This window comes from Struthio camelus, chromosome 1 (assembly GCF_040807025.1).
Source record: "Struthio camelus isolate bStrCam1 chromosome 1, bStrCam1.hap1, whole genome shotgun sequence".
NCBI classification, from domain to species: Eukaryota; Metazoa; Chordata; class Aves; order Struthioniformes; family Struthionidae; genus Struthio; species Struthio camelus.
The window spans coordinates 62,247,206-62,358,685 of NC_090942.1; the positions used below are offsets into that span (position 1 = coordinate 62,247,206).

The following is a 111,480-nucleotide window of genomic DNA, read 5'->3' on the forward strand; positions in this document are numbered from 1 at the left end:
ATAATGAATTTGAGTCTGAACTATGACCAAATCTGTCTTCATTATGAAAATCCCCATCAAGGTTGATTTTTAACCATGAAAAGCTTATACGGAGCTAGTTTAGTTGATTAGTAAATCCCAAGGCATGATTTTCAAAAGAAAACAAATCCTGAGGGACTCTGAGCGGTTTCCCAAGCTCTTCAGAAGGTGCGTGTACTCAGCACCTTATGGTATGCAGTCTTCCAAGACCATCTTGCCAAGTCTTGATGATATCTTCAAAGACATTGAGTAACTTTTGCTTCTACAGAAATCAACAAGGATTTATAAAGTTCAATCAGATTAAATCTTATGTTAGTTCTGTACATTTCTGCACATACAAATGTATTTTGCTTTGTGAGCATGCTAATGAACAAGCATTTTTAGGTCCTGAGTAACATTTGTGCATCACGTAAGTTTATACAACCCCCTGCCTTCACACAGGTGTAGGGTACAGGTATGTCGCACCACTTGCTGACATATGGCTCTGAAAATTAGGGAACAGAAAGTGATTAGATTAGGGGGAAACCCATGATGGAAAGCTTACTAAGGCTAACTGCAATTTTCCTCAAAGCTAAAGGGCTACCAAGATGATTAGAGGGCTGGAGCATCTCTCCTATGAAGAAAGACTGCAAGAGCTGGGCCTGTTCAGCCTGGAGAAGAGAAGATTGAGAGGGGATCTCATCAACGTGTACAAGTATCTGAAGGGGGAGTGTCAAGAGGATGAGGCCAGCCTCTTCTCCGTGGTGCCCAGCAACAGGACAAGAGGCAATGGGCAGAAACTGAACCACAGGAAGTTCCATCTGAACCTGAGAAAAAACTTCTTCACTGTGAGGGTGACAGAGCATTGGAACAGGTTGCCCAGAGGGGTGGTGGAGTCTCCTTCGCTGGAGATATTCAAAACCTGTCTGGATGTGATCCTGGGCAATATGCTCTAGGTGACCCTGCTTGAGCAGGGAGGTTGGACTAGATGATCTCCAGAGGTCCCTTCCAACCTAAACGATTCTGTGATTCTGTGATTCTGTAAACTTTGATTTTAAGAAATAAGGGCCAGAACTGAAAGAAAGAAATCAAGAGAGAAAACTTGATGTATAAAATGTGCTGCCAGTCAATTGCAAAATTTACACTGATTTCACTAGAGCTAGGATTTCTCCCCAAATTAACAAGAAACTTCGATAATTTGTAAAGTACTTTTCTGATTGGGATACAGAAATTAGTGGGGAAATTATTTCATGTTATAATATTTAACGCTGATGTTGGAGGTTGCTATGTCACAAGACTTAGTGCTTATTCTCAGATAGACAGATTAACGTAATCATTTTCCGGGCGACAAAAAAAGGACAATTTGAATTGACTATGTCCTTGAAATCCTGAACAGACAAGATTTCGGCACTTAAAAGCCCATGTATATGAGTTCATCCCTCTGATCGTAAAGAAGAAGCTGGTGGTAGGCAGATGTGATTGTTGCATGTGATTCAGCCTACCCTCACCCTTGTTCCTCTCCCTGCACCTCTTATTACTATGAGATCTAATGTGAAGTCCACACCCTACTCCCCTGCTATTCTTTATTAAATGCTGTGATTCTGCTGACGAGAGACACTTTTCTGTAGTGATTTTTCCCTTTTCCACCTAACATTTTAATATTCTGAGACGTAAATGGAGATATCTTTTGGTCTCAGTGGATTTGGAGTTGTGTTTTGGGGTCCGAGGTATGCCACATAATGAAAACTCCAGTGCTCCACATGTACATTGTTGTACTGTCTATGTTGTGGGTGTATAACGAATGGAGTCGTAAGTCATTACAAATTATTTTCCTAGGAATAGCGAGTATTTTGCCTTTAGCTTGCATGTCAACTATTAAATGCCAAGAATGTGGTGTTGGAAAGAATTTTGAATCGTGAACAAGAATTTGCAGATTCATGAACCTGTGAACTTTGGCAATGTTTGAATCTAGTTCCAAACTTTGCAGCGCAGGTCCAGCCATTTCCATTCCACTGTATGAAATTTGTGCAACTTCATCAAGTCGCATGAAGACCACACATATGCTGATTCCTCCTGCTGACCAAGTTAGTGAGTTTCTTTAGTAAGAAGTAGATGCATATACTTTTTATTTGGACACTTTGTGTTTTTGACCAATCACCAGAATGACAGTCCTGTGCATTTGTGTGTCTAGTCCCTGTATTGCTACAACCTGGCTTATCATACTCTGCAGTTATTAATCTTTCTTCAAAAAACTGCTAATTCCAAAAAGAAACACAGATGAACAGCAAGCATTTCAGACTACCAGTATCTGTTGTAGTTAAAAGATAAATTTAGTCCAGCAAGATCATGAGTTTTAATGTTGTTGTTATACAATGTAAAATTGGAGTGTTTGACAGAAATAACAGTGAAATTTGCAGATGTATGTGAGATAATTCTAAGACGTGAGGCCACATACCCACAGAAATAGCTAATAACAACAGAATACACAGACATTTAAAAATAAGCCAAAAGGCAAAATCCTTTAGCTTTCTTGATGAAAAAATGTAATTACTGTACACCATTCTTTATAAACTCATAGTATCACAGATACCAGAAAAGGAATCGCATGTATAAACATATTGTCCACCCTTATTAATGGTGGCTTTTGGATGTATTCTACAGATTATTCTAGCCAATATCATTTTTAATGTCTCAAAGCGAAATAACTCACTAATTCCCTTGCTTGACTCCACCATAATCTAATAGGTCACCGCATATTCCAAACGAAGGCATCACAAGAAAAAATTTTATAGAAATGGGCAAAGTGGTCTCCTAGGTTTTTAACCCCACAGTGAAGAAATTTTACAAATTGTCCAATTCTATGCTCTCTTGAATTTTCATCACAAAAACCAATGTTTTGTTGGTTTATTTTAATTAGCGCCTTTTATTTCACCATGATTTCTGTAGACTCCTTTCACTTCCACCTACATTCCTGGGACTGAGACGAGCTTCGAATAAAGGGCAGGACATAGTTTTGCTGCGCAGGAACAAACCAGGGAATGAATTATGGCGCGAGTCCTAATTTAAGCCTTGGCATCACTTTACTCCAAGGGGGAGGTGTGCTGTGCCAACCTTTTCCCTCCTCCCTACAGGACTGGCGTGATTTTTCCTCTTGCCTGGGACTGATGCTGCAGCACTGCGCGTTCCTGTGCGTCCTGACTCCGAGGGAGCAGCAGCAGCAGCAGCAGCGCTGCGGCAGTGCTCGTCTTTCAGGTACAGCTGAGCAACTGAAGTACCCTGGAGAAGCGGTCAGGGGGCTCATAACTAAACCCTGGCGAGTGCTAACACAGACTGGAGGCAAAGCTCCAAAAGTCAGTGAGAAAAAGATATCTGCAAGCGCTAGGCAAGGCTCTGCCTGCTATATTTTCTCTCTTAGCAGGATCTCTGCAGGTTGCAAATTTGGATGAAGCGTCGCTCCTGACTTCTCTGATGTGGTTCACGAGTCAGCAGTATGGTGACCAGCTTCTCCTGTTTTTGTTTTTGTTTGTCATCCTTCCTTTGTTTGCCTGTCGGGGGCACGGTGCATGTCAGCCTTCCCGCAGCCCTGCTCTTTCCGACCGAGCGTTGGCTGAGGTTGAAAACCGACCTAATCTGCAACGATGCTTAGCTGCTGCCACGCCAGCCGCTTCTGCTTTTGCTCTGCGCACCCCTTTGGGGGTCGTTTTCATTTGCCTTCTGATTTTCTTAGATCTCCTCCACAGCTCTGACAAGAAGATTTTTCCACGAGCCCAGAGAACTATTAAAGTTGAGACATTTCTGTGACCAGATGACCTCAAATGCTGGGGCGGGGAGGGGAGGGAGAATTAATTACTGAGTGAGCTGGCGTGATGAAAGCAGAAGTGCTGGCAATACGCGTTTTTCGAAGGCCGTCAATAGACTGTCTTTAACCTTATCGCTGGCCCTTTCGGCAGCCGCCGGGGCCGCGCGGCGCTCCGCAGCCCCCGCCCCGGGCCCGCCCCCCCCGCCCCCCCCGCCCGCTGCGCGGCCCCGGCGGTCCCGGGCGGGGGCGCGCGGCGGCCGCGGCCGCAGGAGCTGGCGGGGCGCCGGCGGCAGCGCGGGTTGCATCAGACGGGGCGGTGCGCGGCGGCGACCGCCGTGCCCGGTGCCGGCTCCGCATCGTGTCCGTGTCCGCCGGGAGCGGGGGTGGGGGGCGCCGGCGGCAGCCCGCGCCATGCTGCGCGCAACCCCGCGCCTGCTGCGCGGCATCTCCACCTCGGCCGCGGTGAGTCGGGCGGCTCCGGGGGTGCTGCGTGTTGCCTCAGCCCCGGGGGGAAAACAGGCAGGGGAAGGGGGTCGGGAGGTTGCGGCGCGCTGCGAGCTCGGCTCCTCCGCGGGGTCGGGGTCGCGGCCGCGGGGGGTTGTTACCGCGGGCGCGCACCGTGCCACTGCCGCTGCCCGGGGCGGAGCGCGCAGCCCGCGCTGCCCAGCTGTGCGGCCCTGGCACACCGGGATGAGGCCGGGAGATGCGCTGCCTGTCGCTGCAGACTGCTCTTTGTTTCACGCGTGGCTGCGCGGGGGGCCGGGAGGCCAGCAGCCCTCCGGAGGAAGCGGCAGGGCAAGGCTTAGGAGAAAGAGATTTAGGGCGCGCTTTTCTGCAAGCGCAGTCCGCGGTGCCAAAGCCGGCAGTGGATAGCTGCGGAGAGCGCTCTGCTTTTGGGGGGGGGGGGGGGGGGGAGAGGCGAGGCTCTGCTGCAGGTTTCTATTTGGAGACGCTGGAATTTAGCACATGTAGGGGGATCCTGGATAGAAATAAAGTTGCAGTACTGCTTTTCAAAAGAGCTATGATTTTACATTCGTTTTAGAGAAATGTAGCGTGTCAAAATATTTATGACGGACTAGCGTCACTTCAGTTCTTCTAGAGAATAACACAGTATCATAATCTTTTTGACAGTAAACATCGTAACCACGGTAGCAGTTACTTTCACTGCAGTTCACCTTGAAGAAATTTGAACTGAAACTGATACCAATTAAATGTTCGACAGACATATGTGCCCACATACAAAAGGGGCAGTAATAGAAAATAATTATCATTTATAACCGTGAAATAAATGTTTTTCTGTGTAATGGTTTGCTAACATTAGACTCTTCTAAAAGAAATGTAGCTCTTGGACTTGCCTTCCATTTTTAAGAATTAGGACCTGACAAGATACTTGCCAGCATTTGTCAGGTAGTTTCTCTATGCAGTGCTCAAATGTATTGTAAATTTTATTTTTGGCTAGGTGTTTTGGAGGGAAAAAAGAACTGGAATGGAAGCAAACACTAAAATACAGTATATCTTTTAAACAGCTGTTGTAGAATAAATTCCAGTCCTTTTTTTTTTTTTTTTTTTTTTTGCAGATAAGCACTACCATATCAGTAGATGTTATGGCCAGAATTTCAAATAAAGAAGTTAAATTTAAATCTATACTTTCACATTGAGGCAACGAAATAAAAGTGGACTGTCTTTCAGACAGGTTGAACATTCACAGTTTCTATTATTGCCAGTGGGAGATCTGGATTCTCAACCTCTGGAAAGCAACCATTTGCATTGCTTTGTGTTGAGTGCAATATCCTCATGCACTCACATTTAAAAGGTATTGGCAAAGTTGCTCATTTTTATATCTGGCAAGACTTATGCTGCAATCAGACCATTTTGTTAAGCAAAGTCTTTTATATGACCATCCCAAGGAATTAGCGAATTATCCAAAATAAATTACCCAGCCATCAGACATTCGTTGATGTTAGGCAAAGACAAAATTGCTTGTACAAGTAATTTTGTCCTAAAGTATGCTGGAGCTAAAATATGCCCTTTAGCTTATGTTATTTTCTTCACCTGGGTAGAAAGTACTTGTGTCAGGGAAACAATTCATTTAGAACTGGACCCTGAGCATTTTAATCGGTGTTGGAGTATAAGCGAAATATGCAGAGCAGAAAAAGGAGTTAAAGGAGAAGAAGAAAGTTCAGACCATGAAAACAACAGAATTACAGTGCAGTGAGCATCAGTTTTCTGAATCCTTATCCTTTGTTAGCGCTGTCATCTTAACTACGTTCTCTATAATTCCCTACGTAATGAAAGGCCAGACCTCTGTAAACAGTCTGAGCTCCGTTGTTTCCCATAGCTGGGCATCGGGTAAGCTTACAAAAATAGAGCGAGAAGCGCGTTCTGATAATGCCTGACTATTAACCTCCCCATGAAAAGAAATGCATCTGTTAACTAACCACAGTCAGACAGGCAATTGCAAACAAAATCCAGTATTACCTCTTAACAGCACTGATGGAAACAATCACAAGTTTCATCTTTGTATGCGTTAATGATAACGATCCAATAATACCCATTTGGCACATCATGCAACCTAATTATTTTAGTGTTCTTTAAGGAGCTTCTTTCTAGAGCTCCTTGATAAATGTTGGGGATGGTACACCTAGGCCAAAAGTTGCCTCTTCTGTGAGAAAGAAAACACCAAACTGTTGCTCATTTCTGTGTAATCTCACAGAACTTTCAGTTTTAATCAGCTCTGTTATGTCCATGTGACGTTCTTTTTAAAAGGATTTCACAGGTCTCAGTCATCTTAGGTAAGGAATACTTGGGGAGGATTTTCCAAAATAAGGGGTGGCTCTAGGGTCTTATGCGGTTACTCAGCTGTTGTTTTTCTAGTAGGACAAAAAAAGGACAATTGAATTTGTGGCCTAATCATGCAAGTCCCTCCTTTTATGGGATTTCACTGCAGCCAGTAGAAACCCTATGCACTGCTGATTTGTGGGTTGTGGGTTTGGCTCTTGCTTTCTCTTGATGGCAGCGTACGTGTTAACGCAATACAAGCAGATTGCCACGTCTAAGCCAGATGTTAATAGAAATCACGCAGTACACCCTTACCACGTACTGGAGAGTTCAGTCACTCTTGTGGTTGAAATCAGTCTCTGATAGAGTAACTTTCTGTAAGCATGAGGCGGAAGAGTTGATTTGTTGTCAGAATAGTCTTTTTGTGCGCTACAGTTAAGAAAGGGAACTTTCTGAGTTAGCCAACTGCAATCTTGTCCCTGCAGTTTTGCCAGTTTTATTTTTTGTTCCTTTAGGGATTGTGTCCTCTGTTTACTTCTCACCATTTGTTAGCCCAGTTCCACAGCTAGCATAAATTGAGCACGTGTAGCATCTCTTAAACTATGCAGATTTATAGCAGCTCATGGTTTGGAACTGGAGCTGGTATGCAGTTCCATGTAATACAAGAATTAGATTGATTCACAGGGAAATATGAACTAAGAGGTAAGTTTAGGAATATGGGGGACGTCTGTTGTTAAAACTTGATGAATAAGAGGAGAATAAGTAGTTCTTAAAATAATGCTAAGGATATAATTTATGAAAGTACTTTTAAAAGTCTCATTTATTTTGTATTTTATTATGGCTATTGATTTGAAATGCAGTCTTCAAAACTGGTCATGCAATTTTTCTGATTTGAGTCCTCAGAGACAGAAAAATGTAATTATGTCCAACCACAAATAGCAATTTGACAGTTTCATATATACAGTCAGAATCCTAAATTTGGAAACTGAGGAGCTGAAAAATTTGGAGACATAAAACTGTTTGTGCATTCAATCTCTATTGAGTCCTTTCAGACATTTGGCTGTGAAATCCGTCTCAGTCTTAGCTAAAATTTTATTCTTTTCCAGTGAAGCTATTTCTTAAAATGCTTCTGAAGAGGTCATAATTTTTTCTGTGATAAATAATATAAATGGATGGTTTTTGTTACTTCCAAAATGTTAGGCAAAAACATGCAGCAAATGTTATTACAAGCCAAAAAGTTTGCTTGTTCTGGTGTGTATAAGCAGTCTCAGCACATAATAGCCAGAGGATTTCTAGGAGAGCTAAAAATAGTACTGCGAACATTCAAAGCCCCGGCAAGGCGTTGCTTGGATACAGTTCCCATCACTCAGATTTCAGAAAATGTAGAAGAGGTGCAGAAAGCTAGAGGATGAACACGGGGCTAGCATCCCTCTCTTATGAGCTACAATTAGAACGGCTTGGCTTGTTTTAGCCTAACAAAATAAAAGTGAGAGAAAAGATATGATCAAAGAGCTATGTTCCCCCCAGAACAAATGGGTTTAAGTCAGTGGTGATAAATTTGGACTGAAAATTACCGTAAGGTTGCGAAGTATCAGAAGAGCAATGGAATGGCACGGTGAGAGCAAAAAGCTTGCATTTAGCGTTGGAGCTTCGAAAGCGATCACGTGCCACAGCTGCTTGTGGTACCAGAGGGCTGGATCTCTTAGCTAAGGAGATCCCTTCCAGTGGTCTGTTCTTACCGAAAGGTGTTCACAAAAGAACGAAAGTAGAACAAGTAACTGGCACCTGAACTTTCTTTAATGTTCCTTCCACGCACCAACAGGGCTGCCGTTGTAAATTAGCGCTGTACAGAAATCAGAGGATTTCATACCATGCCAAAGGTGTTCAAGGACCCAGCAGCTCAGACTTTTTCCAGCTTGCCTGCTGTACTTAAAACAATTAAAGGATTAGGAAAGTCTGATGGCTAATTTTTATAATGCAGCAGCATTTCTGAAAAGTGAAGACAGTGATAAATCATTGGTGACAATCTCTACCTGCATCCATTGGTCCTTGCTTGGTTACCCTTGCAAGGGTAACTTATGCACGCTGTAATTCAAAACAAGAAGGTCATGTCTTTACTAAGAACAAAAGAGTCAACATATTTTAGGTGTTACTGCCAACAGTCCACCTTTAGTTAGGAATATCATTTTCACCAGTCTCACAGATGTTTTTTACCAGCTTGCCATGATTTTACAAGAGCCTGAGTTATGTCCACCTTTGCAACTTATTACCGCTGCAGTTGCACTAGTGCTGACTAGTGCTGTAGTGCAGGGACAGTTTTACTATGCATTTTCGTTCTGAGGGAAAATATTAACTCTAGAGAAATAGCTATTTCCTAATGTCTTCCATAAAAACTGTATGCACAAGATAAAGGACACAGTTCAATATTCCTGGTTTGGAACCTGTCTCTGGGGCCAGCTTGAAAACAGCAAAATGCATCAGCACCAGTAATATGCCACCTGTGAAATCAATACCAATGAACTGGATTGTAGCTTTGAGTAACCTGTTTTTCAGGACACCTTCTGTTTGTCATAGAACTGTCGTATGATCTGATGGGCAGTCCGGACCATTTGGTATCCAGTTAATAACTCACTTAGTCAAGGTATCTTCATGTCCCAGCCTCCATAAAAAAGGGGAAAGAGGAGCGAGGAGAAAAACATACAGGTGCCAACATTCAGGAAAAATACCAATGGTTAAGATATACAGACAGTGCTTTGATTCCCGTTTTTCATTCTGAGGTCATGGCATCTCATGTCGTAAGCTGTTCAAAAAAAAAAAGGAAGTCAAAGTCCCGTTGGGAAGGATGAGGTTAGGAATAGAGGTGGGCAATACGTGGATTTATTTTTTGCCTTTCATTCAGGCCTCCTAGGAGGAGGGATCTTTAAAGGTCTGAGTCTAGGAATAGCTTCCATCAGATTCAATTTTGGTGAAGGTAAGGTTTCTTTTTTTTTGGATATGGACTTTCATTTCCTAACTAGGTCTGCTAGTCCGTTTGTTTTTCAAAGTTTTCCAGCTGTAGCTGACGAAAAATGCAAAGGCAGTGCTTGCGGGGCAGTTCTAGCCTTCTGCCAGCCCCTGCGTGCCCATTCCTGCTCCTCCGTGGGACCTGTGCCAGGACTTGTGCAATGTGCTAGATCAGTGAATTGATCCAGCTGAGAAGTAGCCACCTTTTATCAGGCCAGTGTCCACTTAGCTCAGTACCCTGATCCAGTTCATCATGCAGCCACAGGAATACTAGTTCCGGTATACATGAGATGTTAGGAGCAAGGCACTGAGGGTAGGAAGAGAGAGGAGCACAACTGTCCGTTTTGGCAGCAGTTGGGATATATGATAGGTTTAAGAGAATATGCCTCGGCATTCACTCCTACCTAGGAAGCTAGGCAGAGAAACCAGATGCTAGTGTGCAGGTTGAAAGAGTTGAAGGATTCGCAGGGACTCTTGAGCGGGAAGGGAAAAAAGAGCCGTATGCAGGCAGTACTGCAGGAGATCTTGGACTATTTTCAGTAGTTCAATCAGCATATTTGTTGTAGTGTTCATTGTAGAAATCAGTTAGTCTTGGAGCGTTTTCGGAGTTATAGTGGAATCACTGAAGCTGGGCCACCTGTTCTCTCTGTCTTTCCCATTCACACAGGAGCTACATCCATGCCAGAAAATGTGAGCTGTACTTCAGCTAGCATGTTGTCTCGAAAGGGAAAAACAGAAATCAGAGTGCCCTCAAAGCAGGAGTTTTGCAAAAAGCTGTCCTTAAGATTTTGGGCAGTCTAAAGGAACTAATACTTTTCTGAGTGTACGCACAGAACAGAGTAGCAGTAGGTGATATCCTGATGTCACAGCAGTGTTGTGATTCTAACTATCCTAAAATTCAACAGGTGGGGCAGTTCTTGGCAGCTGTTCAGTCTGAAGAAGCTTAAAAGCATGTGCCTAGTGTACTGGGATCCAAACACAGAATGCCGGTGGATGTCCATGTAAGGGACATCATGCTTAGCAATATTTCCTTGTAGAAGGATCAGAAGGTTGATCGCTCCCTTTAATTTGGGAGGGTTACAGAGCAATACAAACTTGTGTTCTTTAGCCTGTAGATATTGGCCACAAATAATATGTCCCCATTTAATTACAGGGATTTAGACAGCATATTCTGGGCACCTAAATTATGCCTAGAGATGTTTTATGTACCTGTTTCAAAAATGATTTTTCATTTCTTATCGTATTAGTTATAAGCAGGAATAAGATCATGGAGCCTGTTATGGCTCTTGTAGGAAGCAGTGGGTCTGCCTAATGAAAATTCTGGGGAAGTAATATCAACATCAGATGATACTTCTGTACTAAGTGTGGTCTTACTGAATTGTACATTACCTGTGGTTAGTCTCAGACTGTGATTGTTATTCCTTCAAAGGTGATTGGGATAGAAGGATTATTGCATTTCAAGTCAAAAGGAATATTGAATAAGAAAGAGCGAGAGAGAAATGTAGATCATAACATATTTTCTTTGCATCCTAAAACATAGTTTGGTTTAATTCTTTTGACAGGCTTATCAACATAAGCTAAAGCTAGCACTAATAGGTCAAAGTATTTTTGGACAAGAAGTCTATAATAAGCTGCGAGAAGAGGGCCACAAAGTTGTGGGAGTATTTACAGTGCCTGACAAGAATGGACAAGCTGATCCTTTGGGTAAGTGTAACCATAATGTGAACGTTAATGTTAGAGGTGTGCCTGACAAACTTGCCTTTTTGTGAGAAGGTGATGTCTATACGGGAATAACTTGCATACATTGCATTTGTTACGCTGGATTCAGCACAGGAACTGTGCTTTAACAAACACAACTTCCAGAACTGGTTTAACCTTGTTAATTAATCAGCATTTAAAAGCTGTTTCTAACCATATATTATGATATTTAAAAAAAAAAAAATCTAGGAACCTTATTTGAATGGATATCCTAGAGGTAATCATCCTGAACTAGATCTGTATCTTACAGTATGCACAGCTCCAAGGAGGCAGTATTATCTCTTGACTTACTCCCTGCTCTGGAGAGGAAGCAAATAGCTGCTGAGCCTGTACTCAAGCACAAATGTGTGTCACCTGTTTCTCTGTGGTGTCTGCGGCATTCAAGGCATGGAGCCAAGACTGTTTATTCCTGGCTTTCTGCCCTTTCTGCCAAGCTTGCATGCTGCAGCTTACCCACAGAGCCCATTGCTCTTCCACCTGGGCTACCTACAAACCGTCCAAGAGGGTAGAGGAGGTTTTGTGCTCCCTTTTTCCATTGCCAAGGTGCATAAGGATTTTCTAGACCTTTAAAAGAAAGCATTGTTGGCTGACGCATATTCAGAAATACACTCATACTGTGGAACTCACCATAACAAGCTGCTTTGGAATCATTATCTGCATTGTAACTCTCTTTTTTTTTTTTGCAGAGGCACAAAAATGATGAGTTAATAGGGTTAGCAAATGGAAGTGCCAGAATATAATTTACCTTTATGGATAATCAGAATTTAAAACTACATTCCATAAACTGTTTCAAGTCACCTGGTATTTTTGTCAGGTTCTGACATGTTTTTGCAGGACTCTTTTGAGGGAAGAATCAAACATAAATTTTGCTTACCTCGGCAATGGCACTCCCAAACTAGCACATAGTTTTCGAGCTTATTACATTCTGTAACTCTACCTTATTATAAAAATTAATCATTGTTTGGAAGAATTAGAATTACTACTGAGAAAAAGACAATCTGGCTATCCGTTTCTGGGAGCATGCCATAATACTTGATTGCTTTATACAAACTGTATATACTATTACACAAGCAGTTCTAACTCAGCAACTCTTCCACTGATTTCAATCATATGTTTATTTTAATTGAGCCATAGAATTCATTTATTATACTTTTAATGATCAATAATGATTTTGCTATATTCTTTACTGCTTTTTGCCTCCAGGTGATTCAAATACCTTAAGTCCCAAGTGAAATTTGGTAATGTTTCTATATCCTCCGGGAGCTAGGATTTTTATTTCTAAAAGCAATTGCAATAGATGCTTACTTCCAGCATGCAATGTGGAATGACATCTGTGTAAATATCTGCTTAAGACCTTATTTAATGTGCTAAAGATGCTTTGAGTTAAGCTCAAGGTTTTATTTAAAAAATGATAAAGAGAAAGGTTTCTACAAAAATATGTTTAGAAGCATATATTAAATGAGATGAATTTCCTGTATCACTGTTTGTTTCCCCTTTTCTTCCTATTAAAGCTACAACTCAACAGACATAGAGCTTGACTCTACTGTCCTACTCTCTATGATAAAGCAGTTGTGCAGTGGAGTTTATCAAACATCTAAAAAGTCTCTCTGAACTCCCAACACAATTAATGCAATTGTTTTTCTCTCCTTTGAGCCTAATCTTAGGTGTGGCTCTCTGTCCCACAGACAAACGGAAGAGTACCTAGAAGGCATCAGTAAACAAAATTTTGAGGCAATAACTGAAGGCTGCTAGCATCTGTCATTATTTGAACCACATGGCAAGGTGCTGCTGACATGAGTGAATCTTAGTTCTATGTAGTGACAGGCACATAAAAAATTGCTGAAGTGGAAAATTAAGTTCCGCTAAGGCAAACCAGTCGCAGGCAGATGTAATGACTGGACAAGAAATGAAGTGCCACTGTTAAATAGTCAATAGCATTCATCAGTCTCTTCTACCCTCATTGGTACTTATTACTTAGGTCGTAAAAATGAACTTAAAGCTGAGAATGACATGAGCTATAGAAGTAAGAATCAAAGACAGAACTAATAAAATTCGTCCTACTCCAAAGGTTTGATAAACAACATACAGAACAGTACAAAAGGCACTCTTTGATCATGTTTGATGACCTGTTTGAGTTTCATGCAACGTTTCTCTGATTTCTGTTTGAATTTTTACCACAAAATGTGAATTAAAAACAATTGCTCTTTCCCCTCAGCACTGGCAGCGGAGAAGGACGGCACTCCTGTTTTTAAGTTCCCTAGGTGGAGAGCTAAAGGCAAGCCTATCCAGGAAGTAGTTGCAGCCTACAAATCAGTTGGAGCAGAGCTCAATGTCCTTCCTTTCTGCACGCAGTTCATCCCCATAGATGTTATTGACTTCCCCAAACATGGCTCAATTATTTACCATCCATCCATTCTACCACGCCACCGAGGAGCTTCTGCAATCAACTGGTGAGATTTTGTAAGAAGTTCATCAAAGCTGTGTGCATGTCTCGTGTTAGGCTGTTGGGCCAGACCAATTACTCATGTAAATGCTGGCACAGTTCTTAAATGACTTGCAAGTGAAGTGATTTCATTGATGCAGCTGAGCTTCATGAGTAAGGGATGGTTGTTCATTCTTTCTCTTAATAAAAAATTAGGGGACAGCCAGCAAAGAGATCAGACAGTAGGATTTGCCTGAATAAAGGAAGTACTTTTTCTCCATACAGTCCATTGTTAAACTGGAACTGCACCTCTAGAGAGCTTTAGAAGGATGTGTTCATGGGGGAAAAATTCATCGAGATCTATTACACACAAAGAGGTAGATACAGCCCCTGTTTCAGGCCATTCCTGAGGTTAAGATTTCCAGAAATGGGAAAGTGGTATATCGCCGTGGTGTCTTGCCCTATTTCATACATTCGTTCTGTAAGTATCTGCTCCTGCCCTTCTCAGGTAAAGGCTGTTGGCCTATGAAGACCTTTAAACAGAGCCAGGATTTGGCCTTGATTTGGCCTTGGCTGACCATTCTCATGTTTCACTTTTGCACCCCTTAATCTCCTCACAACTTCTTCTATCTGTTGCAGCCACAACCGTGGTGCTGAACAGACCCAATCCCTCCCTGTGTCACAGAAAGCTTGTGGGATTTAGCAGGGCTGAGGAGTACCACGCACAAACAAGGGTCCTGGGCCTCTGAGGGCTCCTCACTCCTATCTTTCCAGCCTCTTCTGTTTGCTGCCGCTCTGCCATCAGCAGCCGAGTGCAGAGGGGGCTGGGAGGGGTGGACGGAGGAGGGAGCACACAGTAGTTCTCGTCCTGTTGCCTACTGAGTGTCAGGGACATTTGCACACAGTACCTTCTCCTGCAGAACAATGCTGAAAACATGCCCTTCTCACTACGTTTGCCAGAGTGCTCTCTCTGTTTTGTCATCTGCTTTGTGATCTAAAGCAGAAGAGATGCTGCTTAAATGTGTGCAAGATCTGATATGGCCTGTCGATACTTTTGTAAGCTTTCATGTATCTGCATGCTTTTGTTATGCATGCCAGCTTCCACAGATCTTTGTCCCTCCTTCTGTAAAAATGCATGCTTTATTCATTTGAGTAATATATTTTTTGGTATTTATAATACACTGAAAATTTTCATGTGTGTAAGGTGATGATGTGATCCTGATCACAACATGGACTGCTGAGGGAACACTTACGTGAGTTACATCTTACAGTAAATGGCATTGGTGTTTGCAGGCAGATACATGATTAAAAGCATGCAGGAAAGCTGTCTTTCCATTTTTGGCTGCTCCCTTAAATACGCTTACGTTTGATTTCTGTAATTCTGAGGTACCTGCGGTTCCAAAGGAGAACTATAGGGAAATGTAAGAGGCCAAAGTTCCCTTCAAATTCAGAGGCAGATCCTGAGCCGCTGTAAAGCTCTGTTGTAAGCAGTGCTATTTTCATACATACCAGCTGAGAATCTGATTAGATTTAAATTCCCCTAATGACTTTTCCTTAAACAGTTGCACAGTAGTGCTTTGTTAAGCATCTGTCATTTTCCACGCTGAGTTTAGCTCTTTTCCAGCTACGGGACAACTGTACTTCCCTTGCTGACCTACAGATAAGTTGTTAGGCTTAGTTAATTATAGTAAACAGCTGTGAATTATAATATATTATCTAGAAGCAGACTTGTAAAAGTTTCTTGTTTTGATGTATCCGTCTTTCAGATTATGTCACAGCTATCACACACCTTTTGTTTTTCTATGTGTCTTATCACTGTTGATACAGTTAAAATAATTAGCACAACGTACCGTGTAATTGACAGAGGATCTTCTTTTCTATCTACCTAAGGCAAATGAATGTGTAACAGATGAGTTGATATCCCTGAGTGCTTTCATACTGTCAGTATTTACTGTAAGGCTTTTTTATGTGCAGGACTTTAATTCAAGGAGATAAGAAAGCAGGATTTACTATTTTCTGGGCTGATGATGGTCTTGACACTGGACCAATTCTTCTGCAGCGAGAATGTGAAGTAGGCCAAAATGATACTGTGGATGACCTGTATAACCGGTTTCTCTTCCCAGAAGGAATAAAGGCTATGGTATGTTTATCTGTGCTACATATCAGCATTTTAAAAGGCAAAAAAAAATGTTGGCGTTTGAAAATAAAAGTAATATAGACAAAGCACATAGGTTTGGGGAGCCCGAGGTCTTGGTGCTCAGCTGAATCAGTGACTTTAGTGGAGCTCTAATGCTTCACGAAGCTGCGGTGCTGGCCTCGGAGTATTTGTTGCTGGCAGCAGACAGCACGTCCTGTTCCCACAGAAGGCAAGAAATCAGTTTTGCCTGGAATGCAGCTCTTTCCACAGAGTTTTTGGTCTTTGTGCAAGGTGGAATTTTTTTGCAGGCTTGGAGGGAGCACAAAGTTGGGAATGAAGATAAAGAAAAAAGGGAATGGTGTTTAAAGTTCAGTGATGGCTTTGGATTCTGTATGCTTGGTCTTTTTTCATTTTGTTTTAAAATGCATAAAAGAAGATGCATTAAAAATGCTCAGTATGGAATCTTAGAGATTTTTTTCTCTCTCTCTATTTTAATGTAGAGAAATAGCTTTTGCGGAAACAAAAGCTGTAGAGTTCAATATAAACATACAGAACCACATTCTGTCCTTAGCTAAGTTCTGAACCTGCAGAATTTAGGCAACTACAATATGCGGGGTGACTAGGCATTCGCATCAAATTTCTGAGGCTGCTTCTTTTGTCAAAGAAGTTTAAGCATACTTGTATGTAAACCTGTGCGGCATTGGTCTCTCCAATTTTGTAAATCCTAGGTTTTAAAGATAAAACGGTTCCTTTTGTGCAAGAAAATCTTCTATCGTTCGTAAGGATGACTGAGCTAAAAAAAGGTAACAAGGTAACATTAAAACTGTTATTTTTCTGCTTAGGTGGAAGCTGTACATCTAATTGCTGATGGTAAAGCTCCTCGGATACCTCAACCTAAAGAAGGGGCAACGTATGAAGGGATCCAGAAAAAAGAAAATGCAGAGGTACTGTTAGATAACACTGCATTTTGTGCATATCACTAGAAAAGATGTTACTAACCCCAGATTACCGTAGTAGTAACATCAAGTTCACTTGAGTTTTAACACAGTTATTACCTCACCTCATATTCCTGGGATAACTCCAAGGATGTGTGTAATAGAGCCCCAGGTGAAATTCATATTCCCTGTCAGCAGTTGCATATATTTAGAAACTTGTTGTCCTACTTGGGATCATCTGCACCCAACTAGATGGCAGCTGCTCCTTCAGTGGGTTCTTAATATGTTATGATACTTTAAAATACAGCATTGAATGGAGGTCTCTCTCTTTTTTTGGTTGGTGTGTTTACCAACAGTTCATGCTAAATTCTCTACCAGAAATAGACACACTTTCAGGAAAATTGAGCTATTGGCACCTACCAGGAAATAAAAAACAGGTCATGTAAAAAACCAACACATTAAAAAAAAATTCAGCACCTATAAAAGGACTATATTATATAACTGCTCTCACTGCATTAGCTACACAATAAGCTTCTTACTCTCAGCTGGATCTTCTCTTCGGTTGGAAAGGCCACCATAAAATGGTAGTGAATGCTGCCTTTAGTACCTTCTTTTCTTTTGCCGGACTAGTGAAAGTGTCTAATAAAAAAGGCAAAAAAAAAAAGATTTCAGTCTGTTGTTTATGATGAACATAGTCCTTTTCATCCAAAATGTTGTAATAATGCTTTTTTTTTTAAATTATTACAACTCCTGACTTACCTTAGACACAAACAGCTTTCAATATGGATATTCTTAAGTGTTCTGACCTCAGAGAAGAGTTATGTTATGGACCAAAATTTTGGGTGCCCATATACATGCTGACACAGTACGTAGGAACTAGCAGAACAGCTGAAGAAGTTACAGCAATTGACTCTTATCTATTCTAAAACATCTCAGAAAAAGCACCTACAAAGAGGAGCTTTCATAACATTACTGAAATCATAAGGAAGAATGAGTATGAGGACTTAAATTAAAAATTACAAGTCACTAAAGCTCTTTGAATTCATTGCAATTTTGCATATATTATTTAAGTTGTTAAGTCCTGCGTTGTACTTAATTTGTATCTGTGATCCAAATGCTGTATTCATCCCTTAAATGTTAAGATATAAGGAACTTTCCTGGAGTGAACTAACTTAATCTCCCTGTTGTAAAACTTTTTTCACTGGCTTATAACTTGCTTCTAAATATTCTTTGTGCTTAAACTGAGAAAGACACTGGCTACCTCAGTAATTGTTATTTGATAGATATTCTAATACTTTCTCCAATTCATTTCATACATATACTCATGATACTGCAAAGATAAAACAATATATTTTCACTGGTGTTACACGTGATAACAATATACGTGATGTTCTTAACAAAACATTATTTCCATGCTCCTCTCACAATAAACTTAGACTTATCTTGGAAAACCTTGCAGGAACTGCAAGCTGTAACAGAGATTCCATTTATGAAACGGTTTATAAAGAGTTAGTAAATGATTAGTAAACATTTTAATAAGTGTTTGTAGATTTATTAACGAATTTAGGATCCAAGTAGTAAAAGGATCATTTTCAGCAAAGGTGATATCCCTGACACACACTACTTGTATTTATACTGTGCTTATTAAATGTATTAAGGATAATATTAATTATTTAGGACTAGCTAGTAGCAAGCGTGATATTTTCATGGTCTTACTGTGAGAAGGAGACTGTATGAAAAGGTAAAGGCTGCAGAGAGGAGAGAAGTGCTAAGAGCATCCCATTTTGTAGGTCTTTGGTGATTAGTAATCTGGAGATCACTGATCTTCTTTTATTAGACCAGACCCATTCTGCGTTCGTACGTAAAGAAACAGTTGAAAGAGAGGGAGGGAAGATTTGTAACTTTACACAGGAGAACATTACTAACTTGATTTATAACCAAACATAAAATAATTAGCTTGCGTGTCTTGATTTTGTAGATCTCTTGGGATCAACCTGCCACAGCTTTGCACAATTGGATCCGAGGGCATGATAAAGTACCTGGAGCATGGGCAAAAATAGATGACCAGGTATGCTGTGGAAACCAAAAGGGTATCCTTTTTTTCTATACCCTCCTGCTAACTGTTTTTTATTATAAAGGCTAAAGGTGATTACATGCAGGTGAATACAGGTGGGAGTTACTTTGGAGTGGCTCTCATTTGATGACTGTACATTTTGTATATATCTAGAACCAACACCTAAACAACTGTACAGAACACAGCAGATTTATTCTAGCTATGATTTTCTGCTTGGTTCATTTAATTCAAAGAAAGATAAGACCAATATCTGAAAAAAAAAAATGGAACAAAGCAGTAAGTAGGCAGGGTAGAGCCAGATTATGCCAGTTATTACGGGAATTAGGTGTACATTACAGTCTGTAATGCAACACATGCTGTGCAGTGAGCAGCATCACCGAATAACTCAGAATGAAATACTGTGAACTACTGAAATAACAGGAAGATTTTTTTAAAGAGATTTGAACCTGGAAGTGCTGGAACCTTTTGCAGAAATAAATACTTCCCGTTTTATCCAAAAAGCGACTACTTCATTTCAGTTTGTAAAAAGCACTATGCCTTTGATCCACATTTTCTTTGGGTAAAATATTTTAAAAATCACATTCTTTTTCGTGGCTGTAAAGTCCAAATTTTGTTACTTAGCCAGTTGCTGGTAGGCTGCTCCAAAGGCCTTGTTCTGCCCTAATGTCCAGTTACTGGTGCTGGCTTGAGAGCCCAGAGAAAAGAAAGGAGCCCAGGTGAGAGGCAGCATTCAGCATCGCTAGCCTGGCGGCCGAGCAGGATCTGCCAGTCACAGCCAGGCTTCTGCCAGTCTCTCACTCCAGATAGGTGCTGACAAAAGCTGCTTCCCTTTCTGCATTGGTTTCATCATGCTCAATGTTACAGCTAAGCAGCTTTGCAGTTTTAGGCAGCTTTGCCAAATTTTACATGCCCTAGGTCGTAAAGATACAGAGATAGTGTTGGAACACATTTTTCATGTGTAGGTACGTATATGTTATTGCATTATAGTAAATTAAAGCTTCAAAACAGTATCACTTCATTCTTAAAGATTTCAGAGCCTATGTAAAATCTGTGTACCTTTCACTCTGTTTATTTTTAGGTGGTTACTTTCTATGGATCATCATTACTTGATGCTTCAGTGCCTGCTGGACGAGAGCTGGCGATAAAAGGTGCTTCAAGACCTGGACTTGTAACCAAGAACGGCCTGGTTATTTTTGGTAATGATGGGAAGATGGTAAGTGCTCATCCTGGCAAACATGAGCATGGAGGAAATAACTTTAGCAAAAAGTGCAAGAAGCGTGGAATTGTGAGGCTATACAAATCCAGCTGCTAAAGACAGACAGTTAATTAGCCTGGAATTTATTAATCTTCTGCCATTCTGTAGAAAAGGCATTCATATCTGGCTTCTCACTCAAATCATATTCATTTTGGTTATGTATTAAAATGTACCAATACTAGAAGAGAATCTGAAAGACAGATGGAAGTAACCTGTTTTTAATTACCTGCATCATAGCAGCTTTCCTGCCAGCTATTTATTTTACTATTTCAACGATTATATTAATAGTGAAAAATTCACCACACAAGGATGTATTGCCTCCCAAATAGTTTAAAAATCGTAACCCCTCATTTTTCAGGTACTAGTGAGAAATCTACAGTTTGAGGATGGAAAAATGATCCCTGCATCTAAATACTTCTCTGCTGATGAAACAGCTGCCCTGGAACTTACAGAAGAGGAGAAGAAGATGGCAGAAGATATTAGGGTAATTCTGTAATCTGCATTCATGGGATATTATTTCAGGGAAAAGTATTAGATACTTCTCATTATAGGCAAGGCATATATTTTAACTAGCCATGCAGGTTTTTTTGGTGAGATGAACTGAAAAAGCATAGGGTTGGATCTTTAGTTATTGAAATTAATTCAGATGGATTTGGGAGTTCACGCTGAAACACATAACCCTAGAAAGTTTTCTTTCAGATGCAAGTGTTGCAAAGAAGAGATTGCGGGGTCAAGTGAGAGCAAATGACGGGGTTTTATGCCTGTCTGTGCTGTCTCTCCCTTCTGCTGCAACCATACACAAGGGTAGCTGGCAGAGGGATGTGGCAATGCAGCAGTTGGAGCAGAAAGTTTTAGAACTGGAGAGGCACCTTGTTGCTCTCTCCAGCGATCGCTCCCTCTGCAGTGAGTATCAGGTTCTTAGCTGAAAGCGACATTGGTCGATTGTTTAAGTTGTGGGCCAGAGCAGCTGAAGCACAGACATCTTCTGTCCTGCTAACTCTAATGCAGTCAATAACTTTTGATACAGGTCAGGCAGCTTAAGGCACTAATGTTTTAAACTGCTGTTTCAAGCTTCCCTTGAACCTGCCTGCCAGCAACCTAAATGCTGCCTGGAGCTATTGACTGACTGATACAACAGCTAAAAGAAATATAAAGTTTTCAGTTTATGATGCTAGCTGCTAACTCTTGAGACCTAATTATCATTAATTTAAATATTACATTACAAGTAATATTTTAGCATTCATGTTAGCAGAAATATCCATCTAATGCATGCAGCTTAAACTACCTCTCAGCTCTGCCCAGGTGCCAAGAATTCCATCAGTTCAGTCACAAAGTTCTCCAAGTCTCTGCTGAGAATATACTCCATAATGCAATGTAATGTTATTATTTGGAAGGTGGAGGCTTTAGTAAAGGTGGCATAAAAATCACTACCACTGTAGCAGTAAGTTTGCTTGCATGATTAGGTGATATTGTCATGGACAAAAAGAATTTTTTGTGGTATGATAATTATGCTGTAGATTTTATTGGCTATCATCAAGTTCCAGACCTGCTTAAAATGGCTTTCTATTGTAGTATCCGTTGAAGTAATACACTTTGAAGGCATGAATACATTAGAAAATACTCTTCAGTAAATACTTCTTGCAATTAGATGATGGTTTATAACTGCTTCCATTATTTGTATATATTATTAGGCTATTTGGAAGGGAATTTTGAGCAATGTTGCTGTAATTGAGGATTCTACAGACTTCTTCAAATCTGGAGCATCTTCTATGCATGTTGTCAGGTAAACATATTCATATATATATTCAATAATATGCTGAAACAAAAGTTAATGGAAACACGTTGTCATGGTGCTTTTAGATCGGGGTTGATAAAGTAGTGAACAAAAAATGATTTTTCCAATTTATTTCCCACTGTTCTGTCTATTCCCTTTCCTACCTTTGGAAATGTGGTAGGGTTTTGTGCCCCAAATTAAGAGATATTAATCAATCCTGCCCCTTCTACTCAAGCAAAATTCCCCTTGACTTCAGAAGCATCAGCCACATGGGGAAGCATGATGGTGCCCAAACCTATTAGCATGCAGTAATGGGTATCTTAAGAGCAGCGGGCTGATTCAGAAGCTAAGCAAAGGAATTCCCATAGGGAAAGTCATTGAAAACCTTTCACAGGAAGGATTGAACCCAGTGCTTACAAGTAAGTGCACTGAGTTCATGCTGTGTTGGGTCACCTCAGTTAACTTCTTTTTATAACTCAGATATGCCCTAAGACCAGGATTTCAGTTTTATTTTAACACACTGATTATTGCCCATCTTAATTACCAGTGTCATAGAGTTCAGAACTTCCTCCATGTGTTGGTGAGAACAGTCTCTCATGCTGTTTCATCAATCCATGCATGTTATTTGTCATTTTTTTCCAAAAGTTTACCTAAGAGTACTCCAGACCTCACGTTTTCTTTTCTGCAGCACCCCCAATTAACCCAGCAGATGTCAGTACACTGCCTGGAACTATTCAATTTTCATTTGCAATTCAACTTGTTCTATCTTTGAAATCTTTAGAATGCTGGAAGAGATCAAACAGAAATATAGTGGACTTCAGCTGCAGAATGAAGATGTGTATATGGCCACTAAGTTTGCAGACTTTATTCAAATGGCTGTCCGAAAACTCAGAGGAGAAGACAAAGAGGAAGAGTTGGTCGTTGATTATGTCAGTAGTCATTGATTAGTTTTTCTTTATTGCTTGTTGTTTCTTGGTTGTTTGGGAAGTAGGCAATGCATTTTGATTGGCTGCTTGATGCAGCAGGAAAAACAAACAAGTATTTGGGCATACAAGCTCTTCTTTGTGGCTTTTTTCCTGCAAGTTTAATATATATTTGCATTTCAGAATGGAAGTATATGTATAATGTGATTCATGATGCTCCTGAAACTGGGAGATCAAGAACGTGCAGTAGTAGAGTGGTTCACAAAGGCACCACGCCAGTGCAGAGTCCTGCTAATATATTTCAGTCAGAATAGTTGCAGACCTTCTGCTTTACTGAGATAAACAGTGCTAGACTTTTCTGCTAAGAGTTTGTTAGAAAACTGTATGTGACAGGAGTAGTGTTTGTTTGTGAAGACATTAAGCCAGTCAGCATTGCTTGAACTTGGGGAATTTGCTTGAACTGGGCATTTGTTTGAAGTCCTGTACCTCTTCAAACCTTCATTGGTTTGAAGATAGAGACCCAATGAGAAAAAATACCTAAATCTGCTTAACTCTCCAGGAGTATGGATTCTGGTGTTCAGGAAGAATGTGACTTCTATTTTATTTTACCCGTTTGACTGTTCTTAACAGCCATATATACATCCTGAAACGCAGCTGAATGTTAGTTATAAGTATCAAAAGCTATGTTCTGTTGTTAGGCTACGTTAAAATGTTATATTTTGAGTACTACAAGTTTAATTTCTTGTGTGTTTCACTCTTAGGTTTTAAAAAATGTGAACAACATGACTGTGAAGATCCCATACCAGTGTTTCATAAATGGACAATTTATAAATGCTGATGATGGAAAAACATACGACACCATAAATCCAACAGATGGATCAGTGAGTAATTTCTAAGTATGATCAATATCAGTTTATTTCAATTTGGTTTTTTTTTGGTTTTGGTGGGTTCAAAACTACACGGTTACAAATTTAAGAACCCCATAAATAAATTTGAAATTTTTAATTTACTTCTCAGTTTGTGCATTCTTCCGTTTTTGCATTTCCGTCAAGCTGCACAGTAAATATTACCTAATTCCACTTAAACTATTGTATGCCAATCTCCATACCCAGCTGTTTGTTTTGCCTTGATTTCATACTTGTTTAGCTTCGCAAACAAAAAAGGCTAAGGTTTAATTGCTAAAGAAGTATTTCTATATGTATATTAAGTATTTCTATAAGTATATTGTGTACATTTCCTGTCAGTCATCAACTTCAATTTTTATTTTATTTTATTTTACAAATGTCATGTCTTAGGGCAAATGTGACTTTAAAATGTCCCTTTTAAAGTCCAGTAAGAGAAATGACTTTTCGATAGGAAAATAGATACAGTTCCACTTCAGCCTTGGTTGAGCAGCTGTTAAGTAAGAATTATAAATAAGACGAGTGATCCTGATGTCCGCATAAGCTGTTGTAATTCTGGACTAATGAAATTCCACTGAAATCAGTGGAACAAATTTTACTGGGATTAGAAGCCGGAATCTAGTACTTTCCTTGTAACTCATTATGGAATAGAATAAAAATCATAACAAATTTGTGTTATGCTTTAAAATGTAATAATTATGGGATATAATCATTATAAAATACTGTGTGCGTATGGTGGTTCATGGTAGCAGAGGCTCCATTCCAGAAAAACAGAACGTGCAGGAGGTATTTTAACATGTTTAGATATTAGATGATAACAACACATATTAGGGCTTTCCACTTTTGTCATATTACATTGATTTTACATATGAAAAGAGGGTGAAATCCAGTGGGATGATGTTCCTCAGTGTTGAAGAAAAAGGGAAAAGATCTAGGAATCAGAGTCCCTGCACTGTCCTCCAAACTCGGCCACCATTAGTTGCGTCTGAACTTTTTGGAACCTAACTCACCCATAACGACTGATGGCGCGTGAGGATATCAAGTATTTTCTCTTACGCTCCATCAAAAAGTTTAGGAGGAAGGAGTGACTCCGCACATCCCGGCCTCTCAGTCTGAGCTAACACATTGCTACATTGTCACAGGTAATAGCCAGTGTATCTTCTGCTTCCTTGGTTGATGTTGACAAAGCAGTGGCAGCAGCAAAAGAGGCATTTGAGAATGGTGAATGGGGAAAAATGAATGCACGGGAAAGAGGGCGACTCATGTACAGGTATGTAGAGGGTGGTGTTCTGTTTGCTTAGTGTCCTTAAAACTAATTATTTTGTTCCACTGAAGAATTGTAACATACTGTATCTGAATATGATGGATATTCATAATGCCATTTTCAGAGTTAGTGGACTAGCTACCTTTTCATCTCCTAATTTACTGCAGTGCACTGGCCTGAGGTCTTAGCTGAGGCGTGAATCTTTCTCATGGCCGGGCAGAATCTCATTAGCTCTCGCTGTCAGATAGAGACCTGGGTTCCCTAGCCAGTGATCGCTTCACTTAAAATTTGACTGAAACTTTGGCAGTCTCTTTGACACCATTCTTCCAGGAGTTCATGGTCAGCGAGAAGTCTGTAGCTACAAAAGGTTGGGAAAAGGGCTGCAGGCCTGTAAAAGAACATTGAATAGCTATCACAACACAAAATAAGCAAGTCAGAACTCGCATTAAAATTAAATACAGCCTTTCACTTAAATCTTTCACAAGTGTACCTGGATTCAAGGCATGTATAAACTTGGGTTTAAATCATATTAGGAAGGTAGGGCACTTAGGCGCCCAAGTTTACTCTGCCTTGAAGATATACTTTTAAGGTCTTAAAACTGCTGCTCTGTTTAACACTAGGAAGATTTTACAAGCATAACTCTGTTGGTTAGGCATATGGAAAATACAACTTCCCTAAACTACGTACATTATTCTCATTGATGACCTGGATTAAACTCTTCTCTGCTTAGGGAGAGAGCTCCCTAAGATAGCTCTGCCAGAGTATTTATGTTGCAAACCGTTCCAAGTCAGAATTAAGGCCCTCTGGTCCACCTTAAAATGAAGCCCCTTTTCCTCTGGGCCCTAGTCAAAATCGGGTTCTCGCGTGCTGCGCTGGAGAGAATGTTTGTGCTGTTACAGCCCCTAGCTCTGCTACTGTGTCTTAAGGAATCGTTAACAGAAGACACTGGCCATGCATTTAAAGAGATGTTCTCCTTTGTCCCTGACCTGGCATATCCATTCTTTTACACACTAGTGCTAATGCCCTGGACTGTAGCTGGCTCTCCAAGATACAGTGAAAACAGGTATTGAAGAGCATTTGTCCACCCTTCTACAAATGTTTTAAATGGACCTAATTTGCTCAATGGAAAAAACAGGTTGCATGTCCATCTTCAAATATTCTTTTACAGGATCTAAAAGGCACTCAGATAACCTCTCAAAATCACGTGAGGACACTGATTATGCATCTGAGTATAAAACCACAGATAGAAGCTTAAGAAAAACCTTGATATGTCTGTTTCACGGTAATATGAGAGATCTAGCCAAGACCTGGGTGTGTACATTGATTCATGCAAACAGACCTTTCCTTCCTGAACGGGGTCCCACTAAAATTACAAGAGCTCCTCACAAATATAGGTGATCTGTCTGCATAGATGCCTGTCTGAGACATTTCTGTGGCTACTATTAACTTACAGTTTTTGTTTTGTGGCTGTCCTCCTAGTCTTACTTGTACCTCACTGTCTTGCTTCACTGATCTAACAGATGGATAACTGAGGCCTAAAGAGAGCGCAGGCCAGATTTTCAAATGTTCAAGACACATTAAATGCAGTTTGCATTACACCTTAGGATCTGCATCTTTATATATCCAGGTGCCCGTGAAGCATCTAGCACTAAATAATTTGTCCAAGTTCAGACAGTACAAAGCAGTATAATGAAGCTAGCTTTCCCAAATCTGAGCTAGGACTGTAAGTACTCCTCAGCACTTTTGATTACTTGGCATTGTTAATGTTACTGTGAATTTGTTTTCTGACTTATTGGTCTAATTTTCTATAATAAGCTCCTCATAGTACAAGAGAAAAAGTGAGTACAGTATTCCAATGATTATTATATTTACAAGACCATAGTAGAAAAATCCAAGTGAAGTTTTCACAGATCACTTCCTCATCCCTTTCCTACTACAGTCAATGTGAAAATATTTGCAGAGTTTAACAGGCGTTTGCTCAAGTTCTTACGGATTGTAATGACCAGTGGTCCCAACACTGCACTTTTAAATTCTGTGGGAATGTTATTTTATTTACAGTTCTTTGCCATACCAAATCTCGTTTTAGGCTGCCAATGGTTAGATGTCACTTCTTTGATGTGTATTTGTTATGTTTTGGTTAAAGACTTGCAGACCTGATGGAAGAACATCAAGAAGAGTTAGCAACCATAGAATCTATCGACTCAGGAGCTGTCTACACATTAGCTCTGAAGACCCATGTAGGGATGTCTGTGCAAACATTCAGATACTTTGCTGGATGGTGTGACAAAATTCAGGCAAGTGAATATGTAAAGGAAGAAGTGAATGACAGTGCTTCTGTGCACATTCTTTGCTGACACAATCCCAAAAAGCAGTGTTAGCAAAGGTAATCAAGGAATCAAAAAATAAAGCAAGATTAGAATTTTACCTAAAGTATGTCTCCCTGACAAGACAAAAGAAGCACAGTCTGCTTCCAATTGGAGAATATGGATTTCGAGTCTAAGTATAAATATCTAATTTATCTAAATATCTAATAAGATCTATCTAATTAGTTGAGGTATCACAATGTATATGCATCTTTAGTCAGCTTTTGACTATTCATGGATCAGAACGTCCTTGTGGTGGTTCAGCTGCACTGTTAAGTGCAGAGACCCATGAGCTGTGTTACATCCTGAACAAGGCTGGTGAGTTTGCTTGGTGCAACAGCACATGGCTCAGGTTCAATAGCGTTTTCTCAAGTATATTTAAGATCCACAATCAAGAATATCATTCAGCTTTCTTTCCTTCATTATATCCTCACTTTATGTTCTTCCATACTTTTGTTATCTGTGCTTTTATTTTATCCAACTGATAATCAAGAGTTGACTGCAGTACCTATAGCAGGAAATTACACAGTAGCAGCATCCCTGCCCCTCTGTCTGATGCACAACTGCTTCTGCACAACATTCTTATACGGCAATGGTATTTTTAACAAAAATGATTAAATGGCATGTTTGAGATTTATATAAAGATCCCACCTCTTTCTTTTAGGGTGCTACCATTCCAATTAACCAGGCCCGGCCAAACCATAACCTAACATTCACAAAGAAAGAGCCAATAGGGTAAGCATCGCTTTTTTAAATCCTATCGACAGCCTTGACCAATAGAAAAGCCATACAAAAGGTGCTATCTGAAATATAATCTTTCCCTATTTTTCCCCACCTTCAGTGTCTGTGCAATTGTTATCCCCTGGAATTACCCGCTAATGATGCTCGCATGGAAGAGCGCAGCATGCTTGGCTGCAGGCAACACGTTGGTTCTCAAACCAGCTCAGGTAAAAACACAGAGGAACGGCTCCAGTTCTTCAGTATTTGTTCAGGCAAAACAATTCAGGCATTCTAGTTGATTTCATGCATAAGTTGAACTGTCATGTCGTAAAGTGCATGTAAAGTAATACAAATTGTCATGATGATACAAGGTACCAGTTGTCTTCACTTCTGCGCTGATGGTACTCTCACTTTCAAAAATTAATTTCCATCTTCTTTTTCTTCCTTTATGTTTGTGTTGCGTGGTGCTATTATTAGGGAGATGAACATAAACTCAAAATTCTGTCACTGCATATGAACAGAATACATTCTTTTTTGCAAGAAGCCATCATTTTTAATTTGTCAATATTGTGAGGAAGAAGAAGATATATATTGTATCAAAATTAAGAAGTACCGAATGTAAAAGATATCATCACACATGTAACTAAAATAGAAGACCTAATCTAAATGTTTCCACTTAGGTCACACCACTGACTTCCTTAAAGTTTGCAGAACTCTCAGCTAAAGCTGGATTTCCTAAGGGTGTTATAAATATTCTGCCTGGTTCAGGTAAAAAAAACATAAACTAATCATTTTTCTGGAACTAGGTCGTGCTAAAACTGGTGAAATAATATTTTGCCTTTGCAGATCAGCATACAAATGTATGCTGCATGGCTTTATCTTCGTTCCTAGTAGGCTGGCATGTACGCTATACAGCAGTTTCACATATTCCCAGAACAGAACTGGGAAAATCTGTATATCTCATGGCTCTAGCTAACGATCACAGCCCTTGACCTACCTCCTCTCCAAGTTCACACAGATAGCGTTAACACTCTGAAAAAGAATTTATTTACAGAGGAACATGTTGCCCTTGATTGTAAGACTTCACTTTTCTCCTACTCTTGTCGTCACTTGGAAGTATTACTGCATTTAAATGTGACTGTGAAATTTACAGCAAGCTGGTAAGATGCTTATTGATCAGTATAGATAAGTTATGGTCCACACCATGTTACTATTCTCCTCTTTCCCCTAAGGAAAGAAAGTGACAAAGTGACCGTATTGGTCAGGCTTTGTCACAAATTAGGTTATTCCACCTACAGCAAACTATTAGGGAGGAAGTTCTCTCTGTCCCCAGAGAGATGGGGAGATTTGGAGCCATTCATGTGATTTAAGTTAACTAGTATGAGACTTTAATACTGATATAAATAAAACTGCAAAGGTAAATAAGGAAGTGATATTGTACTTGATTCGTGTATCGTTAGCTGTTTCTGTGTTAGAGTGCCACCGCTGGGGTAGTGAAAATTGCATAGGCACTGTCCAGTTAAGCTGTTTTCCTCATCCCAATAGGTGGCTTAGGGGGACAGCGTTTGTCTGAACACCCAGACGTTCGCAAACTTGGATTCACTGGTTCAACACCAACTGGTAAAAAGATCATGCAGAGGTATTCTTAGCATAAGATTCATAGATAAAACACTGCTGAGTCTAGTTCCAAAGTGTCTTATTAACTATATCTTGCATGTAGCAGTAGTAAAGAAGCATGTGTGGTCGTTTACATTTATGTAGAATTCTACTTAAGTCTCTCTGTTTTCTAACAGAGAGAGGTTTATACTGTTCACTGGATTTGATTAAAGGGAAATAATGGATTTGGCTTGTTTTAAAGCTTGTTTTTACATAATTATTTACATTTTTTCCAGTGCAGCCAGTAATCTGAAGAAAGTTTCTCTTGAGCTTGGTGGTAAATCGCCATTGATCATATTCAATGACTGTGAACTTGACAGAGCCGTAAAAATGGTAAGGTTACTTCAAAGAAAAATACATTCAAAGCATTCATGATACATCCTCATGGTATTGCAATACTCTTATTGACTTGCCCAGAAGTGCAGCAGGGACCTTCATCATATTTCATGCAATCTGTTAGAAAATAGACTCTTTTTCTACAGGATGTTTCTCTGTGCCAGCACAGCTAAGCCTTTAATGCTCCACCAAAAAGCCAGGGATCTGTACTACAAGAAATACACATTTACAAATACAACCAAATAAGGAAATATAGGTAGAAAATATTTCAATCAGCCAAGTTTATACATTAAAAGAAATTTCTATCAAAATTTGATACTCAAAAAGAAGCTTCAAATATAAACACCTGAAGGGAGCCAAAATATCTTGGGCTCCATACGGCCATATATTGCTTTGTAATTCATTATCAGTCACCATAACCTCCACCTTCCTGATCAGCTGTAACTTGTTTAAAATTTGTAAATAATTTGTGCAAACAAGAAATTCAGTAGATTTAAGGAGCTCATTTCCTGTTTAGGTGTTCTGATTCATAAAAATGATAGCAAATACAGTTGGTCTCCCACACCGTACTTACCCATAGTGCTAATTCCATGAGTTCTTTAAACTGGCTTAAGCAGGTCCTGTTACCGGGACGAAGCTATTATGCATTTTTCCCACTTTTGGACACGCTTTTGGGAGCGCAGGAGTTTGTGTGACTGCACAGTGAAGTATATGTGGAAAATAATAAAAGCTGACACACAGTAATCAGCATACTGCTTGGCCCCACCAATGCTCTCAGCTGCAGCATGAGGCAGAGGTTTGCCTGAGATATAAGTAACATTGATGGCTTTTAATGATTGTGAAACAATGCATTTTGGCTACACTTGTGACACTAGCACACGATTCCAATTCATACCTACTAGTGCCAGGACCCTAGACCTTTGCAGCAGCCAGAAAACAAGCGTTTAGAAGTTTTAGTTGTCCTCCTTCCTCCACCTTCCCACTCCCCTGGAAAAACAGTGGTAGGCATCAGTTCTTGGTGAATACAAAGGAGCAAACAGCACAGTGTCTGAATCCACATTCTTTAAACAGGAGCTTCTCTGCAGATTAGAGTGAGATAAAGTTGACCCAGTTACATGCAATTATCAACACAAGCTGTATTGCTCAGTGGATTAGCACAGTTTCATATTCATTGGTCTTGCTGTCAGCCCTCTTCTCTGTGGGGTGGCAGCAGGTGTTTCCGTGGAAGGCTGGTGGAAATGGAAAGAGCAGTGCAAACGGGTTCATCCAGAGCCATTTGACTCCATGGAAGAGTATTTGCCAGTTGTAAGACTAGTTTGCTTCTTGCACTGATGATGTCTGTTTAGGTAAAGCATTACACTTGAGGGTCAAAGACACAGAATGCAACCCAAGGGAACAGAACAAAAGGGAGAATGAACAAAAGGATGCATATGAATATTAATATGTTTTTTTTTCCCCTGATCAGGGTATGGGAGCGGTATATTTCAACAAAGGAGAAAACTGCATTGCTGCTGGCAGGCTGTTTGTGGAAGAATCAATCCATGATGACTTTGTTAGAAAAGTGGTAAGATATTTAAGGACTAATGTTTAAGCAGATACTTTGCTATGGCACAAAGATCCGCTAGTTTTAAAGACACACACATTTCTTGTTATTTTTAGTTGTTTAACTTCTCATTACTGCTTGTGATAGGCAATGCTGCTTCTCATGAAGCTCTTACAGGTTTGAAGGGGAGGCACTGAAGGGAGATGTTTTCATCAGAAATGCACAGATAAGTGACATAGTAGATATTTTACTATCAGTGGTATTTCGTATTTGACTAGGAAAGCAAGATTAAAAAAAGCACTCAACTGACATCAATGTGATTGAAGACTGCTTGAAGTTTAAAAAGGGGAATATTGGAAGCATAGCTGGAATCATACAAAGGTCATTACTAAAAATCCAGTAGTCTCTGTGTAGTACCATTGGAGAATTCATTTGTCTAGCTCAAGAAAAGGAAATTATTGTGATAACTCTTTCACCACCAGTAAAAATTGATCTTTTACATGCCTGTCTTAATAGCAGAAGAGAATGAATGCATGAAAACAACATAAAAAACTTTCAGAAGTAACCAGGGGTTGGGGGCACCAAGCATAAGACATTTTACAAAGCATCAGTTTAGAAGGCAGTGAGCATTTCACCTTCCAAGAATTCAGTCCTTTCTTGGGGCCAAACTTCATAGCAGAAACAGTGAGGCATCCAGAATCACCGGTCACTTTAACAACTGTTTATTTCCTACATTATGTAACTTCATTTTAATTGGATAACTCATAGGTGGAAGAAATAAAAAAGATGAAAATTGGTGACCCACTTGATAGATCTACAGATCATGGTCCACAAAATCACAAAGCACATCTGGAAAAGCTGCTGCAATATTGTGAAACTGGGGTAAAAGAAGGAGCCACTCTAGTATATGGAGGAAGACAAGTAAATAGACCAGGTAAAATACTATCCAAAGGTGTTTGGAATTCTTACACTTTAAATAAAATGTGATTGTCTCTATTGCATTAAACAAAGAGTAGCAGTATCGTAGAAACAGTACCAGGTAAGCCCAGGATGACACTTGAGAACAGGGCTTTGAACTCCCACGTTAAGAGAAGTTGTACAACTGAAGCGTAACATAGGAAGTTGACTCAGAATCCAGTCCTGTTATTTGTGGGGCACTAAGATCTTTTTTTACATCATTGAACTAGTAAGAGCCCTAAGTATAGTTGTGTCCAATTATATCAGCAAAACACTAAAGCTCTTTGAGGTACCTTGCTTGCAGAGTCAGCCTCAGGAATTACGGTCAAAAGCCTTTTTTTGCTATATAAAGAATGCTATGTTTGATGGGCAGGCATAAGAGCAAATATTTTCTTGTGGACATCTGTCGTGTATCAGTAATGAAGGAGAAACATTTGCATCTGTTTCAAAACATAATGATTGCATCCTCAAAGAAAATGAAAGAGAAAATTTGTAGCTATAGGAAATCAAATTTAATGAGAAATCTTATGGAAGGGGAAGGCAAAAATCTCAAAATATGTTGATTTTACCCACTAACACTCAAATACATTTACACATCCAGATGTAGGTGTAGAATCACTTTTGTGCAACACAGGGACAGCAAGGGATGCCAACTGTGAAGTCCTCACTGTAACTCCTGGGCTCTTCATTAGCAACGATGAACTAGTTTTTGGATTGGTCTTTTACACCTAATAGAAATCAACATCTGTCACAGGGGGGCCTTTTTTCCTTACTTCAGTCTCCATAAATCTTAGGCAAAGTTGCTGCCCATCGTGTTTTTCCTTGCTTGGAACATACACATCTTTATGGCTACAGTGCTGTATACAGTCCTGTTGACACATTGTAACCTTCCTGCCTGAGTCTAGGGTCTTCCACTGGGAAGTCATCTGGCTGTGGAGCGCTGGCCTTCAGGTCTTGCTATGAACAACACTCGCTATTGCTGTGATCCGTATAGGCCATTTTTTTAACCCTTGTTCTGCTGTTTCTTTGGTGTTCACACACAGGCATTTCCATTCACGCTTCATTCCTATCAGTCTTAATATTTCTCTATTTCTCTTTCAACTCTCAACATGCCTATGACTTGGGCTCACCTCAAAGTATGGAAAAGAGATGGTCTGGACAATACAAACCGAGAAGTATTTTGTCCGTGCTCAAATGATGCCCTATCCTTTGTTTAGGTTTCTTCATGGAACCCACAGTATTCACAGATGTTGAAGATCATATGTATATTGCCCAGGAGGAGTCCTTTGGTCCTGTGATGGTAATTTCTAAATTTAAAAATGGGTATGTTCTCTTCTGGTTACTATTAGAAACTTTATTTCTTCATTTTCACTCCAAAAGTAAAAAACAATATAATCAAAATGTCCAGTAGTATGATTTTATTAAACCTTGTAAGACTAGGCTGAATCCTTACCTTCTCTTCCAGATAAAATTCTAAGTAAACACACTTTTGGGGGTCTCCTTCTCCATGTCAATACAAAGTTAATGCTATAGCAGTGCAGTAGGGGATACTGTGCAACCCTAAATGCCACCTCTTAAAAACGTTTCATCGAATATTGAGTCTTATTTACTGAAGGTGACATGATAATTGCAATAGCCTGATCAAATTACGTAACATGTATTTTTCCAATGGAACTGCTTATCCTTCTCGTTGTCACAAAGGACTGCATAACATTGTTGTACGTTATGTAACACTGGTACATTCCTATTATAGATGGAAATTGCTCTTTAGGTTTTGTATAGTTTCCATTACAAATCATAGGAATGAATTTTACACACAGATTAAATAAAAAACTTATATATGCATTTCATATATTTCCACCAAACTTCATTTTTCTGCAGTTTGAAAATCCAATTAAGGACTGACCACATAGACAACCCTTCACATCATGTATGATAAGCAATTATATTAGTGATAAGAGACGATATTAAGTTTTTTGATTTTTTTAAATTATTATGGATTTCCAAGCTATATGGAGATAAGATGCATATAGAAAATAGCACTCTAGACATGACCTGAAAAGATGTGTCACAACAGAAGTCTCAGTTTCAGCATTTATTCTCCACTAACTTGTAAAGCAGGGCCAGTTTTTAGCAAACTAATTCGTAATCTGCTGCATAGCTCTGCTTTACAAGTATTTTTGTATTGCTCTGTTCCCCATCTTGTGCTGCAGCTGCACACAACTGGTATGCATAATGCAACTTTTCCTTTGATATTTCTCAGTGCAAATCTTAACCATTGAAATGCAGACTTACAAGCTTTACAAGTTTGAAGTAATGGTATGAATTTCCATAAATCTGACGGATTGATACACAGATTAGTACTTATTATTAAATGGTGTCCTTAAAGAAGCTAACTGCAGAGAAAATGTATGAAATTGGAATTGACAGCGGAAGGCTGTTAACACTTGTTTATTTTACCTACCGGCAATTATATCAATTCTTTCTCCCCACAGGGATGTCGATGGAGTGCTAAGACGGGCAAATTCCACAGAATATGGTTTAGCTTCAGGAGTTTTCACGAGAGACATAAGCAAAGCTCTCTATATAAGTGAAAAGCTAGAAGCTGGAACAGTTTTTATTAACACATACAACAAAACTGATGTAGCTGCACCATTTGGTGGATTTAAACAATCTGGCTTTGGAAAAGATTTAGGTAAGTTTTTCAGCAGACAGTCCAAATCAATGAAAAAAAAAAAGCTTCCCTGTGAACAGCACAACTAGTATAATCTGAGGTATGGGTATGTGCCCTGCATCTCTTATAGTCCTCCAGTTGCAGTGAGCTAGATCCTCTCTGCTCCCATCCTTACGGAATCCTGCCTCAGTACCTCCAATTCACCCTTTCCTGCACGTTTCCTAAATACCTCGATGGCACACAGAATATTCCTTTCCAATTCCTTTCAAAGTGATCAAATTACAGCTTGTCCAGAGCTGTGTACAGGCTACCAGCTGCCGTCAAGCAATGAAAGGTACAGGCCAAAGTCTCCTCTCCTTTCCCACAGAAAGGGCACTAACTTAGGTCTCTCCTCTAAGCTTGTAAGAACATGGAAAAGTCTTTCCTTTATTGTGCCTTAAAACATGATAGAAAATTGCCAATGGGCCCAGAGCAAAGCTGCATAAAACTTGTTTCTTTCAGAAAGCAGTTTAAAAAAAAAAAAACAGACCTAGTCTGTCAAAGAAGCTTTACAAGTCTGTACAGATCAAGCCCCATGGGAAAGAAAAGTTAAAGAGAAGTTTTTTCACAGTAACACAACAGATTTTCCCTTTGGAATCTCTAACAAGTATCAAACATTTCCTGAAACTGAAGTGATTAATATTATTAGGGGAAAAAATAGAAAAAAAGTAATAATCTTCATACAGAATCTATACTTAGAGACTTAACATACTCTAGACAAACCAAACTTCAACTTCCACTATAAGCCACAACAGCCATCTGGAAATTGCTGCCGTTCAATCGTACACAGGTAGCTCTCCCTTTTTAAATTCCACCTCCGTTTTCTTTCCACATTTGTTGGCTTTGGCCTCTCCTTGTCAAACCAGTTCTGTCAATCTCAGCAGGAGGGTAAGTTAATCAGTTTGTCATTATTCCTTAAGGACTCAAAATACTGGCTAGTGTTGTGAATTTTTGTAATATGGCTAAAGGTTGAGAACGTTCTCTCATTTTAGCTGCTGTTCTAATTGGTTGATATTGTGCTTTTACAGGTGAAGAAGCTCTTCATGAATATCTTAGAACCAAGGCTATCACTGTGGAGTATTAAAGTAACAGTCTCACTTGGAAAGTAAACTGTCCCGAGTTTTAGTCTTAAGGACTCCATGAAGCACTTAATACAATGCCCAGGATATGCTGTCCAAAGTGGTACAACTAACAGAACAAATGCACCCAATCCATGGAGAAATTTATATAAATCAGGTCCAAATCTTAGTCTCACTGAAAGATGAAAGCATGTGGCAGTTAATCTGAAGTTACTTAAATTATCCAGCAACAGTAACAGTTATTAGCACAACTGAAGAATGTGTTCTCACATGCCTACTTTTTTATTTGTGTGAACATAATATTTACATGATCATTTTAAATCTTTAATCGTAAGGCTTCTCTCAAAGTTGAACTAAAATATGTATATTACGCCGTTTTTGCTAAAAACTGGTTCAAGTTTTACAGTAGCAATTAAACATTCTGCTCTGGTGATTCTTCAGCAGTACAGAAAACCTTCGTGCCATAAGAAGTAAATAAACGCAAGAAAGTGCACTTACTATGATCTTTGTATAGTACATACAGAGTTCAACATTGGTGTTAAACTATGCATATCAAGCTAAAATTACTTAAAATATTTTCTATCTTTTTGTTGATATGGAATGTGTGATCTGCCTGCAATTTGAAAGGTGGTTACATTAACAGATTAAAATCACTTTTTGTGTCTGTGCACGTGGCCTGTTATGACTGTTTTATAGAGAATATTTATTCATATTTCATACTTCAATTTTTTTCTAATCTCTGGGGAAATCACCGAGTCATCAAAAATGACTGAGTTAAGACACTAGACTTCAAACGTTTTTTCAATTTGAATAGAAGCTTTTCATACAGATCAAGACCCTATCTAACAAACTAAGCCTACTTAAAACTGCTTGCTCTTCTTAAGAGTACAGCTCCACCCAAAGCTTAACCTGATCTACGGCCTGCCATCAAGAATAGAAGTCCCAGCCCTTGCTTCCCAACCTTGCCATCCTCCAAAACATTCAATGATTTAATCAGATAATCACAGTAAACCATGCCCTCCTCCCAGTTTTAAGAATCCATACTGTGAAAGGAAGACAACCAGAATCCTTGTTATTTCCTATCCCAATTATTCCATAAACAGATCTTAAAAGAAAATTCAAGATTTAGTGAGAGTCAAAAAAAATGTATAATTAATTGCAGGTTTCAAGTCATGATGTTTGAAGTTTAATATTTGAGCAAATACAGTATAGAAATTCTTATTTTAATGGTGTAGAAAATACAAAGTTCCTTTAAGAAACAAATGATGATGTCCAGGAGCATCACAGATACTTCTGAAATGCAAAACGATCTCTAAGGTAAATACAACAGTCCAAATCATTGCTTTTTATCAATCTGAGGTAAGCATGAATGACACATACTCTCACTGACTATGATTCCACAACTGTTCCAAGCTAATCTAAATACAGGTCTTTTTATTCTTCTGGAAAGGACAATTATCAACAAAATTGAGAGGACGGAAGTATATGGCAGGGAAAGTGGGAGATGAGAAGTGAGGTTTAAAGCAATTGCAACACCACAGAGATAGACTTGACCCTTTAAGCTCTGAGGGTATCTACACTACAGCCACAAACATTATTGCTGATACAAGCTAGTTTAGGGAATAGCAGCAATCTACCCGTAGCAATACAAAGCTCAGTGCAGGCCAAGAAAACCAAGAGAGTTCGCTGAACTTTCTCTTGAGTCATGGCTGGTTAAAATGCTGCCCTCACCCATGTCACCTTATCCTGAAATGACCTCAGTCACTGCTTCAGTGTACAGCAGTTACTATCATGACTGCAACGGAGACATACCTCAAATGTACTTTAAAATAATGTTTAATATTGAAGACATGTACATAACATTTCACTTCAGAGGACACTGAATTTAGAAAACAAAGCTTTTCTCTTAGTTATCTCCTCTCTCTCCTTTAGGCAAACGCTCTTTCTACCACACTCCAGAGACCTTTTCCAACAAGGCAACAGGCCAAGGATTCTACTTCTTAACTAGCTCTGCAGCATACTTTTCTGCTCAAGTACCTCACTTCCAGCTGCTTTCTTAGTCTGACTTCCTGGTGAAGCTCACTTCCATGTCATTTGAGGAATAAGACAGTAATTCTTCAGAGGTGTAGTTTGCCTCAGAACTACAAGAAAACAATCGTCCAAGTGTTTGGACACCACATTCTCAACCATATAAACTACAGCGTTTCCCATGATCCTGGTGGATGTCGCACTGGGAAACAAGGTAGTTTAAAGGTCAAGTCTTCAAAGTCACAAAGCATGATTTGTTCAAAAAAAAAAAAAAAGTAAAACACAAAAGGATTTACTCATTCACTTTGCTGTCCAAAATTTCTATTTTGCCCTTTTCTCCCTTTTGTTTAGGAAACTTAATGTTGTCTATTGTCACTTCATCAGTTGTACAGTCATCTTCAGATTCTGAGTCATCTTCTGAGATTGATATGTCTTCGTCCGTATCAGAACCACTCAATTCAACTAAAGCCACGTTCTGGAGAAAAAAATAAAAAAGACCTTAAGTTAACATATTATACATTTTGATATAGCAGCTATCATTTGATTAAAACATAAAGCAAACAGATAAACTGCCCTACCACCATAAGAAAACTCCACAAGCACAACTAGAAAGACTTTTAGGGTCTTCTGGCATTATAAACAAAAAAAATAACGAACACATCTCTAATATTTTTAAAGTGTAATTATTAAGCAGTAAAGCTTAATAATTAAGCAGTAAAGCTTAATAATTAAGCAGTAAAGCTTAATAATTAAGCAGTAAAGCTTAATAATTAAGCAGTAAAGCTTAATAATTAAGCAGTAAAGCTTAATAATTAAGCAGTAAAGCTTAATAATTAAGCAGTAAAGCTTAATAATTAAGCAGTAAAGCTTAATTAGTAAGCAGGTTAAAGCTTAATAATTAAGCAGTAAAGCTTAATTAGTAAGCAGGTTAAAGCAAGCAGTAAAGCTTAATTAGTAAGCAGGTTAAAGCAAGCAGTAAAGCTTAATTAGTAAGCAGGTTAAAGTGTAACCATTAGCAGAGAGCTGAACATAGCTGAACTCAGGTAATCTAAATCAGATATTTCAACTGATGAGTGGAGGCATCAAAGCTGTCATTTTCAATGAAGAATTCAAACCAAACCTTTTAATGCATAAAGGATCATAATATGTATACAAACATATGTGTTATTTATTAATATAATTCCTATCTTACAATCTAGTAAGAGTCATGGTACTAAAACTACTGTAAAACAGCAAGTCAGCTAGACCACCATGACATTTTTTAAAGCAAAAGTGATCATATACTTCCATTTGCAGTACCATGATTTTTGAGGTATTCTTTTCTCTCTGAAAACATTTGTCTTAAACTGATGATCCTCACCTCAGAAACTTCTCGCATGCTGCAAAGCAACATACAGGAACTGAGATATTAGTAAATTTCTTCAGTGATCTGCAAATAGCATTATGCTATTAAGCACCAGGTCTCTTAGCTTATTTGGTTATTATAAAGCCAAGACACCTGTCAGGCGCTGTCAAATAAAAAACTTTTCTGTCCAAGTTACTCACTCCACTTGAGCATATTAAAACAAACAATTGTCAAGCTCTGCTTTGTCTTTTCACTCTTTATTTGGAATTCTTTCAACCAATACCGGTGCTGGAAAACTTGTAGATTGTATCCAACTTGCATGCTATAAGAACTCTGAATCCAACCTGTGGCCAGTAAGTTGTTCGGACACCTCACAGACCAATCCCAGGCTGCCCTATTTCTTGCAAGTCTGCAGACCAGAAGGCACTTTTCTGGGACAGACAATCTTCCAGCCATATGGTTAGATACATGCACATATCACAGCCGTTTCATTTTGGAATTTTCTTAAGTGAGCACACGGCTGCAGCATTCCAGTTAACAAGAGAAAGGGAATATTGATGCAAATATAAATAAATAGACAAATACAAGCCCTAAAGACATTAATGACTTTGTTAACCCAAGACCTATACCCAGACCTAAAAATACCTACAAAGAACAGCTGAAAGCAAGTTACTACTCTTAGCCTTTCAATTTGCAGATTTCAGACTAAAATGGTAAAGACTTAGCCTTAACTACCAAACTAGTTCATTCTAAGGCTAGAGAATTATTCTAACCCTATCTCAATTTACTTTATGAGATCAAAAATATAGTACATGCTTACCATTTCTATAACTTTTTCTGTTGCACTGTCTAGATTTTCAATATCAAACTGATGAGCTGGTGCTGTTACCATTCTTCTTCTTAGCTCATCATTTGCATGTGCCATCTGTGGTAGAAAGCTCTGTACTCTGTCCAAAACTAAAACAGGAATAATTTTTATAAATAATTATAACATAAAAGCGTGTGTGATATACACATTTACACATTTATGTATGTGTGTATATATATACACATATACACACATATATACACAGATACGTTAATTTATACAGTTACACTACCAAAATCTGAACGTCAAAACAGATTCCATTTCAATTTCCAATTGTCTACCATATTTAAGATTTTTAAAAAGAAGGAATTTATTACAATATTCAATTTCCCAAGATGTAAACTGCAAAACAATTTAGAGTCTATTAGTCAGCACATGGTTCAGTAAGAAATCACTTAACAATTCAATTTGGATTCTTAAAATGTGGCTAGTTTAAAGAAAACTTGCTCGCAAATCCCCTTGTTTTAAAAATAGTATAGTATAGTATTTCTCAAGAGTGCTCTTGAGAAATTTCAACATCAGCATTATCTCAAATGGAAATAAGATGTCCTTCTTTCTCCGTTCTTAAACTATAGACTGAAAGAAGATGGAAAAACTGGCTACAGCGCAAGTGTCATAGGTGTCATGCTGCCACACAAAAGAAAGCAATACGGTATCAACAGGGGGCTCTGAAATTAAGACAGTGGAAAACACTAGGTCAAAACATAAAGCACTTATCCTCTGCAGAAATCTCTCTCTCAACTCGGTGGGACTTCCTAACCATTTTAAGATGGTCACTGTCACTAAGAGAATTGCACCCATTTCCCTTCCACAGAGAAAGGGAGTATCTTCGCCTCCTTCCAAAATTTCTCCAGACAGTCTTTCCCCTACACATAGCAGATGATCCAATCTCTAGTTTTCTCTCCCTGTTAAGTAGAATTGTACTATCCTGAACAAGCTCTGCAGAAGTCTAACAGGTATAGCCTACTTACTGACTTCTTCCTAAAGACTTATATCCAAGGAAGAACTTGGTATGATAGAGTAATTCATTCTTCTATTACTTTTTAAAACTCAGCTCAATGTCAAAAAAAAAAAAAAAACCAGTAATAACAATGTAAATTTTAAACAAAATGCTTTTATAGCAGCAAATATTCTATACTGACAAATTACTTCTGAAGATAGATTAGAAGACCAATAGATAGATTAGAAGAATAGATAGATTAGAAGATCAATAAAAAGCAACAACTCTGAATATACTGGAAAAAAGCAACCTGTGACTAAAAAGCTTTGGTATGTTTTCATGAAGGGAACAAGTCCTGAAGAAATACGTATACACAATTTTCAAAGAAACATAACCACTACACCACTCATATGTATGGAGTGACATTGAAGAGAATTTTAGCTATCTATGTGCAGATTTGACTGAGAAAAAAGGAACACAGCTTTTTTTTTTTTTTTTTAAAAAAACGCCTTACTAATGCATTCAAATGAATTTATCATGAACGAAAGGTTATATAATCTGTCTTAATAATTTCTGACAGCACATTTGTTAAAAATGAAGTTACAAAAGTCATCTGTGTATCCTATATTGATTTGAAAGCGGCCAACCTATTGAAGACTAAAGGTACAACCCAGCTAATTCACTATATGCAGACAGTGGGAATATTTCTGTAAGAATGAAGTCCCCAAAACTTAGAAGCATAAAGCTTAGCATCGCAGAATCTAGATTTTTTGCAGAAGTTGCATTTGCACCTCCTACACTTTAATCATACGACTGCAAGAGAAGACCTAACACCAATAGAAACAAAACACAAGAGCTTCCCCCTTTTTAAACACGAGGAAACACCTGAAGAGTCACTGAAACTTGAGTAAGTTATGTTAAATAAATACGTTAAATAGTACTTGACTGTGTTCCAGTAGCAAAGTTATACTTACCATTACTCCTTGGCATCCGAACTGTCTGTAAAGTTGTGGCCTTCTTGTTGCTGAATTTTGAGTGAATCAACAATGTTTCTTCCAGTCCTGGAAACAAACAAGTATTTACAGGTTTACCTATGTCAACCAATCTATGTTCACACGTTGACTGTAAACTTCTTTTCTTACTGCTACTTTTCCACCTTTCTACAGCAAACTTAAGACAGATCAGGATTCAACCATCTTTATCTCCAAGAATTCCAGTCTGCCTTCCTGCAAATACCGTTTCTTTCTTGATTTCTGTTTGGGATGGGTCATGAAAGTACATCTCTATGTAGTGAACGTCTAGAACTTGCTACCCCAGGAGGCTGTGAAAGCAGACAGATCAGCAGGTTCAAAATAGAATTAGACAAATTCATGGCCAAGAGAGCCATAATCAGATACCAAAACAACAGAGCAGGAATCACTTTAGCATTTTGACTCCAACAGTTACAGATACTGGGCTATTACAAGAAGAATAAGCAGCACAAAATGCTTAAGCTAACAACCTCTCTATAATTAGCGTTTCCTATTGCAATCGTCCAGTGAAAGAATACTGGGCTAGATGGATCATTGATCTGGGCCAGCAGGTCACTTCTTACAGACATCAACTACTGTTGAAGTCTTTGTCAAAGGTCTACTCCACAACAGATACCAACAGGTAGAGACACTACCTGTAATACTCAACTCAGAACAGTCATGCAGCCAGGTAAAGTCAGTTTGCCGTCCCCTGGTCTACCACATAGAAAAACACCTCATTGTACTGTGGAAACAGCTAACGTGTGTGACTTACACTGACTAAAATTCCTTCTTTCGCATATATGACGTTGGCAGTGATGAATAAAAGCAGACCACAAACAGATGCTAAACATATTTTCAAGATTCATAAAATCCAAATGACGTACTGAAATTTTTTGCATTAACTAGACAAGCTAATTCTTACAACTGCCAAGAGAACCACCAGTCATTTCTCACTAATTAAAATGAAGCTCCACTTCCCCTTAATATTTCTCTCCCGGTAGAAATGACGCTATGACTATGTCGCTACTAACTTACCGTTTTTTTCTGTGCTTACTCCGCATTATACCGGCGGTGCCTAGGGAAACGTCCGTTCTTCAAAACACGCCCGCCGATGTGACAAAAAACAGGCGGTGCCAGCAGCGAGGCGCCCTGAGAAGCCGCCCGGGCCTGCGGCAGAGGACGGCTGCCCGCTGGCCGGCGAGCCCGGGGGCTCACCACATCCTGAACCCCCCCGGGCACGCCACGGACCGCTCTTCCCCGCCGCCCCGGTCCGGCTGGGCGGGCGGGCAGAGCCCCGCAGCCGGGCGGGCCTCCCGCAGCGGCGAGAGGCCCGGCCCGGCCCCCCGCCAGCTCCGCCGCTGCCCGCGGGCGGCCCGCCTCCCGCCGCCCGTGACGGCCCCGCTCCCACAGCCGGCCCCGCCGCGGCCGCTCACCTCCTCGGCGCCCCACGGCCAGCAGCTCCCGGGAGGCGGCCGGCCCCGCCGCCCCGCCGTCCCGCGCCATGCGCCGCCCGAGCCGGAAGCGGCTTGCGGGCACCGGGCTGCGGGCGCGGCCGCCGCAGCGCCACCTGCAGGCCGGGAGGTCCGGACGCGCTCGGCTGCGGGAGGGAGGGAGGGAGGGAGGGAGGGGCGCTGGGCTGCCGCGGGGCGGGGCGGGGCGGGGCGGGGCGGGGGCGGGGCGGGCGGTCACCTCGGCAACGGCGGCGCAGCGCTGCCCCCGCGCGGCTCCGCGCAGGCGCAGGCTCGGGCGGGGCCCCCGCAGCGCAGCAGCAGCCGCCTCAGCGGTAGCAGCAGCGGCTTTTTCTTGCGGCAGTTGACGGGGAAAGCGAAATCCCGCGGCGGCCAGCGGTTGTTTCCGTTTGCCTGGGCAGTTCGATGAAAAGGTGACGTGAGATGCTTGCGTATACCCGCAGTCATCCTTATCTGTAGGACAGTAACTATCCTGGAGTCGGGCCCTTCTGTCAGATCTGCGTCTCAGAGGTGTTAGCTGTGCACTTCACGCAGCCTACTTAGCCGTTACTGCTTATATAACACAATGCATTACAACGTGAATATTTGCGCAGCTGAGGACCGCTACTGTTTTCCAGTTCACATCCTCAGCTTGTATCAAGTCTTTGTAGAACAGTGGGAAATCGACAAATTATCTCACCGTCTACATCAAAACTGTAGAAAAATTAAGAATTTAAAGCAACCCTGAGCTAAGCAGATGAAAGTGAAACTGTTCTGTGGAGGGAGAAAGTAAGTTCAGGAAAAAATACTAACATTGATTCTCTATTTCATACATCACCTTTGGTTAGCACAAGGGTAAGCACAAAGCTTACAGCAACATACAAACACCTACATCCATGTAATCTAGGGTTAAAAATAGAAAGGAAACTAATTCACGTTACAAAGAAAAAATATTTTTTCATCTTTATGAAATGATTTGGCATGAAAAATGCATCAATAACTTGCAGAAAAAATGAGAGAATTAGACTTGGCAAGTAGATAATTTTACCTGAATGTCTGGCAGCTAGGCAAGTAGCTGCTTTTTGGAAACCTTTCCCATTTTCATTATCTGAGTCGTACAAATGCACCTACGATTAAATTTTAGACCCTGAGGGAACTTTAATGATCCTTTGGAAAAGGAACTTACACCATTATCAGGCTTAGTTGACGTTGGTCAACCTGTTATTCAGGATTTGCTCTACAGTTTCTGTTCCTATCCCTTACAATTGAGACAATGTGAAAACTGTAGAAAGAGAACTGAATAGTTCATAAGAAATGAAGTGGGAAGTCCAGGCCAAAAATGAGAATATGTAGTAATCATGTAAGTATTGCTGCAGTATGAAATGTGAAACACCTTTGGTTTTTTTTTTTTTTTTTCCCCCAATTCCTAATGATTATATACCCTCACTGCATAAGAAACAAGTGAAAAACTCACACCTCAGGATCTTAGAATTAACAAATTTAAATGCATTGGAGGCAAACCAGGAGACTGAATCACTTTGTTCCTGATAGGTTGGCCAAAGCAAGGGAAGCCTCCTGTGCTGCTTTCCCACACCAGCTGCAGAGCCAGCTGCGTTCCATGATTCTGCCACCCCTGCATTTGCTGTCAAGTTCCTATCTTTCACCCGACTGTGCTCCAGAGTTTCAGGCTCCAAGAAAAAATCCATTGCTAGCTCTCACGATTGAAAAATCATAAGGGTTGAGTTTTTTGTGTCAGGCCACAAAACCCAAGTCTTTCTGAATTTGCACGCAGCCCAGAATAACAATGTGTGGACGTCAAATAACGTATTTCATCAGTGGGTATCAAGTGATTTCAGTGGGTGGAGGGATGTAATACTGTCAAGGAACCCCTAATATGAACAGAAGAAATGAGTTGCCCAAGATCACCAAGCAAGCAATTAGGAAAGTCAAAAATAGCACCCTCAGGTGCTGTTCCCCAGCCTCAGACATGTTCTAACCTACAGGCAACAGCGGCAGATGAAACTTGTATCTGATTTGGAAGGCTGCCCAACTAGGTATCCCTGGCATCTAACATATAAGCATACACCAAGGCATGGGTATAGATGGTTACTGGGGTAGGAAGACAACAGCTCCCTTAGCCCATCTTCTAATAAATTCAGGCTTGAGGCAGCATTTGCCACTAAATTAATAGCTCTATGGTTTGGACTGCTTCATTCATTTAATGCAGTATTGACTCAGAGTTCAAGATGATGCTGTATATTTCACTCCTGTAGTGCAGATTATTTCGGCCCTGGTCCTGCAAATACATTCTCCCTGTCCTAAGTCTCCTTTTCTACACGTGAATACATAGCTACAGTTTATGACAGATACTTGGTGACTTGCCCATGCTGTCTGTTCTTCTCTCAATAGCAAGGAAAAAAGATGCTGTCAGCCTGTCTGCTATCACTAAATCCAGGTCATCTCTTTTTTCTTTTCTCTTCCTTCCTTTTCACTTTCCACTTAAGGCATCCTCACTTTTCGGTAGTGTAAAGCAACAATGCAGGAATAATATTAGTAATAATGCTTTGAAAACACAATCTCAATGCTTTAATATTTTAAATGTATTAATATAAAGAAATAAGTGTGTCTCAGAACAGCTTTGAGGAATAACAAGCCCGGAAAGGCTATGGCTTTGCAACAAATTAGATATGCATTTAGACACAGTTGATTTCAAGGGAGTTATTCACAGACTTAAGTGTAAGCACTTGCTTAAAGTTTTCAGCACAGCATAACGTTTTCAGATAAATGCATTCTAACTGACCCAAATGCTGTAAACATTCTTTTTCTTTGGGAAGTTATTTTTAGCCAAGCTACATGAGAAGAGTGAAAATGTTCTTAATGTTCCCTAAAATTCTGAAATAAGTAAAAACTGCTGAGTCCTGTGTTCTGTTGCCAAGACAGCTTTTGCAAGTGGAAGCAAATGCATCATTATGGCCTGCCAAGAGAGCGCATTTGGTGCACGCTCTGCTTCCCAGTCTTTTGTTTTCCCTATGCTGCAAAGCACTAGTGGGGCTGTTCGGAGGGGAGTATAGCATGGAAACTCAATCTCACACATTACCTCCACTGGAAAAAAAAAAAAGAAAGAAAGAAAGAAAAAAGAAAGAAACAGCATTTGAGAGGGTCAGGCAGGCGAGGAGCGTGAGCTAGGCCAGCTGTGCAAGCTCCCTGCCTGCCCGCCGCCTTTCCGCTCTGTCCCCTCAGCACCTCCTGGCAGAGGCGCCAGAGACGTGGCCATGCTCCGGCAGCCCAGGTCATTGAGGCCAGAGGCTTTCCAGAGGCTCCTCGTTCCCTTGGTCAAATTGTGTGCGGTGTTTAGGGTTTTTTTTCTTTTTTTTTGTTTGGTTTGGGTTTTTTTTTTTTTTAAATAACGCCGGTACTGAATTGCAGCGTGCCTGGTAATGATGCGTGGCTTCCCAGGCGGCCCGGTTAACGCCCGCGGAGCCGATTTTCGCGGCCGGGCAGGCAGGAGACGACGCCGACGGTTGGGCAGGAGGCCGAGGCTTGCTTCCCCCTGCCCGCCGCCCTCCTCGCCTTCCTTCCGCACGCCCCCGCGCACGGCTGCCCGTCCCTTGAAGGGGCGCCGGGGGGGAGAGGGCACCCTTCGTCCCCGTTGCGTGGGCGACTCCCGGGCCGGGCGGCGGCGGCGGCGGCGGCGGCGGGGCGGGGGGGCTCCGCGGTCGCCGCCCTCCCCCCGCGCCCACCCGCCAACGGCGCCGGGTGACGGTTGGCCGCGGCTCGCGCTGCTGGCGCTCGGCCCCTCCCCCGCGCGCTCCCTCGCCCGCTGCCGGGTCAGAGGAGCCGGTGGCGGCGGCGGCTGCTGCGCATCACGGGCCACATCATCGCGGGGGCTGTCCGCCCACCCGCCCTCGAGCGGCTTCCGCGCCTGCTCAGTGGCGGCGGCGCTCACCTAGCCCCGGAGCTGTCACCGCCGCCGGGCTGGTCCCTCCCTGCAGCGATGGAGCGGGACCGCGGGCAGCTGCCGCCGCTGTCGCCTTCGCCCAGGTGAGGGGAAGGGCCAGCCCAAAGGGGCGGCGGGGGAGCAGGAGGGGGGCCGGGGCGGGCGCTGCGCAAGGGCGAGCAGCGACCTGCCAGCCCGGGGGAAGGGGGGAGGCGGGGGCGGCCCTCGGGAGGTGGCGAGCTGGAAAGTTTCTTCGCCAAGTCGAGGAGGGAGCTGAGAGGCGCCGCCCTGCAGGCGCCCTGCCCTGCCCTGCCCTCCCCGCCCGCTTCTCCCCCGGGAGAAGCGCCCCTACCCCACCCCAAATGCGAGCGTGTGCGTAAGGACTCCGAGATACACGGCACCCGCCGTCCTCCTTAAATGGACGGCGCCAAGCTAGGGGCCGAGCGGCCGGTATATACGGTAGGGCTCGCCCCCTCCCCGAGAGAAGGCGCGGCCCCTCTCTTTTCTCTTGGGGGGGGGTGAGGGGGCGCCTACTTCCGTATATACGGTACTGCCCCCCCCCAAACCTTTTCCATTTCCTGTATTCTCGCTGCACCCTACCTGAGTGCAGGAGGGCATCTCCTCCGTCCACGCTTCCTTTCCCTACACTCATGGCTACGAGCCAAACAGCCTCTCTATAGTCCCTCCTTTCATCCGCATCGTATTCCCGGCAGGCATCTCCTCCTGAACTAGTGCAGTCTCTCACCTTCACGGGTTTCCCTGTCCTCCTCAAGTGTCCTGCATCCTGCCCACTGATGCTGAAAGGCATAATGTCACCCACATCCTGGTACCTTGCCCTCTTCAAATTCTGGTAGCTGTTTTCATCATGTGCATATGATCATGCACTGCCCCAGATAGTCTGGATGATCATCCTTTTTGCTTTCTCTATGCATATACAACATCTGCCCAGCGTTTCCAATGACCCTACATTCTTAGCACTCTCCTTATCAGTGTATATTTACATTTCTGTTCCCCACCTTCACACCTATAAAAATATCCCATAATCTGCCACCACAGATGCAGGTGCCAGAAAACATGGAACCCTTACCTGTATGGAATACATGTGGGCATGAACTGTCATCTTTTTTGTTTACAAGCCCTGTAACATGTCTCGATTCAACATTTGTGCTCTTTCCGTACTTTCCTGCCAAAACATAAGTGTTCTTTTGTGATTTGCTCCATTTTAGTTTCTACTCTTCTCAGTTAAGTTCAAGTAATAGCTCCATCTCTTTCTTTAATTTCAGCGAACTTTATCATTGCTCCCCCGTCCTGTCCAGGATGCAATACCTTCTTTACTCATAATAGATCCTAGGTTATAGAATACACTACATTAGTCAGGCTCTGATAAGTGGAACATACAAAACTGAGTTATTGTTTAATCATAATGTCAGGAACAAAACATGAAAAATACAGGACAAAAGTCTGCTCATATATGTCTGCTTGGTGGAGTCCTGCCAACCTTTGGCAGACATCCTAAATTATCTTCACTTTCGCAGGTCAATTTGTTTCCCGTAACTGACTGCACAGTTTGAGGCAATGTGTCCTTTTAGATCTAGACTTTTTTTCCCCTGTCAGTTCGTAAACTTTTTTGACATACTTGCAGGAATGCTGAAGCAGTATTACATATGAATTATTATATCCTATTTCCTGCTATGTTCTACTTAACTTTGTTGAAGCACAGGCCAGATGTGCCCCTTTTTTGAAATTTTCAGAAAAGTCTACACAGCGCTACTCAGAGTTACCGATTGTAAAGCCTTAACATGTAGGAAGTGAAGTTCCCATCCAGCATTTTACAAGAGTGCTATATAGTTTCCTATATAAAAGAAGATTCTAAGGTATATAAAACATAGTAAATAATGTTTAGAATACTGTAAATAACTTTTAAACAAAAGCTACAAGGAAATAAACCTACTGGAGTTTGCAGATGTTATGATTTATTATGGGTACATATATATACACCTATTTTGTTGCAACATAATACTTACACTTCTGTGTTTCTGCCTAAGCATTCCTTTCTGATCCTCTTTCAGAAGTGAGTTCTTACACTATAGCTCTGCGATTACTTGGAGCCAAATTAAGTGCAGGTTACCCCTGAATGAGCAATTCCGTTCTCTCCTTCATCTCTTTTGTATGGTCCCACTCATTCTCTTGTGCTTGCATTAACATTTGTCTAGCTGTAAGATATGCTGAACCAGCTGAAAATTGACCCAGGAAAAAAAAGAATAAAAAAACAAAACCCAATCCCTAAAGCCAATCAAACAGAAAGTAATTTTCAGCCGTATCTGTTCCCTCGCTTGGCTTGCTCAGTGTCCACACAAATGATTAGGGTTGTTGAAAAGATGAGAATAGGTGGCAAGACCTGTTTTGGCAGTAGTCCCTGCTTCTGTTGGCTTAAAGAGGTTGTGAAACTGTGACCAGAATACTGCAGTATGACTTGTAGACTCTTCAGAAGGAAAAATGGCAACGTATCTTTTCTTTTTCAAATACTTCCATGTCCCAAAAAAGCAATGTGAAGAGTTTATACTAGTGCCTGAGTTAATAAGCAATTCATCCTCCGTTGGTGATGACAATAGAAACCTGTAGGTGGCATTCCCAATAGTACAGTTAGGATTCATTCTGGTAAGTATTTATTGGTGACTTAATCTAGAGGACTGCATGCATTCTCTTTTATATTTCAAACTTTCACACCTACTTTTGATGAGCTGGTATGATTTGCCAGGTAGTTTTTAAATTGGCGTTCTGTTTGGGTGATTTTACAACCTGATCACGTTTCATAGTCTTGGCACCCCATTTCAGGCGGTGTTTTGGTCTCTTCTAATTGAGTCACCTTAAAAGTGTAGAGGCAAACCAAGCCTTTTTCTGACAGCTGCTTTTCCTTTCCTTGGGGCCAAAATCAAAAGCTGCCACGTTCAGGAAGTGGAATGCAGCGGTCTAAAACTTGTCTGAAAATTGAGCCTGAGGCTGGGTGCTCTTGTGTTTTACTTATATTCAGGAAGACATTTGGAGGTTGTTTCATCTACTTTTCCCCCTTATTATTTTTTCCTTTTGTTTCTTTTGCTGTTGATTTAACCTTACAACTGCCATACAATAAACACCAGTTTACTCTGCAGTATGTACAAAATGGTATGTAATGGCCATATATCTGCCATGCAAACAACATTTATTAACTTCCGTCACATCTTCCGGTCTTTAATACCAAACGTTAAGCATCTGCTATAAATAATCTTAGCCTTGTGCACCATGTTAGACTCTGGTTTCAACAAAGTGGTTAAAGATAATATGAGCTGTTTATTACTCTCTATATATGCTGAGGGGATCCGATACAGCTTTCACTTTCTACTGCTGCGTCTACAAGGATTTAGCAGTTTAAAGATTAGCCACAGCTGTACATGGATGTCAGTGTATTACAGGGAACTTTCACTATACAAGACAGTCATAACAGTGATGAGGCACTGCTGACCCCTCTATTATCTATGTAAATCTTATTATGAACCTAAAAAAAAACCCCCAAAGCCTCACATCCCAACCTTCATAGAAGCACAGGGTTGTTGAAGCTGGAACAGGCCTCTGGAAATTGTCTAGCCCAAACCCCTTTGCTCAGAGCAGAGTCGGCTAGAGCAGCTTGTTCAAGGGTGTATCTAGTCGTGTTGTAAGTATCTGCAAGGATGGAAACTCTGCAACCTGTCTGGGCAACCTGTTCCAGTGTTTGACTGAAGTCACAATAAAAAAACCCTTTTCTTACACATAAATGGAATTGCCGGTGTAATTTGAGGCTGCTCCCTGGCTTCTCTGAGGAACTTTGTCTCTCTCTTCCTGGCTTTAGTGATTTACCTTACTCTGTAACCTCCTGATGATAAGGCAAGAATCAGATTCACTTATCTCTTCCTTCCACAGAGGCTGGGGATGGGATTTCTGAGATTTATGCTTCCTACCTGTGCTCTGACTATTTTTAATATAGAAATAGAGGCTTCTTTCATATGAGTTACTCTAGTAGTGCTTGCTTCTTTTGGCACTGTATCCTTTCTAGACAGCACAATAAAATTGAAATTGTTCCTGTCAGTGATGAAGCTTCTGAGGGAATTCTTACCCCTGAGATCATTCTGCTCCTTAGATGGTTTGCTGCTTTGTATAGGTGCAAACAAACCTAAAACTACAGCAATATTAGCATCCATTGACTCAGAATAGAATTATTGCATCAGGTGACATTTGGAAGATTGTTGGAATAGGTGTCTAAAAATGAATAGTTAGGTTCACAAAGGTTCACAGTTACCTCCTCTGTGCAAGCTCTAAAGATGTAATTACTCTTTACTGCACAGTGTATTTTTCAGTTCTTCTTCTTAGGTTCTCATTTTTCAGCATTTATCATTTGCTCATTTTTTTTTGTATTCCAAGTCTTTCTGGTAGGAAAAACATAAATGGCAGTTGTCCAAACTGCTTTGTACTATTTCTTTTCGGCTGTTAGCTATCCCAGCCAGCCTCTTTCCCCTTTTGTAACTTTTGCTAGTTGACCGAATCATTTTTCTGTCCCTCTTTTTTTTTTCCTTTTACTGTTATTTCTATTTGTTAACACTTTCTCATATTAAATGAAACCACAATCTCCCCCAAACATTTATTTCTTTAAAAAGTAAACATAAAGTATGAAATTTCAAGGAGAAAAAAAAACATATGGTTTTAAGATACGGATAATTAACCCAAATATTTTTGGCCAGAGTTCCAGAACAGTGAATAATTTCCATGAATCACCAGTCTAGTACTCCAGTGATGCGATTGCAAGACATATTGGAGAAACCACAATGAGAGCCAGACTCTGCCTCGTTAAAGCTAGTGGGAAATTTCCTCAATGTATTTCACCGGGAGTGAAATAAAATCCTTCAGTTGTTACTCCCCCATTCCTTCCTGGAAAAAAAAAAAAAACCAAAACACCTGAACGATGAAGTTGCTGCAAGGCTGAAATGTCTTTCACCAAGGGCACGTTTACATTGTAATTTCACATCCTGTTTAATTCTGTCATTAAGTTTCTTTAATCTGGATGCATCTTGTGGTCAAGTGAAACTCACCTGGCTAAAGTGATCAAAAATGTTTCCTTCTGCAAACTTCATAGCCAGTGTGCCACTTTCCATCTTAGTAAATCAGTTGGCAACCTGCAGCACACTCAGCTATACTCGTCTTGAAATCTTTATTTTCCTCAACTTCCCACGATCCTCTCTTCTGCTTATATTCCTCTTAATTCTTCTGTAATGCTCTCTGCTGTTGTCCCAAAAGTTGGTAGTAGTTAGGTTGCTGATTTAATACTTCTGTTTGTCTTTCTTTTTCTATGCACCGTATCTTTTCTTTTACTTAGACAATACATTCTTTGGCCCAGGAAAGAACAAAACCGCTCCTTCTTGTTCTCTCATTCTGTAGCACTTAACAGAGCGCTGTATTGACCTGTGGTTAGAGCTCCTCTGGGGTAGCAGCAATCATTGTTTTGTAACTCCTAATTAAAGTGTAATGCATGAAAAACAGATTTGAGGCCTAGGAGTATTTTGGACACTTATGGTAAAAGATTAAAGATAGCACAACCTACTATAGAGCGGCAAAAGACATTTAAGGAATCTTGGTTCCGTTGGTCATGTGGAAAAAAATTGTTTCTGTTCTTACAAAACTTGACTTTTTCCTAAATCAAGTGACAGACTCCATTGTCATCTTTAAAATACTCATTTTTTGGCCAGAGCTCCCTTGCATAAATCAGTTGCCAAGGGAAGGTCTTCCTGTTGAGTCTGAGTCATCTTCTCACTCACAAAAAAATATGTAGTAATTCTATAAGCAGCAGGACTGTTAAAGTCTGACTCGCTGTGGCTGTATGTGGGTAAATTATCTTAACTAATGTTTGAAGATGCGCTACAGCAGGGACACAAATTTGGGCCTCTCTTTCTAATGCTGTTAATAACTGAGAGCTTTGAGACCTCCACTCTCAAATTTAGTTGAAGCTGCTCTAAAAATATTGTGTGATTTAAAAACGTTGACATGGAGAGAGGGGAAGAATAGGGACCATAACATAAAAAGCATGATCTTAGGAGCCCCATTTTCTTAGGAAAATCGGTTGAAAATCCTCCTATCTTAAACTATTTTTATTTCCTACCGTCTGTAAAAATACTGGTTTTTCTGGTTCTGCATTGATATGGTGTTTTGCTCTTGTGGAGTTGTGTTACCCTGCATCATTCTAGAGTAGTCTGCCTGATCTTTGTTTCTTTGTATATGCCAATCATTTACTTGTATTTGTGGAGTGTAGTAGTAGATATCAAAGTCAACAAAGCTTCAGGTCAAATGAAGCCTGTTGATCTTTTAGTAAACTACTGTAACAGTTATCATAACATGAAATTGAAGAAGATCAAGGTAAAGGGGCTTCTGATGGAGGCAATGTCAAATTACTTGAGACGGTCAATGCCGCATTGTTTAATTTTCTAACATAATGAGAATTTGAAAGTTGAAATAAATGCACATTAAATCACACTAACCATTAAAAAAATTATATTTGCATGACTTACAGAAAGCAAAACAAACAAACCACATTTAGTGTTAATGCTGATCAAATAATTATATTTTAGTGGTTACCAGACATCAGAATAATCTGTCTTTCAGGAAATACCTGCAGCGTACACCACATGCAAAATGGAATTAAAAACAGATTTTGACATATTGAGTGCTGGCATTTTTATTTAATTTTTCTAACTTAATTTAATTTTAATATGACATATATTTATAGTATACTACTGTAGGTTTATTTTTAAATTAGACTAATTTAAACTATTTTAGACTAATTACCTGAATTTCAATAATGTCTCCTTTTCTTGATTTTATAGTATTTTACGAAAAAATGTCCAGTTGTTACATAGATAGTAGCTCTTTAGTTATATTTAACATAATTTCTATGTTTGCTTTAGAGCAAATTCAGTAAGTAAGGTTTTAAATTAGCATACTCTCAAACTGTACTTACCAATACTGGTTTGTCATCTTTTTATGGGGGGGGGGGGAAAAGGGGGGGAGACAGGGGCTATCAACACATAAGGCCTTTCCCACCCAGTAATGCTTTTAGGCTTACCTAATACAGTGTTTTGAACGTTTTTCTTTTTTCCTTGCCTGTGCCCCACATTCCTGCTGTTAGCAGAGGAATAACTGTGGCTCCATAGCGCATTGAGTGGGTTCCATTTGTCTGTGCCTTTTGCACTTTCTGCAGATATTTTTCCCTGGGGACTTTCAGGCAGCCAGGACCTACTGCCTTCAAGGCCACTGGAAATCTAGGACTACACACGCTACCTGATGACATTGGCTTTCCAGGCTTTAAGAAGGCAAAGGTTAGGGCGTCCCTGTATTCGCTTACAGTCCACATTTCACTCACTGGAGAGTGGGTGGGTTTGAGAAGCTTCCTCATGCACCATCTTTCCCTTTTTGCCTTTTAATTTCTTCCAGCTTAGGGAGTTAAAGCTTGGAGTAGACTTGCATTTTTACAAACACTGGCATTGAAAAGGTATCGGGTGACCTGAGAATTCAGGCTAATATCTTGTGCCTTCTATATAGAGCTAAAATTTTTTAAAGCTTGAATATATACCTTTTTTTTGCAGATCCAGCCTTACTTATGGAATTGTTCAAGATCTGAGATCAATGAAAAAACTTTTTTGCATGCGAAAAAGGATCGGAATGGATTTTGTTTATCCATTTTAAAATCATCGAGTGAGGCACTTGGTGAATCATCTACAGGATTTCTTTGTTGATGTCTGAAGAACAAAGTGCTTTTCCAACCTATACTTTTGTAACACTATGACTAACTGTAAAGGCAGATCTACCATCACCAAAACAAATCGCAAAGTTCATGATAGAGAAGGTTTTGTTAACTGGACCATAAATCTTAATACAATTCAGTCTGATAAATTTTTGAATCTGCTGTTGAGTATGGTTCCTGTTGTTTACCAAATAAACCAGGATGAAAGACACAAAAAAGTGAATGGTGTCTGGCAAGATGGATTACAGCCAGCAGGACACAATTTTAATGTTAGATCTGATCAGCACATGGAGTACCATCATTTCTCGGAACCAACTTTCCATGGTAGTAATGGACACAGCCCATCTAGCTGTAGCCCTAAATACGATGGTTTTAGCAGTTATAATTACTGTGATGGAATGGACGCTTCAGAAACAGATGCCATGTTGCAGGAAGATAACTTATCTAGTGACAGTAATGAAGATATCATTGTGGAAGGGAGCAGAAAACAACCCAAAGAATCTAGTAGTATTATGGCATTACAGATACTTGTACCTTTCTTGCTAGCGGGATTTGGAACCGTTTCTGCTGGCATGGTTTTGGATATTGTGCAGGTTGGTATTTGCTTTGGAAGGTGTTTTTTTAAAGAGGTGATCTGTGGGTTTTTCAATTCTAATGCATGGTATTGCAGATGTTGGCAATATTAAGGCGTAATTATATCTGTGTATGTTTCTACTATTATGAACACCTCCTTTTCGCTGGACTTCTTTTAAAACAGTTCCAGAATTTCCAGAGTTATTCAAGACTAGGTAAGTGCTGTCACTTAGTCATAGTAAACTGATGAATAAACTTACCTCTTGCTTTAAATAAAGGTAAAAATCTAGTAATTAACATACGTTGGTTCAAAATTCTGTTGACATTAATAAATGTATACATAGTTAAGTGGAAGTTGTAATTAACTGTGATGTCATGATACATATGTGTTTAAAAACTGAAAAGAATTTTTATTGTATTACCTCATCTACTTGTGTACCTCATGTCTCTGCAGTATCTGAGAACATGTGTAGATTTGGTCCATGATAATGCATATGGTATATAAAAGTGTGCATTACGTTCGTATGCTATATGAAATTCATATGAAGCGATTTAGAGTATTTCAAAGTGTTCAGGTGTGTGCAATACTGAACGCTCAGAATTACAAACATCGGTGCTGTGAACGGGGACACAAAGCCACTTCCACCTTGAAATATAATTATGGTGGATCCATTCAGGCCGGATTATCCTGATTTGTGGTAGCAAACTTAACTGATGATAGTTATTTGGGGTAAGATAAAATAGAACTTTCTCTGAATTATAAGAGTTATACTTAGTAATATTTTAAGCGGCTGTTTTGGAGCGTTACATGACTAAGACCCTACTGATATGGAACATTTTTAGGACTGCTTCCGTGCTTAACTCAGTTGCACACAGCAGCATTTCAGTGGAATTAAAGTAACAGTTGCTTATGAAATAACTCTGTGTAGTGATGTGTGAAGAAAATTGAGGTAGCAGTTAAGAAAGGTTTGTTGGACGAGCTTACTTTCTTGCATTGTCTGCTTTCTAAACGCTATATTTACTTTTATTTCCTACCTAGTTTCTATTTTTTCAGAATCAGAAATTCTTTGTAATTATCAACCTAATGGGTTCTCTCTCCCTGTATGAGTAGATTCACAAATTACTCAAACAGATGTCAAATAACTGCACTGTTATTGGAAAGACAGTAAAGGAATTCATCTGGCTTTTTTTTTTTATTTCATTCTGTTGTAGGTGCCTTTTAGGTGTACTTTAAAAGTTTACAATATTGTTTTCAAGACAAGTAAGAGGTGACTGTCTTTGTCACTCAAAATCTTGAGATAGTTAAGAAAACTTTGACTTAGTCAATTGTAACTGAGAGACACTTACACATCCGAAAAAGGAAAATAAAAAATGACATGCACACTTTCCTGCTTCTGTGCATATTCACTGCCGTATATCCATGTTATACTTTGTTCATGTAAATCTTACCAATCTTATGCTTTGTACAGATGCTTTATTCATATTAATTAATACATGATTTACTTCATGATATAGCTTAATGATCAGCCAAAAGAGGCAGTTGTGCCCACTATTGGCTTCCAACCCAGTGTTTCACCTTGCATTTCTGTGTAGCTGGTTTTGTTGAAAAATTATCTTTCTTTTTCTGTGTTAATTTTAATCTCGATTGGCTTCCCAATCCAGCTCACCATGATGAGGGAAGTTGTGACACTGGGGCAAAAATAAGTAACCAGAGTCAGTAGTAGCTTTTTCCACCTTAAAATTATCATTAAACTATGATATCAGTAAAGCGGATTATTAAGATATGGCAGAACATGTTTGAAAATGAATATTTAAACAGGACAGAGTATTCTAAGCTTAGATTTTTTTTCAAACCCTTTCATGGCTATTCTTTCACAGTAGTAGATACATATGTAATTTCAAATATAGTATATTCTCAAATCCTGTTTACATTTGAGAAATGAATCAATTTTTTATTAAAATCATTTTTAAAATTGCTGCAAATCCCTGAGTACAAAGACAGTTTATAGTACAATTTTGTTAGTTTAGTTAGATTTTGTAAGTGAATACCACTTAAATACGTGGATTGACAGACAGTTAATGCAGCACAGCTTTTCTGTTCTGAGAGCTCAAAATTGCTCACATAATACAAATTTGGGAGATTTTGTCTTTGCTTGCTTTACAAAGTCTAGGTTTTGGAAAATTTCTAAATTTCACACTTTTTATTGTAAGCAGATCCAAAACCTTGTATAAGTGAAAGAGATAAGAGCAGAGTTATGGACTTTGAATATTTGACAACTTCTTGCTTGCTGTTTTTATGTGGAGTTTCTAGACAGCTGGAAGGGAAGAGAGGAAAATATTTTTGTAAATTAACAGCAGAATTCAAGAGCAGGTACAGCACCTGGTACTATTTTAAAGTCGTAAAAAAGACTTCAAGTTAATGACATCTTTTGGAACTAGTTTTGCTGTAAGATCAAGTTTTAATTTCCTGCTAGTATAAAGAGAAATGTTATTAGACTTCATATTGATTTCTATTGATTACTTTGATGTACTAGTAGTGTAATTTAAGTGTCTGAAATTATCATATGCACAATATAAACAGAAATTATATGTATTCATGTAAAAATTAGTCTCCCTTTTCAGAGAGAGTAAGAAATAACGATTGATTAACCAGGAAAAATAACAATTTCAAATGACTTTTACTTAATTATTATCTAAAAGATGAGAAGAAAGTGCGGTAGTAGAGCCATATGCATTTAGGAACTTTTGTATAATTTACTTTGGGTATTCTGATCTTTAAAGTAGTGATATGCAGTCATAATTATCTTTTATCTAGAGAGATAACAGTTCTTTCTTTAAAGTTTCTAGGTCTAATATTAAAAGATTGTTTCTTATGGAGACTTAGGTTATGAGTTAGAGAATTTTAGTTCAAAAATTTTCAATTGAATTTTTCCCCTTTATATCCTTTAAATAGCACTGGGATGTGTTCAAGAACGTTACTGAAGTGTTTATCCTAGTTCCTGCGCTTCTTGGTCTCAAGGGAAATTTGGAAATGACCTTGGCATCCAGACTGTCAACTGCTGTAAGTAACTTTCTTTTTCCCTTCCTCCTTTAGATGTGTTGTAAATATTTCAAAAGGTAAACAAATCTATGGAGCAAAAGTGTTTTATACTTATGGCTTTATTTGGCTGTTAGAAGAGCTCTTTACATTTGTTATTAAATTGGCAAAGTTAAAAAGGCAACCATCTTCCAATCTTCACACTTTACCTTCTTCCATCTTCTCTGGGTCATCCTTCACAGCAGGTTGAGTAGATTTTTGAGATTTACCTTTATATTCTGTAAGCTTGACTAGTTTCTTTGGCCTTGAGGGGGTTTGAATAGGCTCCTGTGTAAGTTTTAAATACAGTTTTCAGAAGACCACTTGTGTGGCACCAAAATAAAGCATTGCTCACATTGCTGCTCTAGACCTTTGTTAATCAAACTGTGAGAAACTTTTTAAAAACTTTCCAGCTAAACAATTTTTTTTTGTGCCAACACTGTTATTTAGCGTAAGTAGTTCTTTTCTATGTCTTTTTTTGTATATCTTTCTCATAGTTCTTTTTTATGTCTCAAGGGGTGTTCCATCCCTTCATTTTTCTAGCCTAAGAAGCCAGATTACCTTCACATGTGTATTTTTTTTCTGTGTGAATAACTATCATGAATCGAATGCTCCACTAACTTGGCTAAACGATTTCTGGTACCTGAGCTATCTTAGGTATCTCAGTAACGTGCTGCCTTATGCAGTATTTCTCCTTTGCAAGAAAGGCTTTCCATTCTCAGGGGAAGAAGGGTGCCTTCTCTATCTGTTCCTGCTTCAATAAATCTTTCCGGAAAATGACTAGTAAAACGTGTATGAAATTCCAGATGAAACCTCACTCACTATGAGTTTGTAAAATAACACTTCCCTGTTCCTCTTGAAAATTGCTCCCTTGAGACATTCTAGGATTCTTTTTATTTATTTTCCTAGCCACATCATATTTAGACCTCATAGTCACTTGGTGATCAATTACAGGCTCGTAGTATTTCTCCTTTTATGTTATTCCCAGCTGTTACTTCCATCTTCTGGCAGAAATAGTGATAGTCCGCAAGCACATGAGTTTGCACTTCTACTGTTGAATTTCATCTCTTTTCATGGCTGTAATCCTCAAGTTCATCTAGTTTCCATATGATATTACAGTTCTTTGTATTGACAAGGCCTCCCAGCTTTGTGTCATTAGTAAATTTCATTGCCACATTATATTGAGTTATTGCCCAAATACACACTGTGATGGACATAAGCTTAGCAGTCCTTTGAAGGTCTGCTTGCGTGCCTGTTACAGAAACTGATGCATTTTGCCCCATACCCTTTCTTTCATACGTATGAATTGGCATGTTTTGTTGCATCTTTGTCAGTAGCAGCCTTAGCTATTCAGTCATGTTTTCTGCTTGATTTTAATGTTCTTAATTTTCTGGGTTTTCTTATTTTTTTTGTTCACAATAATTTGTGTTTAAACCTTACTGCCTTTACTGTCAGGCCTGCATGTTTTTATCTTCTAGCTTACAGGTTTTTTTGTGTTGACCTGTCACTTAATTTGTTCACAACTTATACAGCTCCTTGCCTGAGCATTCCAAAGTGTTTGTATTGCCTTGTGAAGAATAAACCCAAGGAAGTCCAGTATCTGCCAGTGCCTTACTGAAGGTGTAGAAAAAGAGGGTCAGAATGAGCTCCGCTAGTTCTGCTTCAGATAACGGGATCTTTAATTCTTCTGACTCAATTGTAGCTCAAGCAAAAGGATGAGACCTTTGTCAGATTATGATTCCAGCACCTCTTCTCTGGGCCAGTCATTGCCTGATTTCCCCATCCTCAGCAATACCATCTCATCTGTGAACCTCATAGCTTTCAGGGGACATCTGTAAAATATAGACCCTTTTCCTGCACTGAGAGTCCTGGCTCCAGTTCATATTCTCTCTTAATTGTTACCAGAAGTCAAGGAGTTGCCCCCCTGCCCCAGGAAAATTGATACAAGAGGTTCCACAGCAATGCCTGCATGTTTAGTCGTTAACTGAAGTTAACATCCTCAGGTTCAGGCCACCTTTCCCCAAACCAGAATGGTGTGCTTAGAAGTATCCTATTAACTGCTTGATAACATGGCCTGCAGATGTCTTGAATGCGATTTTTCAGTGCCAATTTGGACATTTGAACCACAAGCCCCTACCAAGACTGAAACAACAGAATATAGTCGGGATGATGAAGAGCTTTAAGCTTTACTTTCTGTCTGTTGCCTTCACCATTTTTTTCATCGTACTTGCCCTCAAGTAGAGACAGCATCCTTCTGGGAGTTTACCTTTTGCCACTACTTTATTTCCATGAAATTACCTTATTGAGTCAAAATGCTTTGCTGCTTGATAGTTTTTGTTGTGTATCTACCTTTTCCTCGTTTTTCTAGATTTAATTGATTTTGCTGAATGCCTCTGTTAGAGCTTGTGCTAACTGTGAAAGCTGTATTCCATCTTTTGATGCACAGCCTATTCTAAGAGGGCTTAGTTTGAAGAGTATTACCAGTTCCACTTACCACTGCTACTGTTATTAAGTCTCACCAAGACATAAGTCAGCTGATGCTTCAGAGCTTTTCACTCAAGCATGCCATTAAGGCTTCCTTTCATCCCAGTACCAGCAGTTGTCCTATCTCTAGCTTGGCCAAATCAGGTTAGTCAACCCTTTTCACAGCGTACCACCATGAAGGTTAGTTAGCTAGCTAAGAAGAGATCAGTGTCATGTACATTTCTTCAGGCAATACTGTCTGGCATATGGGAGCTCCAGTGTCTTTGGTAATGCCGTATGTCATGGTCACAGCACCTCTGGCACCAAGCTGTTTCCCAGCTTTGAGTCAACAGGCTTGAATTTTTTTTTTTTTTCTGATGTCTCTGGTAGTTACTTAGATGGCCTGTTTTCCTCAGGGACCATGAGAGACCCTGGACTGATTTACAGAGGCAATTGAACTACTTTCTAGGACTTCCTAGGTCTATTTTAAGTTCATTGCACATCCCTCTTAGGAAGGTGGTAGACACATGTCACGGTTTGGTGGACGTTCTCTCCTTTAGCCAGTGGGCAGTCTAATGTATTTTAGCTGGTGAAGATCAACAGAAAATGTTGTAGTACATATGTGTGTATGCATATACACACGTATAACACAGTGGAGGTTTAAAATAACAATATTGTATGAAATAAGAACAGTTTCGATATTTCATTATCAAGATAATACTAATGAGATGATATTTAGTCTTTATATGTTAGTACACAGGAAAAAAAACGGTCTTTGTCTTACAGAGAACCTACCGACTTTCTTTTAGGTGTCTTTTTTCGTGCTCTGCTTCGGTTGCGACACGCACAGCTCTGTGAGCTTGGGGATAGCCAGCCATCCTCACTGAGCACTGCTGTGAAGGCAAACGCTCAAGAGCTTTGTAAAGCGTCTGTTACTTAGAGAAAAAAAAAAAACAAACGTGAACTTGTTATATTTGTAATCTGTTGCATGTAACTTTTCACATGTGGCAGCTTGGGTTTGGTTGCCAAGTATGAATTTAAACTCCAGGGCAGTTGTCTTGATTGCTGGCTCCCTCCTAGGTTTTAAAAATGGGTGCTGTATCGTAGTGTATCATTCCTTACTGAAGAATGTTACCAAAAAGCTTGCAATTGGACCTGCAGTTTGCATGCCGCTTCTCTCAGACCTCTATGAAAGAGATTGTTTTGATCTTTGCACTCTTCCCATTGATTTCTTTGACCCCGACTCTCTTTCGCCATTCTGCCTTTGCTCCTGTCGTCCTCATACTTAGTGAAAACTGAAGGAGTATATTCATTTGGGGCATATCTAAATGGTCATTTGAAGAGAGTTACATGATTCACCTTCTCTCCTCTGAGCTAAATTTGCACAAACCAGCTCCCCAGCAAATGCTGTCTCAACACTAAATGCAGGACTGTGCCTGTGTGACTAGCTCTTCCTTTAAGGAGAAAATTTCTAATACGACTTCCGCATTGGAGCTAATTCCTGCCCTTCTGGCTCAGTTAGCTTATAATTGCATCTGAATTTGTAGATGTGCCTATGCTCTTGGGGCTGCAAACTGATTGTCTTTACTCTTTACCCCATTGTAATTATGTAGTCAGCCAGAACATAATGTTTTGTCATTTCAACAAGTTTTTATTCATAATACCTCTGCTTCCAAGTTTTGCCTGATGACTTGGTCTTGTTGCTCAAATTTCTGCTTTAGTTACTGATCTGTTACTGATCACTCTGCAATTTCCTGTCCACTTCCATCTTGGTCCTTTCACTGTGTCTCAAGGCTGTTGTTTTATTCAACTTCACGGTATAGCTTGTACTTTTCTTTGGCATCAGTGTTAATGTAAACAGTTCCTCCTCCCCCCACATTGTGCTGGCATAAATGTATGACATGTGTGTAGGTCAAATGCCCTTTCAAACATATTTCTCTTGTGTATTTTGTATTCTTCAGCTTTGTTCTGTACTTTGGGTCATTCCCATTGTTATTTCAGTTCACACTATTGCCCTATTCCTTTTCCTTTTTTTTTTTTTTTTTAAGAGGAAGAAAAGACAGACACTCATCCAGACACCCCTGTAAACTTTATGCAGACTCCCTTGCTTTGATTGTCTGCTTGTTATCAGTGGCAGGCATTAGCAGTGTGACTTCATAAGCCTTTTCCTTAGGTCCACCTATTCTGTGGTATCACAGTAAACTTGATCTGATTTAATGGAAATCTGTAGCTGGAAGGGAGGGGTCCTGCTCTCTTTCTCCCTTCCAAACCCCAGCAGCATTTGTTCAGTCACTGAAGGATCAGATCATTTTGTTGAAGAAAACCCATCTCTACTTTCCTAAAATAAAGTTTTCCATCAAAGCAGCAAGCAAATCTGTGTTGTCATGCACTTCTAGAGTTGCTAGATCTGATTCAAGAAAGAGAACACGATCTTGCAGTTGATGATAGGGGAGAGAAAAAACTATGCCTTTTGGCAGCAGCTCACTTGCAGGCTGACTTAAGTTTTGCAAGATTACTATTTTAGCAGGGATTGTTTGATAATTTTCAAAAGCTTATCGAAAGGAAAAGAAATGTGGAGCTCTCCATAGCCCATCATTTAGCATGTATATTTAAGAAGGATGCAAAGAAGATTCCTATCTGTACTTCCTTAAATACTGCTCTAGTATTTAAACTTAATGCTTGAATTGATAGAGCTTTGACTGTACTTTGAATACTGTAAAATATTTGTAGTGGAGCTTGAGATAAAGTGTCTTATTAAGTTCCCAAATTTTTAAGTTGGGTATTTCTTTTAACATTTCATTCCTCAGAAAATCACTAAAATCACAATCCATAAAAAAATAGAAAAGAAATGGAAGTATAACCAAGTGAAAGGAAGTCATCAAAAGGGAAAAAGAAAGCACTAAGGCTTTCTGTATTTTGAGAAGTATGGGTTATTTTATAAATTAATATTCCACAGGAAAAAATAAACACGAGTATTTTTGCAAAAAATGTAAGAATTTGTTCAGTTAGCTCAAAAGGAAGTTATTTTAAATATATTCATACTGCAGTGGTACTCATGGTTCTTCAGATTTTGTCCTCTAACTCAAAAAATAAATAAAAGTATGGAATACATTATAAAACAATATGTATGTCCTTTTTCATTTGTTAAAATAATAATAATAACTTGCAGTTTTCTAACTACTGCCGTAGGCCTGGGCTTACATTACTTACAGCATTATAAATCTCTAGTTGTCTTGGTATAAGCCCGAAGTTAGAATACAAAACACTACCAGATGTAGTTTCTGATTTTTGTAAGCACTTGCAAATACATTTTATGTATGCAGGTAGTTTCACTGCAGTCAATTAATACATATGCCGGAAAGTATGTGTGTCCACATATACATATGTCTGTGCATTTCTATACTGGGTCATAGAATTTGGGGCCCATAGAAACAAGTTTAGTCTAAAGTGACTGAACACTGATAAGTTTCCCTTCCAGCCACCGATCTGATCACTGGTGGTGTTCAGAGCTTTCATGGAGTATCAGGTAGCTGGTATACCTTACACGGTAGGCTACTGTTAAACAAGTCACCTATGATGTAAAACTGCATCAAACTTGGCTGTTTTTGGATAGGTAGCATAAGTGCAGTTTTAAATGCTTGACTGGAAAAAAGCGTAGCTTCGTTTTAACTTGCTTTCAAAATGTCTGGCATTAAGTGTTAATTGTTGTAAAAGACTTAAAAGCTATAAAGAATCACATTTCTTATTTACTGTGTATGATCAACAAATTCCCTCACGTATTTTTTGAGTTTGTTAATCTCTATAGATAGGATATAATGTCAACACTTTTTTGGTGACAGTTGAATTATGTGTGGTTTTCTGCCTTGTTAGTGAATTTTCAAAGTAATATCATCTTTAAATCTAAATGTCTTAAATTGTCTGGTATTTTCAACAGGTAAATATTGGGAAAATGGATTCTCCCATTGAGAAATGGAACCTAATAATTGGCAATTTGGCCTTAAAACAGGTAAATGCGATTGACTAGTTTACTTACAAAGCTTAATCAAAGTTATTTAAAATATCCAGCACAAGTTTGGGCAAATGTAGAGACAGAAAATTTTACTGCGAATCTAGCTATACACCACTGGGTCATACTTAAAATATACTGTTCTAGTTCTTTATAATGCCTAGTTCTTTTCTAAAACAATGTGAACTTGTGTTTATCACAAAAGAAGTACAGTATGCTTTGTGACTGTATCAATAGTATTTCCTTTTTGACTTTTAGAGAGAACATTTCTAAGGATAATTAGAGAATAATTTCAGATTTGGCAAAGCCTCTTAAATGTGGCCTCAAATCTTTTCAATACTGTATTTTAATTGGATTCAATATTTAAAGGAAGTATGTGATGGAGCTTTTGGATAATAAACTATATTTTAAATAGCTGGATCGTTTGAGGAAATGAGTGTTCGTTCCCCAAAGCAACTATCTGTTAATCTTAAGATCTATTCCATGCTCATATTTTGTAATGGAACATACAGGTTTCAAAAAAAATATGTGAAGTGTTTATGCTGTGACTTCACTGTTTTAAGTGGCTTAGGAAGCTTTTTAGGCATTTCGACTTAGGCTCCTGGTGATTCCTCAGCTCTTTTCCCTGATTTTACTTTTGTTATTTTTGAATCTCTGAATTACTGGTAAAGCCTTTACTGCCGGCATAGGATTTTTCTTCTTGATCAGCCAGGGGTACCATCTTCTCTGCAGAATGGATGTGCGTGCTCCCTCTACGCTTTGCAAGCAAATGTAGATAGGAGGAAAGAATAACAGGAAATGATTCTGTAGTCCTCTTAAGTCATTTATTTTAAGAGCTGCTCGTTTCTAACAAAACACTTTTACCTGTTTCTTTTCTAGGTTCAGGCAACAGTAGTTGGCTTCCTGGCAGCAGTGGCAGCAGTTATATTGGGCTGGATTCCAGAGGGCAAATACCGCTTTGATCATTCAATCCTTTTGTGTTCTAGCAGTGTAGCAACTGCCTTCATAGCTTCTCTTTTACAAGGTAAAAGAAGTATTTTTGTTGTTTTTTACAGTTACTTTGCTTTCCGTAGGGACAGAGTATTTATGCCACTATTCTTAAAAATTGAAATCCAGTAATGCATAGTCACTAAAACACAGCTGACAGTAGAATACCCTTTTACAATTTCCGTATAGGCCTGAATATTATATCGATCTTCTGTCATATTTTTGAAAGACTTTAATTTACATGACCTCTTGAGCATATCTAAAACAAAAAGCGTTTTTTTAGGTTTTACTGACAAGATGAGAGAAGGCAATTTTTTTCCCCCACTTACTCTACAAAATATTCTCTACAAAATATTCTCAGTACTAGACATGTGGAAATTATTTGTAATTAAGCTCAACTGAGCCTGACGCTAGCGGAATCCAAATTTCCTGATTATCCGTGCTTCTTCCATATTACTTTGTGCTCTGCTTTGTGTCTAAAGTGAACGAACTGGTTTGGTAGTTGAAGGGCATAGACTGGCTCAGAGTCCAAGTTCTCCTCTATAGACAGTATCAATGTGTCTGTCTTGAGCCATATGGTATGGTGAATTTAAGCTTATCCTTCACAATTGTCAGGAAAGATCTAGCCATAAAAGGGTAAGAAAGTACTTAATGGAAAGTAGGGGAAAAAAGGTGCCTCTACTAGTAATGTATTCTTAGTGAAAATACGCAGTTGTTAGTCCTCATAATAGTAAGTCAAGTGAAATGTTTAGCTTCCCTTTTTTACTAACTTGTTATGCTTCCTTATGTGAAAATTGCAAACTGTCTTGACGTTGTTAAGGTTTTGCATGGAATTAGAAACACATTAAGAACACGCACTTTTTTTAGAGACTACAAAGCCATTCAGTTTCATCATGAGGTGGAATTAAGAGCAGCAATAGGATCAGTGAACAGGACTGTGTTCTTTCCACTTGTCATGTATTATCTGGATACGAAGAAAAACCTTTGTTGTATCTGGTGTTGGGCCAGCACAGGAAATTACTTTCTAAGCGTCTAACTCCTACACATGAAACAGGTGCTGTTGAAATATTGTGATCCCATAGGATCATTTCAGTTCTTTCGTTTGAGAATTTTATGGAGTGTAACTTTTTAGGCAGTTTGTCTGAAAGTGAACTCCTAATTTAGCCTACGATAAATAATATTACTTGCTGAAATACCTGAAAATGATAAAAATATTTGTTTTATTTCTGTAAAACAACATGAAGAATAGTGAACACAGTCGAAACTCTAAAGTGTATTATATGATGAGGGGAGAGTGCTTCAAGCACCTGCCAAAGAATACTGTTAATAGCAATATGAATTGTATTTTTAATAGCCACTTGCATTCTATAGGGAAATGCCTCTTAAAAAGAGTGGAAATGTTGCTGTTTATGGAAAAAAGTGGAAACCAATGGCCTCAATTTAAAATGTTTTACTGTGTAGCAAAGTATCATTTTAATATGTTGGCTTATTTTTTATTTAAATTATGATACAGCTTCATGGCTTCTGATGCTAAGTTCATGACTGGAAATCTTGCACAGTTTCAGACATCATAGTATTTAATCTTATGTTGTCTTCCGCCTACGGTAATTAATATAAATTTCAGCCATCTAGAGTTAATAGGGTGTAGAAGTAATACAATGAATATTTTTCCTTCAAGAGATGACTGATTTACAGTTCTAACAGTGAGAATTCTAATCGTAAGCAAAAATAGCTCATTGTACAGAGGATTTTCTTTGCTTGCTATAGTTTTTAAAATACATTACCTTATTTTTAATAATTACTAAAAACTGAAAATGCAGAAATGAGTCAGGTGGGAGGAATGATCATCCTGGGCAAAGGCATAGACTTCTTATTTATCAAGTTTGAAATTACCATTATCTTGGAATTTCCTGAGGGAAAGAGATATGCTTAGCATACTTTCTTCTGTGTTGAATTTAGGAATAATAATGGTTGGAGTTATCGTTGGATCGAAGAAGACCGGTATTAATCCTGACAACGTTGCCACTCCTATAGCAGCAAGTTTTGGAGATCTTATCACTCTTGCTATACTAGCATGGATAAGTCAGGGTCTTTACACTTGCCTTGGTAAGTATGTTTCTTAGTATTTATTTCCCTAGGGAGCTTTTTCTGAGGGGAGGAGGAAGGAGGTTTAGAAAACCTTTTAGTGTAATTGACTTTGTTTTAACTTTTATACCATCAAATGATAAATCTTAGGTTGAAATATTATGCCATGCTTCCCCCCCAAAGATGGTAAAAATCACTAGCCACAGTCTTGGCATGATCTCCTAATATTCTAAACGGTCTCAGAGTACCATAGCAGATCTACATGTGAATTTGAAACTGCAGTTGCTGAATTTTCTCTGCTTTCTGCAGAGGGAAGGGAACTGTCTTCATCCTAGTTTCCTGAATGCCCACCCCTAAATCAAAACAGGGCTTCCCAGAGCCCTGTTGAATTGTTTTTCTTTTGCACTAGGGGGAAGGTGTTGAACTGGCTGTTTTGATCAGCCGTTTTACAGGGGGGTTGTGCTTTGAGAATTTTTTTGGGTAAGGTGTAGTTTTAGATACCACTCAAGAGCATCTTGAGCTGCAACTGTATGTATGCCTGGAAATCAAAATATTTAAGTAATAACAAGAATGTCCGTTAGTATTCAAACAAGAGCGGCCTCGTTCTAGATAGATTTGTGCTTGGTGATTGCTGTGATTTTTAAGAGAGTTACATGAAGACTATTGGGAGTTCCTTCCAATTCCTCTCGTGTTCTTTCCAGCTTCTACTGCAATACCTCCTTTGTCCTCGTTTCCCCTACTCCTACTTCCAATACCAGTTCCCCCAGCCCTTATATATCTCCTGCTTTCCTTGCAGCAGGACACTTCTGTGTCTCCCTCCTGTTCCCTGTGCCCATGCATCATTTTACCAGCTTTACCACTTACCAGCTTTACCAGCATTTCCTTGTGCTTAACAGTAAAGGAAATACCCAGTTCCACCTTCTCCAAATGATGGCTCTCCCCTTTTTTGTTTTCTTTATTTTGTTTTGTCTTATATATTTGGAGAATATATTTCAAACAAATCCGATGACTTAGCTATAGCTTTCTTCAGAACAGCAGTTCTGCCATGAAAAATGAAAAAACAAATAGCCGTTATAATAGCCCCGCAGCAAAGGAGAGGCCTGCCTTGACTACTGACTTTAAGTGGCAATATCTGATCCTGCCTGATTTTGTTTGGCTTCTTGAATACAGTTTTTTTATTGTTTATTCATTTTCCCACTGATAACTGAGGGCCTATGAGCAGAGAAATTACACATAACAGCTCCAAACTAATTTTCTTGTGAATTACTCATATTTTAGTCTGCCTTTCTTCTCTTATGTTAGTAATCTGGATGTTTCTGTAGTCCTTTGAAACTGTTTCTGATTTCCAAGACCTAGATTGTCCAAGTCCTATTCTCTTAAAGAAATAGGGTACTGAAGAAGGTTCATTGTCACAGTGTCTGCTAAAAATGAATATGCTGGTAATTATTAAAAGCATGCTACATTGTAGCTGATGTAGTGAAACGCTGCATTGTCACAGAAGGGCATGTTAGCTTGGAAAATGAGAATGGGGAACTTGAAAATCAATCTTTTTCTTCCATCTCCCCCTCTGATTCCCTATGAGGAAGCAAAAAGTGTGAAAACATTTTCTCTCAGGAGGAACAAAAATGAACGTTCAGAACAATATTTAAAATGACATTGTTGCTATAATTGACTCCTTCAAAAGAATCTATTAAAATATATTTTATTTAAAAATACGTAATTGTAGACAGTTATAGTACAGGCTACCGCAGGCCAAATTTCCTGTTGATCCATCATTGTTTTAATAGTTATGTTAACATCACTACATATATTCTTTATACCTGTACTCATTTTTCAAGTCTTCTTCTCTAAAAATTTGAGCTGTTCTATGTAAGTTACAACATCGATCAGAAAAGGTGTGTAAGTAAAACTCAAACTATCTTGCTGCGACTTGCCATTTTTTTTCCTTATTGTCAACTAGTGATTTTATGTTTTTATATTTAAAAGGTGTTGGCATGATGTCAACTTAAATACCTCAGTGTGCAACACTTATGCGTTTTCAATGTTTACTTTTTTGTTAGAACTTATATTCTACTGTTTATTTCTTAATATAATTCAATGCATATTCTATATTATAGTCTAATAAATAACTTACTACTCAAATGCTTCCTTTAGCTTATAAATTTACAGTGAGAAGCAAATTAGTATAGATTTTTTTTAACCTCCCTTTTTTTTTTCATGATGAGGAAAAGGGAGGACAAGCATCTATTCTCGTGAAATCTGAGGCCTCTAGCTAGTAGTAGGCCTGGGATACTAATTAGAGTTTAGCTGATTAGAGACTGTTAATCTAGATTTATTGCTATATCCAAAAGTATTATTAGAGTAGAAATACTGGTGTCTTATGCTTTTTATAGATTTCAGGTCCCCATAGTTGATATCTTTGATTGGATTTCAGTTTAGAATTGGGATTTATGCTAGCCCATGAAGAGCCAGTGAAGCTGGTATCCTAGCTGGATTAAAGGGAGCAGAGAGCTAGCTAGGATTATTAGGAGATGTGCTAGCTATCTTGGTAGGTGTCGAGCTGGCCGAAGTTGCCCAGGTTGAGTTAGGACTAAGATGAGCTTTATGGTTATAGCTAAAATTTGTTCTAGCCAGGAGTGTGGCTGATTTAAAAACGTTACTGCTGGACTTGAGGCTTTAAGTGTTAACTAGCACGTATCTCAAATGAAGTTTCTTAGAAACCGAAGTTCTAGTAAGTCAAACTTCATTATGATCTTTAAGATTTTGCTGTTATCAACATTGCAATGAGTATGCCAGTGAAGTTGCATTTGTTTCCTAAGTCTTTTCCCTAGAAATACTAGTTTCTTATGTATTTGAATTGTAATGTTGTCTATATAGTTACATAAGTTAAATCTGTAGGGCTCAAAGGCAGTAAATCAGTAATACTGAGGTTTTCTGTTTTTAAACACCTTCCTCTACTCCTTTCCATCTTTTAAATTGTGGCTACAGGCAAAAATTATTTATGTGTATTAGTATGCCATACAACTGAATTTTAATAGTAGCTACATTTGTCTTCACAAATTAACGATGTGTATTATTTCATGACTAGAACTAGGACTGCTTCCTATGTTTTATATAAAATACATATAGTATGTTTCTTATTCTTAAAGAAGTAAATAATTACTATTAATATTTCAGTTTCTCCTAAAACGTTCATCTTTCTTTTTGGAAGAAAAACTTAAGAAACAAAAAGACCCACTCAAACCCGAAAACAGGATGGGAAGAGAAACTTGGACTTTCTTCTTTCTTGCTTTCACACATTTCCAGAAATTTTACATCTCTACTTGCAGATGGCCTAACATATCAGAGAGGAGTAAAAAAAAGTGAGGCCAATTTGAACTGTTCCTTTGCTACTTTTACAGCTATCATGAGCACTTGCATGCATTTCAGCCAGCCATAGCTGCCGAAGAGCATATATGAGTAGGAAAAAGGATTTTGTTGAATACTCCAGTACACTTCCAATTCTCTTTCCAAACGGTCTTTTGAAAATACTTCTCTTTAGCTGATATGTCTAGTTATCTTACTACCTCTAAAATGATTGCTTCTGCTTTCATGTTTTTCAGTATCTTTCTATTACCCTCTCTTAGGAAATAGACTTTCTAAAGTGAAAACATACCACAAAGCCCTTCAAAATATGTATCTTCCGTGATGTATGTATTTGAACCACGAATGATGAATAGAAGTATGATATAGCTTCTATTTGAGAAGAGATTAAATACATTTGTTTTCCTTTACCTCAGGAAAGGCATATAAAGTTCTTATGTTCTTTTTGTCATTTCCTTGCCCTCTCAATATTAGAGTAGCAAGCAGAATGGGAATGTTATAAAGCAACCCCCGGTTTGTGAGCTAGCAGTGAAGGAAGATGAATTCAACTATTTTTCCCTACTGTTTGTTAGGCTAACTACCCAAAATGTGCTGAAACAGAATGTAAGTTGATGGCTCCACTCAGCGTGGGAAGAGTTGCCCTCAGATAGTGAGAGTGGAAGGGGGAAATTATTTGTTACAAGCTTTCTTCCTGTCTTTAAGAAAGCTATATGCCTGTGCTCAGGTTTTGGTTTGAGATGATGCTTCATGGCATACCCAGAAGAGGCAAGGACCAGGACTGAATCACTGCACTTCTAACCCAGGCCAGGGCCAACTCAAGTATGTTGTTTGGCCACCATCACATACACAGTTTTTTTAAGAGTTCTTCTGAGTGTTTCATAAGCAGTGACAAAACCATCTAACGCTGGGGTGTAAATAATAAAGTTAACAGTTACGTCTTTTCAACTCCCTTAAAAGAACCGTATCTGTGCATCTAAATTACTCTGTAAATTGTCTCTGAAGATGATCATTTATAATTTTCTTTACTGAGAGAATTATCATATACAAACCTGACTTGTACTTGTGTCAGTTGAATCCTTTAGGCAACTGGAGGGGGAGTCTTTGATACCCAGTCCCTTAAATGTGTAAGATGCCTAAACCTCTTTCAGATTTTTTACACTATAAAATTACTGGTGCTTAAACGCCTTGTATAATGTTACTATATCTTTTAATACAGTGTAAAATAGTTAATAGCTAGGGGGCTTGTTTTCTGCTGAGGAAAATGTACTTCACGTTTCCTCCACTTCAGCGATTTAAGTAACTACCTGGGTGCAGCATAATCCAGTATGAATGGTGGCCTTTCCATATGGAGCACTAGAGGGCTCCCTAGGACCGTCGTTGGAGCTGGGGCTTGTTCCTCAACCAGGGAAGGTGGTACGCTGTGAAATATGAAGACCCAGTATACTAAATGTGGAGGGTGCATGTTGCTTGGCTTTGTTAGTCATTTGCAATGATCTGAAGACTAGGTTAAAGCCATCCAAAAATAAATGCTTTCCCTCACAGAGCATGTTTTAAATATGTGGGTACGTCTCTCAGGCAGCCTTATATCTTAGTTGAGAGGACAAATTGTGTGATTCCTGATATTATTTCTAGGTTCCTAACTGTTACTTTGAAATATTATGCTTCCAATGTACACAGAATTCCTACCAGAGGCTGCATCGTTTTGAGTGGCACTGCACTGAGCATTAGGTCACAGTAGATACCCTGCATGAGGAGTAAAATGTTAGGCATCTCTTTTCTCTGAACTGGAAGATTGATTGGTATCACAGGTTGCTACAGGAATGAGTGCTTAAAATCATTGAAGGTCTGTTAGAAATTGGTTGAGATCCTTGTCTCTTCCCTCCTCCCCGCTTACTTTTTAATCTAAGGTCACAGTCAAAAGTTCCTTGAAGAGTTGTTGGGGGTTTTTAGAAGCTGATCTTCCTCTGTTGGATGGTACAGCCGCTGCAGCAGAGCCACCAGAAAAGATTTGAGTGAGATTACTTTTACCATACAAGCTAAACACTAGAAAGCTATCAAAAGTGGAGTAAAATAAGCCCTAAAAGGAAAGTCATTTATTCTGTCTTCCCATTCTCCAGCTATTGTAGAATACCTTTTTGTCTTCTTTTGTGGGCTAAATATGAAGAAGATGCCCCACCCTTACTCAAAGATGGATCTCAATGTTAGCATCCTTTTAAATTCTTCTAGTAAGTTGTTCTACTAGTAGCATCACCCATAGCTAAAAAAAGTCCTACATTCTGTTTCCAAGGGTTAGGCTAGAACTGAGTAGTGTCACTGGTCCTGCAGGGCATTGGAGTCCATTATTGGTCACTTGTGACAGATTCTGAGATACGTTTCTAAACTCTTAATTGCTTCTACAGTTCTATTTTTAATTAAACTTTGCCTTAACGCCTGAGTAGGGTGAATTTCACTTGTCCGGTCTAAAGCTTGTAAGCTGACTAATATGTATTTCTGATTTCGATCTGGTTTAGCAGCATGGAGATGATTGGTGGCCTATTAATATTCTTTTATCACTCTCTCTTGCGTTTTTAGAACTAGGAATCCCAATAAAGTATTAATATACTATAGCAGAGTTAAAAAAAAAAAAACATTGAAACTCTTGACTGTATCCTGTCTTCAAAGATGGCCCCCTCCTGAGAACCAAATGGCTTTTGTTCTTTTCAAGAAGTAACTTCTGACACAGTGTTGTAACACAGTGGTAACTTTCATAATCCTGTTTATGCCCAGCTCCATCTACAGCGTTCAGGTATAAAATGTATTTTGTAAGTTTTCTCTGTTAATTTTCTCCAGGGTGAAATTAAGACATTTGTACATATTAAAACATTGAAAAATGTGTCTAAAAAAAGTTTAATAACTCCTCTCACTTACTATTGGCTCAAAGGAACAAAGCTAAGCCATTGCTGAGTAGTCTGGAAAGCCCTATCTTAGTGTCCAGAAAAAACACTGGTTGCATTTTCTTTCATGTCATCATCTTTTATGTCACTATGTACTTTGTTCTTGTTGTTATAAAATAGGTTTTCACCCTCCTGAAAATTTATCTAATTTTTGCTTTGTTTGACGTAAAAATGACAGCTTGTGTCATATTGTGTAGATATATTTTTTTCTTATAGTAGATGCTTTTAGCTAACTTAAAATGTCTTGAAATCAGCTTGGGAAACTATTGAAAATCAGGCATAGGTTAATTGTATTTTCTAAGATTTGTGAAGCTGGCTTGCATCTGGTTATTTGCTGACCGCTTGAAATATTATAGTCCTGTTGCACTGCAGATATAACTTGTATTTATTTTGGCTGTACATCATGAATCATTTTACACTAGCTGAGATTGTCTTCTCATAATTTTTCTTTCCTTTTTTTTTTTATCTTGTCACAAAACATTTCTGTGGCAGAATCTCACATGTCTATGTATATCTCAAATTTTATATTTTACATAATTACTATTTATGAAGAAGTTACTTTATTAAATAACCCTCGGTTAGCATTGTTTATATAATTGCCCTGGTTGGTATGAAGGTTCATTTGTTGAACTGGTTTCTATTAGATCCCTGTTTTTTGGGGGTTTTTTTGTTTGTTTTTCCTAGAGGAAAGAAATTGTACAATATATTTCACTTTGGGTAAAAGAATACTTATTTTTAGTGTTCTTTATAGTTCTTGGACTGTATTCCTGGATTACTTCTCCAGCCTTGGACACTGGTGCAGATGGTTAAATACTCCCTTTTCTCATGATCACATTCCAACAAGTTTTTTAAATTGTTAATGAGACTAGAAATCATAGAAAAAACATATTTTTTGAACTTTTAATTTCCTTTCCTATATTGGTAGAAATCCTGTAATAAAGAGTACAGTGGGCTAGTTGTTGATGTAGTACAAGTGAGAGACTTTCAAAAATTAGTGATTAATTAGGATAATACTTTTTCTCTGCTGCTCAACATTGCATCTGTATTTTGCTTTTGAATGTCTTTTCCAATAGAGGATCCTTGCAGACCAGCAGACTTTATCTTCTAGTAAAATTGGCAGCCTCTCCAGAAATGTAGCAAAGACTTGAAACTTCATAATATGAAGATGATTTCATTGTTTTCTGCCTTTTTCTGTTTTATTAACTATACTACATTAGAACTATCCTCTCATTCTGACCTTTAAATCAGTTGTTGGGGATCTGGTACATGCTAATGCCTCCCCTTATTTCCGTGTGACAGGAACAGACAGAAAGGGAGAAACAATAAGCAGCAGGAATACAGTATGATTAACTTCTCAGAAAGAAAGAAAAAAAAGAGAACACCTTATTGCATCAAAGATTTAAGTAAACAGATGGAGAATGAGTGATTTCTTCGCATGTGACCATTTTTGGTTTACACAGGGATCTTTCTTCTTTGCAAGTGGAGGGAGGAATGAGTTTACCTGGGTAAAAAGTAGTGATCCACAAGACCAAAAAGGGTTCAAGAACTTTACATCAGTTCATTTTTGTCTTTTTTATCAAGTTTGATAAAACTATAATTACCTAAAAAAGGAATCATGTATTGTGTGCACTCTTTTGAGTGAGACCTTTTCACAGTAGGCCTATCTTCCTCCTCTTAGTTCACAGGAAGAGGAGAAAAGAAGGAAAAAGAAGCACCACAAAAGAGGAGGGGGATAATATATTTTACAATAGTTAGAAAAAGAAGGGAAAAAAATGACTTTTGGGCTTCATCTGATTCTTATTCAGATAGCTCTCTCGTTTTAGCTCACACAATGGAAGTAATCTCACTATCTTTTCTGCTGACTTTGAGGCAGAGGTTGTACCAGCCAAGGCAGAAGGATAGTAACTTCTAAAGACTCTACAGCAATTCTTCCAGGTGTAATTTTAGCTGTTCCCCCTTCCTCCACCAAGATAGCACCAAAGTAGTAGTCGCTTGAATTTGCAGCCTTTCTAATAACCCATAGTGCTTGGGTGAGATTACTTTTATATATACTTTGTATTACTCTTTGTTGGAGTGTTTATATGTACTACAGAACTGATATTTTAAAATATATTTTGCATTAAGATTTGTTTAAGTTGTGCATGTTTAGGCAAAATTTCACTATTAAGTACTACTGCCACATTTCTCATAAAAATATGTAGAAGTGGGGTATTTGTATAGTTAATACATACTTGCTATTGAAATAGATTTTCCATTATTTACCTCACTGTTTAATTAGGAAGTCCTGAGTCAGTGGGATAGCTTCTGAGTGAATGGGACTGTAAGACCAAACTAACTTGTGAAGAAAATAGTATTCTTTTGGCAGAGGCAGCCATTCGCATTAGCAGTTCTGCTTTATGATGGTACTCCCTTACTGGTATTTGCAACTGTCTGCCTATGAAATGTGATGCAATTTTGTTGGACAGGTGCAAGCAGCAGAATTGTGGCTGTGAATTACACTTTTTATGAAAAAATTGAGCCACTCATATAAATGTTTCAGTACTCTGCTCAGAAAACCCTTGCATGAATGGCAAGATATATCTAATGTTACACGTTGTGGTCGTATCACTTTAGATACGCTTTTTCTGGGAAGATTACTATATTATCTGTGCTTTAAGAAGAAGGCGGTTTGTACATAAACAAAAATTTGTTTTCTGTACATTCAGTTCCCTTTTTTAGGAGACATGTAACAAAAAGATGTTCTATATTCCACACTTTCTTGCATATTTTATCATATAAAATCATATAAAAATTCTCTGCAAGAATTCCTACTTTGCACATGTTGTTCTGTCACAGAGAAGATGGGAGAGAGTCATCACAGATGACAGATGTCAACCATGTTGTTTAATACAGTAGTTGAAAATTTAGGTACAACAATGGTAAACACTATTAAAATTCCTCTATTGCATAAGGTGGAATATAATCTATGTTAGAGTTCTAAATTAGGTGGGAAAACTGATAGGAGTGTCTTTTTTTTTTCTTTATTACTATTTTAGAGACATATTACTATGTATCTCCTTTGGTTGGTGCCTTTTTTTTGGCTCTGACTCCTATGGGGATTGTCATAGCTGCCAAACACCCAGCAACCAGAACTGTTCTCCATTCAGGATGGGAGCCTGTTATAACTGCTATGATTATAAGCAGGTAAGTCTATTTGTCTTGCTTTGTCTAGATAGTCACCCTGTTTCTCTGTATATCGTATTTAACTCCTAATTGTGTTTAAAAGAAACGTTTAAGGACTCTCTGGAGTGTGGAGCGCAGATAAACATTAATCTTCAAAAAAGTCGGAAATTATGAAGTTTAGTTCCAGGTAGGAATGAGTGGGGGAGCTAGCAGTAGCCTGTGCAAGTGACTGAACAGAGTAGCACCGTCTCGGATGAAGGAAATGTTGAGCTGTTAATCTCTTGCAGTTTTAAGTCAAGACCACATGCTGATCTAAGAGATGTGATTTAGTCAAATGAAAGTCATGAGTCTTAAAAGTTGAGTGCTTGAAATTCTATGGTCTTTGGTATACAAAACAATTTTAGTATATAAATCAGTAACTATATCAAGACAAAGAACAAAGAGCATGCCATTGTTTGTGCTACATTCAATAGACTTGCAAGACGAATGGTTGACTGACTTCAGTTGTGGTCTCTGTGGGGAAGGTTAGCCTCCGTAAGCTTTGGGGCTTTAACTGTAACATAAAACAAGATGCATATCTTGGTTCCATGGGAGACTAAGCTTGTCTTATTTAGCACTGAATTTTGTAGGTCTGCTTGCATCAATTTTTGTCTGTTATGGTATTTTTGCTAAAGATGTAGTGTGGCTGGAATAGGTGATCCTGACCTTTAGAGGCTGAGGAGGGAGTGCATAAGAACAAGGTAAAGGGGTGGTAACAGGTTGCGTAACTGAAGTAGTTCTGTGAGTTTGACTTTGTTTTAGGTGCTGATAATTCCTGTTTGTTATGCTTTAATTCTAAGTTTTGTCTCAGCAATGAAGTGTTAGAGCTTTTTCCACAGTGTTTGGTGTTTTTTCAGAGTATCTTTATGTGTTACTAGGGTTTTAGGCCAGACGTAAGGTTGACCTGCTTGAGCACTGCATATTTTATGATTATCTTTTACTGTTCCTCAGCAGTTTAAGTTTAGCTATTTTTCATGATCAAGAAGGGGACAAGTCACCAGTTGATTTTAATGCTGTTTTAACAAAGCTTTGGAATATATAGCTTCCTTACTTGAAATAAATAAATTTCTCAGCATTCTCGCGCACTTCATGAGCTTTTTGCTTTCTTAATCTAAATTAAGGATTAAGAATTTGCTCATACTATTAGGAAAGGATTTGTGAACAGCTCATACTTGGGGTAGAAATGATCCTTTTTTGTTTTTATTTACATAGTGCATAACAAAGGCGTCTACATTTCATGGCTGCAGCTCCTATGAATGATCATAGAAAATAAAATAATAACATACCTTGCCACTTAATAGAAAAATAGAGCAAAATCATCATATTTGTATTCCTGGATATTTACAGATGTGTACTAGAGTTTTAATTTCACAGTGGGTGCTATCATCACATACTAACATTTTCATTATTAGTTACTAAATAAGTTAATTTATAATTCAAGCACTGTATGTGCTTGGGCATTGGCTTTTTATAGGGGAAGTTTTAGTGACTCCTGTATTTTAAAGCTTCATCATCCTAGTGCATATGCATTTATGATTACTTACAACTTTGTCAAACATAGATTATTGGCAGTGATTTTTATGTACTTAATTTGTACCTCATGTTTAATATTTGTTTTAACTCACGTAAAAATACTAATCTGCAGGTCAGAACAGAGGCACTTGGAGAAAAAAAGGTAAATTGAGAAGAGTGACTTTAGAAGATGTGCAAACTTTGATAATGCTAAATAAGATGTGAAACACTAATTAGTGTATCTGCTTGCCTTATTCTAAATGTTATATTTTGTTTTTCAGTATTGGTGGCCTTATTCTGGACACAACTGTATCAGATCCTAATTTGGTTGGAATTGTTGTTTATACTCCAGTAATTAATGGTAAGACTATGATTATTTGCAACGGTATGTTCATACATCTTGGTTTAATAGAAATCTATTACACTAAATTTCTGTTATGCAAATTAATATCTGTCTGATATATTCTTTTATTTCGATGTCAACACTTGTGAATTTAAACACCTAAGGAGTGCTTCCTGATCTCATTTATTATGAACCTTAGAGCATGACAGCGAATGTGAGAAATAGGAGCCTAAAGTGTGCAGTGACAAAACAAAAGGGTAACAACTGAAAAAAAGGTATATTTTAATATTACATTGAAACTCTTTTGGCTGAGGAGGATGAAGATAAAATTTTTTTTCGAAAGATCTCCCTTTGAACATCCAAAGGCAAGTTTTAAAAATGGCAGTTTAAATTACTTATAGTATGTGTAGATATAAGAATTAACAGGGATGCTACAGGCGAATAGATAGATTTCTCAAGAAAAGTATGTGTTGATTCCTGGCTTGTTATGTAGTTTCCAGGTGTGTATTTGTGAAAATTTGGTCCATAAATTTATGTGTTTGATTGTCTAAGGATATCAGCAGGGCAAAATTTATAAGAAGAGTTAATATCTTATTACACCAATGCAGTTTGAAAAAGCAAACTTTTAGCTTTTTTTGATACAGTATCACCCTTTTGATTCACATTTAGTTTGTGATAATTACAGTTACCAGAACTTTTCTTGCTATATTGCTACATAGCTTTTTTTCCCCCCTTTTGTAGTTCTCCATTTGATTTCTCACATTATTTTGCCCTTGTTTGTATTGTTGATTTCAAACCATTTTTCCAATTATCAAGATGATTTTGACTTCTTATTTTGCCTTACAAAGTGCTTTTGATTTCTCTTAACTTGGCCTTTGCAAATTCTATGTGACTTCCAAGCTATCAATTACATGACTTATGACCACTCGCTATTCTCTTCTACTTCGACAGTAAAATGTTAATATTGATCCTACATTTTAGTTTTGAAACACATCACCCCAGTGTGGTCTGTTTCCAGAGGTTGCTAAAGAAATTGTGGTGTGAGATAGCATCAAAAAGTTTTGCTAAGCTTTGTTGCAGTCAAGATTTAGCATATCTATTGCAGTGTCCATAGGCAAGCTGTCGTGTCAGAGGAGAAAGTGATATTGTTTTGACACGAACATGTTCTTGAAAAATTCATGTTAGCCGTAGTTTTACCACTTTTTATATCTTCTAGGTGCTTCTACATGATCTGTTTAATAATTTATTCTAATACTAATCTAGGAATAGATATTGGACTAACATATAGATTCCCCAGGTCATCCTTTTTGGCCTATTTAAAGTAATATTTTCTGTTTTCCCTTTTATAGCCCTCGGGTATTCTCTAACCTCAAAGATAATCAGTTTGCAAAGATAATCACTGATAATTCAGGAATCAGGAATTGTTCATCTAGCTCTCTAAGGATGTTCTAAGTTAAATTTATCCTCAGGCCCTATAGACTTAATATTTTTAAGTTTGTGATCACAGATCTCCGTTTTTACAAAGGTGGTAGCAAAAGGAACTGAGTATTTCTGTCTTCCATATAGCATATTACTTCTCTTTCCCTCTTAAGGTCTTATTTTTCTTTTTTGTCTTACTTTAATGTGAAGCATTTCTTTGTTGTTGCTTATGTTCCTTGCTAACCATAAATTCATTTTTGCAGTTCAGCCTTTATGCTTCTGTGCTTGTGCCTTTCCTTTGTATTCATTCTAACTTGCTAATCTTTTTATCTACATTTTGATTTTGAGATACCTAAAGAGCAGTGTAGCCATGTTGATCTTCAACTATATTCTGCTTTACATCAGGAAGCTTTCTCATAAGAGATCCTCTTCCTAAGAGAATCTAGGTGCCAATTGTCTGAGCTTATTGATGACTAGAGTTTGGGGCTTGTGTTTTTTTAATCCATTAATCTTATTCTAGTGATCCACTTCTTTTTTTCTTTTAATAGTGAACTCTGTTTGATATTTGCTTTCACTAAATTGTTCTTTATAAGCAGTTCTTCCTTATTAGCTAATTTGGGGCCTAAAACAGTTGTTTCCTATGGTAACTTTCTCCACCTAGTAGAAACGAAAGTTTTGCTTCAGAGAAACGAAAGTTTTGCTTCAGAGAGAAAAACATGACAGAGTGCTTCTCTCTTTCTGAGTTGTTTTTCCAGTGGATGTCCCTTTCCCACCTAGTTTAAAGCTTTCTTTAATGAACTGAAAATCAGTAATCAAGAATGCCCTTCTTTTTAGGCAGGTTACACCTAAAACTCTTACCAGTAGTCCTGCTTTCTTAGACGTCATCTCTTGATTACAAAAGGAAACAACTGCCTGGCAATTCTGTTTGCTTCTGTTTCCGAGTAGGCACCTATCTTTGCTTCAGTGTACTGTACCAGAATACTTCTAGATTTTCTCTATAGACTTACTTACTCTAGACTTGCCAGTTACCATGGTGCAGGTTTCTTCTCCCGAGGCCTTATGCTCCTACCAGATGTTACGGACTGCTGTTGTGAATGGAACTATGCATCTTGTTCAAGGTAATTTTTTCCCACAGAAATTGGCTGTGAAACCCATATTGCCTGTGTGTTTACATTTTACCTTTTTAATATTTTTGGCTAATGACTGGACTTAAATAAATCATTTTAATTGCTAAGAATGACAGTTTACTATAAACATGCCTCTAGAGAACAGGTTAAATATACCACTTCGTTTCTTGGGTTTTTTTTTCCAGACATTTACCAATAGAAGTAAGAGACTGTGCATACATTCTTTTGAACTATCTTTAGACAAAAAGACTGAGCCAATGGTGTTATCCAGAATAATACCTAGCCAAATCAAGTTTATATGCAATAAGGCATTACTGAGGGGTTAGAGAGGAGAAATGCACAGACTTTGTGGGGAAAACACACACTCAGACACATAAATATATGTGTGCTGTTATACACAGCCTTGGGTGATTAGGTGGTAGGTCAAGATCCTTGAAGAATCAGGCAGGTGGAGAGAGAATACCTGGGGCTATTGGAGCAGACAGGGGAAGAGAGAGTCCATAAGGAGGGCAGGGAGAGTAGCAGGTAGGCTTATAGCTCTGACAGTCCCACGGTGGTTCTGCAGTGATGATTTCTGTGATGGTTTGTACCACCCTCACTCAAAATACTGCCTTTTTATAAGACGTTCTGTATTTCTAGACAGTTCGTAGTCTTTGCCCCGGTCTACTGTGCAATGCCTGATGGTGTTATTTTTCCAGGTCACATTAGGTGCCTTACCTGTTCTTCATCTGGGTTTTTATTGCTTAGCTACTTCTTTTCCTGTTATATTTTCTTGTTATGTTAGTCTTTCCCCCAGCTCTATAGGTTTAAACTTCTTCAGTAACCAGGAATGGGCTATCAGGGAGTTGTTTATAGTCCTGTGCCCATATTTTCAAGGCCTTTGCTATTATCCCACACTTAAACTCCAAGAAAACCGCAAGAAAACCCTAACAAAAACCAAGCTCCATTTTACACAGCAAATTCTCATAACAAATTGATAACAAGTCTAATAGGCCAAAACTAGGGCCTCGCGAAGTGTGCGTAAGGCCAAATTAACGTTAAGGCCTGTGGCTTGATGCTAGAGAGAGCAGTGTTGCTTTTGCTAGGCCACCGGCAACAATAGGAGCATTAAGGAAATCTCTTTTTTCCTCATTTACGAATGAGTAGATGGGAGCAACGTGTGAGTGTTGTTGTATGTGCCTGTGCTAACCCCTCAAACCTCAGAACTGTAAAGACAGAGGCATTTCTACTGGAAAATTTCAAGTAAATATTTTCTGTGTAGAGAATGCAGAAGGTGCCTGTTTTATGATACACCTCTTGAGAAAGGAAATTGTAGGTAAGTAATTTTTTTGGTTGCTGTTATAGATGAGACTCTCCCGGGTTTCATAATTCTGCTGGCACCTCTTGATATTGCTGGTCAGCATAGTGTAGTAAACTGGAATTTAGGAAATCTTTCAATTAAAAAAGCACATCTGCTGACACTCATTTACTGATATAAAAGGTGTGTTAGACCACTTAACAGATGGCTTTTTTAAATATTATTGTTGCAGAAGGCTTTCCCTACCAGTACTTTCCTGCCCTTAGAAATCTCATTGTAAGCATAAATAGTGAAGGTAGCTGAGGGGTTTCCCCCTCAAAAGGCTCTTCAGATGCCTTTTCCTTTCTCTTTAAAGTTGGTTGCTCCTGTGCCCCAGGAAACCACCAGGGAAACCTGAAGGAAAGGTCGTAGCCTGTTGAAATTTTGTCCAGTCAAAAGCTGCCGCACTGTAAATTTGTGCAGGATTTCAAACTGTCTGTTTTTTTAGTGCCCATTGTTGGATAGCTAGAAATCCAGGATCATATATATTGTAAAGTTGTCAGGTATCGGGCCTACTGTGTGTGCCGTTAAATGGCTTTTGGACCTAGCTGTGTAGGTGGTTTGTACATTCTTAGATGTGGGAGAAGTTACTTTCATCACATATGGTACAGCATGGAGCCATGCACCTTTTCATTTAAGAAATATTGGTCTGGAATTTGAGCAGCCTCAAAGGTTCCTACCCCTATTAACAATAACTGCAAATATTTGCCAAGAATATTAAAATAGTTCTTAACCAGAGAGGCATGTATAGTCAACTTTACTGCTGGTGGCTTTACTGCCAGAAGTATTTTAAAACTGTTTTTCCATCTTTCCCTGTTAAGCATATTTCTTGAGATGAATAATTATTTTTAATTCTGTGGTTGGTTGGATTAAATTGTCACTCTGCTTTCTAAATATAAACGAATCATTTTGTGGTCTCAGCCTTTGTTGTACTTACAGACTACTTGAGATTTAGATTTTTCTCTTTTTCATGTATTGAAGTTCTGAATGAAATAACTAAACCCAAGTGTGGCTGTGCTTCAGCCTCAGTACTCAATACAAGTTGATTTTTGTGTTTTGTAATGGCCGAGTTGATTAAAATTTGCAAATCCTCTTACAGCATCACAGCATGTTGAATTTGGCTCAGGAATTGCAATTGGCAAGTAACAGAGTTCCTTTTGTGCAGAAAAAGATAATGTTTTGAACAATTATATGCTTGAGAATATGCCGTGGAAGTGAAATAAGGTGCAGTTACTAGATAGAGCCACTTTCCTCTCCCTGTTGGTTATATGCTTAGACAAAACATAGTGAGATATCTTCTAGGTGTTTACAGTTTAGGAATTACTGCATAATGACCAGCATATCCGTAGACCTTCTCCCCATTTTTCTGCATTTCTGTAGAACCGAGATTCTACAAAATAATTCTGAAAATGCCTGAAAATCAGACATGCTTTGCAGGCTTTATATAGCAAAATTTTCTTTTACAGATGGTTTGAAACAATACTCTTTAAAGATAACGCAAACCTGTTGTAATGTTTTTTACTCTTTGGCTGTACTTGTAAGAGTATTTGATATCTTAAGGGAATAAATATAAATCAAGGAATATGAGAAACCTGTATGAGAAAATTTAACACAAAACTTACTGCATGTCTGTCATCTGGGAGACGAAAGTTAGCTTGTATAATATATATTCCCCAAACCATACCTTTGTCTATGTATTAGTAGGATAAATGGAACAATAGACTTTTTTTTTTTTTCAGAGAGCTTTTGCTGTAAATTGTTTGTTTTGGAGAATGTGGAAACAAAACACCAAGTAATCATTCCTCCTCAAAAAATAAAATGTTTTTAATGTAACTTTATGTAATTTTGCTCTCATACAAAGTAGTTGTACTCTCAGCTTTCGTATGACACAGAGGTGCTTTTGATTAGAAGATAATCACGGTCTCAGTCAGTTGAGCACCTGAAATGGGGTGCCTCTGTAAATTACAAGGGAAAACATTAAAGTACATGTATGGTGATAGAGCAACTTGGCTGGGTAGCAAAAGAATTACTTTGTATCCTGAATTAGAAAGAATTAGTCTCATAATAGCTCCTATTCTATATGAGAACTTTATAACTGAGTCTTTACTTTGGCATGAAAAAGGGGGAGGATTTTGATTCTGGGTATTTGATTCTGACACATTATTGGCTGATAGTTCTACTACTTACTAGTTGCTAGCCTGTACGTGTAAATGTGTGTATTCTATGCTACTATAGAAGTATATGTTTTTTCTGTTAAGTCTTGTAATTTTTTTACAAGATTTCAGTAATCATTAGTTTTCACACCATAATTTGATAATTATATCTAGAATATTTTCATTTTTTGAGTAGAAGCCAAGGAACAATTTTAAAGTTAGCCATAAGAAATAAATGATTTATGAGCCAAATCAAACACAAACCGCTCCTTTTTAAAACGTAATGATTTGCACATACAGTGTTGTCTTAAAGACGTCTCTTAAAAAAAATGGCCCTATAGGAAAAGCTAATGGTTTTCACCTGTTTTCCCCCAGAAGTTTCTAAGTCTTAACAAAAATGCTACCAAGTGCAATGAAAGATAGAAGAAATTTGGATAAAAAAACAACATAGACAGGTACCTGGTTAAACAAGGCTTCTAATTTTAGTACTTCACATGCATAGAACATTATTTTTCGAAGTCACTGGTGAAGATGTCAGGGCAAAAATCCATACTGCATTTTCTGAAAGATAATCTGGTTATTCAAAAATTTAGCACTTTGGTCACTGTTGTAACTGAGATTCTTTTTCTTCCTTTTCATTTCACTTTTATAATACAAAAGGTATCCAAAAGCAAGTTGCTGTTGAACTCCAGAAAGACTAATTTTGAACTGCGGATTGTGCTCGGGAGTGCTCAAAAGCAGGAATCTTTTGCTTTCCTTCTCTAGATACATAGATCCACAATAAAAATCAATTTGGCAATTGTGTTGGACTAATTCTCTCCTTATGTGGACATTAATTGTTTTTTGGCCTGTTGCACAAACTGTGTTGTGGATGCCTGGGAACAATGCAGTCAGTATGCTGTGACTGGTTAATCTCTCTCCATACAGCTGAATTGTTAAACATCTGTTCTGTCAATGAATTGATATGCATACTGGTTTGCTGTTCTTACACCATTAGTCAGTGTGCCCCATCTTGCAACTGCTCTTCATAGTCTTATTCATAGTTATGGGCACTGGTCATTAAAGCTGAGTACGCAAGCTTCATCTTGTGCTCTCAGTGCTTTCAGAGGAGGCAATTTTCTGCAAGAACCCTGCTTAATTTATTAAAACAAAACAAAACGAACTGGAAGAATGGGATGGAGAGCTATAGGAGAGGAAGCGACCTTATGAATAAGCTGGCTGGATACTGCTTTGGAAAATTGCTCTTGTCTGTCATACAGTTCTTCCTGAGTGCTGTGAAAGTCCCTTAAACCAATTTTTTTTTGTTAGTTAGTAATAAATTATTTCTCCTTTTCTGGAATGCCTGATTAGAGATCCTAGATCTGACTTGCTGAAATACTAAACTAAGTTGGTACAAATGAAATTAGTGAGAAGTCTTCTTTGAATACTTAAATATTTTGAAAAATCTGAACTTAAATATTTCACATTGGACATCCAAAACCACAAAATGGTCTTTGCAGATAGCACAAATAATTCGATTGAGGAAAATATCACTTTACAGGTATGTTTAAAAAATAAATGTATTAATATTTGTAAAGTAAGATTTATAATGTGACAAGCACCACTGAAAAGCAGAGGGGAGACTCAATTCCAGGCTTTGAATAGTGAATATTAAATAAGACATGAGATATTCATGATATACTAAGGATAAAACAAAATATCGAAGTGACATTTAGACAATACTTTGTGGCATTGAATTAGAGGTCTAAGAGGAAGAAGAGTAATCATAGTATTGGACTGTCATAATTTATGCCAACTCTAGGGATAGATATAAAGTGTTTACGTATAGGGGGGTCTGTAAAATGTAGAGGGCTATATCTACTAGGAACTTTAGCTTTGTAACACCTTATTTCTAGATGTGTAGCTTCCTGCAGAGAAACTAAGTATCTCCCAATGACCTTGAAGAAGGTGAGATATCTTGGAAGAGAACAGTCCTCTTCCAGCAGAGAGCCATCCTGAGCTAGTCAGCAGAAGCATCTCTGGGTCTTTGCCAATTAAGTCGGGCAAGAAACAAGTACCTCTGTCTGTTCAAGATTCAAAATTTAGAATCCTTTTCTAAGGTTAGATGCATACCTCTCTTCTTTAAAAGCAGTAAATAGTGCTTGCTCTGTTCATTTGAAACATAGCTGAAATAGAGTTGAGAGGAAGAGGTGGCTTTGCCCGTTTTTTAATAAAATCATCAAGCAGTGAGTGCCTTCACCCTGTAAGTGAGAAAGCTGGGTTTGGTGTGGTTAAAAATAACAATGATAATAATCTTAAGATTAATACAGAAAGCATAAGCTGTTGCCAGGTGCACAGGATTTGTGAACATCTAGGACTGGCTAACTGCCTAATTTAGTAAAATTAGTATGTCCACGCACAGTGGTACTGTGCGTGTGTGCATGCAATTTACCTATCTATCTATATACGTATGTAAACTATAATGATAGACAAATATATCATGTACATAAATCACTGAATGAGTATACCTTTTAAACAAATGAAATGAATTGAAAGGGACGAGCAAGTATATTTGTCAAGTATGTTATACTCAAACATCGTGCACCTATGATAAAACATAAGTTCCTTGATTATATTTACACAGAATTTTTTTTCTGTGGGACGTGTTACCTTGTCTATTAAAGCATGCAGTATAAGACATGTGAAGAAAACAGCCTGGTGTGTTATGCAGAGCACTGAATGGACTATAGCTGGTCTGCATCAGCAACACCCCTCTACCTTCCTTTAGCTTCTGTTTTCTTACCTATGAAATGTTAGTCATGGTAATGAAACAGATTTGCTTTGAAATATTCTTTAAGATGTATTGATGCAGAGTATTTTAATGTGGTTTGGAGTATGCATATATATATATATTCTACTAATAGAAAAAAGTCCTTTTTCTAGATAATGATTATTAGAATCACAGTGGTAAACATAGTCACAAATAGATGACATGGTTTTGGCTCTACTTCAAATATGGTTTTGTGTCCTTGTTAGACAAAAAAGAACTGTGATAACAGTTTTCAGAAGAAATATTTATTCTGCAGAAAAGAGGCTGTTTCTTAATCCCGTGACTGGTTCAATAAAATGTTGAGGTTTTAAATTTTCTTTTTAATGTTGTAAGCCAGCACGTCTTCCTTCACACATTACTAGACAACAGCCCTTCTGCTTATTGACAAAGTAGTATTTTCGTGTTTAAGTTAAACACATCTGCTGGCCTGAGAGGAAGGCAGTAACAGTTGCAGGATTTTACTTTTGCAAGAAATTAGTTTCCTCTGTGCTGTAGTTCTCATGAGAATGAGAAGAAGCTAACTAAGTCAGTCCTTATAATAAAGTGGAGGTTTTGCTATGATGACTACAATACTGTTTTCCAGGAAGAAAATCTTATGACTTAAATATTCATGGAAACAGTCCACATACCTGCCCTCAGAGTTTTTCATAATACGGGCAGCTACTGAGCACACTACCATGTTGTGCGTTCAGGTGCTCAGAAGGTACCAGTTTTGTGTGTTGGCATGTTGTCAACCTATGCAGTTCTGTCTGTTTTCTGCTTCTCACAGGGATATGATTAATCTAATATTGCTGAGATAACTTCACATGCCCAGTAACCTCTATTAGAGAAAAACAAATGGAATATCTCTGTACATGTCAAAGGGATACTTTTAATGCAAATAAAGCTATATACAAGTCATTCTATGACTTGACCAGCAGAATAATGAGACACAATTCTGTACTGATTTGTATCCTGTGTTGTTAGAGCACCAGATAACCCTTTCTGTCCCCAGTGTTCCCTATGAACTCGTGTCCCTGCAATATCTGCTGTTCACAATGTTCTCTCCATCCTCCCTCTACTTTGCACAGTACTGTCATTCCTCTTCCACATCCCTTAACTACTGGCTGAGCAAGAGGCATCATGCCTGGCTCCAAGCTATGCATGTGCTGACTAGACAGCTGGTGTGGTTATACTGATAAGTATACAGCTGGTATTACTGCCTTTGTCTCACGGAGAGCACTGTTTTGAATCTTTCTCTTTACTAAGCCACTGTTTCCTTTTCGTTGTCTTGTTTAACCATACTTGGAGGTAGTTGATATCTTTAAGAATCCTTGTATCAGATGAGGTTGAAATTGGCCAAAAGGTTTAAAAAAAAAGGTAGCGGGAAGAGTTGACAGGTGAATAGACAGAACTAAGGATGATGTGACTGCTGCCGTCCATCACTGTACATTGTCAGCTTGTGGAGACTGAGCAGAATGCATAGATTCTAGATTTTTATACTTCAGTACACCTGCTTAAAGTGTGTGAGGTTCTTTGAAGACACATGTGTAAAACTATCCATATACCAGTGATCTTAGATTACTGAGAATCAGACCAAATTAAATTTAAGATAATTTTACTTAACATATGAATGTTTCCTTTCCCATTAGCTAAAACAGATCATACATGTTCAACTTACCTAAAATGAAAATTAAAAAGACAATGTTACATCTCCTGAAATCACACTCCACATTAGCTGTTTTGGTTAGCTTGTCAGCTTCCTTTGCAGAGCAGATGTCGTCATCTTTTTACCAGTGTCCCATGGCAGCTCAGTTTGCTATAGAATCACTATTACTGCTTTTAAGTCATTTTTCTTACCTACATGCACAAATGTGTTTGGGGTATACTTTCTCTCTCCAACGGATGGCTATAAAAGTACAAAGATTTTTAATGAATAGCTATCCCTCAGAGGCTTGAAAAGCAATCTTGTCTGTGTCTCTGTTGTCCAGATGCTTTTTTTATCGTCCTTTTAAATGGACAGGTTTCCCTTTTCCTTAATTCCTTTCCCTCACATACTCAGTTTCCTTTGTTGTCAATTAGGGAAAAGGGGTCCAGATCATCTATCATATTTCTGTTTGAATGAACTGAACTGATCTGAAAATCATCATTCAAAAGCAGAAATTGCATATGTCCTAGGCAATACTTGAAATCTGTTTCCTATGCCAACGTTTGACAGTTGCATTGCTACAAGGCTCAAAACATACCTTGAAAGATAGCCCTAATTATTTCTGTTATTTTTTTTTCGTAATACTGTAAAAGATAGGGATTGTGAAAGAGGATTTTACCAATTTTATCTCTTAATATTGTTTGGACTAGATTTTACAGTTGCTGTCTTGCCTGTAGTTACCCAGGTTGCTTTTATTCCATCTTTTTAAAGCAGGAACTGTTTCATATTTTCCAGTTACAGGGCACAATACCCAGCTTGATAGCTTTATCAAGATGCAGTTTTATTTAACAGCTTTTTCATAATTCAGACAGAAATTATCTGATCCCCATCTGAATATAGCGCATTGATCCTTCACTTTACTTCTCCTTCCCTTTCCATACTTTATTCTCATTAGTCAGTAGTCTAAATACCATTGTCCATAATGAAAACTAACAAAAGATAGACTTTGGACACTACCTAGGTTGTTTTTAAATCTGAACCTCTCTTTTATAGTTTATTTTGACTTCTTTTTTTTTTTTTTACTTCTGGTTCTGTAGTTTGTCTGAAAAAAATCTATTGTTGTTTTAATTTTCTTTGCGAAGACTGACATACCTTTTTTGGTAGTTCACATTTTTTTCCCTATATTTCCTGACTAGGTAGATGCAGCTTTCTTTGATAATCAGTCCTTTCCACCAACTCCAAGTGCCTTTTGCTTATACTTTATTTCCTAATTGGTATTGTGAACCTTTTGCTTCAAAGCCCTACTTTCTCCTTGGGTTCTGCCATTAAGTCTCTTTAAGCAGTGATGAGGCAGGAAATCTTCACTGAGTTCTCAGTATTAGATCTGTGTGCTAACCACAGCACGTCCCCACAGAGAACTGGCAAACAAAGACTTCTGGTGACCCACAGACACTTGTTTTGCAACCAAACAAAGCTCAAAGTATCAGATAAACAAATCAGTTCAACCACAATAAACAAGGACTTTCTCTTTCCTGAGTAGGACAAGATCCGTATTAACTCTTGTGTTTACTTCTGCCTAATCATAATTGCTCTGTAAAGAATATGAGGAAAAAAAGCTTGTACTTGATATGGAAGTAGACAGTACTAGAGCCTCATAGCTGTGGGAGAGTTCTGCTTGCGCTAATACTGCTGTATTGCTGCCAAGCTTATTTGGGTATGTTCTGTATGCCGCTGCATTGTGCCGTGTCGATCTATGTTATTTGTTAAGTGAAATTAACATCAAAGTTGTTTCATAGAAATATTTTTTCTGATGGCAAGCATATCCAGAGTGGTCAGAGAGAAGGTAGAATTTCCATCACTCCCATTATTTTAAAGATCAGTTAGTTATGCAAACACTTGTCCTTTCAACCTGAATTATGAATGGCAGAAGATTATGGTTAATCTTTCACTGTGGCAAAGAGGAATGGACAGATGATCTCTTGAAGACTTTTCTAGTTCTGTGATTCTGTGAAGCCTACATTTATGCTTGTGATAGTGCGTCTGCTCTGTATTATTTATACTTGCCAGCAATACTGGCCTAGGAAGGTAATCCAGCAGTGGCACAGCTTTGTAGTACTTCTGTTGTTCCAGGAGGGATTGATGAAGAAAAGGGAGCTTGAAAAGGGAGCTTCACCTACAAGAAAGTATCAGATTGAACCTTTTGGGGGAATCTTTTGCATTTATTAAAAATTAAAATTGATCTCCAAATATTCCTGTCTGGTGATGCACGAAACTGTAGCCTGTTTTTCCGTTGTTTTAATGATTGGTGTTAGCCCATCGATAAGGAACATACATTCTAAAGATGTTTTTCTGTTTGACTTTTGTACTTAATTAGCTGTGCTAAACATAAAAGAAATTGGTAAATTTGCAAAAACATTGCCCATGAGAGGAAAAAAATAATTGAAAGTCTACCACTTGTCCTTTTTGTATTTCAGGTATTGGTGGTAATTTAGTAGCTATTCAAGCCAGCAGAATTTCTACCTACCTCCATTTACACAGCATTCCCGGAGAACTGCCAGAAGAAGCAAAGGGTTGCTATTATCCATGCAGAACCTATTATGGTACAGGTATGTATTAGTTAATTGTCAAAACTAGTGTCTCATGTCTCTTCTTTTTTCTCCCTGTATGCTCCCAGTACCTCCACTGAGAAACAAAGCAACAAAATAAGTTGTACATGATTCAAAGGCGGCAGAGGTATGGCAGTTTCCTCTACCTGCAGATGTTTGCCTGTGAGGGGTGAGGGGATGCACAGAGACTAACAGGGAGAAAGTTATAACTAAGACAAGGGTCAAAGGCGAGGATTGATGGGGCAGGAAATTGAGGATACCCACTTACAAGGATTTCAAAGTTAATCTTGCCTTAGCTCATTTACCTGCTCCTAACTTCTGTTGTCTAACTCCAGAAGTTCACACCAACATCCTGTTAGGACCAAACTATTTCTACCATAGTTACTAAGCTTAGTGTGTGCTTTCCACTCCCCATTTGCCATTTCCTTCCTAGATTCTTGCTTCCCTTCTTATTCCTCCCTAGTATTGCCCCCTTTCCTAATAATATAGTAACTATAATGAAATTTGACTTTGCAGTAGCGTCTATTACACTTTCATATTTATGAAATTTGTTGGGGCAGATAAAGAAAGTGGTAAATATGGGACTACTTTTTTAGAAATGGAAGAATCTTCTGAGGTAAGTCTTGAATATGGGGTCCAAAATATCCACTCTGTTAGGAACACTGTAGGAAGTCATTGCAGCTCCAAAAAATTAGATGGTAATCCATATGTACAGAACCCAAATGGATGTAGGAAATGTACTCATTCAAAGCAGATAGTTTGTACACTTTTGTGGAAGGGCCTTGCTTAGCTTTCCCAGCAGACTCTAGAGCTGCCTTTTTTCCCCCAGTGGAAACCCTCAAGGAGACTTTTAGAGGAAAATAATGCCTGCTGTTCCACAAAGCTGCTTTTTTTTTTAAATTAAAAGTGGTTAAAAAAATATAGTAATCGAAGAGCTAAACTGCATTTTGGATTTTTTATTATAGGCGTAAATAACAAATCAGCCCAAGTTCTGCTTCTTCTGGTGATTCCTGGACACCTGATTTTCCTGTACACTATCCATTTAATGAAAAGCGGTCATACTTCCTTAACTCCCATCTTTATAGCAGTGTATTTGTTTGCAGCTCTGCTTCAGGTAAGAACGAATACAACTTGAAAATGCTTGTATAAAAATGCATCCTTGAGGAAAATCACGCTTTATCTGATATCTGTAATCTCATGAATAGTACAAGAGGTTATGGGTTATTACAGCCTTTCAGCACAGTTTGGAGGTAACTAACTATCCCCCACACGCATACAGCTTACACAGGTGTATCTGCATTGTGAGCGCTTCTCATAAGACACTTGACTGCATTATTTCCTGGTCCTGCAGCTTGCTTTTTCTTCTTCTTGCTTCTCAGCACCACTGCACTTAAAAACTCCATCTTTTCAATCGGCTAGAGGCGGGGTAGAGAGAAGGAAAGGTAGCATTTATGAAAAATGAGTACGACAAGGAAAATTCTCAAGTCTCTCAAAGTGGTTTCTTAAAATGGTTCACAGTGCTGTTTCAGTTAACATATTCAAAAATGTAATAGATAAGAATGTTACGGCTTGGTGCATTCATAATTTTTATTATAGTTAAAATTAGGCCAACAGTAACCACTCTAGGAGAAATTGTAATTACATTAATTGCTAGATAGTTTTACATTATTTTTTCTGGTCTTACCTAGTGGTCTATCCAAACTAAGCAACGGCAGGTCTTAAAAGAAGCCTTTAGAAATAGCAATGCCTTAAGCGGAAATAATTTCACCCAGAGAAATCAGTAATAGAAAATGAAATATTTTTATTACATCTACAATCAATTTTTAGCTACAGTTTGGCCAAGTGAAATGTTTCATTGTGTTTAAAAAAATTTTTGAATGTTCACATTGCACAATAAAAATACAGTTGAAATATCCATATGTCCACATATTGCTTCTAAATATGTGACCAACTTAATTTTAAAATACAAACATTGTCATCAATCAATAAATGCCTAATAAAAAACATAATTTTTAATTTTTTGAATTGTCTTCCTGTGTTCATCACTCTGCTATTCCAGTAAAGATCAGTTTTGAAAACTGCTTCTATTTTAATTTTATATGAGAATTCCATATTTTCTACTTAGAGTATAATCAGAAACCTTTGCATGTGAGAGTCTCTTACTAAAAGCTGTCAAACCATTATTTTTAATTTTCTTCTTGCATACTATTTCTGATTTCCAGCCTTATCACTTGTTTCATAACCTGTTTTCCTGAGGAAATTATGCTGTTCATTCATTCTGTCTGATCTGTCTGATTGTCCTTTCTAATAACTTTTGAAATCTTTGACCCATTTCCGTCAAGTTTTTCTGAGACAGCTCTCAGTGATACTAAGTCACTATAGGCTTAATAAAAACAGATGAGGGGAAAGAGTTCATGTTAATGCCTCTGCTGAAAGCAAAACTGCTGTATCTCAGCTGTTAGCAGACTTCAGAGAATTCACATGGGAATCTATGGGAAATAGCTAAAGACATAAATCCATATGAAATCCATGTGGTTCTCCTGCTTGCAGAACTACTACCATACGTTTATGGCTACAAACCTTTTCTTCAGCAGCAGAAGGTAGGGCAGGTTTTGAGAACTGCAAAAGTTCAATTGAAAACCACGTTAAGGCCTTGGGACAGAACTTTCATATCACATGGTAGTTTAGGTTTGTCATAGGAACAAATGCACATATGAATTAATCTCTATAAATTCAAGGACTGATTAGAATTTTCAGTTTTACAGTCACGTATCTCCGCTCATTCTGTAACGCCGCAGCTGATTTTCCTGTTTTTAACTAGAAGAGCTTGCATTTAGCTTTTTTTTTTCTCCTCCCTCCATTTTAAGGATGATTTTCTCCTCGGTGCCTTCTGACTTTAGCCATAACCGGCAGTTTGAGATGTATTTGTTTTGAAACCGAATAACAGTATTGCACACTGTAACTTCTCATGGGTCTCGACAGATTTACAATTTGGAACCCCATGTTTTTTGACATGTTCTGAAAATATTTAGCTAGATTCTTTTCTCCATTTTTTTTATTCTGGCATTTTTCTGGTAGTTATTATCATCGTTTTACATAACTATAATTATAGCAGATTTAAAATTTTCAGAGAGAATTCTTGCTTTAACCCTTAAATCTCAAATACATTTCATTTACCTATCAGTCTGGTACTCTTCTTCCCTACTGCAGTTCTGTGCTTTTAGTTTCTCCTTTCTAAAGTAAAACACTTAAATATCCATACTCATTCTTCTTCCCATTTTTCAATGATTTTGAAACTGTTATTTCTTTCAAGCTTGCATAGACCAACATCTACTGATCTAATTTTTCCAGATTTTTTTTATATTTTTGTCCTCCCAGTGACAGCTTTTCCAGCTCTGCAGTAAAACTGAAAAACTTCACATCTAATTACTGTCACTTCAGTTATCAACAAAGCAAATCAAATGACAGTCTTTTGAGCAGTGGAAGATCTGTATTTCAGCCCTTTCTGATAATGTATTGGACTTCACAGTTATTTTTGTACATTGAAGGCAAATGAAAATGTACATCAAGAATTACAAGCCTGCATTTAAGCAGGCTAAAATACCTTCTCTTTTAACGTTTGAGATGGTAAATGGTAATTTGATAAACTGCAATGATTCCCAAAGGTAAGAATTAATTATGGTCAGGCCTGTGTTTGAAAAGGTTCGATATCACTGCTTTACTCTTTCTAATTCAACCAGTCTAATTCTAATTCTAATTATTATATCAAGTTAGTGGGAAAATATGTAGCTGAATGATAATTATGGCAATATACTGAACCTTTTTTTACATTTTTTCCAGTATGTTAAAAAACCTGCTGAATTATAAAAAAGCAACAAAAAAGTGAATTTTCAGTCTTTAAAAATCTAGTGGCTTTTGTGTGATGTTTACATTGTTTAATTAAGTATTTTACAGTGGACTGAAGTAATTTTTTTACTTAACTTCAATACATCATTTATTGTGTCTGATTGTCCACTACAATATTTGTTAAAATGTGTGTGGGGTTAAGGAATGACAAAAGTACAATAAGCTGGAAAAAAAAATCAAGGAAATGTTGAATGAAACATTTTATTGCAAGTTTTTTGTTTGTCTCTTGCTTGCCAGTTTATGCTCTTTCTTGGTCAATGAAATACTCCTCACTATCTCTACAGTAAATTTGTAACATAAATATGAATTCTTCTGTTTGGCATTTTAACATCTCTTTTTCAGGTTGCTTGTAAACTTAATAGACTTCCTTACCAACTGATAAAACAGAAATTAGTTGCATTACAAGCTCTGTACAATATTACTGAAGTTTCAGTAAGGTAGTTAATTTTATTTTCATCCAGTTTTGATACTTGCATTGTTGGAGGTTATATTGCCACCCATGCCTCCTTTAATCTTCTCCTTTTCCATTCTCAGATATTCTGTCTCCAGGAAGTCATATAATTGAAATATTTATGGGAAATAAGTAATTAATATGTCATGATTTGCATTAGCATTAGTGTGATTTAGTTTTTACTGAACAAAAATACACTATGTAGTAAAAAGAAGAACGGTTTCATTGAATATACAGCTGTTTTAAAAGATCATTAGTGAGGATGTTTTAAATAATATTACTACCCAGGAAGATGATCTGCAACATCTCATTCTCTCTGATTCTCTATAAGCAAAACAGTTCTTGGCTTAAGAAAACTCATAAAGTTTGGGGTTTTTTCTGAGTATTATGAGGAAGCTCACCTGTGTAAATAGGCACCTGTGAGTATGCAGGTTACTTCAGGTAATGCAGCATACCTTAGGGGCAAAGAGCACTGTGCATTGATGAAAACCAGTAGATTGATTTTAAACGTGATTTGGATTTGGTAAATGACTTCTATTCAACAGGAGCACTTTCTTGAAAATTTTACAAACACAAGTCACAGACACACGCATACCTCCCAGTGTGCCACATGAGGTTACAGTCTGGCTTTTGACCAACAAACAATATATTAATTGAAAAACAGTCCTCCTCCTCTATCTTTCAAGGGCATAAATATTTTTCAACTGTACGAAGCTATGCACTGAGCAAAGTTACATTTTCTGTCTTGTCAACTGCAGTAGAATGAGAGCAACGCTGGGACTGCTAAGCCATCAGTCCTGACATACTGCTTTGGACATTCAAAGGCTGCCTCTGTTCTTAATGTTCTCACTGAGCCAGGAAAATGACCTCTAAGGAATTTTCACACCTCCTAACCAAATCTGAGCACACAGTTACGTTAAAGACTCTGGGAATAAACAAACAAGAGGAGATTCCAAAAGCTATCACCAAGCAAATTATTCATTCCAAAATACAATTGCTTTTATCCAATGAGGATCAGAGGTCCCCTCCTGTAAAGTAACCTTTTTCAGTATTTCAGAGTTGTTTGGGGCAACGGAAAACCAAGAAATGAGCAATACTCTTAAGGACTTTCTGTTTACATTAGAAATGTTTTAGATTTCTCAATAGTCAGAGGTTTCTAATAGAACATTATGGTATGGTTCTCTTCACTCTGGAAAAATTATCCATGGGGATATGATGTATATTATACCAAAATATGGAAAATTGTGTTTATAGAGAAGATATTATTGCATTTTAAATATTGCTTTTTCTGACAGAAAGTACTTCCTTCCAAAATGTAGAGCATGAACCTACTAAAGAGACTCCACGAGTCAAGGATATAGGGAAATTAAGGCCCAAACCTGGACAGTTCTGCCTATTTAATGCCATATTGTTGCATCATGAGAAACAGTCTTGCCGCATTCACTGGGACCTGAACCTGGACATCGCTAGCTCTTTCTCCTCCAGGCATGTTACTGTCAGTAGTAGAAGCCTGGTTCATACAAAGTCATTAGAAGGGAGATACCACCTTTCCCCCCAAGAAATTTAAGCTCAAAGTATTTGTGTATGTAGGAGGACATACTAAGTTGTAGCTGCTGCAAACTGAGCATGCCTGAACATTTAATGGTATGGGTTGTACTCTCATTCAGCCATCTGACAAGCAGCCTGCAATTGGGACTGCTTTGATTAAACCTGGCTGTCTGGCAAAGATGCAAAGAGAGCAAGAAGACAGTTTGGAGGATTTGGATTTAAACTGTGGAGTAAAAGATTTTCCTTCCCACAAAATGACACTGATATAATCAAATTGGTTTAGAAATACCTTCAGTTAAACTGGTATAATCTTTTTTACTTAAATAATGTTTTAGTCATATATAAATTATGTTACGCTGTCTGGGTACTTGGATACCATAGTGTTAGGCACTTCAGATCGGAAGGGTGTGATTATACGTGTTGCCAGTGTACACATAACATAAAGGTTTGACGTTAGGAGTTGAACTAGTATTACCAAGGAAGAACAGTTTTCAGCTACGTTCCAGGCCTTGCCCCAACACATTTTTCTACACAGGAGTTAGAGGGAAGCAATGCAAAGCTTAAATTACCTGATGCCCCTGGCAATTTTCTTAAATCATAGATTGTCCAATGGATGATGAAGAGCATCCACTTACAGTAGTTGATGATGATGCTCTCATTCCTCAGCCCGTTGTTCTCATTCCTTCCCTGTCTGTTCTCCGCCGTCTCTAGAATGACCGACGACAGACGAAAACACATCTGTCTGCCTCAATCCGTGCTGATCACAGTCCGGCCTATCAGCATAATCCCACTTTCATTTTACATTTAATGCCAGTCTGCTATGTTAGCTTGAAAAAGAAGAGTCAGACACAGAAACATGCATCACCTTTTCTTTACCTTTACCACCCTGATAGGGTGGCAGTACTTTCAAAAGAGCATAGAGAAATGCCTGGGGTTTATAATGTCTTAATTCAGTGCGCCAAGAGTCTCCAAAGCTCATTAGTTAAAGTCCTAAACCAGCCTGGAAACTAGTTTAAATTAAACTGGTGTGACTTTCATGTATAGGCATGCCACAGCTGCTTTATGTGTTTGAACTGAGTCCAGAAAGGCAAAAGACTGGTCAAATGTACTCGTTATTGATTAGTGCTGCTTGAGAAGCAAGTTTTTAGAAGTTTTCTAAGGAAAAGGTTGACTCTTCTGTGAGATACCTGTATTCACTCCCAAAGAGAGTGAATTGATGTTTACTAATCACAAGATAACTAAAACATGAATGACAGTAGCAAGTAAAAGCTCTGGTTTCTCTACAGCCAGACATTGAAGGAAATCTCTGCATGTTTGGGGGAGCTAGTGACTTGTTCCCCCGGGCATGGTGCACACCAGAGGTGCTACCTGAGAAAGCAGCAGAGAGCACTGTATTGAAAAATATAGTAAAACAGCCCAAGTGTCAGGTAATATGAAGAGCACAGATGTTAAGCTCTGCAGCAGTTTCAGTGCCTAAACCTGTAGCACCTACTCTCTGAGTTCTCTGACTACAGAATTCTGGTTGGAGACCATGGGAATTCAGCAAGTTCAGTGCACATCTATTATGAGTGCTTTAAAGATAATACTCAGTTTCACATGAAGACATCAAAAGCAATTTAAAATCTGAGCAATCCAATGTATAATTTGAAAAATTAACTTAATTCCGGTCAAAGCCACTTTAAGACCTTAACCATAAATCTGATGAGAATTTCAGTCAGGGCACAGTAATCTTTAGAGATCCTTAATTGAGAGTTTCATACATGAATAATTTTAAAAAAAATAGTATAAACTTATCTCTAAATTTCATCTATTTGTAACAGCTGTTATACAATAATTGCCAGAGCTTGTCATGGTTATGTTGTAGGTGAACTCTTGAGTCGATATAGGGTTGAGAGTAAGGCAGAATTAAGATACATTGAAAGCAGGCTATCACAGTTTATTTGCATCTTTGCTTCCAGGCTAAAGTAGTAGAATGAAACTATTTCATAATGCAACTTCACATGGAAACTGTTGAAGAAGAAACAGTAGTACTAGTAAGGTGCAGGAAATCCTGTCCATCTAAGGCATGCTAAATAAACGGCTAAAATGTCTTGGCTCCACATACCAAAAATACAGTTGAATTTTGATAATGTCTGATTATCAGCGTGAAGAAGTATGTACAAACTGTATAACCCAAACTTGCTCTTTCCAACTTGGTAATAGACTTCACTAATCACAGAAACTATATATAAACTAATATAAACATGAAAGATTCAAACCTCATTAACAAAGATTATTCATTTGAACTTTATACGTCTTATCACTGTGAGTTTGACATATAGTCACTGATGAAATATGGTAGTCCTAGATGAAAGAAACAGTAAAAATATTATAGCATGCTGCAACATATCAGCCTGTATCGTTTAGACTATGTTAAAATGTTTGGAAGGAGTTACATATTTTTATTTAAAATTAGAGTTTCATTCTTTTCCCATTTCTGAAGCCATGAGTAATTAGTTATATGAGAGTGTGCAGACAGCTTTTAGAGGTCTTCACTGCATGCAAAAGACCAAAAATAACTTCTAGAGCTAAACTTGTTAATTTTATCTAATGACCTGCAAAGAACAAAAGCAATTTTTGTGCCCCATAGCAAAGGAAAATAACTATTTTGCCTTGTGTAATGTTCCCATGTTTCTAGTTTTGCAATCAGAAGATTTCAGCTTTAAATATTGAGACTCATTTTATTTAAGCATTGGTCTTCAATTTCAGTTTCAGTGTGATATTAACTTGAATCAGAAACTTCAATCGCTAGAATTACTCTTTCTTTGTATCTGTCCTTTGTTGTGCGATGTGATATGTATATTTATACTCCTTATTTTCAGCTTCCTCGTCATTAGTCTGATAAAGGCTACTCGCGCTCTTGCTCTTCCCCCCTTTCTCTCGTTGTTATTGCTATATTCATTATGTAGTGTCTCTATTTTTCTCTCTTCTGTGGACTTCTTTTGGCAATGTGACTAGTATGTCTTTTTGCAAATGCATCACATTTTATAAATAGAAAATATCAAGCATTATTGGGATACTTATTCTATATCTTGTTAGTCTAATACTGATGATGTTTGTAGCTTCATTTTCCTCAATTTTAGTGGTAATTTATTCCAAAAGACTAAAGAGAGTAAGTCAGTATGACCTCTCTTTTAAAGTACTAGAATGTCTGGAATTTTGTCTGTATTTTTGCAATGCTTGCTCTGTTCTTTTTTTTTCCCCCTTGATCAGTGAATATAGAGCATTTCCCTTTTCTTAGTCAAACCTTTTATGTATGTGGCTATTTAATTATTTTTTACCTCCAAAAACCTCCCGTGGTTTTCAATTTGAAGTATGCTTGGGCTTTGTTCTTCGTAGAATAAATGCAGAACAGAAATATGCTGCATTTGCACTATCATGCCATCTGCATGATTTCGCTTAACAAAGTATAGGCTACTGATAAATGCCCGTGAACGTAAAGCAGTGTAGCACAAAACTACTGTTGTGACAAGTCTCATAATGCATATAAAATCTCATATACAATTTCCTCCCTGTGCCTCAGAAACCTTCCATTTTTCTCAGTCTTTGCTCTCCTTTAGCCTTCGTGAGTACATCTGCCTGCCTTTTTTTTGCCTCTGTCAGATCTGTGTGTGTTCCTTACCGCTTTAAATTCAAGTACTGTCTTACTTTCAAAAAGCCAGCAAATTCATGGTAGGAGTTTTAGTATTGTTGTCAAAAATAACAATTGATTGACAGTTGTGATCTCTCCCTCTTAACATTGATAAGAAGCAAATTCTCATTACAGATTTAAGTCTCATTGGTAGACTTCTTCCTTGCCAACATCAGCTACTGTGGCCAAAGAAAGTAACCAAACATTTCCAAAGACTGATCTGTGTCATTCTTAAATTGTTAGTGAGTCTCTAACCATGCAAATGTACAACAATAGCATTATTCCTTCCCCAAAATAAAGGCTGATGAACTAGAATTTCGTAATTTATCACGTAATCACTGTGTCCCTGCTGGCATCATACACTGTTAAGGCCTTCAGTTAATATAATATACTATAGTTATTCTTTTCCTTACTTACAGAAACATGGTTTGTTATAATTTGCATTGTGTTATGCACCCGTAAGCTAATATGGCAACAATAATTATTTTGAAAAGTTCACAAAAATTCATTTCCAAACTACCTGTTTTTCACTATAGTCTAAGCCAGTTATTTTAGAATGGAAAATATATAGACGAATTAAAAGTTTTTGTGTCATGAATTTTAAAGATAAAGGCATATACCAGCATTTAAATTGTACTGTATATGTTATGTTTAATGAGTTGTGTGTCTCATATAAATGTAACTTATTCTTGGAATGAGTGCTCTCATGCTCTAATAGCACACGCGTAACTATTGTTGAATATGGGGACTATAGAGTTTTCTCTGTACGTCCTGTCAGTGATGTTAATGTACAGTATCTTTTATAAACAGACCTCCTTCTGTCTGTGTTAGAAGAAAGAGCCAAGTCAAAGAATCTGATAGTCTTCCAAGGAAAACATCTGTTTTAAATATATTTGTTTGGATTCCAGTCAGCACACCTAGGACTTGCATAATTAGCTTAGACTACAGAGTTCCCTTTTCAGAAGATATGTTTATATAAATAAGTCGTGCATTTTTCATTAAGCAAATACTCTCCTTTTTTTTTATAATTAGAAATCCATGTTTGTATTTGAAAATATGCTTTGGTAAAGCAAAGTTTAATTGAGAATAATTTTTTCGATACATTTTTAATATAACATTAATTGTACTGAATTTTGTATTGTGGTGAAGTGTCAGCCACATCACATCACATCAGTGTTTCAGTAAATGAGTAGACACATTTATAAAGGTGTTTTTGATACTAATGATTGGTAGTTTATTAAATAAAATACACATTTTGTACCTTTTACCACTTTTGTTATTGCATGCTCTTTTACATGTGCATAACAGACTTTTTTAAAAATGAATATGGTAATAACTGTCTTAAGCTTACCCTTCCTGAAGACCTGATTAAATAAAAAATGCATACCGTCTAATGTGTATTTCAGCTTAGGCAGCCCCTTAAAAGAGGAAAGAAGAAACACAAATTCAGTTAGTAGTGTTTTTCTCCACTCATCTCGTGCCATGCTACACCACATGATTCCGCTGAACCAGAACCTTTTATTATACAGCTGGGGAACATTAAAAGAATTCTTTTCTAAAATTGGGTTGATGATTTACACATACCTTGGGTATTAAGATCAAACCTCTCAGATGTTCAGACATTCACAGTTGGGAATGAAATCTTTTCCTTTGGGTCATATTCAGCCTGGAGTGACACTTTCATAATATATACTGCAGGTGTGCCTTATTACAGTAGAGCTGAAGTTGGTATTTCATGCATGAAAGTAGCTTCTAAGCCATTTGTAGTGGCTCATGCTATCTAGATGAAACTGTTCTTAATCTGACCCCATATTCTTTATATCATGTGTGATTACAGCTCAGATCTAGGTCTGTGGTAACAAGCTAAGCCTATTTTGAGCGCTTTCATCTGGGGTAACATCAGTCAGTTCTGAACGATCTTGAAACCTCATTTGTGCTCTCACTACACAGAACGTTTTTCTGGTGTGAGAAGTGCAGTCACACGTTTGTTTGGGATTTGTGTTTTTCTTGCCATTGTCAGATTTTTTTCAAGCATGAGGCTGAAAAAATACCGTCAGTGATTTAATTTGTTCATTCTGTTTGTGTAAATGATTGAGAGAAGTTGGCTAAGTGTCCCTGTTTCTGGTTGTGGGGAGTTTTCAGAAATTCAGATTCAGAAATTAATTCAGATTAATTATTCATATTTTTCAAAAGTGGTTGTGTACAATAGGGCTAAGTACCGTGGAAATAATAATGTTGGCTGTTGACTTTCTTTCAATAAAATTTAAGTGATAATAATACAGATTTTGTTTGTTTGACGTTCGTAGGTGTTTACTCTATTATGGATTGCTGACTGGATGGTACACCACTTCTGGAAAAAAGGAAAAGATCCTGACAGTTTTTCTATCCCCTATCTTACCGCATTGGGAGATTTGCTTGGAACTGCCTTGCTAGCCATGGGTTTTCATTTCCTGTGGCTCATAGGTGACAGAGATGGAGATGTTGGAGACTAATGATTCCAGTGGTTACAATCGCTGACTTCTTCCGAAATATTGAGAAGACTGTTTGTTCCCCTTAAAGGTCCTCAAAACAATTGTTCCATTTGGTATCAGTAAATCAAGCTGACACAGATATGAAACAGCCTTAACGTTTTGTTTTTGTTTTTATTTTTTAAAAGATGGAATAGCAGGATATTTGAGACCTTTACAATAAAAACAAGGAGGATTGCTGCTAGTTGAAAACATCTGAGTAGACGCAACAAACAGCAGATCAATCTTTTGCCAAGTTTTACATTTTAAAAAGATCTGGTCTTTTAAAAGAGCAATTCATTACATGTAGTGTGAACCAGAAAAATCTCTAATTCAGCAGTGATCGTTCAGCGGTGATGAAGAAGATGGTAAAAATCAGTAGCTTTACCTTGTCTTTTTCTCCCCCAAAACAAAGTGGGTATATATTTTCATCTTACCACAGAAGTGGCTGGAAGACCTGAGATGAATTCAGTTTTACAGACATCATTACCTGGCTAGTTGATGCTGTGTTCCTATGTTGCAATTTTAGAGCTATAGCTCTCTGACTGTTGCAGACGTTATATCAATAGTAACTATTATAGTGATTTGAACCCTGATTGTCTAAACATTTTGTCACATGCTTTATTTTAAATATACTAATATGACTATCAGCATTTATAAGATTAGACACTTGAAAAGAGTCTGTAGGATTGTGCCCTTTTCCTTTTTACTGAAGGCGCAACCGAATTATTTTGCTGTTGTAATTTATTAGAACCAATGCATAGTACAGACATAGAATGTGATACTGATCTGATCAGGAGTAATGGATGAATAATTAAAACTCCTTGTGTTGAAAAGTGTGTTTTCATTTAGCAACTGGAAAGATGTTTAACTAATCAATATTAATGGTGTTGTGATGGCACTGATATTTGATATACTTAAAAGAGTATGCCAGTATCCCGATTTTAGTAAAATATTTAGAGGAGTTGATTCAAATGTAGGTATTTATCCCTGATTAAAATTTGAGATATAAAAGAATATGTTGCCTTATTAGGCACTTACAAAGTTACATAAACTTTTAAAATTGCGGAGTTATCTATGTCATCTGTTTCTTAGCATAACTCTCCATTGTTGCTAACAGGATTTCTGCTTTAAAACTCTAGGACTAGTATGGTCCATAGGGAAAAGAACTGCTTCTAGATGATTTCTCATATACCTCACTTTTTCATATAATACAATTGATCAAATGGGGACTCTGGTTGCCACTTTGAAAAAATGTACTAATTACTCTATTTTAAAAACTAGTGAGAGTTCCTTACAGCCTATGTTTTTAAAGACCACAGCATACACCCTGAATGCATAATTATATAAACAATTCAGATTTTTAATATTATGATCAAAAGTTTTAAATTTTGAGTTTTAAATTAGACAACTAAATACATATATCAGCATATGTTGTAATCCTGTAAACATTAGTCGTGTGATTTTATGTATATAAATTGTCCCTTTTAATTTAATGAGCCTGCTCAGATGAATTAAGTTAATCATGTACATAAGTGTTAGTGGGACTTTTGTAGGTGTTGGTCACCTTAAACTCTGTGGAAACTGAAAGTGTTTGCAATTCTGAAAATTAAACCAGCTATTTCAGTGCCTACACATGGATTTAGATGCCTGACTTCTAGCACCTCATTTAAACATTTTTATTTAAGCTTTTTCATACAGTTACGATAACATAGTTGGTGGATGAATCATATGTATTTTGTCTTCTATTATGTGAGAGAAAGAGTACATCTTTCTAAATTTAGGTTTTCTGACTTTTCTTAGTTTGTATTGATGTTATTTAAAATAGTTTCTTCTATGTAACATTGTGGGAAATACTCTTATTAAATTGTGTAAAACGGACTAGATGTAACTCAGTTTTTGATTTTTAATTTTTTTAAATAATGTTTATTTATCTTGGGTATAGATGTAGATGCACAATTTTTAATTCTGATAGAACTGTAATCTGAACGAACTAAACTGCCGTTTTAAGAGCTTTTCTCATTGGAGTTACTGATTTTTAAAGTCTTTTTTAAATGAATTGCAAGATTCTTAAAAATTAAAATTTCTTGAGATATTTGAGTGATTTGTGCTTATGTGATGCATGAGTGCATTATAGTAATTAGTCACGACAGTATCCTTAGTGTGTTAAATATTTTTGCAGCAAATAAACATTGGTACAGCCTGCTGACAAATTGGTGAGTGATTAGATTGCAGAATTGAGGAGGAGTCAAATGGGACAAATTCAGTGAAGTCTGAAAAGGAGAAATACATTGACAGACTGGGAAAATCTGAGCGTGGAAATAGAATAAATGATGAAAAAAGTGTAATGGAAAAACTTGGCGCTTCAGGAGGAGGAAAGCTGTTGCATGACTGAGAGCGCAAAATCCATATCATGGGAAGGAAAGGTGCAAACCTTCACAGAACGTTCCTCATGAGAGGCAGGAGTATAATAGCAAACAGAAGGTAGTTATTTGGACAAAAAAATAAAAGACAAGGCCACATTTGTTTTTCAGGAAGGGAAGAAAAATGAAACTGGTAATGGAAGGAGTTGGGGAGACTTGCATGGAAAGAGAGAGAGAGAAGTACTTTGCGGCAGAGATGGAAAAAGAGTACTTGGGGAGTGGTGGAAGTGAGAAGAAAATAAATGCTGTCAATAAGGTATGGCCAACAAAAAGTTTGAGTGGGGAAAAAAGAAAGACAGTAATGAAGTACGGAAACCTAGACATCTGGAAGAGAAGGAATAGATAATCCGCAATGCGAGAAGGGTTTGATTCCTGTGTTTGAAGGGGCATTTAGAAGACTTCCACAGGTTTGGCAATTCTGCTGCATAATATTAGGAAGGGAAAAAGCTCTTATCCACCAAGCTTCTGGGGGAGAATTATTCCCTTGCAGGAGGGTAATATGGAGGAAGGCACAAAAGAGTTCTTGGCTACCAGAGAATCTATAGTCTGCTCAAAACTGAGCGCTCCCTAGACCAATTTTAACTCCAGGCAAGTCAACCTCTCTACAGTCTACACTAATTTGATTTTTACGCATAGCCCAGTAATAGCCAACTCCTCTGTATATGTGTGTAGAAATGATACCAAAAAAAATCTGTTCAAGACAAAACAACATGTCCCTTTTCTATTCCACTCAAAGCATGCAACTGAAAGGGACATGCTGCTGCATAAAGCAGCCGTATTTTATAATCTTGCTGATAAAATGATCACTTCATATTAAAATTAAAAAAGTATTTTATTCCCTTACACCTGCTAGAAGATCCTTTCATAACTTCCTTTATAATTTCCAATCTAATTAGGGCTATAGCCAATTCACATCTATTTGCTTGCCAGCTTCTAGCCTAAATAATTCCTTTCCCGGTATTTTCTTTATGACTCTTGCTTGTATCACCTCATTCACCGTTGTCTTTGTCATTCAGGCTCTTAACCTGCGGTACATCATACAGCTCCTCCTGTGACCTCTTTTACCATTTCCATTCTGTTGACCACTTAAAGCAACCAGAAGCTCCAGCTGCTATGGCTTTATGAGTTAGCTACCACCTGTTACCTGAAGCCAAGTAACTGTCAGAGTGCTCTTATTTTGTACCAAATGATGCTAATCCAGCAGATCAGCAAATGAAGGGTGGTGTCTTGAATCAGATGAAATGGATTGTGCCTGGGATCTTAGGCAGCATCCCAAGCAGTCAGATATGTAAACCTCAACTCTGAGTTGTTCAAAGAAAGGGGCAGACATGTGCATGGCACGAAGAGTGTTTTAGCTGACTATGGAGTGGTGGCATGCCCTGAGTCTCACACTTAACAGAAAACATGTAACCTTGGAGAGGCACATGCCTTTTTTTTTTTTTTTTTTAAACTCACAGTGGTTTTACCGAGAAATTTATTTTAATTGACGACAATTCTTTCCAAAATCAGCTGCAGGACATACAGATCATGTCATAGCATATAGTAATGTCAGTACCAGATGTATAAAAAAAAGTTTCATCAAGCAAATCCAACCTCTTGTTTCTATTGTCTAAGCTAGAAGGATTTGCTTGATTTTATTCAAAAAGTTTTTAGTTTTTCAAATAAAATATAGTACATTACTTTGCCACACAGTTTTCTCAAATGCTTCAATAAAACAAATAAAAAAACAGCAATAAAACCTTTTATCTGTATCACCTAGTGAGTCTTTGGTTAGTCGTTTTGTTGTTATTGTTGTTCTGTTTCATTTGTAGACGCTTCCCGAGAGCAGTGTTTCATACCCTCCAATCAAGCTAGCAGGAGGCATTTCTCTTTACTGAGTGAAAAAGAAAAGCATAAACTGTGGAAAGGAAGAATAAAGCTGCGTTTTCTTGGCCATTCTTACCATCTACTCTTTTTTTCCTCTACTGCAAGAATATCTTTAGAGTAAAATAGAAGTAGGGGCAGGTTATCTGAAATGAGTATCGTTTGGAATGTTGCAGGATTTTTTTTTAACCATCTCAATTATTCTATGAGCTTGCATGAAAGGCAACAGTTTCATTTGTTAAACTACAGCTAAATTCAGCTTTAGAATTCAGAATCAGAAGCATTGTATACCATAGGTATTTTATTTTTCTGTGTAATGCTTTGAAAAAATCATTGCATTCTACTCAGTTGCTGAATTTCTCCAGCTTATTTTACAGTAATTGTACAGCCAGGATAGCTCCGCAGCTTTACTATGCTGCTTGATATAGGGAAAGTTGTTTCTTTTAACTTACTTAGATCAATATTTTGATGTTTATATCATGACTATACATCTTTTCTTAATCCTATGATATTTAAATTCATTATATTCTCTTCCATACCAGTGTTTAATACATTGATTTCCTTAGGTGTTTTAGTATGTTGAAGAGAAAATGGTAAACTGCACATTAATTTCACCTTTTTTTACAATTTGGCACCAAAATTAGACTTTTCTTATACAAAGATTAAAACTGCATGAGAATTAGTGCTCTATGAATGCAGAATAGTTTGCAGAATCAGGACTCAAAATGACAGCTATCATCTTTTTAATATATTTATTTTTTTAACTTCAGTTCTGAGCATCACAGGAGGTCTCTTAAGACCAAGACTACCTCAAAATACACATATCTGGATGCGCTAGTGTAAAAACTACAAGACTGCTGCGAAATGAAGTGTTTGAAATTCATGTTTATTATGGCAAAATTGCTGCTACAAAGATCTCTTGAAAGATGCAGAAAATAGCAACAGAGCACGCTAACTGAAGTATAACCTGCTTTAAAAAGAGGAAGATGACGCTCAAAAACAGTATAGAAGTTCTATATGGAGGTAGCATAAAGACTCTAGAAGGTGGGGGGTTTTTTGTTTGTTTTTTTTTGATTAGGTTGTTCTGTGCTACAGTACTTTGTTTTAATTGTGATCTCAAATCCATTCCTAGTGAAGCCAGTCTGTTGTTCAGTTATCTTTTTGATTATCATTTTCCCATACCTGCTCAGAGATATAAATGAGCTTTCTGTATGTACAGGTGAAGGGAAAGAACTAATAAAGAGGTGTGTTTTGTCATGTTATGCGTGTTTTGCACAGGTGCTCTAGGGAATCAGTGTTAACAGAACATGAATAATTCGCGATTAAAGCTAAGATGTTTAGTAAATTCGCAAGATTGTCATATTTTGTGGGGGTACTCAAGAGCAGTAATGTACCCTTTAGTCATTCAGCTTTGTTAGCATTGGTGAGCAAAGGGGTTCTAAAATGGGGGTAAAGCTGTAAACCCCCATGCTGGATGGGCTTTAGTTGCTCTGCAATTAACAATTTCATTTAATTTCACATCCTACTAGAGGTTTATTTAACATGCAGGAGACAGTTCATCATATGCAGCATTTATGCTTTTGTTTCTTGGTTCAAACAGAAACTTGAAATATGCTTCTTCCTTTACTCAGCTTGCCCATTAACTTTATTTAACATTCTTCTGCTCACTCTTTTGGGAGTTTATTTCCTCTGCAAGAGTTGATAAAAGCCTACAGAGGTCAAGGAATT

The 111,480-nt window shown here is 38.1% G+C and overlaps 3 protein-coding genes across 3 annotated transcripts; 2 read left to right on the top strand and 1 right to left on the bottom strand.

Moving 5' to 3' along the window:
• The first annotated feature begins 4,040 nt into the window (after positions 1-4,040).
• Positions 4,041-37,058, top strand: ALDH1L2 (aldehyde dehydrogenase 1 family member L2). Its single transcript, XM_068944162.1, has 23 exons — positions 4,041-4,258; positions 11,140-11,281; positions 13,551-13,785; positions 15,732-15,897; positions 16,737-16,838; positions 18,808-18,897; positions 19,982-20,116; positions 20,517-20,642; positions 21,850-21,941; positions 22,714-22,861; positions 23,617-23,736; positions 24,900-25,027; positions 27,165-27,315; positions 28,049-28,119; positions 28,226-28,331; positions 28,785-28,872; positions 29,650-29,743; positions 29,997-30,093; positions 31,562-31,660; positions 32,408-32,573; positions 33,814-33,919; positions 35,092-35,291; positions 36,338-37,058. Exons 1-23 carry the CDS (start codon positions 4,208-4,210, stop codon positions 36,391-36,393), a joined length of 2,769 nt encoding a protein of 922 aa, XP_068800263.1. The 5' UTR covers positions 4,041-4,207; the 3' UTR covers positions 36,394-37,058.
• Positions 37,059-38,201: 1,143 nt separating this feature from the next.
• NOPCHAP1 (NOP protein chaperone 1) lies at positions 38,202-44,161 on the bottom strand. The gene is made up of 4 exons (XM_068944175.1): positions 44,016-44,161; positions 42,544-42,630; positions 40,582-40,718; positions 38,202-38,891 (listed from the first exon to the last, which is right to left on the bottom strand). The coding sequence occupies exons 1-4, from the start codon at positions 44,083-44,085 to the stop codon at positions 38,709-38,711; spliced, it is 477 nt and encodes a 158-aa protein (XP_068800276.1). The 5' UTR covers positions 44,086-44,161; the 3' UTR covers positions 38,202-38,708.
• Positions 44,162-47,739: 3,578 nt separating this feature from the next.
• SLC41A2 (solute carrier family 41 member 2) lies at positions 47,740-107,674 on the top strand. Its single transcript, XM_068944184.1, has 11 exons — positions 47,740-48,071; positions 55,608-56,358; positions 59,292-59,399; positions 65,812-65,883; positions 66,763-66,907; positions 68,830-68,976; positions 78,287-78,434; positions 80,246-80,325; positions 93,253-93,384; positions 94,350-94,498; positions 105,266-107,674. Exons 2-11 carry the CDS (start codon positions 55,804-55,806, stop codon positions 105,449-105,451), a joined length of 1,722 nt encoding a protein of 573 aa, XP_068800285.1. The 5' UTR covers positions 47,740-48,071; positions 55,608-55,803; the 3' UTR covers positions 105,452-107,674.
• The last annotated feature ends 3,806 nt before the right edge of the window (positions 107,675-111,480 follow it).

Excerpts from the sequence above, each read along its gene's own strand:
- ALDH1L2 (XM_068944162.1), top strand. The coding sequence starts at position 4,208 with ATGCTGCGCGCAACCCCGCGCCTGCTGCGCGGCATCTCCACCTCGGCC. Across the intron at positions 11,282-13,550 it reads TGGACAAGCTGATCCTTTGG|CACTGGCAGCGGAGAAGGAC; the intron begins GTAAGTGTAACC and ends CTTTCCCCTCAG. Across the intron at positions 33,920-35,091 it reads ATTTCTAAATTTAAAAATGG|GGATGTCGATGGAGTGCTAA; the intron begins GTATGTTCTCTT and ends TTCTCCCCACAG.
- NOPCHAP1 (XM_068944175.1), bottom strand. The coding sequence starts at position 44,085 with ATGGCGCGGGACGGCGGGGCGGCGGGGCCGGCCGCCTCCCGGGAGCTG. Across the intron at positions 42,631-44,015 it reads GGCCGTGGGGCGCCGAGGAG|GACTGGAAGAAACATTGTTG; the intron begins GTGAGCGGCCGC and ends GTTTGTTTCCAG. Across the intron at positions 40,719-42,543 it reads TCGGATGCCAAGGAGTAATG|TTTTGGACAGAGTACAGAGC; the intron begins GTAAGTATAACT and ends TTCCTGTTTTAG.
- SLC41A2 (XM_068944184.1), top strand. The coding sequence starts at position 55,804 with ATGACTAACTGTAAAGGCAGATCTACCATCACCAAAACAAATCGCAAA. Across the intron at positions 80,326-93,252 it reads TTATACTCCAGTAATTAATG|GTATTGGTGGTAATTTAGTA; the intron begins GTAAGACTATGA and ends TTTGTATTTCAG. Across the intron at positions 94,499-105,265 it reads TGTTTGCAGCTCTGCTTCAG|GTGTTTACTCTATTATGGAT; the intron begins GTAAGAACGAAT and ends TGACGTTCGTAG.